This window comes from Delphinus delphis, chromosome 15 (assembly GCF_949987515.2).
Source record: "Delphinus delphis chromosome 15, mDelDel1.2, whole genome shotgun sequence".
Lineage (NCBI taxonomy): Eukaryota > Metazoa > Chordata > Mammalia > Artiodactyla > Delphinidae > Delphinus > Delphinus delphis.
Genome location: NC_082697.1, coordinates 77,675,248 through 77,799,847, shown reverse-complemented (window position 1 = coordinate 77,799,847; position 124,600 = coordinate 77,675,248). Strand labels below are relative to the sequence as shown.

At 50.5% G+C, this 124,600-nt stretch overlaps 1 protein-coding gene across 1 annotated transcript; it reads right to left on the bottom strand.

Moving 5' to 3' along the window:
- Positions 1–6,310: 6,310 nt before the first annotated feature.
- On the bottom strand, positions 6,311–65,135 carry CASTOR2 (cytosolic arginine sensor for mTORC1 subunit 2). The gene is made up of 9 exons (XM_060032209.1): positions 64,905–65,135; positions 28,845–28,915; positions 19,224–19,417; positions 18,406–18,538; positions 17,766–17,889; positions 16,926–17,036; positions 16,367–16,449; positions 12,101–12,195; positions 6,311–12,021 (listed from the first exon to the last, which is right to left on the bottom strand). The coding sequence occupies exons 1-9, from the start codon at positions 65,015–65,017 to the stop codon at positions 11,956–11,958; spliced, it is 990 nt and encodes a 329-aa protein (XP_059888192.1). The 5' UTR covers positions 65,018–65,135; the 3' UTR covers positions 6,311–11,955.
- Between the last annotated feature and the right edge of the window lie 59,465 nt (positions 65,136–124,600).

Below are 124,600 nucleotides of genomic sequence, written 5' to 3'. Positions count from 1 at the left end.
CATTCACAGATGTTGGGGCCAGTGCAGAGCCCTGAGAAGGCGTAGGGACTCCACCGCCGTTTGGGTGAGTGGACAGCCCCTTCCAAGGCACTCGGGTCTCTGCCTTCCGTCCCCTGAGCCCCCGGCAGACGTGCAGGCTGCCACTTCATAACGGTTCTGGGGGAGGGACGGCTCTCACTGTGCGCAGCACCTTAAATCAGCTAATAGAAGACGCGGCTCACCACTCTCGTCAGGTCAGTGCTGACACACTCAGAATCCTGTCATGACCACGCTTGTCCCCTGAATAGATGGTCGCCCATAATAAGTGCCCAAACACTCATGCACTTGCTGTGTTCTGTGCGACAGTCAGATGCCGAGAACATCGAAACGGTGCTGACTTGGCCCAGCAGGTGACGGCCTGGCCGTGCGTCCGGCCAACCAGGCCCAGGGCAAAAGCTTGGGCTGCGTCCGTGAAGATCGACACTGTTCTCCTGTGTGACGCCCGGTCCCAGCACCTCCCGACCGGCAACAAGAGGGACTCAAACTGTCTCGTGGGCTATTCTTTTTTATCAGAACTGATGAGCTGCCTCGTGTGGTGTGACGTACAGACAGACCTTGGGGCAGCACCCAGCACAGGCCCGGCCCTGTGAGACAGCCATCGTCCCAGCGCCCGCCCAGCCCAGGACTGACCCCCAAGAACTTATCCCCTCCCCCAAAAGCCCCATACCTGCCTTTCTGTCTCCCAGGATGCATTACCAGCCACCCCCAGAGACTCAGATTGCATTGATCAAGAAATCCCGGCCTTTCTTCCACACGAACCTTGCTATTTAACCTGGAGCAACAGCTGGATAGATTAAGCTTGAGCTGAGACAATGCTTGGAGTCCTTCTAAGATGTCTTTTCTCAGATTTGGGGCCACACTGAGGTGCGTGCTCAGCAGTCACATTTACAAGGATAAATCCAGATACCGTGGTCACCTCCTCAAACCAGGAGTCCACTGTCTTGCCAAGGAGGCAAACAGGTGAGATGTAGCTGGTGGGGGCGGGGCTGGCCCACGGGGCTGGAGGGTAGAGTAGCTTAGTCTTGCCATCGCTGTGGTAGCCTGGTGGCAGCACAAGTGCCAGGAGACCAGAGAGTAGAGGACATGAAGCCATGCCCATCAGAAAATGCCCTGTTTGACAAACGAGACCTCGTCAGACTTAAAAGCTTTTGCACAGCAAAGGAAACCATCCGCAAAACAAAAAGACAGCCTACGGAATGGGAGAAGATATTTGCAAACGATGGGACTGACGGGGTTAATAGCTAAAATATACAGACAGCTCATACAACTCAATAATAATAAAAAAACAACCACCACCCAATCAAAAAATGAGCAGAAGACCTAGATAGATGTTTCTCCAAAGAAGACATACAGATGGCCATCAGGCACATGAACAGCTGCTTAACATCGCCAATTATTAAAGAAATGCAAATCAAAACCACAATAAGGTATCATCTCACCCCGGTCAAAATGGCCAGCATCAAAATCTCTACAAATAATTAACGCTGGAGAGGATGTGGAAGAAAGGAAATCCTCGTATACTGTTGGTAGGAATGTAAATTGGTGCAGCCACTATGGGGAACAGTATGGAGGTTCCTTAAAAAACTAAAAGTAGGGGCTTCCCTGGTGGCGCAGTGGTTAGGAATCCGCCTGCCATTGCAGGGGACACGGGTTTGAGTCCTGGTCCAGGTAGATCCCACATGCTGTGGAGCAACTGAGCCTGTGCACCACAACTATTGAGCCTGTGCTTTAGAGCTCACGAGCCACAACTACTGAAGCTCGTGTGCCTAGAAGCCCATGCTCTGCAACAAGAGAAGGCACCACAATGAGAAGCCTGTGCACCACAACGAAAAGTAGCCCCAGCTTGCCGCAATTAGAGAAAGCCCATGCACAGCAATGAAGACGCAATGCAGCCCACCCCACCCCCAAAAAACCAAACAAAAACAAAAATACTAAAAGCAGAACTACCACATGATCCAGCAATTCCACTCCACTCCTGGGAAAATGTCCAGAAAAAACAAAAACGCTAATTTGAAAAGATATATGCACCCCGGTGTTCATAGCAGCACTATTTACAATAGCCCAGACATGAAAACGACCCAAGTGTCTGTCAACAGATGATTGGTTTAAGAAGATGTGGTGTGTGTACACACACACACACACACACACACACACACACACACACACACACACACAATGGAATATTACTCAGCCATAAAAAAGAATGAAATATTGCAGCAACATGGATGGACTTGGAGGGTATTATGCTAAGGGAAATAAGTCAGAGAATGACAAAAGCAATATGATAGCACTTATATGTGGAATCTAAAAAATAATACAAGTGAAGCTATATACAAAACAGAAACAGACTCAGACATAGAGAACAAACTCATGGTTACCAAAGGGGAAAGCGGGGGAGGGAGGGATAAATTAGGATGGGATTAACAGATACACCCTACTACACATAAAATAGATAAGCAACAAGGATTTACTGTATAACACAGGGAACTATATTCAATATCTTAAAATAACCTATAATGGAAAAGAATCTGAAAAAACATATACAAGTTAATCACTTCCCTGTACACCTGAAACGAACACAATATTGTAAATCAACTATACTTCAATTAGGAAAAAAGAAAATGCCCCATTTGAGTCTACCCTTGCAGACAAAAACTGACCGTAAGCTGCTCCGTAGCTGCAGTTGACCTTCATTCCAGTGGGGGAGCGTTGAAGAAGCAAAGGCTGATTGGGTACATTCTCCGGAGCACCCTCCATATGCCAGGACCTGCCAGTGTTTGGGGTGTGGCAATAAGGATGCATCATCCTTGCAGGTACACTGGGGCTGACTGCCCCTGATCACTCTGGCCTCAGAATGGAGGAAAGCAGGATGAGGCCACTGCCCCACAGAGCAGCCGAAGGAGGCGGTGTTCTCCATGGGGACTCTGGGGTTCCTTTAGGCAGCTTCTGCCCCTTAACCGTGGCCTTCTCAACCTCGCCTGTGTAACAGAATCATCTGGGGATGTTTTTGTTTTGTTCCTGATAAACATTTTGTTTATTCATTCATCAGTTGATGGATATTTGTGTTGGCTCCACTTTGGGGCTACTGTGGATAATGCCAAAACATTCATGTACACATTTGACATTAGCCCAGAGTTTGAGTTTTTTGGAACATTCCCATACAAGTTTTGGGGTGAGTATGTTTTCAGTTTTCTTGGGTAGATACCTCGGATTGGGATTGCTGGGTCCTTCATTTAAATTTTTAAGTTTTGACACCTGTATTGTGGAATCCACAACACACTGTAACACTGAGTTCCTAGACACTGATTATCTATTTCCCGGAATACAACTTGAGCTGCTGCCTACAGGCCTGTTAGGGGGTCTCTGCTCACTTCTCCTCAGCTCTCTCTACTCAGGACCCTCTCAGTGCCCGGTGCTTCTTAGTGTGGGGAGATGGGCTGCGGTCCAGCTGATGGCTGCCAGAGCTTCCCGCTGGTCCAGCTCAGGTGGACAGCTCCTGGAAAACATCTCCAACGAGATGCTCCAAGACCAGCTTTTGCAAGGGAAAGACCTCTGTGGTCTTTCTACCCCTTTATGCTGCCCTCCACTGTGTTTACAGGAACTTTCTTTAACCATCAAGGATGTTAGACTAACTCACATTTTCTTGGCCGTCCTTCCTGCTGTGCATTCACACCTCTTGCCTTCTCTACCACATTCATTTTTTAAAAAAAATTGAGATGTGAGTCACATACCGTAAAACCATTTTAAAGTGTACAATTCAGTGGTTTTAGCCTATTATCTGTGTGGTGCAACCGTCACCACGATCTCATTCCACACTCCCTTTGGAGAGCTAGTGTTCACCATCGTGAGCCCCTGCTTCCCCACCAGCTGAATAAAAACCAAGGGGAGGCAAAGTGACTACAGAGTGTGCTCTTTCCTTCTGTGGCCCTGCATTCCTTTTATTACTCTTTAAAAAACTTCTATTATTTTTTGCCACACCACACAGCATGTGGAATCTTAGTTCCCTGACCAGGTATCGAACCCTCACCCCCCCTGCATCCCTGAATTGGAAGCATGGGGTCTTTAACCACTGGACTGCCAGGGAAGTCCCCTTTTTATTACTTTTTAAGAGCGGGTTGAGGAGCTTTAAAAACTATACTGAAGCCAAGATGAGTTGAATCAGACTCTTTGGGGTAGAGTCCCGGCATAGGTAACTCTCCCCACTCTCCAGGGGAGTCCAATGTGCTGGGGTAAGAACCCTGCCAAGATGCAGCCAAAGCTGCTCCCACGAGGAATTACGCCCTGGCTGGGGGAAGGGCACATGCATGGTTCGGAAGGTGGGATGCCAGCCAGTCCTCTACATCTGTGATGCCCCCCGCCTTCCTGACTGCACTGTGAAGGCCCTTGAGTTGGCCAGGGTCATCTCTCCTGAGAAATGAGGCCAGGATCCTGGCTGCCCCCTTTCCTCCTTCTATCAGCCATGTTCAATAACCCAGACTCACCATTCAGATGCTAAGTTTGGTCTCCTGCATGAAGTCCTCCGTCGCTCCCCATGGTCTGTAGCAGACTGTGAGGCCCCCAGCTGGCCTGAGAACCCACCTTGCATTTCAGCCTCATTTCTACCAGCCCCGTCCATTTCCTCCCTCTCCCACTTTGCTTCTCCATCCCAGCTACGCTCCCCTCTAGGCCTTCTGCGCCTTTGCTGTTCCCTCTGTTTGGGTCTCCCTGCTAAGCTTACCAAGCTCAACCCTAACGTCCTGGCTTCTTGTTCCTCCTACTGCCGGACAGTGGTCATGGCCCCAGGGCACAGCATCCCCTTGTGGTGGAGCCTGGCACTGCAATCCCTGGGAGAGCCTGTTTTCACATCTTTACACCTCCTGGAGCAACTCAGGCACAGGGGCCACAGCAGCGTCATCTGGGTCTCCAGCCCCGGGCACAAGGTCTGGCACCATCCTAGAGACAGTGAACATGAGTGAGTGGTGGGAAAAGGAGGGCTTTGCTACTGTTTTGGGCAATCAAGAGTACCCACCCATGTTGTGGCTCCAGTGCGATATGTGAAGGGTTGCAAACCCCAGAACGGCAAGCCTTCACAGCAGCCAGAATTTCTTGGACTCGGGGTGGTGAGTGAGTGCTTTAGCTCCCATCTTCCCTCCCTTCCATCTCCAGGGCTGCTGCTTCTGTGAGGCAGGGGTGAGGGGATGGTGGGGCCCAATGTAGGCAGAACCCTGCCCTGCTCACACCTGCCCTCCATGGAAAACATCAAAGAGGGGCAGGGTGAAGGGCATCCAAGGTCCAGGACCTGCTGGTCTCAGGCCTCTTTCTTGCCTGGGCATTTCCAGCATCCACCTGCCAAGGGGGCAGGAGCTCAATCCCAGAGCGCTTGTGGGAGGGACGCCAAGCACCGTGCCCTCCCTCCTGCCCCCAGGGTGTCTTATCTGGAGGCATCAGCTCCTGGGCGTCCAGCACCAAGAAACCTTTCCCAGGGGTGTGACATTCACAGCAGGGTTCCAGCCCCTGATCCTTCCCCTGCCACCACCAAGGTCCTATCCTGCTCCAGGGGACCCCGGTCCCCCAGGCCCACCTCTGCCACAGATTTGGGGAGGAATGGTGAGTGTAGAAGCCAGTTTCCAAAGTGGCCCCCAAGGTTACCTTGACCTCTTGGTTTTCACACCCCTGTGTGGTCTCCTCCACGGTCAAATCAGAGCTGGGCTGCATGACGATAGAACATGATGGAGATGACGGAACATGAATTCTGAAGCTAGAAGAAAAACTTTTTTTTTTTTTTTAGGTCCTACCTCGGTCCTTGAATCCCTTGCTCTAGGGGAAGCCAGGCGCCATATGACGAGGACACTCAAGCAGCAGAGACCCACGTGGAGAGGAACAGGCTTCCTGCCGACAGCCAGGCCCACCTCGCCAGTCATGTGGATTAAGCACCTTGGAAATAGACCCTCTAGCCCCAGCCGAGCTTCAGATGCCTGCAGCCTCTTGAGAGACTCTGAGCCCAAGCTGCTCACACGGCTCCCAAATTCCTAACCCACCAAAACCAGGACACACAAATAATCATTTTAAGCCTTACATTTTGGGGCCACTTGTTATGCAGCACTGGGTAACTAATACAGCCCCTCGCGTTCTCAGGGCTATTTATTTCCTCTCTCGGATTCTTGCTTTGGCTCCTCCCAGCTCCTGGCCTAATGTTCCCCCACCCACGGTATGAGAAGGGAGAGAGATGAGACATAGCCCTGGATCAGCACAAAATCAGACAGCCGTCAGCCAACATCATTTTTTTCTTCCATTTTAATGAACACTTTACAAAGTACAAAATATACTGTCTTTTTTGGGGGGAACATTAGGTACTTTTTTTCTCTCTGTCATACAGTACATGAATCTCAAGGGTTTTGTGTTTTTTCAAGAAAGAAAGAAAGTGTGAGGGCCTGGGGTACGGGGCTGCCCTGTTCTCCCCTCGCCCAGACCTTGGGACAGATGCATGTGCCGCTGCTACTGCTGGTGACCCGGGGCGTATGCCAGGGGAGGGCCAGACCCCCAAGGCGAAACCCTGGGCAGGGCAGAGGCCCCTCTGAGCCCTGCTGTGCAGCCAGCATCCACTCACCCCCATCTCAGGATAACGGAAATGATTTTGGCAAAGAGCAAGTGGAGGGCTCGGGGTTTTGTTTGCTGTTACACCTCCCCACCCCCAGTTTTGGAGCCAACCCTGCCCAGCTCTTCCTGGACCATTTTCTGAACAGGTAAACTGAAGCAGTGGACAGGAAAATGCACTGGGCTTGGCCTCTGCCTTGGGACCTGAATTTGGCCTGTTTTTCACCCACCCCACCGGCCCTCCACTCCGGTTTCCAACTTTGTTGGATGCTCTGCATGGACGAGCCCCAGTAGGCAAAGGGGCACCAGCCCCCAGAACCCCTCCCTGTAAATACTGTCTTCAGGATTGGCTGCTTCTGAGAAGTCCGCCCAGCAGGTCTAGCCCTTGGCTGCAAGGACCTCCGGGCCTCTGCAGGGCAGAGCACAGCCCCTGCAGGGACACCTCTGCCCCGTCTGTCCGCAGAGCAGTTTTAGCAAGTCAAAGGGGGTGGGGCTGCCTTGCGTTCGAGGTCTGCTGCCCGCACCCCTTCAACTCTACATGTGGCCCTGGGGTAAGAACGTACCCAGGCCTCGAAATACTGGACTAGCCAGTCCCTCCACTCGGATCTGGGCTCTGCACGTGTGTGCTCGAGTCCACACTACAGTGCGTGTCACAGCGCACACTCACGTGTGCGTATACACACACGTGTGGTCCTGCTCAGAACACTGCTCTGACGCCCAGCACTTGCCGCGTTCACAGCCTCCCGCACCGAGAACCGAGAGCCACGAGCTCCCTCCCCACCAGGCTGCCCACGAAAGCAGGGGCCAGGCCGCCCGCAGGCTTCTTTCTACCTGTACTCCAGGCCACTCCTGGTGCCCTCAGCCCCAAGGACAGCAGGCTGCCTCGGCCAACAGCTCCCAGCCTTCCATCCCAAGAAAGTAGGCGTCCCAGGAGGGCGTGGGTTTCAAAGCTGAAGGCCATAGCCCACCCCGCAGCTTTCTCTCTCCCTCGGTCAATGGAAAAGGGTCCTTTTGCTGCCTCTAATTTGAAAATGAAAGAATGGAAAAGAGCTGGCATGTGAGAAAAGGTATCTAGCTATACCAGGGCTCATCTCCCCTCACAAGTCCCGTCCACTCTTCCCAAGCCCACCCTCTGCTGGGCTGACCACCGTCTGCCATCTTGGTTGACCAACATGCGCCATCTTGGTGGCTCCCTTCCCAGGCGGCCTCCTTGAATAGAGGGCCACTGCCCCCTCCAGGCCTAGCCCCTACCTCAGCACAGTACCCAGGAAACCTGAAGAGCCCAAGCCCCTGTCTTTCCACCGCTGGGAGACCCCGTCGTCCTCCCCCAAGCTCTGTCTGCCAAGCCAACCACTGACTCTGCTTCTCGGCGGCCGTGACGACAGTGCCCGGGGGGCTGCTCCCCAGCCATGGCCTGCACTGGCCACAGACACATACACTGGGGGTGCTTCCTTCCTACCCGCCGCCCTGCCACAATTTTCCCTCAGGAAGGAGCGTCAAAAACTCCTGGCCCAGAGCCGTAGCGCTACCACCTGGAAGGTCCCCAAGGTCCCCTCTCTTAGCTGGGGCTGGGAAGGGCCCTGCTTGTGCCCACATCCAGATCCAGAGGCCCAGAAAGCTGGCCCAGGGTGGCTGGGAAGTGTGGCCAGAAGGGGCAGGAGGTGGGTGGGCAGGTTCATCTTGGATTATCAGGCAAATGGTACCGCTGGCTTGGGGTAGGGGCCTGGCCCTTCCTATCCCCCCCACAGCCTCCTCTCCTGAGCTCCGTGGCGTCCTCTGTCACCACAGAGGGGACAAGCCCCAACCGACCATGCTTCTGGACACCACACTGGCCACCGAGGCCATGCTGCCCGCATGGGGAGGCCACAGCGGCCAGCTCCGGGTCACCCGGTCCCTCCCTTCCCACCAGGGGCCTGTGGCCCGGAGTTGATGGGAGGGGGAGAATGCTGGTGCTTGGGGGGTTCTGGACCCCCGGAATCCTGGGGAAGGGAGGTCTTATGTGCCTCTCCTGCTTGGATGGGTGCCCTGGGCTGAGGTCAGTGGTATAGGCACCGCCTCCTGGGGGGCTCTGGAAACCCCTGTGGAGGAAAGAGGTGCAGAGCGGGCACTGCCCAACTCTTTGCTGGGTCAGGACTAGGGCCGAGGGAGAATGGGGTTTCTTAGGAACCAGGGGCGCCCATGTTGAGAGCTGAGCCCAAGAGGCAGATTTTGATAATTGGGGGCAGGGGTGAAATGGGCGATCGCGGCCCCTGGTCTCCCTTAACCTCGCGCCACTCTGCAGTGCGCAGGGACCGGGCGGGTGAAGAGAGAGCGCAGCACTTAGATGGTTTGAGCTTTTCTGACCAGCGAACAGCACAGACTCAAAAGACACACCTGGAGCCCAGGTGGCAGCTCCTGGGCCACCCGCTCACCCCCAAGCCAGAGCCTAGAGTGCCTCAGCCTGACAGGGCACCCTCTTCAGGCCACCTCTCTGGGGGTCTGGGGACCCCTGCACACAGCAAAGCCAGAGATGGCTGGGGGCAGCCAGCCACCGGGGAGACCACTCATTCTTTCCCCAGATTGCTGGAGACCCAGCCGCTGACTCACGGGCACACAGAGGCACCGAGGATGTGCCGGTCTCTGCACACAGTGGGAGGATGGGGGTGTGCGGAATAGAGGGGGCAGGTTTTCAGGGTGTCGGCTCCCGCCCTGTCAGCTGGATACACACCTGGGTAGCCCAGAGAGCGGAGTCCATCCGTCCCTTTCTCAGTCGGATGGGGCCAGTCCCCAGGAGGCGACCTGGGGAAAGAACCTGAGGCTTCTACAGCGAAAGAAATCAGGTGATGGGGCTGCGGGAGCAGACCTGGGCGGAAAGCCGGAGGGCGCCCGTCCCGCTGGGCCAGGTCTTCGGGCTGAGAGCACCGGCAAGGGGGCTCTTCTGTTCCAGCTGTTCCTCCCTCTGTGCCACTGTCCCCCAAATAAAATAAGGGTGTCCAGGGGCCTTGGTCGTGCCAACGGGATTACAGGAAGGGGCCGAATCCAGCTTTCAAGGGAGATTGGGCAGGAGGGGTTAGGGACCCTCAACACCTGCCCCGGAGCTCAGTTCCTGGGCCGTTGGTTTAGTTTTTCTCTCAAGTCAGGGCCGAGGCAGCCAGCCGGCTTCTCTAATAATCGTATTGCCTATATACTTGAATTAAAAATATATGGTGGCTCAAAACGTGCCTGTGTGCACGGCAGACACCGCGGGGCGGAAGCCCTCACGCCCCCACACACACACACGCACACACGCGTGTGCACGCTCACACAGTATATATTAACATATATATTGCTCAAGTATATATGCTATTTACAGTATATATCTATATCAACATAAAACACAGGTATTTATATGTGTGTACAATATACGTCCTAGGGGGTCTAGGGAGCACACGTTTCTGGGGGTCAAGGGGCCGACACACTTGCTCGGCAGGGAGGAGAGGCGGGGGAGTGACACGGTGAGGGGGGGACAGACAGGAAGGGGTCTGGAGGGCGTGCCACGGAAAAATCAAGGCCTTCCAGGGACAGTAAGGGGACTCTCGGGGCGTGAAGTGCTGCCCTGCCCACGTGGACACCCCCATTTTGGAACCAGCAAACAACTGACGTTTTGGTGTTTTGTGCAAAATGAATTAACTTAAAAAAAAAAACACGTGGGTTCCGAATCAGTACTTGGGCCCCGAACATCTGCAAGGATCCAGACAGACAGCTTCCCCACCTGGTGGGTGTCCATGGCTCAGAGGGTCCCACGCGGCACAGAGAATGGGGGTGGGTGGGGCTTCACCAGCCCAAGAGAACGTCCCTTCTCCTCCGAGCTTCTCAGGGACAGCACGTGTCAGCTGCTGCCCGGGCACCGAGGAGGACCCTGCAGGTCCTGCTTGCTTGGAAAACACTCCCAGCTGGAGAGGAGGCACGGGGGTCACCCCATTCTCCGAGGGGGCTGGCTTGCCACCTGGCTGTCCACCACCCTGCGGCCCTCGAGTCCCCTCTGATGCTCAGAGCCACTCTGCCTTGGCAGCTCCGTGGGGGGATGCCCCGGGGACCCCTGTATCGTAACAGACCTCTGCTCCCAGCTTTCTGCTCCAAAGGGAGGGCCGAGACCCCTGGAAGCAGCTCCCGATTCTCAAGCTCGTCCCTGGAGCCACAGGGTGCCAACCAAGCGACGTCACACTCTGAGTCCCGGCAGACTCAGCGGGCCATCCCCTGAAACTACTGCCAGCTGCAGCCTGGGTGCAAATACATTAAATAAGAAACTAGAACAAGGTACGGTTTTCTCTATTAAGGCTCAGATAAGCTGCCTCCCAGGTCAAGTACTCATGAACACCACGGCCCCTGGACCGAGGGGTGGGTGGGCAGGTGAGTTGGGGGCAGAGGCCTTCCACTTTCCCCCAAAAGTGGGGTGAGGGGGCGGGGCAGGAAAACGGGGGAGCCCTGTGCTGGTCTAGTTAACTGCTGGGGAGGTGGGGGTGACCTAAGACACCCCAGGCCCAGAACGCTGGGGCTGCCCCCATTTAGGGGAACCCGAGGCTCTGCCAGCCCCAGGAGGGTCCAGGGAAAGCAGAGGGGACAGGAGCTCGTGCCCCAGGCTGGTGGGTCTCCTGGGAACCCCCTCCCCCCGGGACTGAGCGCTCGTGGTGGGGAGGGTCTGGAAAGGCCCCTTTGGCAGTCTTGCTGGGAGTTGGGGCACACGCCCTGTGGCTGGCAGGCCAGGTTCTGGGGGACTGGGGTCTCCCTCCAGCTCAGGGCCCCACCCGAGCTCCCTTGGAGCCTCACCAGCACACGACCAGAGGGCTGCCCACTGGCCTCTACTCTGCAGGAACCAGCCCAGAGCCAATGGAACCAGAGACCAGTGACCACAGGGGCCAGAACCCCTACCCTCACAAGGGCCTTCCAGGGCCCCATGAACTCAGCCCTGCTCAGCCAGCCCCCCAAGATGACCCGAGAACTGGTCCTCCCAGTGTCCTGTAGAAGGTGCCAGCTTCCTTTGGCGTCTGCCCCCGGCCGTGGGCGAGGCAGGAGGAGAAGGTGGGTCAGCTCACGAGCTCCCTGGGCCTCAGACATCATTTTCTGGGGTGCGGGTGGGGGAAGGAGGCGGGGCGGGGGTTCTCTGGAGGGTCTGGGGGCTCCAGGAAGGCAGGAGGGCACGGGGAGGGCTTGGCTTGGGCCACAGGCCTGGCGGGGTCAGCCATCAGGGGCGTGTCCTAGGGATCCCTTCCTTGGGGGCCCCGGGGCCGATTTTCCAGTCTGTTGAGAAATACTGCGAGAAGAATCTTCAGGGTGGGGCTGGGCCCAGGCCTGGGGGGCAGACGGGGAGGAGCGGAAGAGGCCCTCCTAATGCTTCTCTGCTTGGCTGACTTTCAGGGCGCTGATGACGCCATTGATGTTTTCTTCTGGTACCTGCGAGGGCGGGAAGCAGACACCCGTGAGCCCCTGGAGCCGGGCCTGCACTGCCCGGGGGCCGGTGCCGGACACTCACCAGTGCGTGGTCGAACTTGAAGGTACTGATGTAGTAAGCGGGGATGTCAGCAGCAGCTAAGGGCTCGGAGATCTGGGCCACGATGCCGCACTCATCTGGGGACAGAGGCGGGGACCACGTTTAGCGTCCTCCCCACCCGGCCACCCAGCACAGCCTTGGCCTCTCCCCTCCCTCTGCTGGCAGTGCCCGCCCTGTACCCGCAAGCTTCCCAGAGACTCCCCGCCCCTCCATCCAGCAGGCTTCTCTGATCTCTTTGGCCAGCAGTGAGCTCTCCATCCTCAGGGCTCCACAGAAGGCACTTCTGTCTAACTGTGACCACCCTCTGCCTGTTTCCGTGCCTCGTAGTTTGGACTCATCTTCCTGGCCATCTTGCGAGTTCCCTAAACAGAGCTGGAGGTAGCGTGGCAATAAGAGGACGTGGGTTCAGGCCCTCTTTTTTGTCGCCCTTTTCTAGTCAGATGACGTGGCCAAGTCACTTCCTCTCTCTGAGCCTCCGTTTCCTCATCGGAGTCCCCACTGGGTAAAGGTCCCTGCCTGTCCTAAAGGCAGTGTCAGGCATCTGATCATGAGGAATGTCATTTCCTTCTCCTTCTGGATCTCCAAAGCAGTGGCCTTCTGGCCTCCTCCAAACCTCAGCCAATAAGGTGGTCTTTGGGTTGCCTGGGGATGGTTCTCCCCTCTCGTCCACCCTCCTCCCCTCTTTGAAGGCACCATGCAAAGCTTCCTCCTACAGGAAGACCTCCAGGATCTGAGGACCACTCTTCTCTCCATCAGCACAACCCCTCAAAGCTACTGTTCTGATTCTGGCGATGATGCCTTTCCCCAGCGCTGTCCCGATTGGGTGGGAGAGTACAGATATGGCCACCAGCTCCCCATGGGATTCTGGGGCCAGAGCCTGGGCATCAGCAACCTGGGCTTCACCCTTCCCCCACCCCCAGCCTCCCCGGCACCCTTCCACTCCCTGGCCCTGGTCCTGCTTGTCAGCCCACCCTGGGACCTAGACATGACCCTGCAGGTCTCTCAAGCTCCTGTCTCCTGCTTGGTCTCCTGGGGCTCCTGGCTGGACCCATGGGCCCCTTTGGTGGCTGCACAGGCCTCGTGCTTGCACTTCTGGTGACCGTCTGTGCTGTTATGTGGTGGAGACCGGTTGTGTCCTAAGATTCTTTCGCTACAGACACATTCATTTGCAGTTCTGTAAAGGGGATGGGGGGTGCGGGTAGGAGATTAGGGTCTAGAATGGTGCCTTTCAAACCGTGGGTGGTGACCCACTGGGGACATCAATTTAGAAGGCTGGTAACCAGTGTTTTATGAAATGACAACAGAAAAGGGAAGGGCAAACAGCTCAGCACCAGAGCGAGTGCAGTTTTGTGAAACCGTAGAGTTGTTTGTGTATGTGTGTGCTGGGCTGTGATGGAAAACATATTTCCTGCAAACCGTGGTCTAAAACATATGGAATTCGCCAGTCTAGAATCTTTCAGATTCTCAAGTTATTTTTCTTGCAGGGCTATTTATAGCTATTAGCCTGGCGCTAAAACCCTCCACATCCCGGGAAGGTAGATCCAGCTGCTGCCTGCTAGATCACACACTGTGTCCCCTGTCGCCCGCCCGTGAGGCCACTCAAAACAGCCCAGGGCAACTGCAGATGGTAGGACGATTCAAGTCTCATCTACTATCCCACCTCGATTCTCCCTTCAACCTGACTTTCTTTTTTCTGTAATATTATTATACTGAGTGTATTTTGGTAAACTTTGAAGCAAAGCTGGGGATAAAAAGATAAGCTGAAATGCATCACTAATTATCAGAGAAAGGCAAATAAAACTGCAATGAGGCACCACCTCACACGGGTCAGAATGGCCGTCACTAAAAAATCTACAAATAACAAATGCTGGAGAGGGTGTGGAGAGAAGGGAACCCTCCCACACGGTTGGTGCAGCCACTGTGAAAAACAGTATGGAGGTCCCTCAAAAAACTAAAAATAGAATTACCATAGGATCCAGCAATCCCACTCCTGGGCATATACGCAGACAAAACTCTAATTCGAAAAGATACACGCACCCTTATGTTCACAGCAGCACTATTCACAACAGCCAAGACATGGAAACAACCTAAATGTCCACTGACAGATGAATGGATAAAGAAGATGTGGTACATATACACAATGGAATACTACTCAGCCATAAAAAAGAATGAAATAATGCCATTTGCAGCGACATGGACGGACCCAGAGATGATCATACTAAGCGAAGTAAGTCAGACAGAGAAAGACAAACACCATATGATATTACTTATATGTGGAATCTAAAATATGACACAGATGAACCTATCTACAAAACAGAAACAGACTCTCAAGACATAGAGATCAGACTTGTGGTTGCCAAGGGGGAGGGGGCTGGAGGAGGGACGGAGTGGGAGGTTTGGGTTAGCAGATGCACACTATTACATACAGAATGGATAAACAACAAGGTCCTACTGTAGAGCACAGGGAACTATAGTCAATATCCTGTGATAAACTAAAATGGAAAAGAATATGAAAAAGAATACATATATATGTATATATAACTGAATCACTTTGCTGTACAGCAGAAATTAACGTAACATTGTAAATCAACTCTACTTCAGTAAAAAAAGAAAAAAAAAAGATAAACTGATATGCACAACTTCCTGCTTCTGAGTCTCCAGTGACGCCTGCCCCTTTGCCTGTGATGACCTGGTGAGGCTCTTTTCCACTGTTTCTACTGTGGAGAGGCACCGCTGCGTCACACCCACCTCTGCTGGTGCCGCCCTCTCCTCCCCGTCAGCCGGGTTAACATCCACTGGTCACCTCTGGGGCCACCTCCTCTGGGAAGCCTTCCCTTCCTCAACCCTCTCCAAGCCTTACACGTCCTTACATGTGGTAGTGACAGCAACCGCTGCTTGCTGAGCACCCGGTGTAACTGACACGTCATGGAGGACTTCGCACCACCCTGAAGCAGGATGTACCATCATCCTTGTTTTACAGACTAGGAAACTGAGGCTCAGAGGTTAAGCGCCAAGGTCACCCTGGTTTCCTTCAGCCTCCTTCACTGGCGAACTTGCCTCTAGGCTACTGGGTCTCCATATCCCCACGGCCCCAAACTGGGCAGCAAATGTGGGTGGGAGAGATGCTGGGGTCGGTGGAGAAGGTGGCCCCGAGAGACAGGCTGGAGCCCAGGGTTGGACCAGGAGCCTTCAGTGTACATTTCCTAGCACTGCAGAAAGCAGCCCCCTGTCCTGCCCCTGGGATGGCTCTGGCTTTGGCCTTGATGTGAGCAAAGTTAGGGGGTGCTGTCCAGTCCTGCTAGTTACTGTGTATCTGCGACCTTGTCCAGAGAAAGCCACAGGCAGGTGGCAGAACCGGGTTCCCTCTCCGACCTGTGGCCCTCAGGTCAAAATGCCCTGCCACCTTCACGTCCCGTCCCAGAAGCAGAGCCCCCTGGGCTGACCCCACGGCCCCTGGAGCAGTCTGAGCTTCATCTGGAACATTCTGCACTCTGTCTATGGGAAATCAGGATTTACTGATCCCATCGGGGCCAGCTGAGGGGCGCTCCCCGAAACAAACGTCCTGTGACTTACCAAGAGCCTCTTCTGGGTTCAACGTCTTGGGTCTGACAAGTCTAGCCCAGAGAAATCATGTCTCATCAAGACAAAGCGCGCTGCAGTCATCACAAGGGGGTCAGCAGCCTACACTCAGCGCCGGGAGAATCGGTACCGTGTGGCCCTTCTAACCGAGGGGTCTGAGACCCGTGGCCCCTTGGAATATGCTGATGGGAAAAACTGTCTACCAAAGACAGCTTGGACAATTGTGGAAACTGAAGCTAGACTGAGTCTTGGGGGATTCCTGTGAATTTTCTCCCGGGGGATCAGGTCACTGTGACCACACAGGGAAAAGGGTGCGGGGCTGGGATGTCTTGAGTTTTACTGTGAGCTGTTTGGCAACTGTGTTTAAAAAAAAAAAAAACCTCATTAAAAATGACAACAGTCATTCCCTGTCAACAGTGGGACTAAGGAGAGATTTTTTTTTCCTCTTCTATTTTTATCATGTTCCCAATATTCTAATAAGAAGCAGGTTTTAATTTTTCATTGGGGAGGGGACGGAGAAGAGTGCTTTGCTTGAAGCTGCTCTTCCGTCCTCCGAGGCCAATGCCTCCCGTCACTCACTGGACAAGGGACCGCGTGGGCTGTGGGGACCTCAGTCTCCCCATCTATACCGGCGCTCGGCAATGCCGGCCCCGGCCCCCCGGGGCTCACCGAATCCTAGGGGCTGTCCTCCAATCCGCACCATCTTCCAGAGCTCTCCAGATGCGCTCGTGAACAACAAATTACTAGGAAACCTTGAAAGGGAGCGAGTGAAGTTAATCCCCAGATATTAACGGTGCTCCCTCTGCCAGCCCTCCCTGGAGCATTCCCTGTTCTTGGGCACTGATGTAGGGCCAGAGCAAGGGGGTGTCTGGCCTGAGCTCAGGGGCCCCAAGGACTCTCCCAAGCCCTCAGCGCACTCACTCTGCATCTTCCTCATCTGGGGGCGGGTAGGGGGAGCAGGAAGGCAAGGTTGGGACCGGGCTTTGGAACAACTGCCCCCTTTGCTCAGGCTGGGCAGGGTACCCCCCCCCCAGCTCCAGACAGGGGTGGGGGGGTGAGGGACAAACAGCACTGGATGGCGCTGGATGACCCGGGGCCTTTGTCTCTGAGTGGCCTGTCATCTGTGAGCCGGGGCCACTCACCTGCAATGAAGGGCTGGGGTAGGGACATATTAGGACCGAGTGGGTGATAAGCCCATCACAAGCCTCCAGGCCGGGGCCCGGCTCACCTCTGCTGGGTCTGCACGTCCATCACCAGGGAGATGTAGCCCTCGATGAGGGAGAAGGAGAAGAAGCGGATGTGGCCACAGTCATCGCCGGCCGCCATGGGGTCCTTCACTCTGGGGGCCGGGGCAGCTGGTGAGGGGTGGAGTGGGGCCCCCACTGCACCCCAAGCCCCATCAGGCCCCCCTGCCCCGCCCATCAGTCTGGGGGTGTTGGGAAGAGCACGGGCCAAGTCCTGGCTCTGATCCTGCCTTGCTGGTGGACCCTGAGGCACTACCTGCGTCGGCCTCTGCATCTGTGAGGTGTGGACGATTCCACGGCACTCACAGAGATGAGCACCGCACCTTGCGTTTCTGGAGTCCCAGCCCGCCCTCGGCACAGGCTACACTTGCCCTTTCCTGGGGGTGGCTTCTCTGTCCCTGGGATGGCCCACATCTCAGGGCACAGTCTATGGTCACTGTCAGCTCACTGGCCCCTGGCCCCGCTCCACTTGGTGCTGGCCAAAACTTACAATCTGCCCTGCGGAAAAATGCAAAGCTGTCGCCCACCAAATGAAAAAACCTGAGTTCCCAGCTCTCCAGATGACTGGGCTTGCCCTAGGGGCTCAGGTGACAGTGGGGTGTTTATTATATCCACATGTGGGCCTAGGGCTTCACCAGGTTTTGGGGTTCCCAAGGAATGCCATTCTCCCCTCTTAGAATGGGGATCTGGGGTACAGCCATGTCTCGCTTCTCAAACGAGCTCCCAGGGCAGGTCTGTGCCTCCCACCTCAGACTGGGGCTACTAGACAGAGCCGTGTCTCCCCCTGGCCACCCAGCAGCCCCTCACACCCGAGGAGGCCCTACCCGTTGGAGTAGAACATGACATCCATGAGGAGTGTGGCAACAGCGGGCAGTGTGTCCGGGTCCAGGCTGGTGACACAGAACCTGTTGCTCGGGCTGGACAGTGGGTGGATGACGGGCCTCTGGACTGTGAGAGCACAAAGACAAGGGGCGCTGAGGCCGGGAGGAGAGGAGCATCGTGGGGCAGGAGAGGGCCCAGGAAGAGGGGTGGGGTCAGCCAGCAGCTGCTCTGGGGAGGCTGGCTGCAGGCCCTGCAAGACCTGGCCCGGCGCTTCTCCAGCCTCCAGCCCCACCCCCAGGCCCCCGGGCCTTTGCACATGCCACGCCGCCTGCCTGGAACGCCCTTCCCAACCTTCACCACCGGGCTTAGCTCCTACTTGTGCTCCAAGCTTCAGCTTGAGAGTCACTGCCTCTGGGAGGCCTGGCCTGATAGCCTGGACTGGGTCAGAAGTGGTCTCTGGCCATTGCTGGCTGCATCCACATCCACTGCCCTGGCTAGACCTTGGGAACAGAGTCTGATCAGGACTGTGGTACCGTGTTATGCCTGGCCCTCAACTGATGCTCTGAGAATGGGGCTGCCCTGGGTAGGACCTGGTAATTTCTTGAGGTCTCTCTGCACAACCCTCCCCCTCCCGCAACTCACCCATCTTGGGCTTCACGAAGCCGTTGGTGATGCCGAGGTTCTCGGCTGCCACTGTCTCGCCATTGACGACCCGCAGGATGGTGAACTCTGATGACAAGGTGTGGGTAACGAAGGGCAGGTCCCGCTCACGCACCTGGGGACGGGGAGTCAAAGAGGGAGTGTACCATAGTCCCCGGATGGAGTGGGCCTGGGGCCACCAGCCCCTTTACTCTGAGATTCTGTCCCCAGAACGAGCTTCCCCTGTCCTTGCCTCCCGCTGTCCTGGTTGGGGACGGGAGCCTGGGACCAGGGGCACATGCCTCCCCAGGGGCAGCAGGGAGGATGCAGAGGGGAGCAGACACCGTGCCGAGGGCTAGGAGGTGCAGGTCCACTCCCCCACTCCCTCTTGTGTGTGGTGGCCACACCTGTCCCTGGCCTGGGAGGACTCTCCAGGGTGGCCACGCCCTATGGGAGAAGAGCATGAATAACACGGTAGCCAGGAAATGCCGCTGGCTCCATGGCCAGACACACTTGCCACCCCAGGGGAGGGGTATGGGATTGGGGGAGCCAGACATCCAGCGAGGGGGGCATCCCACCCACACGCACCCCCAGCACTCACTTCCTGGCCTCCAGCTTAAACCCAGCATGGTCCACACAAAGGGCAGGCAGTGGGTGGGACTAGACCAGCCAGGGCCATGCTGACACTGGACTGATGACCCTAAGGTACGCTTGACCTCTCTCTGAGCTGATCACGAAACCGGCGGGGAGAGGCACAAACTCTGCAGACCACATCCGAGGGGGCGCCCACGTTGCCTGGGCGTGGGCTGCAGCTTGCTCACCAGGATGAAGTCCGTCTGGTAGGTGGACAGCATGAACACAGAGATGTTCTGGTCGGCCAGTGGGGCGATGACCGACTTGGCGATCTTGGTCACACCGATGGGCTGGGAGCTGGAGAAGCTGCCACCACCCGACACCACGTTGAGGGCCAGCCAGGTGGCGTCGGCCACACTCAGGTGTTCCGAGGAGGGCAGCTCTGGAGGGGGACACAGAAGGCCGGCTTATGACTGATGGGCCCCAGATGTGTGACCTCGGCCAGCCCGCCCTCTGGGCCTCAGCGCCCTCATCTGTCAAAGGAGGCCGAGATCGTCCTTAAAGGTCCCATCCGGGGAGGACCGAGCAGGGAAGGCTCTCACAGGACTCTGGATGTGCCCAGCAGCTCAGTAGGGCAGGGACCATGGGAACAAGGGGTTTATCTGTGCTGGGCCTCAGTTTCCCCAGCTGTGAAGTGATGCGTACTCAGCAGTAACAGTTTTGTTATTTCTGGTTTTCACTACCTTTCTGGGTACCAGTTGCTGCCATCACCACCTTATACCGGTGGACCGGGTCCCATGGTTCTCAAACTGGGTTCCCAGGAACCTCCCAGGGGCTGGGGGGTAGAGGGGAGGCCAGGAGAAGACAGGGTGGGGGGCCCGGGATTTTCCTCCCTGCTTCAGTTAGACCTGTACTTCAGGCTCCTCTGGAAGCACATTCAGCTCCAGAAGGCCTCCTGAGGTTGCCACCTTCCAGTGGGCAGTGACTGTCACCCAAGTCCCTCCTGAGAGCCTGGGGATCCTGGGGGCGGGGGCACCGGCAGGGGCAGGGTTGGGGAGGTTCAGAGCGGCAGTGATCGCCCAGTCTCCTTGACTAGCTCACAAAGACCATCCTTCCACCCCGTCCTGCAGAAAGAGTACCCAGGGGAGACTGTGCACGGGACATGGTACACACATGTGCATGGCTGCATGGACAGGCAGCCACAGAACAGAGCACAGGTTGCACATGGAACTCTCCACGCATCACAGTCGCCTGCTCGAACCCACCCCGTACCAGGACTGTCATTTCACCCCATACATGTGACAAACCAGAGCTCTGAGGGGCTGGTGACTTACCCAAGATCACTTAGACAGGGAATAACAGAGCCAGGATTCAAACCCAGATCTGACTTACAAACAGACCCTTATGCTCGATGCTGGGCACCACATGGGAAGAAGGGCCAGGTCCCCAGCAAGGGGGCCGCTAAGAAGAGGGGGCCGGACACTGGTGAGTTAAGGGGGCTGCGATGATCATGATGCTGCCCGAGGGAAGCTGGGTTGGGCTGTGCTGGCCTCAGCACGATGGCTCCGGAAGCCTCAACCAGGCTCCTACCTGCCCAGCTAAGGTCGTCATGGCAACCACAGCCTACGGAGCCCATTGGCCCTGCTGGCTGAGAGGGGCCAGTCCTCCGCCAGGCTGGCTGGAGAGGTAGGCTGCTTCCCAGGGAAGGGAAGGGGTTTGGGAGTGGGGGAAGCAGGAGGAAAGCCTGATCTCAGGCTTCCACATCTAGTCTCTCCGCTTGTCATCTGGGGTGTCAGAAGAGAGACTTCTCAGCCCCAGGACCGCCAGAGGAAACACGCTCCCCAGAACTGAGTGTCCCAGTTCAATTCTGAAATTCCAAGGGGTCTGGAACTGGCCATGGAGGGGATTTCCTGGGGGCAGTGCTGTGAGCCCCCAACCCTGCCATCTTAAGCAAAGACAGCCCCAGGAGCCACCGAGGGCCAGGGTGCCTTGATGGTCTGTTATCTGAAGCACCATTTTAATATACTAATAAATAAAATTACTTAATAAAAAATTTTAATTTCACTTTTCAGTAGGGCAGAACCCCAAAAGCCATCTTAGGAAAATTCTGGAGGGGTCCTTTCCATCACCGCACACTAACACATCAGGACCATGTCCGCGTTTGTGAACCTGCCTCTGCCTGCCTGTTCCAAGCTCCTCACAACTCAAAACTGCCCAGTGGCTTTCCACGTTCTCTGGAGTAAAAGCCAAAGTCCTCGTGCCGCTGGGAACCAGCATTGCCCCAGAGGGCTTTCTGGGATGATAGATATGGTCTATACCTCCGCCGTCCAAAGCCACTTACCCCATGTGGTAACGGAGCACTTGAAATGTGGTCAGTGCTACAGAAGAAATACAATTTTAAGTTGCATTTAATTTTGGTTCCTTTAAATTCCCATGGCCGCGTGGGGTGAGCGGCCAGTTCAAGTCTACAATTGGCCTCACTGGCACGCCAGTGCCCTGGGGCTTTGTTTTCTGCTATTCTCAGCGCCTGGCACACGGAGGCTCCAGAAGAATGGATGAGGAGGGACGTGGCAGCTGTCCCCGCCCCTCTGCTCTGCCCGGGCCCCTGTTCCCACCCATCGACCTTCTCTGCTCCCGCCGCGCGCCCCCACCCCAGCTCAGTCTCTGTGGTCAGGGCTTGGTCACACTGCCAGACCCCAGGTGGAGGGCGGCCTTCGACATCATCCCACGCTCCTGTACCCGGCTTCCCAGGATCAGGCAGAGGGCCCCGGGGGAGCCAGTGTCACCCCCAGACACTGCCAACTTCTCTGAATTCTTAGTCCAGCAGTGCAGAACGCTGTCCATTTGCTTATAGACCTGGCTCAGAAGTCAGTCCCTGCCCCATTTCACAGAATAGGAAACTGAGGCCCGGAGAGGGAAGCTGCCTGGCTCAAGGTCACAGTGCAGTAAATGGGGAGGGCACCTCATTCTGGCACCGTGGCACGTCTGTCCAGACCCGTCCCGCCACCAGCCCGTGGTGGGGTGTCGCGAGAACCCCTCTTGCAGGGATTAGCTTCAGGACTGTAAAGTTGGCGGGGGGGTCCGGGCAGCTGAGGTTCCAATGTCCCAATTCTGGCACCGTGGTTCCACTGGCCCTGTAAGGCCTTCACCTGGCAGGTGGAGCCTCTGCTGCCCCAGCCTCAGGCCTGCCCTCTGTCCCCCGCCTGAGTTCCACAATCCAGTGGGGCCTGATCTTTAGCAGTGGGGTCCTCGGCGAGCACGTGAGGGTGGTGGCAAAGAACACAGGCTTTGGGCTCAGACAGTGACAAACTCTAACCCTGGCTCCGTCCTCTGCAGCAGAGGCTGCTGGGAAGCTGCTGCTGATACAGTGGTGAAGGCCATTCCCTCCAAGTCTGCAAAGCGCTGGGGTATGTGCATTTTTAGGGGGTGCTAGGGTACCAAGGCTCTGCTCCGAGGAGTCTCTCAGCGGGTTTGGACGGGTCCCGCGGAGAAGCCCAGGCCTGAGGCCGACCGGAAATGGGGACAGAAGTGGGCGGGTGGGGGATGGTGGGCAGCCTGCAGGCTGCCACTGCCCAGAGGAGTTCAGCTCAATCCAAACGCTACTCAGGGTTTGGGCGGCCGGTGAGCGGGGGTGGGTCTGCCCGCCGGTCCCGGCTCTCAGTCCTGGATGGAACCCACTGAGGTGCTTCAAGCAGCAGGCCCGGACTGAGAGGGAGGTCAGCCCTGGGTCAGTGGTCACCTCTCTGAAGCTTCCAGAAGGGTGAGCTTTGTCAGAGCAGCAAAGCAGCTGGAGACCACAGTGCTCGCTGCTTCTGGCCCCAGGGACCCCAAATGCTGCCCTGGCACTCGGGGGCAAGGGAAGGCCTGCCTGGTCCCATCGTCACCCAGGCCAAGCCTCAGGGTGCCCGAGGTGCCGCTGCGGGGCTGGGGGCTGGGCTGCCAGGAGCTGCCAGGAGGGAGCCAGCTTGCTCTTCCCTAGAGGAAAAGTAGACACATTCCAAGACTGAAAGGGGTTATTAATACTGTCACTGCCCATCGTCCAAGACCCTAAAGATAGCCCATCAGAGCTGAGGACGCTCCCTGGCGGGTCGCTGAGGACGCCTGCCACCTCCCAGAAAGCAAGTCGGCAGCTCTGTTGCTGGGAGCCCACCCTACCTCCCCAGGAGTCCCCCGTTTCCGGCTGCAGGCCCTGTGGTTCCCTGTGCTAAGTGGTCACGTCCTCTGACAGAGTTTGTCAGGCTTCTCCCACCCTGCCTGCAGCGGGGTCACGAGTCCTGGGGTCAGGTGGGCGGGTTGTGTCCTGGCTGTGTGACTCTGAATGAAATCACCACCTCTTGGTTTCTTAGTTTTCAAATGTTGGGCTGATGAAATCAGGATAGACTCCAGAAGACGCTTGGAGGATTTAATGGGATAATCCCCATCGAGTGCGTAGCTAAGTGCCTGGCGTCCGAGGGCTTGCCAAGTGCCAAAGCCTTTCTGTTATAACGCTGCTGCTGGGAGTTCTGTCAGTTTCTGGACAGAAGTTGGGGAAAAATGTATCAAGAGTTTAAACATGTACAGTTTCACTGTAAAGGAGTAGTTACACATGGGACAAAGAAAGAGTTATGGGTATGAACGTTCAACCCAAAAGGATTTAAGACAAAGACCTGGGAGCTACCAAAAAAGTCAACGCCAGGGCCGGGCAGACGAACCACAGTTCATCTGTGACAGAATACGATGCGTCTGTTTAAAAAACAGGTTTTTCAGCTATGAAACACATTTCCCAATCATGAAGGAAATCAGAATATAAAATTTATGGTAGGTATGAATTCTGCAATTAACGTCTCATTCTGTAGGTGTGGTAAGTAGGAGAGGGCTTTTATTCTCAGCTGATACAGGCTCAGGTATTCAGGGTGAGCTGTCCTGAGGTCTTAGTTTCAAGTGGTCCATTAAATAATAAATGTATGTGTGCACTGTTTATGGACAAGAAGTGAAAACAGTTGTCCTCAAAGGTGACCAGCCGGCAAGTCTAGTTTCAGGTGGAGGGAACAGGGGTGTTAATTGTAGGCTCTCAACGGTTGTACAAGTCTGAAAACTGTCAAAATACAAAGGGTATCGGGAAAACACACTTTTGAAGGCTATCTGATCCTGGGAAATTATACTGAGTGGAATGAAAAGATAAGAAGCATGTGCACTACAGGTCAACACGGCGAGATATCCACACCTGGGGGTGTAGAATGTGGAGACCTCGTGGGAAGGACTTTGCCACGAGGCAGCCCTGGAGAGGTCGAGGGAAGCGGGTGGGCGGGCAGGAGCTGAGGTGTCATGGGAGTGATGCGGGGGACTCTCCAGGGAAGCAGCCCTCCCTGCAGCAGGCACCCCATCCTCAAGGTCCACCCCTCCTCCCATCCCGGGAGATGTAATCTCAGCTCCAGGCTGAGCTGCCAGTCTGTTATTCTACACAATGCGGGAGACGCTCCAGAGGCAGGTGTGCGTCATCCTCCATCAGTGCTCACCGGGAGGGAGGGGTCGGCTTCAGGGCACAGTGAAGAACTGGCCCCGACTGGGATCCCAGCTCCTTCACTGACCTGGACCTCGTGCAGAGGGGACCCCTGCTGGGGGTACTACTGAATTAGTAAGTTAGGAGCTCAGAGCTAGGCGGGAGATGCAGGGAGTGCTGATGGGCACTGCACTGTTTGCCCTGGTGGACACGCAAAGTGGAGGTGGCACGTGACTCCCTGATGCCTGTCATACGGCCACACACACACCTTACAGAACTGGGAGGGAGGGAAGGAGGTGATCCTGTGTTAGGGACGAGGCCACGGAGGCCCCAGGTCAGTGAGTCACTTGCCCAGAAGGTAGCAGAGGCTGGATAGAAGCTGGGTCTTCCCCTCAGCCCTGGGTGAGGCCAGGAGTTACCTCTCAACATCCTCCTCCCTCCATCTTTCGACCAATCACGGCACCAAGTCCCAAGTGTGCTGCAGATCACACTGACACACACAAGGGGACTGTGACGGGTGGGGGCCCCCCGATGTGCACTGGGCCCCTCCAACCGCAAACCTACCCAGAGGTCAGGGCAGGCGCTGCTGCTCCCATTATTTTGGGTCCCTGAGAACACCTAGCATTGCACAAAGTAAGTGCTCATTAAATACGTAAGAGCTCAAAATACACACACGCACCTCCCTTCTGTTGGCCACACAGACACACAGCATCCATTTGAGCCAAGAGCCTCTAAAATTCCACAACCAACAAGGAGCTGCCTGGTTAATGTCACTGACGAGCGCCCCTCCCTCCCAGGAAAGGTCCAGCATCTCACGTACACGTGAATCGCAGACAGCCGCTGGTTTCTAACCATAAAAGCTTCACAATGGAGGTAACTGTTGGCGAACAATAACCAATGTACCCTGGCTGATGTTAACAGTGGCCAAGGGAAGCCCTTGGGTGAGAAGCAACATGTGCAGAGCTGGGAGACGGGGCACCATCCTTCGTACGGTGTGACACTGCCAGCATCCCTCCTTGGTCCCACCGGGGCAGCCACAAGACCAGACTCCCTTCCGAAGAGGAGGCTCCTGAGAGAACCCCCCTAGAAGCGAGGCGAGAGGGTAGCACTCAGCATCGCTACCTCTCACTGAGCCTCCACCCCACCCCAAATCCTGCCCTCTGAGAGCAGACTGCCCTGGGCCTGCCCCCTTTTTCTCAGGTGCTCCTGTGACCTTGGTCTGCTGGGAACCACCACTTCTCAGCAGCACTTTCTCCTCATTTCGGCTGGAACCACCCTGAAAGCACTTCCGGCTTCAAATGCCCCTCTGTCACTCACGGCGACTCTGGGCACGTAAATGGCGGCTTCGTCACCTGTAAAACGGGTCTCCACTCTTTACCCTTCAGGCCACTGGAAAGATCCCAGGAGGTGATATGTCTCTGCTGGGCTCCAGTTAACCGTTAAGAGTGGCGGAGGGGGAACGGGAGTCTTACTTTGTATGGTTTTCCCCTGCGGCTCCACAGTGTAAGTGTGAGAGAGACTTACTACTTAAATCTATGTACACAGTTTTTTCTCTGGTAACGATGGATATCCAAGCAGCCTGACGTGCTGACCAGGAGTCACGGCCTGGAAGTGAGACCCTGGCTCAGAAGTCACGGAGCGGCTGGGCCCCTCCTGGGCTAATAATTTAAACCTGCTTCCCCACGTCCTACCTACCCTGTACTGAAGAGTAAGCCGATGACCCCTTTGTCGCCGGCTCCGTTCCAGCCACTCAGGTTCAGGGAGAGGCAGATCGAGACTTCGCCTCCATTGTTTACGGTTCCAGGGAACCTCAGGGTCTGTAAGTCCCTCAGGAGCTGAGGCTCTGTCCTTATACCTCCTGGTCTGCCCTGCCTTGCCCTGTCCGGGGCCTGGCCCGTGGAAACATGCATAAATGACACCAGTGGCGAGGCCCTGGGCAGGCTGCACACCACGTGTCTGTGCTTCAACTTCTTCATCTATAACGTGAGGACCGTTAGAGCCGTTTCCAGTGTTTAGCACAGTGTCTGCAGACAGAAGCACCGGCAGGGCTGGTAAAGTGCGTTAATCTATGTTGAATGGCGGAGGGGTGGGCGTGGAGGTCCAAGACTCAGCTCTGGTCTTGCTTCCTATTTCAAGGGCCTCTCCCGTGGGGTCTCCTGCACGGCGGGGCGTCCTCTGTGACTCGCTCTTGCAGCATCCACACCCTCCTTGCACAGCACCCACCGCAATGGCAGCTCCACAATTAATGGTGTAATTAGCTGGCAGGTCGGAGGTGGGGTCTCTCATTCCGGGGCTCAGCAAGATGCCGGCACGGCACGCAGCAGGTGCTCAGTAAATACTGCCCCACCCCCCACCCCGGGGCTGGCTCAGAATAACCCGACACTCAGCTCAGCCAAAGGACGGCTCCCTGGTTACAGACAGTTCCTGCGAACACAGCCTTCCAGGCCCAGCAAAACTGGCTCCCCAGGTCCCGCAGCCTCCCGCTCTCCCTGCTCAAGGAGTTTTCTTACCTGCTGCCTTCAGAGGTAGACAGTTAGTCAGAGATACTGGTCTGGGGAGGTGGATTAGATAGAATATCCCTTCCCAGAGAACAGACACTCTGGGGGTGTTCCTTCTACATCCGAGGCGCCCTGATTCTCAGCAGTTCTGTGTAAAGGCCTGAATGCCCATGAGAAAATAAACATGTGCTTGGGTTGCCTGAGCAGACATTCTTCATGTGAGTTGTGGCTAAGGCAACATTCCGGTCTGTGGTTCCTGGGCTCAGGAAATGTCTGATGGGGGACTTCCCTGGTGGCGCAGTGGCTAAGACTCCACACTCCCAATGGTCAGGGCACTAGATCCCACATGTGTGCGGCAACTAACAGTTGGCATGCCACAACTAAGGAGCCCTCAAGCCACAACTGAGGAGCCCGCCTGCTGCAACTAATGAGCCCCACTGCTGCAACTAAGACCTGGCGCAACTGAATAAATAAATATTAAAAAAAAAGAAAAGAAAATTCTGATGAATGAATGAATGAATGAATGAGTGACTGACGACACAGGTGTCCTTGGCAAAGGGGCAGGGCCTCCAGTGGGGTCTGCCCCATTCCTGCTCTGGCCACACAGCCAGCCCCCTTGGAGGCATGGGGGGCCCGGAGGATGTGGGGCGCCGAGCCCAGTCCCCAATACTGACTCGGTGCCCTAGACCACGTGCATGCGAGGACAACAGGGCGTAGCTGGGAAGCCGCTTCCTGGGGCTTCACTCTCTCACCAGTAAAAGTAAAGAGGGTCGATACGCATCGGGAACCACAAAATAGTCAACTCCTGACTCCACAATGCCATTTCTCAGACTCTGTTTTGGGAATCAACCTGCCTAAGAATACATGTTATGCACTGACAGAGTTTATAAATTTCTCATTGGAGGACAATGAAAATAACTTCAGCTCCAACCGTAGGGGCCTGGGCAAGGAACCAGGGCTGCTGCTGAAAGGCTGTGATATCACAGCATATTTTGTTGTTATGTGAAGTGAAAACATTTCTATAAATTAAACAGACCGCCTGAGAAAAGCTGGAAAGAAAACCACAAAAAAAGTGACCAGTAGCTGTCTTGTGGGTAGGGCTAGGGTTTTAAAAACTGTTGGATTTGTTGCCCTCTCTGCATGTTCGGAAGACTCTAACTTAGCAGTTCTGAATGACCACCAGCTCTCAGGGGGCCCAGCTCCTCTGCTGGTGAGTCTGGACCCACGACTCCCCGCCTCCACTCTCAGTTCCTCATTGATAATCACAGGAGAAGCACAACACCTTCGCATCAAGTAATACGTATCGGTCAGCACTCGCCACCAATGAACACTCACTGTTACTTTAGAGCCGGACAAACGTAACGAACTTCAATCATAAAACTAAAAGGATGTGGAGGATGAGGGGACAGGGCTTCTTTCTGGGGTGACGGAAGTGTTCTGGAACCGGATAGTGGTGACGGCTGCACAACCTTGGGAATATCAAAGACCACGGAACTGCTGTACATTTTAAAATGACGCACTCTCTGGTACGTGAATTCTATCTCGATTTAAAAGATGGAAGGAAGATAAAATCATAAAAGGATGGTGACTGGGGCAAGTTCCTGTTCGAACAAGGACTGAAGATGTTTTGAAAGCACCTCCCTCGAGGCAGGAGTCCCAGAGAACATGCCCCCTGCCTTCCTGGTTGCTTTAGCTCCTGGCTGGGGAGGCACCGCCCCCTTTCAGCTCTGGGGCCTTTCCTGGGAAAAAGTCTCGAGAGCAGAAAGGGAGGGGATCAGCCAGAACACAGGACAGGAGGAAGCTCTGCCACCAGCAGGTGGGGACAGAAACAAGGGGAGGGGGGCGACTGCCGGCCCCAGTCCAGCCAAGCCCCTGGGGAGAGAAGCACTTACCCAGGAAGCCCTCCTCATCGACAATGATGGTATAATCCTCCGGGGTCTCGGTCAGACTGAAGAACTTGCACCTGGGTGGACGGACAGACAGACACGGGGTATTGTAAGTCCCAGCAGACCCTGTGGCAGCCGCCCGCCTCAGCCCCCGCCCCCTCTCCCAACGCCGTGACCCGGTTTACCCAGAGCTCTGCCCCAGCCTGCTTGGGGGCTACGTATTTCTCCCTCCACTGCCTCAGTTTTGACTCAGGAGGACTCAGAGAGGCCTAGGGACGCTGATGGTTTCCTCTGCACCCCCCGATCTTTGAGGACCCCTGAGCCGGCCAGCCTCCAGGGTCCCCTACAGGCCCAAGGGCAGCTCTGCAGGGCTCATGCAGATGAACTGTGTTTTCCGTGCCCTCCGCTCCCCACACACATTCTGACCTTGAGGCCTCTGTCGCCGTGTCGTGTCCCCGGCCCATGGTCCTGGCCCCTCTCCTCACCAACTCGAGAGCTCCCACAGTCATTTACGGCCTAATTCGCATCACCCAACCGACAGCCCAGCCTTTAGGGTACTTTTTTCCCTTGCAGGAGAGAGGGGCGTGGCTGTCTGTGCCATTGTGTGGCAGGGATCCCTGAACTGCCACATGCTGCCTTTGGTAATACTGCTTAGCCTGGGGTGTAAGTTGCTCATTTCCTCCCCCAAATGGGACCATCAATTTCCCAAGGCCAGGGAGGGTCTGGCAATCACTGGGTCCGTCTGTAACTCATCCCTGCCGGTCTCAGCCCTGAGCACGCTCTTGGCACCTGGCAGACACGCTGGGCTACGTGTCCAGACAGCCCTTGGGCTGGGCTTTGAGGCTGTCTCCAGCTGAGGGGCTTACCACCCCCTCAACGCCCGTCTCCCTGTCCCCCATCCAGCTAGACTGGCCCCCAGAACACCCCAGGCGCAGCTGCAGGGAGAGACGGCACGCACAGGCAGCGGCGGGCAGGGAACTGCCCACGGTCATTGATTTATCTGGTGTCGCTGATCTCAAGTACGGGGCTCAGCTCGGGCTCCATGCCCGCTGTGTAAAACCCATCCATCACAGGAAGCCGTGACAGAAGGAGGCCCAACGAGTAAGCCTGGCAAGGGCCCGAACAGCACTTCTACGAAGATTAAAATGGGAAAGCGATCCTGAAGAGGATGCAGTGTTGCCGGGGATGGGGGTGGCCGGAATGTCCGCGGATCTCTGCCCCCCGGCTCCCCTCTCCTGGCAGCCATCCTGCCACACGGAAGCCTTATCCACAGAAGCCCCGCAGCACCCTTTTCACTTTATTCTTTAGATTTCCACAAGTAGTGAGATCAGCTGGAACCGGTAGGACTGCAAAAGGGTGCAGCCGTTTGGAAGATGGTTTGTCAGGTTTCTATAGAGTGAAACCTACATGCCCACTGGCAACCCTGCTCCTGGGTATTTAGTCAAGGGAAATGAAAACATACAGCCCCACAAAGGCAGGTAGGCAAATGTTTACAGCTTTTATCTGTAATCGCCCCGAACTAGAAACAACCCAAACGTCCTCCCTTCAGCGGGAGAACTGGGTAAACTGTGGCACATCCACACCAGGGAATACTGGTCAGCAACGGAAAGGACTGAATTACTGATTCTTGCAACCATGTGGACGAATCTCAAGGGCATTTTGCTAAGTTACAGCCAGACTCAACAGGAAACGTACTATGTGATGCCGTTTATGTGACATGCTGGAAGAGGCTACACTGTAAGGATGGAGAACAGATTCCTGGTTGCCAGGGGTTGGGTTGGGGCTGACATTTGAGGGCCACCGGGGAACTTCTGGGGTGAAGGAGGTGTTTGGTTCCTGACGGTGGTGGTGACAAGATGATATACATTTGTCACAACCCGAAGGACTGTACCCTAAAAGGGGCGGCTTCTGCTGTATATGTGACTTATACCTCGGTGAACCCGACTTCAAGGAAAACGCTTCGCCGGAGTTGTGAACAAGGTGGCGTTCCCCCGCCACGCCGCCCCCCCCCCCAACACTCTGCTCAACCAGCAGCAACACACTCTTCAATTTCCCTCCAGCTCTTTGGTTTTCAAATTACATCTCTGTCCCTGCCTGTCCCATATCCAATTTGCAACTCCTGCCCGGACAAATGAAATCTATAACTGCTGGGCGACAATGGCAAATTATCACTTAGTGAATGGCAACCACTGGTCTGGCCTAGCTCCTCCTTGGGGACCCCTGTGTGCTAAGAGCGAGCCTCAGAAGCCCGCCCCCACCCCACCCCCACCGCCAATCACCAGATTGCCACAAGCAAAGACTCCCTGGGTGGGGGGAGTGGCCACCCAGTCATCCCAGAGCCTTGAGAAGGCAAACAGATGTGGTACTTGCTCCCTGTGCCCTCTCGGGGGTGAGGGATGCTCCAGAAATAGACCATATAAATGGCCCTGGAGGGCATAAACACCGGCAGAAGGCAACATCGGCCTCTGCTGCCGACGGGGTATGACTACGCTGTTGATGTGACCGTCTCCAGGGGCCGAGTGCCAGCTATTATCTCGGAATGTGCGCCTTGGCGTGGGCAGGCCTCCAGGAGGGCGAGTCAGTCGGAGGGACCTGCAGCTACTGCTCTGGTCACACACTCGGGAGTGGGCCTCCTGCTCTCCTAACTTGACCCCCTCAAGTCCTACACATCTCTGAGCTCACCCCATCTTACCTCCCAAGTCGCTCTGAGATCTGTTTTCCCCTCTCTCCATCACCCCCTCCACGTGAGCGCTTGCCTAGAAGCGTCCCCTTGCCTCACTCCCCCACTCTTGCCTGCCTCCTTGTCTCACGCCCCCAAAGGTGGACAAATACTCTTTCCACTGCCCGGCACCCCCTTCCCTCTTCTTTGGCTGGAGACATGCCACTCATCCTTCAAGACCCAGTTTAAGCGTTTTCTTCGGGGTGAAACCTTTTCTGATTGGCCCCACCACCTCTTCTCTCTCACTTCCTACCACACGGGTGATCCTGTCTGGATGTTAAAGCCACTGTGGACAGCTGGGCTTGGTGGTACATCACACCTCAAAGGGACAGTTCATTTATCTCACAGTGTATGTGTAAGATGCCCTTAGAGTTGGGCTGTGTACAACCTGAACAACTGCACATGATGGTCCTGAGTGCTTTCCACACGCTATTACAAGTAATACTTGTTTCCCCCAGTGGACCATAAACTCTCACAGGCAAGGACGGTGGGTTCTCTGTACACACACCTTGTACCTGACACTGGCTGGACAGAGAAACAACACTCAAAGTCTGATGAGCAAAAGAGTGAACTGTGGCCACATGCCTACCCCCAAAGCCAGAGGAGCCCCAATCAGAGCAAACACTGCTTGCCCCTGTGTGGCACTGCCTTGACTTGCCCCCTCTCCGGGAGGCGCTCAAGTCTCCAGTCCCAACTTCACGCTCTCGAATGAGCCGTGGCTAGATCAACACCCCAGATGCCGGGCCCCAGTGTTCGTGGCCTCTCTGTACTTTGTCTACAAGGAGCTGGAGAGAGGACCGAAACCCAGCAATTACCCAGCCTGCTGCTGAGTGCTGTTGGGAAACCCGGGGAGGAGGAGAAGTGTTTGCCCTCTAGACGCCCGCATGGTGCTTAGAAACAGGATGAAACAACAGGGTTAGAGAAAGCAGTCTGGGAGTGCGGGAAGAGGACCAAGAGCCTGGGGTCAAGAGACCTGGGTTCCAGTCCCAACCTGGCACCTGGGGGTGGTGAACCCTGGGCTGCTTCATTCCTCTGTACAATGAGCGACAGGTTCAAGGTGGACTAGTTTCCATCCAGCTCCGGTTTGGGCAGGGAGGGCACAGGCCACATGGAACCCCGTCAGCGCCATAGCGAGGTGGACCTCAAGGGGCCTGGCTGACAAGGCACGGAGAGATGATCCCAGAACCATTGAGTCTGTTTGGAAAATGCTTTTCAAGGGCAGGCAAAAATCCCAACTAGCTCTGATCAGAACCCAAGACAGATCTGCTGCCCAGGCAGCTGGGCAGGTGGTACATCACAACTCTGGTGGGGAGGGCTCATTCATTGCACAGTCTGTGTAAAGAGTGGCCTTAGAGTTGGGCAGTGCACAACCTGTGCAACTGTGTGTGATGGCTGACCAGCAGGTCCTGCTGGCGCAATCAGATAGACAGGATACAAAACTCTAGAGTCCTGGACAATGAAGTAGGGAGACTGGGGAACAGCAGCTCTGGGAGAGCCCCAGTTCACTGTGGTTCAGGACATACCCCAAGAGTCATGCAAGTCCGACTTCCCTGGTGGCGCAGTGGTTGAGAGTCTGCCTGCCAATGCAGGCGACATGGGTTCGATCCCTGGTCCGGGAGGATCCCACATGCTGTGGAGCAACTAAGCCTGTGCGCCACAACTACTGAGCCTGCGCTCTGGAGCCTCAGCATAAATAAAATAAAATAAAATAAAATAAAATAAATAAATAAATAAATAAAAGAATCATCCAAGTCCCCTGTCCAGGGGGCGCCAATGCATCCTTGGGCCCTGTGCACAGAGTACGGGTGCTGGATAGTACTGGAGGCCATACCAGAAAGTCTGCGCCTGTTCAGATCCTCACGGCCCACACATGCCCAGAGGAAAGCGAGGGGACTTTACACTGAAATCCCTTCAGCCTGGGGGAAGATTCCAGCCACCATCTTTAAACCTCTATGGCTGTTGTGGACCATGGGATGGAAGTAATGCTGCTGCTTATGGCTGTGTGACCTTAGGCAAGTTACTTAACCTCTCTGTGCCTCGGTTTTCTCATGTGTACAATGAGATGAAAATATTTAATATCTCCTTCATAGGGTTGTGGTTGAAGAATAAATGCCCAGCATGACTACGGTAAGCACTCAATATGTTGGCTATTTTTCCTTCTTGGAGGACAGAGGCAGCTGAAGTGGAGGACCATGGGGAGGCCGGCTTGCATTCCCAGTAAGAAAAGCTCTAAAGCCAAACGGGCTACAGAGACCAACGGGCTGTCTTGGGAGGTGGTGAGACGTCAGTTGTCTGAGGGGCTGAGCCCCAGGCAGGTGGGCTGCAGCGGTGATGCTGCCTCAATGGAGAGGATAGATGAAGCCACCTCCAAGGTTCTGTGGAGCGCTGGTCTCTGATTCCTTGAAACACTGGTTCTTACACATTGACGCCAAGCAACAAGCTTTGGCTGAAGAGTCTCCATGCATCTTCCCAGGAGCCCAGCTCCCACCAGGTAGCCAGTGACGAGATGATGGTTTATGATGGAAGACATTGACTCAGCCTGAAATTCCCAGTGCATCTGTTGGAGCCAAACCTGCTCCCTGGTCTCAGCTCCCCGACATGCCACGCTGGGACCTCAGGAATCTTCACAGGTACTTGACACGTCTGAGCACAGGGACTGTCCAGATCAGGGGAGCCAGGGAGGTGTCCTGACACATCACCATCGGGTGGGAGCTCCTATCTGCATCTGTCTCGCCTTCTCCACTCACCTGCTGGCTGGGTGATGGTCCCGCAAGGCTGTCCTGTGCTCCCTTCCTTGTTTCCCAGACACCACAAGGACCCCTTTACATAGTCAGGGCTCAGCAGAAGTTGGCTTTATGTGGAGTCTCTTTGTGCAGAAGACCGGGGTCTCTGGGAGGTGGGAGCTAGCTTTGTGGGCCGGACCCCATCTGGGACTGGCCCTGTTTTCTGTGGGGTCACAATGTGCCCTGTGTCAGCCAGACCCTGCTGAGGTCCCCTGTTGCCTGGCCACAGAACAAGTGCAGCCCTTTGCAATTAGAGCCTGGTCAGCTGGGCTATGAAATGAGCTCAGAGCCTTCACACACACCTGACAGGCCTTGCAGACAGGACTGAGAACAGGTTTCCAGCATGTTCCAGTTGCTATTTGCAACCCGTTATTCCTTTGTTCCAGCAGGGCCCCTGAATGCCCATTCTGAATTTCAGCACCTGGAAACCCACGCGTATTTCTCACCGAGCGCAGCCTGCTCGGTCTACAACGAGGGAGGTTCAGCCACATCTTCCTCTGCAGCGTGTCACAGTGAGGAGATGGAAGGGCCAGGGTTTGACCCACTTTTGGGGACCACCCGCCCCTGCCTCTGTCAGCCCCGCCGATGCGTTCCTGCAGCACAGCACAGGAGCCTTGAACAATATACAGCGAGTGGCAGACGCGCTCTGGGGCGAGCGTGGTGGCCTCCCGCCTTCCTGGGCTCTTCTTCTTCCCCAAGGACAACCAGGAGGAGGGTGTGCGTCAGGCTTTCTTCTCTTAGCCAGCCGTGGCTTTTTCAGCTGGGTCTTCCCCTGGATCTTCAATAGGTCTTTCGTGTTACCTACATTTCATTTCTACTATCTTTTAACAACTGGAAGCTGCCATTTCAAGTTTTAGTTAGGAAAAAAAAACCTGCGTCACGTTCTGTGATTTGAAGGGCAACCCCGAAGAATGTCTTTTTTCTGTTAAGATGGAAAAAAATCTGCTGATGTCTTGGGTGGCCAGGAGAATTGGACAGCGTGGGCAACAGTGTTTGCAAATTCTAGGGTGGCACGCACAGACGGGACTGTAAAAAGGGGCTGGGTAGGGCAAAAGGAATCGCTAAGGTCTGGATAAAGCCCCTGTGACCCAGGCGAAAGCGGCTGGATCACTCGGTCATCACAAATCGTTAAGTGCCTTTAATGTACAAAGGCGCTGCTTCAGGTGCCGGAGACACACCTTAAATAACTGGACAGTTAGAACTTCCATGGGGGCTGGATAAATAAAGTAGTGAGTCAGACGGTGGTGTGGCTGCAGAGCCACTAAAAAAGGCGGATCTGCGATCTAAGGCAGAGCAGGGAGTGGCTGCCAGGGGTTGCGCGGTAGGGGAACGGGGAGCAACTGGTAAAAGGGTGCAGACTTTCAGTCTGAGATGATGCAAAGTTCTGGAAGTGGATGGTGATGGTGGTGAAGGGTGCAGAACAATGGGAATGTGAGCATTTAACACCACTGAGATATACACTTAGAAATGGTTCAAACGGTGTACTTGGTGTTATGTACATGTGTCCACACACACACAAAAAAGAGCAGGAAAGCTCCCTGTGAGACCTGTAGAAGCTGGAAGAGCGGGCGTGTTGCTGTCCCAAAGCCCTGAGGTGGGTACATGCTGGGTACATGCTGGGAGTGGGCCACCAGAGTGGCCACGTGGTGGGGGAGGGGGAATGACAGGTGGTGACGTCAGACGTCATGGGGGAGGGATGATGCCTGTGGCCCCTGTAAGGACTGGGTGGGGCCGAGAGACCAGTGACGAGGCTAGTCGTCGTCTCCAAGGAGGCTGGTGAGAGCTAATGGTGACTTGGGCCAGGCCGGCAGTGGTGGGCATGCCTCCATTTACGGCCAGGAAATAATAGTCAACAAATCGGGGCTGGTGAGGTCACTGAGAAACACAAGGCCAAGGCAGGGAACCGTTGCCTTCTGTGGCACGTTCTCATCAGCGGCACCAGGAGAGAGGTCAGTGGGCAGAAGGGGTGCCTTGCACTGGCAGAATTTACTCGCCTCTGAATCTGGCCCGGACCCAGGGCTTTGGTCCTTTCCTCCATGGAGACCTGTGCCTGGTGAGGGACTGTGGTGCTCCCTGGCCCTGCTCCGAAGGCCCAAGCACAAGCCCCAGAGAACTTCAGGACGGCTCTTCCTTCAGGATGGTCATCCTGGAGGAAGACAGGTGGCATCAAGAGGGTCGTGCCAGGGTAGGAACACCGTCTGTGGAAGGGCAGCGTCCTGCTGCGTGAACACATTCCCAAGTGCAGGGCGTATACGAGGTGCTGGCTGGTGGTTCCCTTTCTTCCTTGGGAGGGACTGAGATGGAAAAAGGCCCAAGTGGGCGTCCTGGTTTTTGCCACCTATCCAAGATGAGGCTGGAACAACTCACTGGTCCTCAAATCACGCCAGGTTCCTTATCTGTGAGAGAGGTTTGAAGATACCTGTCCTGCAGGGTCATTTAGGATTTAAGGAGGTGTGGAACAAACGTGCAAGTGCTCAAGACCCTGCCTCAGCACGTGTGGCCACTGGATGAAGTGCGCTGGCCCAGGGACTGAGTGGATGTCCAAGGCAGCATTCCTGTCCAGGCAGTGCTTGGTCTTGCAGTGGGCTCTGGGTCTCTGCCTGACTTCGGATCTCCCCATTCCTCATGGCCTCCACCCCAACCCTTACCAGCAGCACAGTCAAGTCTCGCGCAGCGGCCCACGAACCCAGCCCAGGTCCCCCGGGCGGGCCAAAGCCCCCTGTCCCAGCGCACGCTCACCCTCACCTGCCCATCACCTCCCCAGCGAATGATCACATCCACTGAGGTGCTGAGATGCTTCCCTTCCTGGTCTATCTCTGCTGGTGAGACACCTGCTCCTGGGAGACAGCTGAGTCTATCTCATCCAGATCCCCCATGCCTTGAACAGGAAAGAGGGTCTGTGCGTCATCTGTGTTAACTGAATGAACATGGAGTGTAATTAATGATTGCCGTTTCATAGACGGGAACACTGACGCTCAGTTAGGTTAAGGCAGTTATGACCTTGGGACCACTGTGCTGTGTGGTCTCTAAGGTGGGGGGCAGCCCGGGCGCAGGTGTGGCCTGTGGTATATTCCCTATGACTCAGCTCTTCCCCTGGAAGCTATCCACTGTCTTAAACATGGGTAACCGGAGACACAGACGAGAGAATTGGTAACAGCCCGTCCTTGGTAACAAACACCTGGCTGCAACCCAGATTCCCATCACTGGATGAGGAGGAAAATGATGACAGAAGAATATTACCCAACAGTCAAAATGAACACTCCACAGGGACTTGCAAAACTCCGAATGAGTCTCAGCAATATAACAGCAGATGGAAAAATAAGTCCCCAACTGTTATGTCCAGCATGGTATTCTTTTTACAGTTAAAAGCAGCTATGACGAAACAACAACAACAACGACGACAACAAAACCCAACACCTTTAAGACTCCACGGAGTTGCAATGTTACTACATAGAAAGGAAGCCAGGGAATAGAACACATTACCTGGGGTTTGGGGACGGGCGGGGAAGACCTCTGGTTACATGGAGGGTATCGTCTCCATCCTACTTTTGCTCTGGCTTCGCATGTGCTGATTACACTACTGACATTAGCTAGTTAGTTAAATGCATAAAGGTGAGCCGTGCAAAGACACACGATGGGTGAGGGTTACGAACCTGAGCTGAGGTCACCGGTGCAAGGATGAGGGGCTGCAGGTGATTGGGACTGGGGTCTGGCAGAAGGGACACAGCCACAGAACAGGAGGCAGGGTAGGCTGCTAGGCTGTAAAAAGGTGCAGGAAACGCTGCAGTTCAAGGGCTACCCAGAGGAGGTGGCCTGAGAAGGGTCCAGGAGCCAGAGTCAGCCTAGAGTCCTAGATGAACGGACAGGACTGGTCCCAGGGCGACAACTCACTCCCATTTGGGTCACTGTATTTGGTCTTGGCTGGTCAGTGATTTGGGGGCTCACTTGGGCTCAAGAGATGTATATTCGATCCCCAACTTGGTCCCCACAGTCCAGTCTCTATTTAATAGTCTGATGGTGCTGTGTGTAAAGGGCTAATGCTCTGGGTCTCCGTTACAGCACCAGCCCCGATGGTCTTATTTTTTTCGTTTAAAAACTTAAAAATAATTTAAATTTTATATTGGAGTATAGTTGATTTACAACGTTGTGTTAGTTTCAGGTGTACAACAAAGTGATTCAATGATACATCTATATATGTATATATTCTTTTTTTTTTACATCTTCCATTATAGGTTATTACAAGATATGGAGTATAGTTCTCTGTGCTCTACAGCAGATCCTTGTTGGTTTTATATATATAAGTGTGTATATGTTAATTGCACACTCCTAATTGATCCCTCCCCATCACCTTTCCCCTTTGGTAAGCCCTGGTGGCCTTAGACATTTATGCAGCCCCTGAGCCTGTGTCCTCTCTCATAAACAGGGGGATAACCCCACCGATCACGGGGCCAGGGTTCGAGGTCGGCATCCCTCTGTAGATAAAAGCACGAACGGCTGATCCAGCAGCACTGGTTTCTTTCTCTCCTTTCAGTTCGGATAATGGCCCTCATGTTCCCCTGGTTTTCTCTGGAACTGGAAGCTTATTCAACCTCCCCTGTTCCTCATACTGCAGCTGAGGAGACACACACAGACACACACACAGACACACACAGACACACACACACAGAGACACACACACACACACACACACACACACACACACACACACACACACACACACACACACACACACACACACCCCCTCCAAGGATGTTCGGTCAGCAGGCTGAAAACAATAATCAAAAGACCCGACCCTAAAGCAATCTGTGCTCCTCGTCCCCCCAGCCCCGCCCCACCAAGCTCCTGACACTATTAATTGGGAACCAACGGTCCCCAGAAGATTCGCCATTATAAGACTTTGGACCCACACTGAGGTACTGCCTGGATGGAGCTGCCATCCTGTTGCCTGGCAACTCTGAGATGCCTCAGCTCCCAGGTCACTCTGCGCCTCTCTCACCTCCTGTGGCCCCTCCAATTCTGTACCGTCTGCTGCTGGCTCGGGGGCAGGGTGTCCTGGGTGGGCCCCTTGGCCGACCCCATCCTTAGATGGCCCCCCATCAGCACTGACCTCCAGCTTGGAAATCCCCCAGGGCCTGGATCTTGTCCCTCCACCCCTCTCGGGAGCAGCTCAACCCTCCGTCTCCCTCGTCTCCCCATGCCCACGCTCTGCACTCCAACCTGCATTTCCAAGTTCCTAAGACTTAGGCCGCCCTCTCAAAACATCTCTGCCTTTCCATCCATCTCATCCCCTTTCTCTGGCCTCAGAAAAACGGTACCACTGTGGCAACCTATCTTTAAGCCTCTGTTCCCACTGGCGCCTCTTCCTCAGGAATCTCATACTTGGCTTCCTTGTCTTGGTGACAAACAGGCTCAAGTTTCCTCCGTCCTAAAAAAAGGCTCCCTCGTGCCCGTCACCTTCTTCCCTCCGCCACCACCAGTCCTCCAGCCACTGCTGCTGGCCTGACTCAACCCTCCAATGGATCCTCCTCAGCTCACCAGTGACCTCCACCAGCCAAAGCTGATGGCCTCTTCCCTCACACCCTCCTGTCCTTGGACCTTTCGGCTGGACCTTACGTGGTGGGCCAAGGCCTCAGCCTGGACACTTATACCGACCACAGCAGGGTCTTCCAGTATCGACACTCTCCTTTTGCTTCCTGCAGTGTCTTCTCTTCCAAGCCTCCCCAGTGCTCTTCTCTCATTACACCCTCTCTGCCAATTCTCTCCCTCCCAGGGTCCCAGCCCCTGTGTCCCAGGCTTTCTCCCCAAGCCTCAGACTCGCACTTCTCTGCCTATGCCGGCTGGACTGGTCTCAGACTCATGTCTCACATCTGCCCACTAAGACAGGAAGTGTTGATGCCCATTTCACAGATAAGGAAACTGAAGACAGTGACCCGCCAGACAACCAAGGCTGCTGCGCGTGCCCTCATCCTGATGGGACAAAACGGAATCACACACCAGTCGACTCTCAAAACCCACTGCTGTTCCCCTTGGGCGTGGTCGACAGCCGACCACCAGGGCAGAGCCAGGGCCTGGGGCTGCCCTGACCCTGGGGCCGAAGGCTGAGTCATCTCAGAGTACAGTTCTCATTTTCAATGGCTGTGGCTGCCTGTTATGGGCAGCCTGGCTGACACTCGATCTGTTTACTCTCGGATTCCGAACCCAGCAGAGCGAGGCCCTCACAGGGGCCTCTCCTGGGCATCCTGGGCAAGGAGCCCGGGCCGCTCAGAGCCCTGTGGACCTTAAGCCAGGAGGGGGAGGGGGAGACAGAGGGGGGAGAGGAGGAGGGCCCTTTCCAGGTAAACTCGTCCAGCAGATCCACGCTGAGATTTCAGATTTACAAACCAGATAAATTAGCAGAGGGAAGAGATTTGCGAGGGTTGGTTTAATTGGTGGAATCATTTACCACAAGTTCCCCATTAAAACTGCAATGGGCGGGGGGAGGGATCTTCCTGGAATCACTCAGACAGGAAGATGGAGCACAGGTACAGAATCAGGCTGGGAAGGCCACTGTGTGCTGCCTCCTTCGGTAAGGGGATCCCGGAGACCGAGCCTCCATTTGCATACCTCTGGGGAGGGGGAGCTCACTCCTTTGCGCAGCAATTCATTCCATCCTGGGGTAGCTTATTTCTAGAAACCTCTATCAAGGTGGCCTCTTTAATAACCGATACCCAGCTAGTCTTAATTCTGTCCTTCAGAGACGCAGGGATGTTTGCTCCAGCTGGGAAAATGGCAGGAAAGGAGCCCAGTAGGATCATCACCTCTTCGCACAGTGAGAACAGGGCTTACGGGCTAAAACGCTGCATAAACCTCAGCTGTTTGCTGAAAGCACTGGTTCTCAACCTTGGCTACACATTGCACTCACCTGGTGAACCCTGAAAAGTACCGAGGGGGCCTGCTGAGGGTGGGTGCACAGCTGAAGTTGGAAAACCAGAGTGGCCGGGGGCCAGCCTCCCTTGCCGGATGCCTGGGCCTTCCTGGCCGGGAGAGGTCGCTGGCAAGCTGCCTAACCAGGGGCTTGAGCGTGGCACATCCGCCACCAAGTGCTGGGGGGGGGGGGACCACCCTGGGCGGGGGCCTAGCTGCAAGGCAGTGTCCCTTTAAGGAGCCCCTGCTTGCTGCTCCTGGGGCTGCCTCATACCCGGCTCTGCTATCTCTATGCCTGCAGACCCCCCCGGCCGCTGTGGGCCTGGCACTTCTGGGCTCTCCGAGACAAGACTGAGAACACCTGTTACACCCCATGGAGCACACTGCTCCCTAAACCAGAAGCACCACTGCTCCCTGAATGTCAGGACCCAGGGCCGGGGGTTTAAGCTGGTTCCAATAGTACCCGTTCACCGCAATGCCAGCAGGGAGGTGATGGACGGGAACGACCTGTTGGTTTGCCTGGACTGTCCCAGTTTGGGCACCAACAATGCTTCGAAAATGGGTAGAATCACACAGAGGCGACAGAAGACAGGTGACAGGGCAGGAGAGGGGAGTGGTGACCAGAAGGGGGTAGTGGGGAGACTTCCAGGATCCTGGGAACGTTCTCTATGGGTTTTTCCTGGGAGCTGGTTCCCCAGGTGTGGTCAGTCTGTGGGAATTCACAGAGCCACACGCATAAGATCTGTGCCCGCCCCATGTGGCTGCTACTTCACTACCAGAGAAGAAAAATCCCAGAGGGCAGGCTGGGTGGAGGCCAAAGGTTCAAGTTCTTGCCTTTCTACATGGCTCACATGCCAGGGTGTACCTCTAGGGTCCTCAGAACAAAGGTTTGAGGGGGCAGAGGCAGTGAGGGGGTGACCTGAAGATGGATGGGGAAAAGGACTCTAAGACATCCCTTTTGGGACTTCCCTGGAGGTCCAGTGGTTAAGACTCCACGCTTCCACTGCAGGGGACACAGGTTCGATCCCTGATCAGGGAACTAAGATCCCGCATGCCACGTGGTGTTGCCAAAAAAAAAAAAAAAGTCCCCTTGGTGACACCCCCCCCTCACTGGGCCAGGGCTGAGCAGCTCCTCAATGGCACTCATCGCTTTAGGCGACAAATGTTTCTAATGAGGTCAACCTGGGCCTGGAGCACAGTTTCGTACAGGTAATTTTTTTTTTTTTTTTTTTTTTTTACTCAAAGCCTTTCTCTGAACTATGGCATAATTTACCATAATGAAATGTGCAGATTTTAGGTGTACCGTCAGACGAATTCTGACAATTGTATACTCCCATTTAGCCACCACCCCAATCGAGAGGGAAAAACTGGGACATCGGGAATGACATCCACCCTACTATATATAAAATAGATAATAAGGGCCTACTGTATAGTACAGGAAACGCTACTCAATACTCAGTAATGGCCTATATGGGAAAAGAATCTAAAAAAAAAAAAGAGTGGATATATGTATAACTGATTCACTTTGCTGTACACCTGAAACTAACACGACACTGTAAATCAACTATACTCCAATTAAAAAAAAAAGATATGGAACATTCCCATCACTGCAGAAAGCCTTCTGTCCCTTGCCTGTGGGTCCCTAAGACCACCCAGAGGCAACCCCTGTGCCAGTTTCTATCATCACAGATCATTTGCCGGCTTGTGTGCCTCACAGCCGTGAGGTCATACGGTGTGTACTATCTTGTGTCTGGCCTCTTTTGTTCAGTGTATTGTTTTTGAGATTCATCTGTTTTACTTTACGTCGTTTTGTAGCCACTTTTATTGCTGAATATATGTGTACGTTTATATATATTTATAATGTATTATAATATAGTTTAACTTATCCCTTCTCTTGTTGATGACATTTGGTTGTTTCCAGTTTTTGGCTATTATGAATAAAGCTGCTATAAACATCCTATTAAAAAAAAAAAAGATTTCCTGGCTGGCTTCCTCTGCCCCAAATTCCCGTAATTCCACAAAAGCAGCTCAGGTTTGCCCCCAAGAACTCCCACCCAAGCGCGCCTGAGTCCCACCCTCTCCACGGGGTGGGTCCTAGAGCACCAGCAGTCAAGCATCTGCTGAGATGGGGAAGGACCCCGCTGACATGGGGCCAGGCAAAAACAAGCACACCAAGCATTACCATAGTTTGACTGCGGGAAGGGCTGTGGAACAAGGAAGCGTCTTATTTATTTATTTAAAAAGAAAAAAAAATTTTTTTTAACTTTTTGGCCGCACCCCGAGGCATGTGGGATCTTAGTTCCCCAACCAGGGATCGAACCTGCGCCCCCTGCATTGGAAGCTCTGAGTCTTAACCACTGGACTGCCGGGGAAGTCCCCAAGGAGGGTTTGTTTTTTGTTTGTTTGTTTTTTTTTTTTTTTTAAAAACAGAGCAGCTGTGAGGGTTTCCTTTGGATGGGGTGTCTGGGAAGGGCTCAGAGAGGATGAGATCCAGGCAGGGGAAGCAGCAGACGCAGCGGACCCCAGAAGGAAAGACCCCTAACTCGCGGAAGAGAAATATTCTACGGCGCTCTGGTCCAATTGTGTACAGCCAGGGAAACATGGAATATCATCTATACTTTGTAATACATCGTTGAGTGGAAAAAGGCAAGCCCCAGAAAATACAGTCAGATGCCCTTGTCACGTGTATACACAGGACAAAACTGTTTGTAAAAGTCAAGGGAAAGATAAGTGTGGGTGGACAGCAGTTACCATCATGTCATGGTCGCAGTGGGGGGTATTCTTATTCAAACAATAAACAAACGTAACTTGAAAGCTAGGATCGATAAGTATGTCACAGAACAAGGATCATGAGTAATTGCGTTCTGTGCACCTGAGGTCCATTAAAAAAAAGGAAAAAGAAGGCTTTGAAATGTTTGAGGGTCTGTGTCTTAAGCAGCTCACTTTGGCTGCATGGAGAGCAGTTCCCACATCTCACTGGCAATCTCGCTGTTCTATCTCTGCACCTGCCTCTCTGTATCTGCTTGAGTCCCATCTTCTCTTAGGTGGGGGGAGCTGGCTTCATACTCCATTCACCGTGGACCACCGGGGGGCCGCCCAGGGGATGCAGGACCCAGAAACCGAAGCCCGTGAGCCTGCCCAATCAGACCCCTGGCCCCTGTGTCCCTCCAGCTGGGAGCCTGGGAGGACGGTCAGGAGCCCCAAGAGGAGGTCTGCTCAGCTGCTACCAACTTTACCAAGTCAGCAGTGTCAGCCGAGCCCCCCAAGATAGGGAGTTGGACACAGACGCACATGTGTTTCTGCAGGGGTTTCAGGGACAAGAAACCAAAGGGGGTGGACGGAGGATGGGAGGAGGACATCAAGGAAGAGCTTGGAAATGCCTTAACAGGGGGTTACAGCTCAAAGGTGTGCAAGATACTCAGGTGAAGAGAACCAGGGGTCAGACACGCTTTGCATATTCCATACCCAGGAACATTCTTCACTTGTACCAAGAAGTCCATGGCCCTCTCAGCCTCTTTTTCTTCCTAGCACTTTTGGGGCAGAATAGCAGAGACATATTTTTCTGTACCCAAGAAACAGGCCAGTAACAGCACGATGACAAATGGGCCTGGTACCTGGTCTCAGTGGAGGTGGGGCGGTGGGGGACACCAGGGTATGGAAGGGACTGAGGCTGCCTGGGGGCGGGTGCGGCGGCTCCTTTCCTACCAAAGAGGGGCAGCTGCCACTCAGCTCCGATGTACTGTTAAACGTGGGCCCTGGGTTGCAAGATTTTCCAATTTTTCCAGAAAAGCTGGAAATCCAGATTTTGGTGATCTCTCTCAATATTTAAATGTTGGTGTGCTTTTTAAATTTATTTTGGGCTGCATCAGGTCTTCGTTGCTGCGCGCAGGCTTTCTCTACTTGCAGTGAGCGGGAGCTACTCTTCGTTGCGGTGCACAGGCTTCTCACTGTGGTGGCTTCTCTTGCTGCGGAGCACAGGCTCTAGGCACGCGGGCTTCAGTAGTTGTGCCACGTGGGCTCAGTAGTTGTGGCTCACGGGCTCTAGAGCACAGGCTCAGTAGTTGTGGCGCACGGGCTTAGCTGCTCCGCAGCATGTGGGATCTTCCCGGACCAGGGCTTGAACCGTGTCCCCTGCATTGGCAGGCGGATTCTTAACCACTGCGCCATGAGGGAAGTCCCTATTTTTTTTTTAAGTATAATTTCCACTTTATTTTCTTTCCAGGGGACAGTATGCTTCAGTCTTTAAGGACTTAGCTCCTTCCATGGGCTTTGGCGGAGGTTGTGGGGCAGCACCTGCAGGCCTAAATCGGGGTGGAGGTGTTCGGTCCTTCCGGGCTTCCTGAGAATGACTCCTGACTACCGTGCAGTGAACGGCACAACTCATGCAGTAATGCAGGTTCACACACAGCTTGGGAAGCACACAGGCACAGAAAACCCTCGCTTCGGAAATGTCCCTGACAGCTGCGGCCTCTACGATGTTCCGAATGACGAACTCCTTAATGGCCTCGTCCTCGGGCATGCGTCGGGCACAGCTGGTGCAGCGAACAGGCTGCATGAGGCCACGGCCCTTTTTGGCACGACCGTTATTCCTTCTTTTCTTGGTCATCTTGGAAGCGAGGAGGAGAGAGCTAAATGTTGGTGTACTTTTCAAAAAACACACCGCGTGGGCCAAAGAACACATGTCTGGCCTACAGATTCCCCATTTTTCCCTTCCTAGTACCCCTGAAGTTCTGAAATGTCTTGGGATTGAGGGGCAGTCAATTTCCTGGATGAAGGGGTATCTGTGTGTGTGACCACTCATGGGATCGGTGCCTGGAGTAAGGTGGCGGGGTCCCGAGCTAACGGCCCCTGGGACCCCTTAGAGCTCACTGGGCTGCCTCTGAGGTGGGGTCAGGAGTAGGTTAAGCGACATGTAAACCAGGTGAAGCAGAAGATGGCCTGTGACCACCTGCCCGCTCTGGATGCTGACCTGGGCATCTCAGCTGCTCCCTGCTCCAACGGGGCTTCAGCACCTCCAGCTGGGCCTGTTCAGCCTCGACTCCTAGCAAGCTGGGTGACCCTGGGCATGCCCTGCGTCTCCCCGTGCTTTGGGCTGGTGCCTTGTCACCCCCAGAGTCAGAACACAGGGCCTACGTCGGAAGGACTGCGGCTCCAGCTTCGCCAAGCCGCTGCCCTGTCCACCGCAGTTCCACGGGCCCAGCGCTGCGCTAGCTGGGGATGCAGACGTGATGATGTGTTTACATAAGCGGGGTGGATGCAGGGAATAAGCAGAGAAGGGCAAGCGAGGGAGTGCTGGGGGTCTGGGGCTCAGGGAGGGCACCCTGGAGGTGGTGGCGCCGGAGCAGAAAGCTGAAGCAGAGCTAAGTGTGGGGGCGGCTAGGATGTCAGAAAGGAGCCCTGAGATCCCCAGACGGAGCCAATTCCTGCTGGCCAGGCCAGCCTAGGTTCAACCACACCCCACTACAGCGTACCCGACTGCTCTGACCAGGAGCCCACGGGGTGTACCCCCGGCATCTGCCTGCAAAGGGTGGCACATACAGCCAGGTGCGACCCCACTCCGCCCAACCCTAAGTCAGGACAGCCATTGTTGAAATGAACCTGGCATTCTCTCTACTGAGTCCAAACAAACCTAGAACAGTGCTATCCAGGAGAGCTTCCTGGAATGATGAAAATGGTCTACACCTGCGTTGTCCAGTTGGGTTAGCCATCAGCCACGTGTGGCTACTGAGTGCTATGAAATGAGGCTAGTGTGGCTAAAGAATTGAATTCTTAAAAAAATCTGACTTGATTTTAATTAATATGAACTTAGCTAGAGTTCATATCAATTAAATGTGAACTAGAGGCTACCAACTTGGACAGTACAGTTCTAGAACTTTTCTACCCATCACTCATTCAAGAGCAAGCAGCCTCCACCTGAAACAATGTCCACATCGCCTCCGTGGCCTGCAGCTCCAGGTCATTCGGCTGCGGTTAACCCCCCAACACCTGAAACAATGTCCACGTCGCCTCCGGGGCCTGCAGCTCCAGGTCATTCGGCTGCGGTTAACCCCCCAACACCTGAAACAATGTCCACGTCGCCTCCGGGGCCTGCAGCTCCAGGTCATTCGGCTGCGGTTAACCCCCCAAGCCACAGGCCCTGGGACCATTCCAGGTCCAGATTCCATCTGTCTCCATGATGTCCGGAACCTCACTGAGGTCCTCAGGAGTGAAGGACTAGCTGCTGGCATGAGGCAGGGTCTCGAGTTTACCACTACTTTCCCCCAGGAAAAGCCCCCCGGTTGTTCACTTAGCTCAGGGGGTAAAATGTTTAGCACTGACATTTAGCTCTTTTTTTTGTTTGTTTTTGGTTTTTTTTTTTGGTTACGCTGCACGGCTTGCAGGATCTTAGTTCCCAGACCAGGGATCGAACCTGGTGATAGCGCACAGTCCTAACCACTGGACCACCACGGAATTCCCGACACTTAGCTCTTTTAATGAGCTCAACCTTGAGCCAGGGAGAAAGGGCAGGAAAATTGCTATTGTGCCCACAAGTACCTGACCTACCTGCCTCTCTTTTCACCCTCCCGTTACCAAGATGGGCTCACTGAGGCTTTGGGACAGTCTTGTCGGGGCTTTTTCCACTGGTCCTCAATCTCAGCAGTCCAGGAGGGCTAGGGTGGCATGGGGGACACATAGGGCAACAACCGCCAGGGCTGCCAGAACAAAGCACTGGGGGCCTTAAGCAACAGAAGTTTATTTTCTCACAGTTCTGGAGGATGGAAGTAGAACGGAGTGCTGGCAGCGTTTCTGGAGAGGGCTCCCTCCTGGCTTGATGAAGGCTGCATCCTTGCCTGGCCTTCCTTCTGTGCACACGTGGGGAGAAAGCAAGCGAGCTCTCTGGTGCCTCTTCTCCTAAGGACACTAATCCTATTGGATCAGGGCCCCACCGTTATGACCTCTTTTAATTACTTCCTAAAGGCCCATCTCCAAATACATTCCCACTAGGGGTTAGGGCTTTAGCATATGAGTTTTGGGGGGACACAAACATTCAGTCCACAATACCCTTAAAGACACTGCCGGCTACTGAGAAGAGACTCGTGAAACAACTGGACAAATGACCAGAGATGATGGGAAAAGGGCTGCAATGAACATAAGCCCATGAGAAACGGTACAGAATGGTTCCCAAGCTGAAGGGAAGGGGCTCTGAGGTGAGCCACAGCCTAGCTCCCCAGGGCCTGCCTGCACCTGGGGGAATCAGCGTGACCGCCACGTGCCTTGGCAAGTCCTCTCCTTTATGGACTCAGTTCCAAATCCATGAAATAAAAGAGCTGAACTAAAGATGTCAGGCTGGGTCCAGCCCAGAGTGGCCGAGAACTAGATATTCAGTGTGCTAACATTCTCCACCAGGGAGGGCAGCGCTTACACCCAAATGGTGCCGTCCCAGACCTTAGGCTGGGGCAGGAGAGGGCTGGAAGGGACCGCTTTGTGGCCAGCCTCCAGCCCTGCACCTACCTGCCCTGGGGCAAAGAACCCTCTGGTCGGTCTACTCTCCCTAGCTGTCCCAGGCTGGGGCAGGCTCAGTCAGCAGCAGAGCTATGCTTACTTCCTGGACAGGGGTTGTCAGCCCCTGCTGCCTCCAAAGTGCGCCTGGCCTGGGGGTCCAGCTATGGCTGAGACATGCCTGCAAGGGAAGCCCCGGCCCAAGCTGTCGCGTTGTCCTGCACTCCTGGCTGATGGTGACACCAACTTCCCAGAGTCAGGATGGGCCGAAAATCAACACAGGCACCCACTGTCAGCTCCTTATTACCCAACCTCTCCTGGGGGATGCGGTGTTTTCTTTTGCTGGGTTTGTACCTGTCATTACCTCTCTGAGCTGCCTGGAGCAGCTCAATGACAGTCTAGTGGCCCTGCCCCACAATGAGAAGGGCCAGGCCCCAAGGGCCTTCCATGGGCTCTGGGCCAAATATTTCACTTTTATTAAAATTCTCACTTGGCTGTGGCCTATATCCCAGGGCCACATCCAATTTGCCAAAGTCGTGGAGGGAGAGAAAGGGAGACAGTGCCGTTCAAGTAATCAGAACATAACGATGTTAAAAGGAATTTCTGATGAGCTGGCCAAGTCAGTGTTATCACCCCATTTTGCAGATGAAGAAACTGAGGACTGGAAAGGCTAACACTCCACCAAAGGCCGTGAGTTAAGTGGGCAGAACATGCTACATGTGACTGGTAAGCGGGTAGGCCTGGGCCTCTGTGATGATAGCATCCTCCACCTGCACAGGAGGGGGGTGAGCTTCTTGCTGCATCTTTGGCAGCGGCAAGAAGGCTCTTCCAGAGCTCTCTGAGGGCAACAGGGGCCAGAAGCTGCCTACCCACCGCCCTGGGGCGGGTGGGTATCTTTATGGGGTCTGGCACACTTTACCTCTGGGACAGCTGTGAAGCCCCAGGGAGGGCACTGCTCAGGCCCAGCTGCTCCCAGAGCCTGGAGCCTCTCCATCAGCTAAATCTGGCAGGAAGGTGGAAAGGCCTGCGGGTGCTGGGACCTGGGCCAGTTTCCAACATTTGTGGAGGTGAGAGAGCTCTGGACCTGTGAGGGGGCAGCCCCTGGAGGTGTGGACTCAGCTTCAAGGGCTGGGCACACTGGGGATGCTTGAATGTAGGTGTGGCTACCTGGGCCCCAGGGCCTTGCAGACAGATGTCTTCACCTGCACATGGAGGGGGAGAGCGGGGGAGCTGGCCACAGAGATGGGCAAATACCCTGATATGAGAGCAAATAAAATCAGGGCTTTAACTATGGTGGGCCGACTAGAGGCTGGGTGCTCTGGAGGTGAAAGGCTTAAGACCTGCCACAGCCCACTGGGGTCCTGTGAGCTGGCTGGGGGAAATAAGATGAACGGTGACAGAGGGCCCCAAACAAGCAGACAAGCAAATGCCTCAGGGCTGGCATGTATGTGCATAAACACACACCCCCAGAATGGAAGGGGACGTAGAGGGGTCCTTTACCTACCGGGCTGTCTGATGACACACTGGGTGGTGAGGTGGTGGGAAGCAGGCCCAGGACCCCCAGACAGGGCTGTCAATGGGAACCCCTTCCCGCAGCCACTACGTGAGGACTTTTCCAACACACGTGCTCTGACCCCGGGTTCTGCTTCTAGGCATTTGCCTGTAGGCATATTCTCACGCATGAAAAATAAGGCCTGTGCCCCAAGTTACACGTTATGGCATTAATTGTAAATACTGACAAAAAAGGTTGGGAACAAAGGTCCACCTGTGGAGTAAGTTTAAAGATATGATGGTCACCTGGTCCTTGGGAAACTGTGCAACAGTTAAAATGAAGGATGTGAATCACCACTAAGACGAACTTCAGCTGAAGAATACCACGGTGCAGAATGGGAATAGTGAGCAAGGTTTAACACCAATTTATGTTAAAAAAAAAAAGAGAGAGAGAGAGAGAAAATACTACATATGCGTATTTGCATACACACACACACACACACACACACATATATATACACACGCACACACAGGAAATATCACTGAGATCCCCACTGATCTCCTTGTCCGTGGGGGCGGGAATTGGTTGGCTGAAGAACAAGGGTGGGAGGAAGCTTTTACTGGGCACCTTTGTGTAACTTTGGAATTCTAATAAATTGTGAATTTGCTATCTATCCAAACATTTAAAACGAAGGAAAAAAAAAACAGAGGCAAGGAGGCGATAGGGCCAAGGTGGACTGCCAAGGCAGGGGAGCCAGGTAAGAGTGGCATGCCAGCAGGGGCCACTGAGAGGGTGCAGGAAGGAGGGTGTCATGGCCAGGGTCATGGCGTTGGGGGCCAGACTATCCCGGGGATCAAACCCCAGCCCTGCTGTTCACTTGTGCTGTGACCCTGGCAGTCACAATCCTCTCCTCCTTCCTGCTCAGGACCCAGGCGACAGCCCAGACATAGCCTGATGCCACAAGAATGGAGGAGGATCAGAGGATGATGGGGCTCCCTGCCTCCCCCAGGCTGGGGTACAACCTCTCTTGCCCACCTGCAACCCTCTGTTTGGGAGGGGGCCTGACCCTGACCCACCTAAGAAGCCAGGTGACCTGTCATCTTAAAGCAGACCCTGGCACTCTGCATTCTCTCCAGCTAGAAGCTGCTTGGTCACCGCCCCCACTACCCAAGTAAGCCTAGGTCCTTCAGGGGTGGGTAAACAAAGAATGGGGAAGGTATCCCAAGATCTCCAGCCTCAACGTGAAGACAAACAGCCCACCTAAGCCTTCCTGAGACCTGGTCTGTGCTCACCCTCCTGCTTAGAGACCCCAGCACCAGACCCAGTCAGAGAGGCCCAAAGCACAGCCTGCAAGGGGGGAAATGAGCATCTCCCAGAGCCCCAGACCATCTGGGGACATCGAGGAGTTATGGAGAATGGCAGATGCTCAGGGAAGCCTAGCTGATGACAGCCAAGGCCTGATGAGCAACTCCTAGAGGCCAGGCATTGGATGCACAAGAGCACATGAGGCTCCAACAGGACTCCAGAGGCTCATCAGCACTTTCCAGATATGAAAACTGAGACTTACTGAAGTGAAATGACTCCAAATGGGGCATATGGACTGAATGTCTGTGTCCACCACAAATTCATATGTTGAAGGCCTAACCCCTGATGGGATGGTATTTGGAGGTGGGGACTCTGGGAGGTGATTAGGTTTGGATAAGGTCATGAGGATGGGGCCCCGTGATGGGGCTAGTGCCCTAAGAGAGGAAGAGAGAGATATCGCTTGCTTTCTCTGTCCATGCACCTGCACCGAGAAAAGACCATGTGAGGGCACAGGGAGAAGGCGGCCATCTGCAAGCCAAGAAGAGAGCCCTCATCAGGAAGTGAATCTACTGGCGTCCTAATCTTGGATTACCAACTTCCAAAACTGAGAAATAAATTTCTGTTGTTTAAGCCACCCAGGCTGTGGTATTTTGTTATTGCAGCGCAAGCTGACTAATACAGGCGGCACAGTGAGGGTTCAAACTCAGATCCATCAAGACTCATGCTCTGTCAGTGACAATCCTCTCCACACCCCCGTGACACCCTGCAACACCTCCACCTCTCAACTTTCTTCTCATTCTCACTAGCCTGGATTTGTTGTCTGTTGTTCAGCATGCATTTTATTATATTAAATACACAAAAAACTTACCATCTTAATGACTTTAAGGTATACAGCTCAGTGGTATTAACTACATTTACACTGTTGTGCAACCGTCACCACCACCCATCCCCATAACTCTTTTCGTCTTGTAAAACTGAAACTCTGTCTCTATTAAACGATAACTCCCCATTCTCCCCATCACCAGCCCCTGTGCGTCACCATTCTACTTTCTGTCTCTATGAATTTGTACAGTATTTATCCTTTGTGACTGGCTTATACCACTCAGTCCCCAAGGTTCATCCGTGTTGTAGCAGGTGTCAGAATTTCCTTCCTTTTTAAGGCTGAACAGTATTCTACTGTACGCATACACCACATTTTGCTTATCAGTTCATCAGTCAATGGATACTTGGGTTGCTTCCATGTTTTTGTTGTTGTGAATAACGCTGCTGTGAACATGGGTGTACAAATATTTGAGACCCTGCTTCCAATCCTTTCGGGTATACACCCAGAAGTGGCATTTCGCTAGCCTAGATTTCCCACACCACATTCTCTCTCATTTCCTTTTCCACTGGGCCATTTCCCCCAGCTGTCCTCTTCCTTACCTGCCCTGCCCTCCCCTCTCCCACGAGCCTTCTTCGGCCCTGGGATTACACCAGTGACCAGGTCCTGACCGAGGAGGCTGGACAGAGCCCTCTCTCCCCTCATAACAGGGCCATCCCCTCCAGCTCCCACGCTGCTCCAGCTCACCATGGGCCACACTGGCCAGGGCTCTGTGCTTTTTGCACATGCTGTGCCACCTTCTTGGAAGTCCCTTCTCTACCTCAATGCTTCAAGCCTGGCTCAATGCCACCTCTCCCGGAAGCCCTCCCCGACCCACCTGGACTCAACTGTACTTCCTCCCCTGTACCTCGAGCTCCCCCGAGCCTTGAGGACTTTCCTCTCACCAGATTAGTGTAATCAAGATCTTGGAGAGCCGTCTTCCCCACCGCGCTGTCCACAACGAGTCCAGGGTTGGTGTCCAAGCCCTCAAAGGGCCAGCATGTGGCACAGAATGGGTATCGAGACACACTTGGGAACTAGTGGAGATGAAGGAAGGCTCAAGGGCCAAGAATCCACGCCAGGTGTAAGGAAACCCCAGAAGGCAAGAATGAACCCTCTCCACGGTGCAGCCTCTGCCTTCCCGAGCCACTGCCCCATGGGCTTGATTCCCCCTGGGGTGGCAGACAAGCCCTCGGAGGCTGGAGGCACAGGCTTCCAGACCTCACAGGCACCTAACTGCTCCCACGGGGATCCCCCTTGGCCGGTCCCTGCCCTTGGTGGGTGAAGGGATGAGTCTGCGGAGGACACCTGCCTTCATGGGACAGAGGTGTGTGTGCGGGGTAGGGGTGGGGGTGATGCAAGAACCTTCATTCTGCAGGAGGACTCAGGGGTCCTGGCTTCTGAGAACAAGTGCTCCTCGGGGCATTAACTCAGGGCAACCTTCCAATGGTTTGATTTTTTACGGAGCGTTTTAACAACACAGCTGGTGCCCAAGCGAGGCCGGCAGTACAGGCGGGCACTGAGGGGTCTCGCGATCGCCACCATCTGAGAAGGGCTCCCAGGACCTTGCTGGGAGCGGAGAGCTCATGCCTTTGAAAGGACACCAGCACTCTCGGCTCTGACAAGCTGCCCTTACGGTGGGCCGCCGGCCTAACCACAAAGGTTCTCGGGTCCACATGCCTGCAGACTCCTCTTCTGCTTTTAGCCTCCCCATCCCCGGCCCCCTGGGCCAGTCTGTCAGTCCCCACAGCTCACTCAATTAAAAAAAAAACACCCCTGGTCAAATAAAAATCAGAATTAGTCATTCTATCCTGCAACCGCCAGCTCAGCCCTTCCAACAATTTCAAAGCAGAACAGACCATCAGCACCGCGGGGACAGAGGCCCTTCGCCAAGGGGTGCAGTCCAGCCCAGGGCACTTCGGTCCTCAAAAGCTATCCGTCGAATTCATATGAATGATCAGCTCACTGTGGGTCAGACGCCTAAGCCCTTGATGTAAAATTTCCCACTTAATCTTCAGTGGAACCCAAAGAGCTCGATAGCATGGTGCCTATTTGAAAGATGGGGAAACTGAGCCTCCTTTGAGGCTCTCAACAAGCTGTCCAAGGTCACAGAGCTGGTAAATGGTGGACGTTGGATTAAAAACACGTTTTCTTGACTCTTACAAGTGTGTACGCCCCCTGAGAAATGGGCCTTAGCACAGGCCTGAGCCCCAGTCTGCTAGGTGTCTGCTGTGTGAATTGGGGTGAGTTACGAGCCACTGACTCCACCGTCGGGTGGGAGCCCTCCTTCCTATGGAGCCTGGTGAGGGAAAAGGATGGAAAACCCTACTGCAGCCTGACACGTAGTAGGCTCTCAAGAAAGGTCGCCGAGGCTAAAAGCTTTGTTTGTTCTAAATCCATCCTATCAGTCACTGCCTCAGTGATTTTTGAACTCTGAAGGAAAAAGATTGAACTTTGAGAACAAATTTCCACCCACTGCCTTTCCTGCTCAAGAAAGGGAGTAAATTGTGGGGTGGGGAGGGGCTCAAGGAAGGTGGGCCTGGTGGAGAGGTCCTGAGGGTGGAGAGGAAAGTCCAGGGGAGCGTCCAGGAGGCCCACCTTGGAGGGAAAACTAACCCTACCTTGAACGTATGCACCTGGCACTGCCCAGGGTCCGAGGCCTGTGCGGGAGGAGGGAGGCCTGACTTGACTGCCCCCCACTCCCTTCCTGCCAGAACTGTATACCTCCCGGCAGCCTAGGCTCAGATCAGGTGGCCACAGCCTAGGCTGGGTCAGCTGGGGAGGCCCCCTCTCCACTGACAGCTGCCCAGGCCCTCCAAGGACCCCAAGAGCTACAGGAACCTACATGTCACACTTCCTTGCCTCCACTGATGCGTCTGCTTAGGTGACACCAAGCTCCAGCGAGCGCTGTACCAGGAAGACCATGGGCAAAGCCTGCTGTGGCCGGGTGCTTAACCTGGGCTATCCCTTCCCCATAATCCTGTTTGCCCACAAAGACAACGAGTCTCCCAGAGGTTCAGTAGCCCAGACTGTGGTCACCTAGCCGGTAAGGGACTCCAGGCTCCTGCCCATATTAAGCTAGTGTGGTGGTTTACGAACATGGACTCTGCAGCCAGAGGTCCTGGGTTCAAATCCCTACTCCTCAGGTGTGTCACATGGTGCAGCCGCTGTGGGAAACAGCTTGGCAGATCCTCAAAATGTTAAACACAGAGTTACCACGTGACCCGGCAATTCCATCCCTAGGGATCTACCCAAGAGAGATGAAAACACACATTCACACCAACACTTGTACACAGATGTTCACAGCAGTGATCTTTATAACAAAAATGTGGAAACAATCCAAACATACATCAATGGATGAATAAACAAAATGTGGTCTATCCAATACAATGGAATACTATTCCATCATAAAAAGGAATGACGTATTGACACACAGGCTACAACACAGATGAACCTTGAAAACATGATGCTCCGTGAAAGAAGCCAGTCACACAGAACCACATACTGTATGATTCCATTGATAAGAAATGTCCAGAACAGGCAAATCCCTAGAGACAGAAAGTAGATGAGTGCTGCCAGGGGCTAGGGAATGTCTGCTTATGGTTTCTTTTGGGTGACGATGGACGAGTTTTGGAATTAGACCGTGGTGACGGCTGCACAGCTCTGAATACACAAGAGGCTACTGAGTTGTACACTTGAAGAGGGTGAAGTGTGTGGTATGTGAGTTATCTCTCAATAAAGCTGTTATTAAAAAAAAAAACCCTACTCTTCACTTGTTGGTTTTGTGATCTTGAGCAAAGTGCGTGTCTCAGTTCCCCCATCTGCAAAACGGGGCCAGTAATTGTACCTACGTGCTAAGGGTTACTGTGAGGATCAAGCGAGTTAATGCATGACGTGCTCCAAGCCGCTGTCTCACTGGGTGCCAGCTCTTTCCCTCGGTCTGACTCTGCTGCCCACGCTGCCGTGGCTCACTGCCATCCACTCACCCACCACACTGCCCTCTGGTTCTGCACACTCGCCAGGCTCCTACCTTTTTCTCTTGTCCCCCAAATTTCCGTAAAACATACATGCTATCAAACTTATCATCTTGATCATTTTAAAGTTTACTGTTCAGTAGTAAGTGCATTCGTATTGTTTTGTAACTGATCTCCAGAACTCTTCATCTTGCAAAACTGAAACTCTATACTCACTGAATAACAAGTCCCCACTCACCCCCCCTCGCCAGCCCCTGGCAACCACCACTTGACTTTCTGTCTCTATGAATTGACTTCTCTAGGTACCTCATGTAAGGGGAATCAAATGCTATTTGTCTTTCTGTGGCTGGCTTATTTCACTTAGCATAATGTCCTCGAGGCTCATCCATGTTGTAGCATGTGTCACAATTTCCTTCCTTTTTAAGACTGGATGATACTTCATTATAGGTACAGACCACATTTTGCTTATCCGTGCATCTGTCTATGGGCACTCGGGTTGCTCCCATCTTTTGGCTATTGTGAATGATGCTGCCAGGAACATGGGTGGGCAGATGAGACCCCAAGCTTGTAAGCCTAGATCTCAGAGGTCCGAGTGTGTCCAATATATTACAATCAAGGCAAGGAAGAGTGTAAGGCATCCAGAGGTGAGCTTCCCCTTAGAAGGTGTAATTTAACACACTCACCACAAACTGAGTGGCTAAAGGTTTGGGGGAACTGGCAGCTGGGGGTGATGCTGGTAGGCCTGTCTGCTTGTGCCAAGGTGCAACACGGGGTCTTGGACAACCAGAACCTGACTGCTCCAGCACCGGTGGGGCTAGGCTGGTTTATTCAGGGCTGGTTCCTCAGACCGGAGGTCTGTTATAAGAAAAACATTTGCCAGGAAGCGCAAGCTCAGTCCTTTGCAACAGAAGACGAGTCAGTGCAGTGAAGCACTGGTCCTGAGGAGGCCTGGACATGCACCCGGCGTGAGGACAGAGGGGGACTAGCTCTCCCACCCTATACCCTGAGGCACAGGTGATCCCAGAAAGCCACTTACCCAGCCCCAGGGTGGCTTCAAGAGCTATCTGGCTGGATGAAAGCTGGCTAGGGCGATCACACATTCTGGTTTGCCCTGTTGTCCAGGGTAATTATTTTTAGTGCTCCCTGTTATTCTCAGAAGTGTCCCCATTTGGATGATAAATTACATAGTCACCGTATCAGTTATCTATTGCATAACAAGTTACCTGAAAACCTAGTCGCTTGAAACAACAAACTTGTGTATCCCTCACAGCTCCTATGGGCTAGGAATGTGGGCATGGCACACCTGGGCACTTCTGGCTGAGGGTTTCTTATGAGGTTGCAGCCCAGGTGCTAGCTGGGGCTGCGGGCATTGGAAGGCTTGCCTGGGGCAGGAGGATCTGTTGTCAAGGTGACTCACTCACAGGCTGGCTGTTGGTGGGAGGCCTCAGTTCCACTCCACTGTGGGCCTCTCCACAGGGATGCTTGAGTGTCCTTACAACATGGCAGCCGGCTTCCCACAGAGCAAAGCAGTGCCAGGCAGAAGCTATCTTTTTAAGCCCTAGCCCCAGAAGCCTCACAGTATTGCTTCTATTCCCTTCTGCTCATTAGAAGAAAGTCACTAATCCAGACCCCACACTTAAAGGCAAGGGAGGTCCAGCTTTTGAAGGGAACAGTGTCAAAGAATTTGGGGTATTTAAAAACTACCACGGTTACTCTAAAGCTAGGGCATGTGTGGTGGAGAGATGGGGCAAAGCCAGAGAGGACAGAAGTCAGACCAAAGAATATTCACAACGCCAGATAAGGATCGGGGGGCAGTCTGAGAACGGTTTTGAGCAAGGCAGAGATACAGTCAGAGATTCAGAGTGAACCATGACATCTACCCCAGCACCACCTCTGGAGAGGCCACAGGGCCTCCACTCAGCCCCCCCAGTACCAGCTGTCCCCTCCTTCTGGGTCTTTGGGCCTCTCACCCTCTACCTTCGGCAGAGAACACACCTTTTCTTCCCACTGGACCAAAGTTCCTTTTGTGTCTTCCACTGGGCCCTGCACGTAGCAGGTGCACGTTGCAGGGTTTCTGCGTGAACAAAACATACCAATTTGCACCAACCCCAAGCTGTGGTCACACGGGCCACAAGTCCCAGCCTGCACTCTGCATACACCTTTCTCTTTCCAGCCTCCAGGCCTTTGCTCCTGTGGTTCCTCCTGCCCAGAGGGCTCTGGCTGTGCTAACCATTTGCACTGTCCTGGAGGCAGATGGGACTGGTGGCAAAGCTGTTTGGATAATTCAGGGGGGGAGATGAGAAGGACTGGCGCCGGCAGAAGCAGGGGGCTCGGGTGAGGAGGGGCGGACCTCGCTAAGCAGTTGGGTGTGGGGCAGGCCAAGGACAACTCTGTGCTTTCCACACCTGGTGCTTGGGAGCTGGGGCTGAGCCAGCCCTTTTCTCTGGGGCAGCAACAGGTCATGGATACCCCAGGCGGGCGTGGGAATTGGCTCTGGGGCTCACCCTGTGCCCTCCCCACCTCCTCCATCCTGCTCCCTGCCTGGCCTGTCTTCTTTCATCCCCAGCACCTCTACCGCCTGACATCTCCCTATTCCACCCAGACTCAGCTCCCAGTGCCACCTCTTCTAGGAAGCCTTACTTGCTTGCAGCTGTGGGATGCTACAGCATTTTGGCTGCCCCTTTCAGAGCCCTAAATGCCTGGCGTCCTTGGTGAGGTACCTGGAGGGCAGTGACAGAATCTCCACGTCCAGAATGTGACTGTATGCGCATGAGAAGCCTTAGAAAAATCCCCTAACCCTGGGCTTTTCAAACTCTGCCTCCGCAGACTGTCACTGACCAGCTTAAAGGGCATTTTCTCTCTCAGCTAATACTTACTGGAGTTTACAGTGGACCAGGCTCCATTTGAAGTGCTGGTCATGGTTTGTCTAAGTCCTCACAACAACCTAAGCAGTGGACATGATCACTATCCCTGTTTTAGAAACTGAGCACACAGACAGGTCAAGCATCTTGCCCAAGGTCACACCGCCAGGATGTAGGGGTGCTGGGATTCCATCCCAGGTGCCGGGTCCCAGGCCTTAACTCCCCTGCCAGCCTGTCTTTCTCTAATGCAATCAAACAGTGGCTTCAGCCCCATGCACTCAAGAAAACAGTGGACTCTGAATGGACTTTTTGCAACTTTGAGCTTTTCTCCTGTAAATGCCTCTACCCGAGACTTGCAGACTGCGGGTCTGGCCCGAGTGGGCAGTGTGGGTTGCTGTGAGCACGTGCTTACTGCATATCACTTCGGTGCTTTTTCTTGCCAATCAAATGAGATGGACTTTCTGGACACAAGCATTTCACAGGCAAAAAAAAGACGGTGCTGCAGCTTCCTGTCACCTGAACTTGCATTTCAGGATAACGATCTTGCCCCTGCCCCCGCTTCATTGCCATGGACTCTCAGTGACACCTCTGCTTAGTGGCCCCTGGGGAGTGGGTGTCCAAACCGGTGTGATTTTAGACCTGGCTGAGTGGTCTCAGGACAGGGTCTGCGACCACACTTCCTGGGTTCAAATCCCAGCTCTGCCACTTCTGTGTGTCCTTGGGTACTCAAGGTCCTCAGTTTCCTCATCTGAAAAATGGGGACAATCCAGCTCCAACTTTAGAGGGCTGCTGTGAGGATTAAATGAACTAACAGATATATGGTGCTTGGAACAGTGCCTGCAATGTAGTAAATGCTTTATAAGTGTCAGCTATCATTGTTGTCATTGTTGTCTTTACCGTACACTTATTAATTATTCCCAGTTTTCCCTTCCGGGGTTGCGACAGCAAACTGGGGTCCCCAGGGAGCCCCACCTCCCAGAGGCCACGAGCTTCCAGGCAGCCGGCCCCAGCTGCAGTGGTGGATCCTGAAGAGTTCGTGACAGTCTCATTTCCTGTAACTGTGACTGGTGGAGGAATGCTCATGGGCCTAGTTCTGACCAATGAGATGAGAGTCTGTGTGTGAGGGGGTGTGTTCCCAGACAGGTTTTCTCATAGACCCTGGGAGGCAACAGCCCTTTCGCTTCCCTGAGTCCTTGCCACCCTGTCCTGTGACTGCCCATAATGCCTGGAGCTGCCCCAGCCATTCCACAGAGCCAAAGAGAAAGACCGGGCCCTTGATGACATCATCAAGCCTTTAAGATACCAACCCTCAAACAGCCCGATTCATGACCTCATCGTGCAAAGTTCATACTTCTTATTGTTTGGGCCAGCTTATTTGCAGCCCAAAGGAGCCTGCTGATAGTCCACGGTTGGTCACGTTACATCTTTTTGAGATTAAGCCCATCATACCAGAGGAAGGGTCTGAGCTCAGCTGTGCTCTCAGGGAAGACTTCCTGGAGGAGGTGAGGCTAAAATGGAATCTAAAAGAAGGAGCAGGTGGACAAGGCGGGTAGGGCAAAGAGCAACATTCCAGGCAGACAGACAAAGGCCTGAGGCTAGAGACACTATAGCGTGTGTGTATGCACGCAAATACTCTCTGTGGCTGGGAGCCATGTGAGATGAGACTGGAATGGTGGGGTGGGCTGCGGCGGGGCCCTCGGCCCGGCTACAGAACCTCAGGCTATCATAGGGCGAAGCGCTGCGGTAGCCTTGATTTTGCTCAGCCAGGGTCTCCGCCTCCAGCTTTGTGTCTAGAATAAGTGTACTCAGCCTGCCTTCTGCCCCCTATTCCAGCTACACTCAGATGCTACCCCGAGAGTTGGGGCAGGGGCACTGGGCCTTGTTTCTCCAGGTGTGATTCAGCCTGCCGAGCCTCTTCCAGCCCCCAAGGCACTCAGAAAAGACTCTGGCTGGAATCTGGGTCACTCTGCACGAGTCAGACATCCATCAGATAGGCAGTTACTAAGTGCCTACAAAGCAGTGTGCTAAGCACAGCAGAGAAAGGACCTGGTTCAAATCCCAATCCTGTTTCTTCCCAGCTGTGTGACCTTGAGCAGGCCACTTTACTTCTCCAAACCCAGTGTCTTCATCTCTTTGGAACAGATGGTGAAATCAGTGGTAGCTCTATTATCTCTGGTACTGGAAGTGGGGTGGGGGGAGAAGGAAAAGATAAAAAGATGCACAAAAAACTTCCTGAAAGTAAGGTTTGTAATCTAGGTGGTGGGAGAATAAGACAAGCAAACGATATACTGTTATGGAAAAAAGTTGAGAAGTGATGAAAGGTTAAGGGGAGGAAGTAGTAAGTCTAGATGGGAAGTGATGAGGGACATGCATTCCTGGCAGAAGATAAGGGCCACAGAGGCAGGGCAGAAAGATCTACAGGTTCCATCCTGTGCTCCTAAAGCTTTAGAACAGTACGCTGCAAATACAAGGGGTGGACATAACTGTTGAATATGGGTGTCAATGAACCTGTAATAGCAAATCTCTGAGCCTGAGCCAGAAAGATGCTGATTCAAATCTGGGCTCTACCACTTACAGCATGACCTTGAATGAGTCACTTAACATTTGAGCCTCAGATTCCTTCATTGCAGATTCCTTCATTCCATCTAATTCACAGAGTTGTACCGTGGCATATGCAGGATACTGAACTAAATCCTATTTTAAAGCCCTAAGATACAGTGCCACGTCCTGCAGGAAGCCTCCCAGGCTCCCTCAGGCGGTCCCCCAGATCCTGCTCCTACCCCCTAGGTACTCCCTTCCCTGCTGTATTGTGATTGCCTCTTCTTCCTTTCCCACCAGGTTCTGGGCTTCAAAGAGGAAGAGGCAGGGTATCTCAGCATCTCTTGAACCTAGCTGCACCCGCACACGGAGTGGGCATCTACTGATGCCACATCCCTCCCCAAGCCTCCACCCAGGTAGACATGAGAGGGAGGAAGTGACTAAGTCTGCTGGGGGTGGAGGCAAGAGGGGTTCAGGAAAGTTTTGGGTGATAGCACTAGATCTTGAGTGTTGAATAGGAATTTACTGCTGGGGGGTGGGAGGAGGAGGTTCCAGGGAGGGAGGGAGGCGGGGGGGGGGGGAGAGGGAGAGAGGGAGAGAGAGGGAGAGGGAGAGGGAGAGGGAGGGGGAGGGGGAGAGGGGGGGGGGAGGGAGAGAGAGAGAGACAGAGAGAGAGAGAGGGAGGGAGAGAACTAAAGCAGGGAGGTGTGAAGGGAAGTAAATTGTGGGTCACACGGTATTTGCCAGAGTGACTAAAGTTGAGAATTCTGGCTTCAGATCCCAAAGGGTCTCAAATGCCATGCTGAGGATTCACCCCTACAGGGAGTAACTGAAAACTTGTAAACAAGGCACAGTGACAAAAATGACAGGGCTATGGGCCACCACTTGGGGGCAGGAACTGATGGAAGGATCAAAAAAAGGACCAAAAGTTCTACCTGGATGACTGATCATTGAAAATTGCTTAAATAATATATCCACAGCCCGCTACCCCTTATACTTGCAGAAAAGCCAATTTCCACAATCATTCCATGCTATACACACACAACAGCTGTGTGAAACCTAGGGGGCCAAGTGGTGCTGTCTTCATTACAGATGGACAAAGGCAGAGCCAGAGAAGGAAAGGACCTTGCCACGGTCACACAGGCAATGAGGGGGCTAGTCACAACCTGAAGCCAGTGTCCTGGCCCAGAGTGCTGGGGAGGCAGGCCTTTGGCCACTTGACAAATGTGCTCAGCACCTTCTAGGGCTAGACCCTGCAGACATGGAGATGACCTTTGACCTCTGAGCCATCTTGAGACTGGACTGGTCACCTGGGCCTCAGACCAGCTGCCTCTTGCAAGAGTGGGAGAAGCAGGACCCACTGAGGGGTGCGGTTTCTGTGGTCAGACAGGTCAGCAGGAGCTCACCCCCAGGACAGGCCTATCTATGAGTCCTCCAAACTGGACCCTGGGCTGGGGGCTGGAAGAGGGCCAATCCCTCTGTAAAGGGAAAGGGGCAGAGGGAGTGGCCCTTTGCTGCCTTTCTAAGAAGCCCCCAAATGCCCCCTCCTCCCAGCACCCAGGCCCCGCACAGCAGCAGCCTGAGTCATCATCCCGGTGGTTTGAATGGTAGCCGAGAAATCAGCCAGGGGGCTGCCTGGGGCTGACGGCCAAGGATTGGAAAAACAAGGCCATTTTCTCTTAACTCCAGCCTTGGAATCTCAAGACAGGCTAGGGGGTGGGGAGCAGAGGGCAGGTAAATGCAGAATGGGTGGGTGTCAACAACCAGATGGGGCTGGGGTGGGGGGCGATGAGGAGGGGGAGGTTCAGAATCTGAGCTGTTGGCTTTTGTTTTCAAATGACCTGTTTAATAATTACCTTTGCAATCAAAGGAGCCAGGGCCCAGAGAAGGTGAGGATTCCAACCCTCCATACCCCAGCAAGCAGCCAGAGAAGAAAGTAAACAAGATGCCACTGGCTCTCATTCCATCTCGCAAACAATGGCGGGACTGAGCTGCCCGCTCACACACACACATCGAAGTGAGATTTCCAGGGAAGAACTTTAACAGGTAGATAAGAGGCTCGGACTGAATTATTTCCCCGCATCCCAGGAGCTCCCCTGAACTCAGCACCCAAGAGGTGTTAGCCTAGGGTTCCGGCATTTTAACATTAACCTTGACCTGTAATTTATTCATTCATTTTGCAGAGAAGGAGAACTACCTCCGCCTCAGCGCCCGGAAAACCCAGCCAGCAACAACTTCATCCCTTTCAACAGTCACAATGGTGGACAAACAAGGGATTTAAGTTACAGCGGCTAGCTTGCACTCGCACTCCACTGGGCTAGGGCTCCTTAAAAAAACACCACTCTAATCCAAGCACCCACTGGGGCTCACAAAAGTCAGAACCTGACCGGCAGTGGGAAAAATCCAACTTGGTTTTTTTTTTTTTTCAACCTCCCAAGGCCTTCAACTATTTTTCCTCCTGCAGCATCCAAGCCCAGCCTCAAGGCAGAGCCATAAACACGCCTGCTCCTCCCCCTTCCACGGTTCGGCAACCGCCCCCCCGCCCCCCCCAACCTTTCCGGACCCAGAGGAGAAAGAACCACAGCGACCCTCACCCGCAGCCCCCTCCTCTGCCCTCCCCCAGCCGCCCGCGCCGGCCGCAATCCTCGTAGGCACCTTGAGATAAACACCCACTAATGATTTTATGATTTTCTGCTCTGGGTAGCCGCGCTCAGCAGAATCCCTTCCCCCGCCCAGGCGACGGGGGCCGGCCCAACGGAGGGATTGGGGGATGGGGGGGCGTTAGTTTGTTTTTTACACTGCCGCGTCTCCACACCTGTTTTTCATTCATTCATTCGTTCGTTCATTCATTCATTAGCGGATTCGTCACAGCTGCCTCCCCGGCCCTCTGGATCTCGGGGAGAGGATGGGAGGGGGCTAGGGTGGGGGAGACAGCGGCAGGGGTGCATCTTGTAGGGAGGGTCAGGGGGGAAGGACCCCGTTGGAGGGCATTTTGGGTGGCTTTGTCAAACACAAGACGAGCGATGCGGCGGGGGCGGGGCGGGGGCGCTCCCCGGGGCTCGAAGTTGTTTTCCGAGCCGCGGCGGCGAGGACAGCCGCCCGGGTGCGCCTCTTTGTCTCTCCCCGGCCGGCGCCGCGTCCCCGCGCGCTCACCTGGTCTTGGAGGACAAGAAGGCAAGTTTGATCAGGCCGTAGGTGAAGAGCGGGATACTCTCCTTGGCGACGCTGGCAACTTGCAGCCGGTGCTCCAGTATGTGGAGTTCCATCGTCCGCCCGCGCTCCGCGGCAGCTCATCCGCGGGGGGCGAGCCGCGGCCCCCGCCCCCTGCACGCCCAGCCGGCACCAAGCGCCGCGGGCAGCCGGCCCGGTGACCGGGAGCTCGGCGCCGGGCGGGCCGGGGCGGACAAAGGGGAGGCCCGCCAAGCCGCGAGGGGCCGCGGGCGGCGGGCGAGGGCGGCAGCGCTGGCGGAGCAGCAGCGCGCGGCGCCCGGCGCGGAGAGCAGCTGGTGTTCGCTGTAACAAACAACTTGCCACTCAAACGTCGACCCGCTGGGCATGCGCGGCCGCCGCGGGGCGTGCCGGGACTTGTAGTCGCGCGGCCCGGGCGCCGGCGGCCGCTGATGTCAGGGGCTGGGCGGCCGCCCTAGGGGCCCGCCCGATGCGCTGAGGGAAAATGCTGGAGCGCGGGCCCCCACGGGCCCACGGGGAGGCGAAGGGCAGAAGCGGGGGCCTTTCGAGCCAGGCTGAGCCTGAGTGCAAGCTCTGTCCCTCAAGCTCAGGACTAGGCGCTTTTGGGCGCAAAGCGAGTCGCCCACAGAACTCGCGCGCTGGAGGAGACCTGAGTCTGGGAGGGGAGAGATTTGGAGAAACCGGTAATTACAGTGCAGAGAAGCAAAACAGAGAGGGGTGCGGGGGACAGAGACGGGGCCTTGGGGGGTTTTCTGGAGGCGGGGACATCCAGGCTGGGTTCTGAGGGATGAACGGGACCTCGCTGAGGAGGGGGAGGGGGCGCGCGGGCTTGGAGGCCAGCAGTCTTCCAGGCAGAAGGAACAGCGTGTCCAAAGGCACAGAAGCGTGAAAGCCCCCACGGTGCTGTGTTTGGCTTTGTTGGAGCGGAAAATGTGAGGGAGGAGAGGCAAGAGATAAGGCAGGCGCAGTCACCAGGAGTCCGGTCGAGAGGGTCATGTGTGCAGAGCTAATGAGGTGGCCGTTTATCCGGCGGGAGAGAGGGTGCTGGGGACTGCGAATTAGGGAAAAGTCCGAAATACACCCGAAGGGCTTCCCACCCCAGGGCCGGTGTGCCCGTGACTACGTCCCGCAACGGCTCCCCCTTAATGGCTGACTGGAATTTTGAAATTTTCTAGGTTAAAGTTACTGGTGCTCTGCTCCTTGGCAGAGTAATTTGGGGACGTGATGGGTCAGGTTTACCTGCTGGGCCTGTCTGGGAACTCTCTTGGAGGAAGATTCTGGTCATGCCCTCTCACATTCCTCTCTCAGCCCACCTCTGTGAAGTAGGGACACATCAGGCTACCTCATTTCCACAAAGGGGCTTGAAGCCCGCAATCTGGTGGCTCTTAAAGTGTGTTGACCCCCTTCCCGGTTTACTTTCACTAAAGAATTTATCACCATCTAATAAAGAATATTCTTCTTTGTTTTGCTTGTCTGTCTCCCTCTTCTAGCATCTCAGCTCCACGAAGGCAGTGGTTTTTGTCTGTTCTCTGCTGTATTTCCAGTGCCTGAAATGTGGTTGGCAGGTGAGAGACATGCATTCAGTATTCATGGAATGCATAAATGCATACATCTATTCCTTTAGCATCTAGAGGCCTAGAAGGCCCAAAAAGAAATGCATTCAGGGGCCAGGCAAGTGTGAAGATGTGTGAAGCAGCTGGGTATCAGACAGGTGGAAATGGTACAGGAGAAGGGAGGCCAACCTGAAGGCATAAAATTCATTAAAACAAAACCCCCCCCCAAACAAAAAACCAACAGGTGAAACCAAATAAACAAGGCTAAAGGCAGGATTTGGTCAGTTTTCTGACTTCTGCCTTAGATGGCCTAAGTCAGTTGTTTTTAATCTGCAAACCATGACCCATGAGTGGGTGGTGAAATCAATTTAGCCGGGCATGACTAGGATTAAAAAATAAATTATATTGAATAGAAAATGACACAGAGCTTTGCACGTGGTATGGGTAGGTTACTATTATCTTTTCTGTGTTCCAGGAAACTTTCGTTTTGGCCACACGTGAACGTGTGGGCACGCAGGCGTGTGTGTGCGTCTCTGTGTGTGCATGCACTGGATCTTTATGCAAAGGTATTTCTTTTTGTGCGTCTTGGTCAAAAACATTTGAAAACACTGGGCTTTCTAGTTAATCAAGCCAGACTATTGTCACGTTTGCAAATTTAGACCACGTTGGTTGGATTTATAGAATTGCTTTCACTGAGCTATATCTGGTGCTTAAGATTTCTGTGACACTGACACCTGAAATGAATGTTGGGATGTTGAGGAAACTGACCTCTAGGTCGCCAAATCCAGAGGATGGTTTCAGGCTGGGGCTAGGGTGAGACATTGACTCTGAAGGTCATGCAAGTACTGGCGTGGCGTGTTCTCATGGAATTCACTCCTCTCTTGATTCCTAGCACTGTACTCTTCTGGTCCTATCCTGGTTCTTCTGGTTTTCCCGCTTTGGTTTCTCCTCCGCCCAACCCTAAAATGAGCAGAGGCCCACCTGGTGTTCCTTCCTATAGTGTATTTTTACAGCAATGGCTGCCAGTGAATCATGCCTCCCGGTAAGCCAGCCCACACTGACTTTGGGTTTGGCCACGTGAATTTCTTTGGCCAGTGAAGTCTTACCTTGGTAGCACATGTACTTGGTAAGTCCTGTGCATTGAGACTCGCCCACTTGGATACTCCCTTGAGGCCACTATGCTGTAAAGAAGCCCCAGTGAAAGTTAACATGGAAAGAGAGGCCCAAGTGTTCCAGCTGTTCCAGTTGAGCCCTGTCCCCTGCCGACAGCTGGCATCAACCAGACATGTGAGTCTTGGACCTTCTAGCTCACTGTCCAGATGAATGCAGCCCCATGAATGAGCCAGGTGAAAGCAGAAGAGGAACTACCCAACCAACCTATAGAAGAAGAATAAATACAGCTGACCCTTGAACAACATGGGTTTAAACTCCTCGGGTCCACTTATACACCGTTGTTTTTGATAGTGGATAATGCAGTGCTGCAAGATCCATGATCGGTTGCGTCTGTGGTTGTGGAGCCGTGGATATGCAGCCACGTATATGAAGGGCCATCTATAAATTATAAGCAGATTTTCAACTGCAAGGAGGGTCATCATTCCTAATCCTCTCCTCGCTCAAGGGTCAACTGTAGTTGTTTTTAGCCGCTAAGATTTGGAATGGTTTGTTATGCAGAAATACCTAGCTGATACATTCCCTCAACCCTCATCTTCTCTCACTCTGTGGGTGGACTCAGTCTCTGGCTTCTAATATTTTGAGGGCCCGCAAATTGACAGTTCTAGCTCAGAACATGTTCCGGAGGCCCTGATTCACATATCTAACTTCCTAGTCGTTGGTTACATCCACCTAAAAATGTTCACAGGCTTGACCAGCCCAACCTGTTCACACCTTACCTCATCATCTAACCCGCCCCAGCCCTTTTCCTCTTCCTCCTGTAGTCTCTGTCTTGGTTGATGACATCATCGCCAATCCCTAAAGTTACCAGCCTGATATGGCATGTTGTGATTTCCAAGATGGTCGCAACAAGATTTTTTATTCTGCATGCTCTCCTGGCAACATGACATTGACCATCAACCCATTAGGAGGTGGCTCAATGTTCCTGCCTCTTGAATTTGAGCAGGCCTGTGACCACAGAGAAAACGACACCTGTGACTTCTGAAACTCAGTCATAGCTGCTGATCCTGTTTCCATCTGGTCCTCTTGGGGTACTCACTCTCTGAACGCCTCTGTCATGCTGTGAGGAAGCATGGGCCACATGGACAGATCACAAGTGGAAATTTGGTTTGGTTTGTTAGGGCTGTGTAACAAAGTAACACAGACTGGGGAATTAAAAAACAGAAACTTATTGTCTCACAATTCCGGGAGCTAGAAGTTCAAGATCCAGGTGTTGGCAGGGTTGGTTCCTTCTGAAACCCCTCTCCTTGGCTTGTAGATGGCCACCTTCTCCCTGTGTCCTCACGTGGTCTTCCCTCTGTGTGTGTATCAGTGTCCTAATCTCCTCCTCTTACGAGGACACCAGTAATAATGATTAGAGCCCACCCTAATGACCTCATTTTAACTTAACTACCTCTTTAAAGACCCTATTGCCAAATACAATCATATTCTGAGGCAGTGGGGGTTAGGACTTCAACATATGAATTTTGAGGAGTGGTGGGCACAGTTTGGCCCATAGCAGTATTCCAGCCAGCAGCCCCAGCTGAGGTTTCAGTTGACAGCCAGCATCACCAGACCTGGGAAGAAGCCTTCACCTGACACAAATGAGAGACCCTGAGCAAGAGCCACCCAGCTGAGCCCAATCAGCTTCTCATGAGAGATAATAATAAAATAATTATTGTTGTTCTAAACCACTGCATTTAAATAGCAATAGATTATTGGAGTATTCTAGAATCAACCTGGTTGGTGGTGGTGACGAGGGGCTGGGGGACAGGGGAGAGCTGACCTGGGAATTATCCTGGTCAGATAATTGATACCTCTTGCTTCCCCGCTCTGCCATCTAATCAGTCACCAAGTCTTAATGATTTTGTTTACTGTACACCTCTGTAATCCAGCCTGTCTCTTCACCTTGACCATCATGTTCCCATGTCCTAGGTTGTTACAGTGGCCTCCTAATGTCCATTCCATCCTCCTCGTGTTGCCAAGGTAGCTGTTCTATGCTGTGGCCCTACCACCTGTAACTCTTGCAGCGACCATGGCTCTCTTAAGAAAACCAAGTTCGGATCCTCCATAGATGGTCTTAATGTGAAGGGAAGGAGGCTTCCTGGCTCCTAGACCCACCCTCTCCAATATGGTAGTCATTGGCCAAACATGGCTATTGAGCATTTGAAATGGAGCTAATGCCATGAGAAGCAGAAACTTTAATTTTACTTCATTTTAATTAATTTAAAATTAAAAACTGATACTCAATTCAGTTATTGGAAAACATTCAAGTATGTTTGGAAAGAACTGCCAACTGTCCTGGTTTTCCTGGGACTGAGCTTTCAGGATGTGGAACTGGGAGTTTTAAAACCAGGACTTGGGTAAACAGGGATGAGTTGGTGACACTACTTTGAAACAACTTGGTTATGGAAATCTATGAAATCCAAATACAGATCAAGTGTTGTGGATGAGAATTAAGCATCTGAATGGAGATGTGCCGTAAATGTCAAATATATTCTGGCTTTCAAAGACTTGGTATGAAAAAAAAATGTAAAATATCTCATTAAAAATTTCATATATTGATTACATGTTAAAACGATAGTATTTTGGATATTTGGTTAAATAGAATATATTATTAAAATTAATTCCATCTGTTTCTTCTTTACTTTTTAAAATTTAAAGTCACGTATAGCTTGCATTATATTTTTATTAGGCAGCCGTGCTCTGGAGCAGTGGTTCTTAAACTGTGGCTGGTGTCAGAATCACAGGGGCACTTGGTAAAGATGCTGAGGCCCAGGCCCTGTCCTGCTTTGAGGAGCCTGGGTCTCTGTTCTTCATCAGGTCTCCAGGCCTCAATCACCCTGCTGTGGTGGGGTAGTGTGTGGGAATGTAGACGCCAGCAACCCCTTTCCTCTTAAGTCTGGGGTCTCTGGACCTAAGGAAACAATGCCCAAGAACCGGCAGGACTTCTCTCTCTGCCTGGCTAAGGCCTAGCATGGGTTTTACCAGCGTGGGCTGCTCAGATGGCATAGGAATGGAAAAAGAAGAGAGGGAGGAGACGGCCAGGAGAACGAAGGGGCATCTTTTTCTGGGGCTCTGATTCTTTCTGGATCCTTCCCTAGTCCCTAGGTAAGCTGACCTCAAATATCTTTCCCTGGGTTTGACAAACAACACTGAGGGCCGTGGGGCGTCACTGAAAGTTCTGAGCAGGGAGGAGCCTGATGAAATGGACGCCCTGTTGGCCTATTCTGAGGGAGCCTCAGCCACCTCCCTTTCTCACACTTTTCCACAGGACTGCAGGAAGAAGCGATTCCTCAGATTCTTTGCTAGAGATGGGCGCTCCCACATGCTCACCTGCACTCCCACAGGAAAGGATTACTGGTCCCCAAAGTGCAGTGGGCTGAATTACTATACTATAAACTGTCACAGCTTAATCCCCGTCAGCCGTCATCCTGGTCTCGGGCAGAGGCCCTTCCTTCGTGCTCCCAGGCCTGCCCAGCCTTGCCAGGAGCCCCCAGAGACCAGGTCCCGGCTCTCTGCTGCAAATCCACACTTAGACACCAGGCGTCACTCAGCCCCACCAAGGGAGAGAGTGTGTGGTATGGGAAACCAGTCAGCCAACCAACCAACCAACCAACCAACCAACCAACCAACACTGCATCCTAGAGAACCAGGCCTAGTCTGAATTTGGCCTCTATCCCATTCAGTGCTGTGCAAATTACATCTTCCTCTGCTTTGGTTTCCTCATCTGCAAAATGGGCATAATGGTGCCTCTCTCATAGGGCATTCATGTGTAGGCTCCAGCGCTGCTCCTGGCACTCAGTAGATGCTCAGTAGATATTTGTTGAATGAATTAATGAATCAATGTGTGGATGGGCAGCTCTTTGGCAGTCTGTCCTCAAGGGCAGGCCCCCTCCGTGGTTTCTATTCTACCCCTTCCCGGCTTGCGGCTCCCCGCAGTGAAGGAAGAAAGTAAGGAAATGGGTGTGTCTAGGGCTTCTGCCTGCGTGTGCCTCATTGCATCTGATTCCCTGGAGAGGTAGGGATTCATATGCTCATTTTACACATGGGGAACTGAAGCTGGGGGAAGGTCAGGAGGAGAGGACCTGAGGACACAGCTTTTCTTGGGTCTCCCAAGGGCCTGCACCAGGGCTGAGAACACAGTGCTACTAAAGGAAGGCCCATGGGTTGAGTCAATGCATGAACATCAGGCACCGTGATGACACTGGGAGCCCCATCCCCTTTGTTGTGACATCCTTGGGCAGGGCTAGGGCAGGACAAGAGGCACCAGAGTCTGTCTTCTCTCTCTCTCTGTCTTGGATTATTTCCTTTCATACCTTCCTCCTGCCTCCTCCCCTTCTACTCCTTAGCCTGTGCCCTTTCAGCAGTATTTTCTCCTTTCTTTCCCTTTCTTCCTTCCTTTCTTCCTTTCTTTCTCTCTTTCTTCCTTCCTACCTTTCTCTTTCTTCCTTCCTCCCTTCCTTCCTTCCTTTCTTTCTCTTTCTTTCTTTTTGTTTCCTTCTTTCTTCCTTTCTTTCTTTCTCTTTCTTTCTTTCTTTCTTTCTTTCTTTCTTTCTTTCTTTCTTTCTTTCTTTCTTTCTTTCTTTCTTTCTTTTCTTTCTTTCCTTCCTTCCTTCCTTCCTTCCTTTCTTCCTTTCCTTCTTCCTTTCTTCCTTCCTTCCTTTCTCCTTTCCTTTCCCATCCCTTTCCTTTTCTTCCTTCTTTCATTCTTCCTTACTCCCTGCTTCCCTCCTTCTCCCCCCACCCCCCCCCCCCGACCTTTTGTTATAATCTGTGACCGAGGACCAGACTGCATAGCGTCTAAGAACCAAAAGGTTGACATGCTGGAATATAGAGGCTGAGGGGCCTCCACACCCCTACCATTCACACCCTAGCACCTCAGTTTCCTCATCTGTAAATTGGTTTGTTTTAAGGACTTGGGGTGGTATGTGTAGGTGCTGAGTACAGGCCTGACCGATGGGAAGAGCCTGATGGGTGTGAAGTGTTGCTGGTGTTATTTCACCTGTGCCTAAGGCAGGCCTCACTGCAGCTCTTTAATGTCGTGGGAACTGATTCTGGAGAGCATCAAGGTCTGAGATTCTGAAGGTATGATTTGGGGTAAATTGTGCATCAATTTCGTGATCACTTAAATGCAAGTGTCTGGATGGCTGCTTCCCAGGAAAGTGGTGAGCCGCTGGTCATTAAGTTGTTGGGAAAATGTCAGCTGAGTCCTGTGGCACTAACACACAGCCTAGTTTGGATTGTAAGCTCAGGGAGGGCAGGGCTGGGGTGATGTGTGGCCTTCCCTGGGGTGGTGTTCATTCAAGGCCTGTGGAGTGACTCAGGATGCACATGTGGTGACTGGCGAGTAGGGGTGGCCTGAGGGTCCCGAGTGACCCTAGATCCAAAGTAGCCCCAGAGTTCCTTCTTGGCAGGTCACAGGAGAGAGAGCTGTACTCAGGACATCTTTTTGCACATTGCAAAGGTGATTTGCTCTCTTGGGAAGGAATCTGGTCTCTTTAATATCCTTTGTGAAGATGCAGAAACATCTGCAGTGGAGACTGCTGGGATTGCTCATGAGATATTAGCCACATCTCGGTGAAAAGAGCAATTTATCAGAGGACGTTCCTTCCAGTGACAGAGAACCTTTCAGAACTTGATTGCACTTAATGTACCAGCCTTTCCAAAGTATTTTATTCCACCCTCAAATGAGATAATGAAGCCCTTTAATTTACTGTTCAACTCCCAGACAGAGTGAACTGGTCAGGCCCGAGGGGATAGAAGGCTGGACCCAGGCTCAGGAGGCCCAGTGCACCTGGTGTGTCGTCATGGCCTTCTCAGCCTGGAGCTGCCCATCTCCTGTTGGGAGGTGGCATGGAGCCCCAGGCAGCCCAGGGTAAATCCCAGTCTTGCAGTTTCCTTCCTGTGTGTCCCCAAGCCAGTCACTTACTCTGTTGAAGCCTCGGTTTCATCATCTGTAGAATGGGGATGGATGGTAACACTGGCGCGGCAGGGTTGTAGTAATGATTAGGGATGATATGGCTAAGAGGCCAGTGCCTGGCACTGGGTAGATGCTCAATAAATGACAATTGTCATTGGGTAGTGAAGTCGAGCCCTGAGACCTCAGAGGAAGTCGTTCTTGCTGCTGGTCCTGGGGAACGTTCACATCCATGGCTCTGCCCTGGAATCACACCATCAGCACCAAATGAAACAGCCTTCAAGGCCTTCACCTCCTGCTTATCTGCCCATCCCATCCTGACCATTTCAGTGGATCTCGCCCACCCAGACAAATAGATGATGGATGGATAGCTGTAAAAACTCAGCCGTGGGCAGCGTCAGAGCCCATGCTGGACCTTGCCCAAGCCTTCTCCAGCCTCTCGTTTGGGCCTGGGAGCTCCTTGACCTCACCCACCCTAGTTCTCACATACATGATGGTGCAAGCCCTGGGTACGTCTAAGGGGCCTCGTCAGATTTGTGTTGATCACAATACTTTCCCCACAAAGCAGTCAAGTTGATTGCTCTTACAATATCAGTATGTTATGATACTTTTCCAAGGATGCAAGTAAAGCATTCTGAGAAAGGGATGTACTTTCTAATTTGCCCAGAGGTCATTATAGATGAACGGTTTACCCTTCTTTTCCCCCCTGCCCCAGTGGCCTTCGCCAGCTCAACCTCACACTCCCCTTACAGTAGGATTCTGGCATTTGTCCTCTGTTTCCTTCTCTGGCCCGGGGGGACCAGCCAGGACGCGCACTGTTGGTCTCATCTCTGGCTGGCTTTCTGACCGGCTCTTGTCTCCAGCCCAGACTGATTCCTGTCAACACCGCCTCCTCCCCTCACTCTGTATACATAGCTCTTCACCTGCTCCTGCTGCCTCCCTCCTGATCAGCATCCAGACTCACCCTGTGTCGGTACCTGTGGTGGCTGATGATGGCCCTTAAAGATCCCTGGAACCTGCAAATGGTGCCTTATATGGAAAAGGGGTCTTTGCAGATGTGATTAAGTTAAGGCTTTTGAGATGGGGAGTTCACCCTGGATTATCCAGGTGGGTCCAATGTAATCACAGCATCTTTACAAGAGAGAGACAGAGGGATATTCGACACAGGCAGGAGAAGGTGACATGAACACAGAGGCAGAGATTGGAGTGATGTGCCTGCAAGCCAAGGAATGCTGACCACCATCAGAATCCAGCCACCAGCATTCTCCCCTGAGCTTCTGGAGGGAGCACAGCCTTGATGACACCTTGATTTCTGCCCAGTAATACAGATGTTGGATTTCTGCCTTCCAGACCTGTGTGAGAATAAATTTCTGTTGCTTTAAGACCAAATTGGTGGTCATTTGTGACAGCAGCCATGGGAAACTAGATCAGTGTTCATCCTCTCTGGGGAGATCCTTTGCCCGGTCCAGCTTAGCTCTAGGCCCTGACTCTGTTTTGGTCCCCATGGTCCTGGCCCTGAAGGGAGCTCCCTAGCTCTTCAGATGGGCCTGGACACTTGATGCCGCAGTGCCAGATCCCACTCCTGACAGGGGCTTTGGGGACCTTAGAATCAGCTGCATAGGTGTTATCTGCTGGCGATCAACCCCAGGACCCACTGGGTGGTAGGCCCTCCAAGAGAACCTTAAGCTTATCCCTCCTCCCCTGTGGAATAATCAAGGCTCATTATAGGTGGGGAGCAGATCAGACAGTTCAGAAGAGCATTGGCTGAGGTCCTACCTTGTGCGAACTATATGATGGGTGCTTGATATACATTGTCTCTTCTATTACCTTTCTCCAGTCTGGGGATAAAACTGGTAAAAAAAAAAAAGTATTCCTCTGGCTTATTTCCTTCCTGCTCTAATGGGACCTGTTTGCCTTTCAAAGTTTCCAGGAGCCCTGTGGGGGGGGAGGGTGTCTCACTAGTGCTCACTAACATTCTTCCATCACTTCTTATTGCCATTTTCCTCCTCCTATGATTGACTTTCAAGCTGGGATGGCTGCTCTCAAGCTTTCTGCTGTCTCCTTCCCCCTTGCTGTGGCCCTGGCTCCTCAGAAGGGTGAAGGTTGGTTCCGCCACAGCCCAGGCCTCTGAGCCTAAAAGGGAGTTTCCTCTCTGCACTTGTCCCTTCAGGCTTGCTCTCCATGGTCACACAGCTGCAAAATGTGCCATGTCAGCTCTCAGTATTGTGCAGATATCTTAGGGAAAGGGCTGGCCACAGACTGTATTCTCCCCAAAATGGAAGCAATGATGTCTCCCATCCCACGTGGTCTTCCTACGATGTGACTCTGACACTCCTTCTCCTCGGATATGGATGGATTTGTGACTGTGGCAGAAGTGACACAATGGGTCGTAAAGAGTGATGTAGCTTGCACTGGTTTGCTTGGGATGCTGGCTCAGGGGACCCAGCCGCCATGCTATGACAAAGCCCAAACAGTGCATGGAGAGGTCCACTCGGAGAGGAACTCAGGTTCCCTTCCCATGGCTTGCGCCCACCTTCCAGCCATGTGAGTACGCCATCTTAAAAAGTGAACGGTCCAGCCTTAGTCAGCCACCCTAGCTAATGCCAACTGTAGCAGAGATGAGCTGTCCCCACTGAGCCTTGCCCAAACTATGGGTTCATGAGTAGAATAAATGTTTGTTGTTGTTTGAAGCCGCCAAGTTTGGTTTGTTTCACTGCAATGGACAATGGATACAGAATTCCTCCAGTTTTCTTTTGTATTCTCCCTCCCTGGGACTCAGACCTGGAGCTGTGGGACTGAGCCCAGGGCCAACCTAAAAGAATGATCTGGCTCCATCCACTTGGGAATTACATTTCCCTTCCCTCAGGCTGAGCCTCTTCCTGGGAAGCTCTTGGGTACCTCTCGCAAACTGACCCATGGGGGCAACTTCACTGGTCCTCTGGAATTGACTGGACATCCTTAAATCCTGGAGGACCAGAGTTTAGATTAAAGCTGGGACATCTCCTTTCCTTCCTTCTTATCCTCCCCTAGTCACAATCTCAGTTATTTTATGAGGGGGAAACTGAGGCTCAGAGAAATTGAATCACTCTCCCAGGGAATACAGCTAGGAAGTGGAAGACTGAGATTTGGATCCACGTCTGTCTGCCTTTCCACTACCCTGAGGGCTGCTTCTCTGTGTTATGTGCAGAGGCTGATGATCCAGAGGGCTCCCCTTGTGTCTCACTAAGGCCATAAGCCACTTCATCATCCTCTCACAGATTCCCCTCAAAAAAAGATATACGTTTAAATGGCTAATAAGCATATGAAAAGGCACTCAACCTCATTAGTAGCCAGGAGATGCAAATTAAAACCCCAAGTGGGAATTCCCTGGCAGTCCAGTGGTTAGGACTCTGCCCTCTCACTGCCAAGGGCCTGGGTTCGACCCCTGGTCGGGGAACTAAGATCCCACGAGCCATGTGGCGTGGCCAAATGAACAAAACAAAACAACAAACAAACAAACAACGCCAAGCACACCCCTACTGTGATTGAATGCAAAAGTGCCTCTCTCAGACCACCTTCCATGTGACCCCACCAGCCTTTTTGCCAACTCAGGCCATTCCCTCTTTAGTGCTCCCTCTGGGGTCAGTGGAGGCTCACCTTCTCCCTCTTCTTGTACCTGCTTCCTTCCTGACCACAGGTGTTGATCTCAAGAGCACTTCTTAATAAATGTCCTGCATGCTAAACTCTATCTTTGTGTCCAGGGGAACCTCACCAGTGACAACTACACATCCACTAGAATGGCTGAAATATTTTGAAAAAAATTTATCCTGTTTTTCACATTTTGAAACATTATAAACTGGAAACAGACCCGCACATATATGGCCAGTTGATTTTTGACAAAGGTGCAAAGGCAATTCAATGGAGAAAGGATAATCATTTCAACAAATGGTGCTGGAACAACTGGACACCCATATGGAAAAAAAAAAAAAGCAAGCAAGCAAAAAAAAAAAAAAAGGACTCTTGATTACCTATCACAACTTATACAAAAATTAACTCAAAATGGATCATAGACCTAAAAGTAAAACCTAGAATTAAAATACTCCCCAGGAGGAAACATAGGAGAAAATCTTTGTGACTTCAGGTTAGACAAAATTTTCTTAGTTATAGCTTCTATATCCATGAGCTGTAAAAGAAAAATATGCTAAGTTAGATTTCATCAAAATTAAAAACATCTGATTTTCAAAAGACATTCTTATGAAAATGAAAAGACAAGCTACAGACTGGGAGAAAATATTTACAGAACACATGTGATAAAGAACTTGGATCCAGAATATAAAGAATCCTGGAAACTGAATAAGAAAACAAATAATCCAATTAAAAATGGTCCAAAAAATTGAACAAACCCTGCAGACAAGAAGATATGTGGATGGCAGATGAACACATGAAAGGATGTTGAGCATCATGAGCTATTAGAGGAATGCAAATTAAAACCCAAATGAGTTACTAGTAGACACCTCTTACAATGATTTCATAAACAAACAAACAAACAAACTTGACAATACCAAGTGCTGGTGAAGGTGCAGAGCAACTAGAACTCATACAAAATTGTACAGAAAACTTGGAAAATGGTTGGCAGTTCCTTATAAAAGTAAACATATGTTTACAAAAACATATGTTTACAAAAGTAAACTCACCATATGACCCAGCAATCCCACTCCTAGCTGTTTACCGAGCAGAAATAAAAACTTGTGTTCCCACAAAAACCAGCCCACATATGTTTACAGCAGATTGATTCATAATTTCCCTTCCTGGAAACAACCCAAATGCACTGTAATTGGGGAATGGATGAATAAATTGATACATCCATACAATAGAATATGATTCAGCAATAAAAAACTGTTGATACACTCAATAACATAGATGAACCTCACACATGTTATGCTAAGTGGATGAAACCAAACTCAAAAGGCTACATGCTATATGATTACAAGGGTTGGGAGTCGGGTAAGGGATTTGGTGCCTATCAAGGGGCACCAAGGAATTTTGGGAGGTGATAGAACTGTTCCATATTTTGATTGTGATAGTGACCACACACTTACCACAACTCACAGAACTGTACACTAAGAAGAGTAAAATTTACTGTATGCAAATAAACTGTACTAAAAGTATTGAACCAAAAAGCATTTTATATAAGTAGTATCATACTGCAGGTATCCTTCCTCAGTTGCTTTTTTTTTTTGCTTACCATTAATGATTTATACAATTTGACACTATGTATGTAATAATGATACGTGTAGCTCTTGTTCATTCATTTTAACTGCTACATCACATTCTATTATACATTATACCTTAATTTATCTATTCGTTCTTCTTCTGGTGGGCATTTTTTTTTAATAAATAAATTTATTTATTTATTTTTGGCTGCATTCTTCGTTGTTCTGTCTTCGTTGCTGCGCACGGGCTTTCTCTAGTTGCGGCGAGTGGGGGCTACTCTTTGTTGCGGTGCGCGGGATTCTCATCGCGGTGGCTTCTCTTGTTGTGGAGCACAAGCTCTGGGCGTGGGGGGCTTCAGTAGTTCCAGCACACCGGCTCAGTAGTTGTGGCTCGCAGGCTCTAAAGTGCAGGCTCAGTAGTTGTGGTGCACGGGCTTAGTTGCTCCGCCGCATGTGGCATCTTCCCGATACAGGGATCGAACCTGTGTCCCCTGCATTGGCAGGTGGATTCTAAACCACTGCGCCACCAGGGAAGCCCCTTTGTGCCTGTTTTTTTCCTTCTGTTTTAAACAATGTTGCAATAAACATTCCTGTAAATGTATTCTGGAGTACAGGTGCTGAGATTTCTCTCTTGGATGTTTACTGAAAAGAGTAAATTGAATAGGGACAAAAACCGTGAGCATCTTCACTTTGCTCTCCAAGGGCTTATGCAACTGACTCTACCAACAGCATATGAGAATTTCTTTCTTCTATATCTCCGTCAAAAATTGTATTATCAGACTTTAACTCTGCTTAGCTGATGAATATAAAATGGTATCTCATTGTTGTTTTATTTCACAATTTCCCTGATTACTAGTGAGGTTGATTTATATGTTTGTTGGTCATTTGGGTTTTTTCTTCTGTGAATTGCCTCTTCATATTCTTTGTCTTTTTTTTTTTTTCTTCCCCGACTGTGTTGCACATCTTTTTCTTCTTGATTTGTACCCTTTTTTTTGTTTTCCCCCTAACCTCTTCCTGATTGTAATCCCTGTTGGGTAGCAGATATCTTCTCAGTCTGCAGTTTGTCTTTTAAAAATTTTAATAATAACTTTTGTTGATAGAAATTTGTAAATTTCTTAGTCTTTTTTTGTTGTTGTGCATGCTTTTTGTGCCCTTTCTAAGAAATCCATCTCTACTTCAAGGTCAAGAGATATTTTCCTGTAAACTTTAAAAAGTTTTGCTTTCCCCATGTATGTCTTTAGTTCACTTGGAATTGATCTTTTCGTGTGATGTAGAGATCTAGTTTTATTTTTTATACATAACCCTACACCATTTATTGAAGAGTCCACCCTTTCCCCACTGATTTATATAGGCTTTTGTGCTCTCTATTCTATTTTATTGGTATAGCTGTCTATCCTTACAACACCATCTTAATTATGTAATAAATCTTTCTATCTAATAAATCTGTCTGGGGCTATTCTTGGCCCTTTGCTCTTCTCTATAAATTTTAGAAGCATCTTGCCAAGTTCCCAAAGAGAGTTTTGGATGTTTTTGAAATTCTATAATATTTAATACATAAATTTAGGTAGAATTGGTACCTTTATGATATTGAATCTTTCTGGCCATGTCTGGGGTATATATTTCTTTACTTACCAGATACTCTTTTGAGTCTTTCAATAATGTTTTGTAATTTAGACCATTAGGTTCTTGCGCAACTTTCTGCTCCATTTATTTTAAGCACATTATGGTTTTAATTTTTTTGATATGGTAAACAGAATTAAAAGTAATATATTCTACTTGTTTGTGGTACATAGGAATGTTGTTGATGTTTATATGTCAATCTCATGTATAGCAATCTTGCTGATTACAAGTTTGTGTATAGATTCTTTTGGATTCACTGTGTAGACAATTATACTTTCTCTAGATATACTTTTCCTTTTCACTTAATGCCTTTTTATTTTGTTTAATCACCTTATTTCATTGGCCGGGTACTTTAATGTAGTGCTAAGAGGAAGCAATGACAGAGGACATCCTTTATTGCTTTGAGTCTAATTGAATTGCCTCTGAAATTTTACCCTTAAATATAATATATGCAGTGAGTTTTGAACAATTACTTTTTATCATATCTATGACATTATATTCTATTTCTAGATTGCTTTTTAAAAATCTTTTAAAAAGTATGAATTAGTACAGACTTTTATCAAATGGTTTTCCTGCAGGTATTGAGATGATCATATGCTCTTTTTTTCTTTTAATTCTATAGTGTGGCATATTACATTAATAGATTTACTTATTATTCATGAGAGAAATCCCACCTGGCCAGCAACTATTTTATATATATATTTCACTGAAATTAAATTAAATTAGCTGCTAAATTTAATTTGCTGATATTTTATTTAAGATTTTGAAATACATGTTCATAAGTGTATAATGGATCTGTAATTGCCTTTTAAAAAATTATCCTTGTCTGGTTTTGCCATCAAGGTTATACTGGCTTCAGAAAATGAAATAGGTAGCTTTCATTCTTTCTGTCCTTTGAAATGTTTTTATAAAACATTTATATAATAACATTTATATAATAACATTATAAATATTTATATATTTTCTGGTCCTCAGAATTTTCAACAAATTTGCCTCTAAGCTTTTCCGAGCTTGGGATGGTGGAGGTCAACTTCTGGATGGATTAAACGTATTTACTAGTGTAGTTACTGTTCGAATGAGTATCTTTCTTTTCATTACTTGCTTTGCTTATTTATACCCTCTTCCTCCTCCTCCCTCCTCCTTCTTCTTGCATAGGCTAACTAGTAGTGTCTTTATATGATCATTTTCCCCCCAGAGAACCAGCTTTTGGTTTTGTATTTGGACAGGATATAAATTTGACTGCTACAACAGAAACCTGAAATGATTAATGACTTAAACAAGTCACGCATTATTACCTGTTATGTGCTGAATTGTGTACCCCACCCCCTTGCTCCCTGCAAATTCACATGTTGAAGCCCTTTGAATGTGACTGTATTTGGCGATAGCACCTTTAAAGAGGTAATTAAGTTAAAATGAGGCACCATTAGGGTAGATGGGCCCTAATTGAATCTGATTGGTGTCCTTATAAGAAGAGGAAATTTGTACACCTAGAGAGAAACCAGACATAAGTGTGCCCAGAGAAAAGACCATGTGAAGATATAGAGAGAAGTGGGCCATCTATAAGCCAAGGAGAGAGCCCTCAGAAAAAACCAACCCTGCTAACACCTTCGTCTTGGACTTCTAGCCTCCAGAACTGTGAGACAATAAATTTCTGTTGTTCAAGCTACCCAGACTGTGATATTTTAGTATGGCAGCCCAAGCAAACTAACACACTATCTCACATAAAGTCCCAGCTTTTATGGAGTTGAGGGCCCAGGCTCTTTCGATCTTTTTGCTCTGCCCTCTTCAACATGACCTGCCTTCATGCCTGCATCCCAGCCAGCTGGAAGAGAAAAAGGGGAAGGGAGAGCAAACTACTTCATTTTACAGATATGACCCAGTACTTTTGCCCACTTCCATGTTTTGTATCTGGCTGCAAAGGTTACTGGGTTGCCACGCACCTCCTAAAGAGTCTATTACATCATAGGAAAACAAGAATGGAAAGTGGGGAGCAAGGGCCATTTCTGCTATATGTTTTTTTAAAAGTTCCTTTCTATTTCTTCTTTGTTTTCTAGCTCATTATGTCTGACCTATTTTTGTTATTTCCATCTTTGTACTTTCTTTATGTTTGCTCTGGTGTCCTTTTTCTAGCTCCTTTATTTGATCACATAACTCATTCATTTTAATCTTTGTTGATTTTTAAATTCATGAATATAAGGATACACATTTACCTCTAAAAACGATATTAGTTGCATTATATAAGTGCTACTCTAATTGTCACTTAGTTACAAAACATTTGTAATTTTAAATACCATTTCCTCTTTTACCCAGGAGGTATTTAGGATGAAGTTTTAGATTTCCAAGGTTTTAAAGAAAATCTCTTTATTCTTGAGTCCCACTTAAATTAAATTATGGTCAGAGAGTGTGGTCTGGATGGTAAGCATCTTTGTAAAAATTTTGGCAAAGCTCTCTTTATGACTTAATAAATGATAACATTTTATAATTTTTTTGTGAAAATTATGAGTATTCTCAGTTTATTGGGTTCTCAATTTGTTGGGTGGCATAGTATCTATCTATCATCTCTCATGTATAAACTTCTTATTTGTGTTGTCCAAGTGACATGCAGTATGATTAATAATATATTTGGATTTATTATACCACCTCATTGTATGTATGTTTTTTACTTTATCTTTTCCTTTTTGTCTTCTGTGGGCTCTATATGTATACATAACATGTATATACAGACATATTTTGAGGTATAAAACTTTGCTGGTTTGGAAGTTTGAAATTATATTTCTTTCCTTTTTTCATGGTTATGCTTAATGTTCAATAATTTTAAAAATTTCCTTTTTATCCTTGATCTTATGTGGTTTATTTATGGTAGAGCCATATATGGACTTAATTTATGCTATCTATTCTTGGGATATATTTTTGATTTGAGGTTTCGTGTTGTTCTTTAACTCTTGAAAATCCTTATCGTCCCATTACATACTGCTTCTCCATCGTTTCCTCTTTACTCTTTTTTTTTTTTTTTTTTTTTGCGGTACGCGGGCCTCTCGCTGTTGTGGCCTCTCCCATTGCGGAGCACAGGCTCCGGACGCGCAGGCTCAGCGGCCATGGCTTACGGGCCCAGCCGCTCCGCGGCATGTGGGATCTTCCCGGACCGGGGCACGAACCCGTGTCCCCTGCATCGGCAGGTGGACTCTCAACCACTGCGCCACCAGGGAAGCCCTACTCTTTTTTTTGTAAGTTTTGTTAGACATATTTTGAAGTCCCTCCAACTCTCCTCTAGGTCTCTTAACTGCTCCTTTGTCTATTTTGTCCCTTTGACTCTTGGTGCTCTCACAATGGTCAGGACACCTCCGGTAACAGAACTGTCATCTGGACGGGGTGCATGGAAGGTAGCGCTCAAAAAGTGGTGTTTGAGTTGAGATTTGAAGGGGATGGAAGAATGTCATGTGGGAACGGAGAAAAGTGAGGTAGGGGAGATTCCTCCAGGCAGAGGGAGCGGGATTTGTAAAGGTCCCAAGGTGAGAAGGTGCATGGCACGAAGAGCAAGAGAGGGATGGAAATTGGAAGGCACCAAAACTTTTAAGCCAAGAAAAGACTTGATCCACTGGCAGACCTTTCTGGCTGTCTTGTGGAGCAGAGGACAGGTGAAGGGCAGGGCAGGAGCAGGGAGACCAGCCTGGAGGCTACTGCAGCCTGAGTTACAGACGGGTGGTAACTGGGACCAGCAGATGGCAGTGGGGATGGAGAGAGAGGATGAATGATGAGATATTTAGGACACAAGCTGGATGTGATGGACTGCATGGGAGCAGGCTGGTGGTGACGAGGGGAGTCCAGAGCCCAGCCGCCAACAGGAGGGCACGGAGGTTTGGGTGTAAATCCTTGTCTGGCTTATTCTTGTCCAGGTGAGACCCTCCTGCACAGAATTCACCTGCTCTTTGCCTGAGCCATTTTAGACTGGCTCCTGGGGATGGGGTCTTGAGTGGGTCAGATGTGCTGTGGGTCCCAGGAATCCTGTGTCCACCCAGTACTAGCCTCTCCTCTGATCCACTGGGTGTGTTGAATGATCCTTCTGGGCTTCTGCCTCAGCTGGGATGGACACTGTGGTTATACCTTGAGCCCTGGTCCAGCTCCTGGCCAGACCCCTTTCCCAGGGCTGGACGCTGATTATACGTCTTCAGGGCCTTCTCTAATCTAGACAGGCTACTCGGAATAGAGTCCTGATCCAGCATCAATTCGAACATCTTTTCTCCCTGGAGATTCTGCTGCTGGGCCACACATCCCAGTGGCCAGCCTGGACGTCACGTCCCGCCTGGCTCCCCCACCCCTGGACCACCTCCACCCAGGCTTTGCAATGAGGTGGCCGCAAGTGGCCCCACTGGTTCTCAGCTTTCTCCTCCTTATCTGCTCAGTTTGAGTTCCCTCAGAAGCAGGCCCTGAGACAAGGATTCAAGGGCAAGTCGTCCCAGAAACCCAGGTAGGGTTGTGTCAATATAGGGAAGGGAAGGCAGCCAGCACAGGACGCTATCAAACAAGTCTCCACAGAGGCAGCTGAGCTGAATCCAGTGGGGACCTCCAGGAGACCGTGTAAATGCAGGGACTCGGAGCTGTTCCACCTGTGGGGTGAGGTCATTCAGGTGTATGTGAACCAACTCCCATCGGTCACTGGTGAAGGGCAGCCACGGGGGCATTTCATTCCCCAGTTTTTGCGCCTGTCCTGCTTGGGCAGAGCAGACACAGAAGCTGGAGAAAGCCTCAGCAAAGAGGTGCAGATGCTGGATCCTGGCCCTGGAATGGGGAGCCTGGGACACCCTCTTATCCTAACCCAGAAGCTGGAGTTCCTGTTCCATCACCTGCAGAGCAGGGGCAATGCTACTTGCCTTTCGCCTTGCTGTGAGCACACTGTGACTTAACACACGGAAAGGGCCCAACATTGCTGGGTGTAGAGCAGCCTGACAAGGCTAAGGAGGGCGAGTAGCTCTCTGTGCTGTGCAAATGTGCCCTAGATATGTGGGCAGCAGACCCAAAGCTCTGAGACAGACGGTAATCTCTTTTGCTTTGTCCCCCCTCCATCTCTGGCCACCGGTTCCTGCTGATGTGACATTCTTGTTCTAAAAACAGACATGTAGCACCTCAAGCAGATTTGCAGTCCCTTGGCAGCGGTCTTGTCTGGCACATAAAGGGCCTCCTCCTTTCTGCCTGGCTCCCCAGAGTCCGGGGGGTAGAGGTGAGGATCAGGCCAAGGGGGCTGCCCAGAGAACAGCGTGGTGCCTGACCCCACCCCTCACCCCTCTGGAAAGCGGAGGTGCCAGGAGTCAGAGCTCCATGTGTCTTGGAGCCCCTGCAATGGTTTGCTGATACTGCGGGAGTCTGACGATGTTGCTTCATCCTTTGCCCCTCTAGCCCCTTGGCTGCTTTGAGTGACCATCCAGAGCATACCCTTGAGGTTAGGCACTTCCTGTCCAGAGCAGGGTGACTCCACCCTCAGATGGAGGCCCTCCGCGGCAGAGACATGGAATCCAGGCACGCTCCCTGCTCTGCTTCCAGGAGGCTGCCTGCCCCAGGCACTTTACAAACCAATTGTGAAGCATGGCAGCAGGCCAGGAATGGCCCGGGCATTGCTACCCTGGGGTCTCAAGGGTGCCCTGTCACTCTGGCCACTCTGTTATCTTTATCCAGGGTCACCGAGGCCTCCCCATGGGGGCTGGGGGCTCTGGGCCCCGTCCTGGCCAAGGCAGAGCATGGATCACAGCCTCAGCTCCTCCAGCAGCTGGGGCTGGCACTGGTCTCATGGCCTCAAGCCTGGTACCCAGTGGGTGGGGGAGCCCTGGGCACTTGTGGGTCCCCTGTGTGAGACCCCCCCATTCTCTTGTCAAGTCTCCCCAGTGACAGGTGCAGCTCCTGCCTTAGTTTCCCATCCCATGCTCTAGAACCCCCTCTCGGCCCGTTGTTTGTCCCTGAGGTCTAGCCACCTTGGTTGGGCCCCTGATGCCCCTCTCCAGCTCCTGCCAGCCCCTGAATCGGGGACTATCCCTTCTCTAAGGTCACTTACTGGGAGACTCAGTTTCCTTATCATTCATAGGGGTGATGTCAGCTGCCCTGCAGTTTTGTCGGAAAGGACAATGAAAATGTTTCTGGTGCATGTAACAAAGTCTCTGGCATAGAGCAAGTGCTCTGTGAAAGGCGGCCATGATCGTTCCTGGTGTTAACAACCTTCTCCATCTCTCTGGCTTCCACCTGACTCTGGGAGGTGCTGCTGCGTGAGGCTCACATTTGGACTCCCGAGAGCAGTGCTGCCCAGTAGAACTTTCTGCAGTCGTGGAAATGTTCTCTGTCTAAGCTTACCAATATGCTGGCAGGCCCTCTTGAAATGTGGCCAGTGAAAAAACAGTTTTTAAAAATTAAATTTAAATTAATTTAAATGTAAATAGCTGCATGTGAACAGGGGTTACTGAATGGGACAGCACAGCCTTCAAAAGGAACACTGGCCTGGTTCATTCAACAGACAAATATTTATTGAGAGCCAACTCGCTGCCCGTTGAGGTGCTGGGATTTCAACAGTGGACAATACAGGCAAGGGCCTTGCTGTCATGGTGACAGGAAAAGTTAAATAAATAAATAAGGCAATTCAGACAGTGACAAGGGACGCAGACAACCCCAGAGCGCCCTCAAGCGCTAAAGCAAGAGTGTACTTGCTTTCTTTTTTTAAAATCTTTATTTCCTTTATTGGACGAAATGATTCCCTTTCCTTTATTTTCAAAAATGTTCACTATTTCAAAAATTCCTGATCCATGAAGAGAAATTCCATTTAAGTAGGTTCTGTTATATTGTTTTGTCTCTTGATGAACTAGTCCTGTTTGTTATTATTATTATTTTTTGCTTCGTGAATAAGCTTTATTTAAGCTTTACATAGCACATAATTTCAGTTACATAAGTTATTCCAAGGCAAAGAAAATGATGAGCAGCTCCCTGATTTATTATGGAATTCATAGCGACTTAAATAGCAAAACTTGATATTATCAGAAAAGAAAAATATATACCAATTCTACGTATACATAGAGATGCAAAATTTCTAAATAGTAACAAATAGAATTTAACAATATATCAAAAATAATTCACTATTAGCAAGCAGGGTTTATTACAGAAATGCAAATGTGGTTCAAGAAGTTAATCAACATAATTTAATCAACAGATTACTAGAGAAAATATTTTTGGACATGTAAGAAATTTGATATAATCCACGTTAATTACATTTTATACATCAAAAGGCTTTGCCTTTGTGTTAGTCTGTTCCGGCGGCCGTAACAAAGGCACAGACTGGGGAACTTAAAAACAAAAATATATTTTCTCATAGTTCTGGAGGCTGGAAGTCCAAGATCAAGGTGTAGGCAGGGTTGGTTTCTCCGGAGGCCTCTGTCTTTGGCTTGAAGATGGCTGTCTTCTCCTTGTGTCCTCACGTGGTCTCTTTTCCACGTGTATCCGAGTCTTAATCTCTTCTTCTTATAAGGACACCAATCATATTGGGCTAGGGACCACACTAAGGGCTCATTTTAACTTAATCATCCTTTAAAGATCCTGTCTCCAGGGACTTCCCTGGTGCTCCAATGGGTAAGACTCTGCGCTCCCAATGCAGGGGGCCCGAGTTCGATCCCTGGCCGGGGAACTAGATCCCATATGCATGTCGCGACTAAGAAGTCTTCATTCCGCAACTAAGAAGTCAGTATGCCGCAACTAAAGATCCCACATGCTGCAACAAAGATCCCACGTGCTGCAACTAAGACCCAGTGCAGGCTAAATAAATAAATATCAAAAAAAAAAAGAGCCTGTCTCCAAATAGAATCACGTTCTGAGGTACTGGGGGTTAGGACTTCAACATATGAGTTTTGAGGAGATACAGCTAAGCTCATAAGCACATCTTCAAAAACATTGTGGCATTGAACTTCAGCTACTTAATTGTATAGCTTGCAAAGCTCATGCCCTTGGTAACATCTCTTAAAACGTTTCATGTACGCACAATGGCATTTAGCAGACCAAGCAGGGCCTTCACCTCAACCAAGTCACAGGAGTTAATTCCATTTGGCTTTGCTTTGCGCTTGACAAGTGGCACCTAAGTAAAGGAAAATAAGTACTATCTACCCAAATTCTTTCCACCAACACTGATTCCTTGCTCTTGAGAGCCTCTTTTTCTCCTCGGACACAGTTTATAGAGGAAGACCTGCCAACAAACACCCCGATTATCCCTAGGCGTTAGAGCACCTAAGAGCCATCTAGGGGCTACAGATCTTAGCATCTCAGTGGATATAATTGCCCCTTTTGAAAAACAACCAATTTGAGATAAAAATTAAATACAAAAACCAAGGACTAAATGTTGAGCAATGCGGTGTCCCCAGGGTTGTACTGATGACATAATTGCTGGTGAATTACACCCACTGAGAGGTTGAATTAGATCAATCCTTATGGCCCTGCAATGTGCACAGTGCAAAATTGTGCTAGAATTTAGAGACACTACGTTTGACTATATTTATTAAGTGACTCAAAAAGGGAAGGTCTGAAGTATAATATGTTCTGAGAGAGAGGCATGGAAATCGTTGTGTACACACTGGTTTTACTGTAACAAGGCAATGTGCACATTTTAACATTTAAAACAGAACATCTTTTTTTCCTTTCCAGTGAAACTAAAAGAAAAACAACAAACTTTTTTTTTAAACAATTTTTTAAAAATTTATTTATTTTTGGCTGCATTGGGTCTTCATTGCTGGGCTTTCTCTAGTTGTGGTGAGTGGGGGCTACTCTTGGTTGCAGTACAGGCTTCTCATTGCGGTGGCTTCTCTTATTGTGGAGCACGGGCTCTAGGCGTGCGGGCTTCAGCAGTTGCAGCATGCGGGCTCAGTAGACGTGGCTTGTGGGCTCTAGAGCTCAGGCTCAGTAGTTGTGGTGCACGGGCTTAGTTGTCCACAGCATGTGGGATCTTCCCAGACCAGGGCTTGAACCTGTGTCCCCTGCATTGGCAGGTGGGTTCTTAACCACTGCGCCACCAGGGAAGCCCCCAAACTTTTTATAATGGAAAAATGTTAAGCATTTGCAAAAGTAAAGTAAGTAGTACAATGAACCCCCATAGACCCATTGCCCAGCTTAAGTAATGATCACCATATTGCCAACCTTGCTTCATCCCTTCTCCCCATCCCCTCTTTTTCTTGGTTGGAATATTTTAAAGCACATGTAGACGTGTCATAAAAAGAAAATTTAAAAATAAAACAGAACAAAAATTACAATACAGAATGTCATTTCCAAATAAGATCCTTTATGTTCGGCTGATTCTCCATCAAGTGGCAGGGCTCCAGTCATCATTAGGAGAGGATTTTATTTTTAAAGCGACAGTTTCAGTGGTGAGAACATCCGTTAAGCATCACCCAAGAAGAAGCTATATTGTCAACATGCCCGCTTAACCCTCCCAAACATCTCAAACCACCTTCCGATGATTTTCTTTAATCCTGCTTTTCTGGTTTTACACAGAAAGAGTAGAGATCTAAATACTGGTATTTGCTTGATGTCCATATTCACATGGATACAGTTACAGGGAAAGAAAGAAGAGCACTGAGGCTCTGCCTGCCTCCCCACAGGTGCCTGGCAGCCTCCAGGGCCACAGGGGTGCACCTTGTCCTTTTTCTCATGGAGCACAGTGGTGTATGCATTCTGTAAGGGTTTTGTTGAGAAAGGAAGGGATAAAAAGGGAGTTGGAACAGAAAACAACTCCTCTCCTCCCTGCCCCAAATAAACTGTGTATCAAGGTGTAAAGAGGTCAAGAGAGACTTCAGGAGCGCCAGGGGATGAAACATCAGAGGAGAGGGCAGACTATTCCCTTGCTGCCAGGGTCCTGAGAAAATTAGAAAGGCTAGTTGGAAAAGGAAGGTTGGACTCCATCAGTGTTTTATTTGTCTTTCTCTCTTCTCGCTCCCCATCATCTTCATCTTCTTTCGCTTTCATCTTCACCTCCTCCTTCTTCAATGTCCTCCAAGCTGCCATGGCCAACACTCCCTCCCTTTCCATGCCTCCCTGTCCACTGTACCTTCCCCTTCTCTCCTGGTTCTGGTTATTACTGCTGCATAACAAATTCCCCCTACATGGAGCACCTTAAAATAACTCTTTTATTTTGCTCTCTATTTGGTAGGTCAGGAATTGTGAAAGAGCTTGACCGGGCAGCTCTTGATTCGGGCTTCCCACTTGGTTAAGGTCTCTACTGGCTGGGAATGCAGTCATCTGAAGGCATGACTAGGCTGGCCATCCAAGATGGCGCACTCACTCGCTGTTGGCTGCTCCAAGTGGCCTCTCCAGTGTGGCAGCCTCTGGGGGGCTGATTTCTCACGTAAGAGCCAGCTTCCTCCAAGGTGAGCGTCCCAAGAAAGCCAGGTGGAGGCTGCATGGCTCCTTCTGACTAAACCTTGGGCGGGGGTGTTGTCACAGTCAATTCTGCCATACTCTATTGGTAGACGCAGTCACAAGCCCTCCGAGATTCAAAGGGAGGGGACCTGGACCCCACCTCTTGATGCAGGGAGTGGCAAGGCCACATTGAGGAAGAGCATGTGGTATGGGAGAGATTGCTGTGGCTGTCTTTGGATAATGCAGTCTTCCACATCTTCCATACCAGTTCTGCAGGGAGTTTGGCCAGATACCATCTTTGATGGCTTGTCCTAACTCACCTGAACCTGCTTCAGCAGGCAAAGGAAGATGCTTCTGCTCGTGCTGTCTCTTCTGCCTGGCTTCTTCAGCCCCTGCCTGGACGCTTGGCCAAGTTCCTCCTAGATTTCCACAGATTTCAGTTGACTTTGATGATAGCTCACCATTCTTAGATGAAACTCTGTGGAGGGCACTCTATTTCCAAGAGAATTCTCATCAAGATACAACTTTAGTGAGTAACCCCATTGAAAATTTGTCACTTCAACTCTGGTCAAAAAATACAGAGCTCTTCATCTTCCTCCCCAGGCAATGCAGACCTCACCAAGGGTTGACAAATGTTGTTTGCCAGAAATCTGGGCTTCATTGGTTCTTCTTTTTCTAGTTTCCTAAGGTGGAAACTTAGGGTATTGATTTTAGATAGTTTTTAATATGTGAATTCAATGCTATATTGCCTTTAAGCCCTGCTTTTGCTGCATTCCACAAATTTTGATTGTTGTATTTTCATTTTCATTTGGTTCAAAATATTTTAAAATTTCTTTTGAGCCTTCCTCTTTGATCCACATGTTATTTAGAAGTGTGCTGTTTAATCCCCAAGTGTTAAACACACAACTTGGAAGTTTCTAGCTATTTATCAATTACTGATTTTTAGTTTAATTCCACTGTAGTCTCACAGCATAATTTGTATGATTTCATTCTTTTAAATTTGGTAAAGTGTGTTTTATGGCTCAGAATATGGTCTATTTTGGCGAATGGTCCATATGAGTTAGAGATGAATGTATGTTCTCCTTTGGTTGGATTAAATATTCTATAGATGCCAATTAGATCCAGGTGATTGATGGTGCTGTTCAGTTCAACTGTGTCTTTTCTGATTTTCTCCTTGCTAGATCTGTCAATTACTGACAGAGGGGTTTTGAAGTCTCCAACTATAATAGTGTATTCCTTTATTTTTCCTTGAAGTTCTAGTAGTTTTTGCCTCATGTATTTCGATGCTCTGTTGTTAGGTGCAAACACATTAAGGATTGTTACGTTTTCTTGGAGAACTGACCTTTTTGTCATTAGGTAGTGCTCCGCTTTATCCCTGATAATTTTCCATCTTCTGAAGTCTGTTTGGTCTGAGATTAATAGAGGCACTCAGCTTTCTTTCTTTTTTTTTCTTTTTTTTTGCGGTACGTGGGCCTCTCACTGCTGTGGCCTCTCCCATTGCGGAGCACAGCCTCCGGACGTGCAGGCTCAGCGGCCATGGCTCATGGGCCCAGCCACTCCGCGGCATGTGGGATCCTCCCGGACTGGGGCACGAACCTGCGTCCCCTGCATCGGCAGGCGGACTCTCAACCACTGCGCCACCAGGGAAGCCCTCAGCTTTCTTTTGACTAGTGTTAGTGTGCTATAGCTTTCTCCATCCCTTTACTTTTAAAAACTTGTTATTAAAAAAGATTTTAATTGTGGTAAAATACACATAGCATTAAATTTACCATCTTAATCAATTTTATGTGTACAGTTCACTAATGTTATATATATCCACATTGGTGTATAATCAGTCTCCAGAACTCTTTTCATCTTGTAAAACAGAAACTCTATACCCATTAAACAACAATTTCCCTGCTCACCATCCCTGGCAACCACCACTCGACTTTCTGTCTCTATGAAATTGACTAGTCTAGGTTCCTCATGTAAGTGGAATCATATGGTATTTGTCCTTTTGCGACTGGCTTATTTCACTTGCTATAATGTCCTCAAGGCTCATCTGTGTTGTAGCATGTGTCAGAATTTCCTTCCTTCTTAAGGCTGAATGATATTCCATTGTATGCATATCCTGCATTTGTTGATCCATCATCTGTCAATGGAAAGTGTCATTGTTTCCATTTCTTGGCTATTATGAATTGCTTCTATGAACATGCTTGTGAAAATATCTCTTTAAGACCCTGGTTTCAACTGTTTTGAGTATATACCCAGAGGTGGAATTGCGGGATCATATGATAATGCTACTTTTAATTTGTTGAGGAACTGCCATACTGTTTTCCATAGTGGCTGCACCACTTTGCATTCCTGACAATAATGCACAGGGTTTGGATTTCTCACATCCTTGTCAACACTAGTTATTTTCTGGTTTTGTTTTGACAATAATCATCCTAAGGGTATGAGGTGGTATCTCATTGTAGTTTTGATTTACATTTGCTTAATGATTAGTGATGTTAAGCAACTTTTCACGTACTTGTTGGCCATTTGTATATCTTCTTTGGAGAAATGTCTATTTAAGTCCTTTGCCCCTTTTATTGTTTGTTTGTTTGTTTTTGTGGTACGCGGGCCTGCGGGCCTCTCACTGCTGTGGCCTCTCCCGTTGCGGAGCACAGGCTCCGGACGCGCAGGCTCAGCGGCCATGGATCACGGGGCCAGCCGCTCCGCGGCATGTGGTATCTTCCCGGACCGGGGCACGAACCCGTGTCCCCTGCATTGGCAGGCGGACGCTCAACCACTGCGCCACCAGGGAAGCCCCCCTTTGCCCCTTTTAAATCGGGCTTTTGTTGTTGTTGTTGTGTTGTAGGAATTATTTATGTATTCTGAATATCAATTCCTTATCAGATATATGATTTGTAACTTATTTTCTCCCATTTGTCAGTTGCCTTTTTCCTCTGTTAATCATTTCCTTTGATGCACAGAAGTTTTTAATTTTGATGTAGTCCAACATGCCTATTTTTGCTTTTGGTGTCATATCCAAGAAATCATTGCCAAAGCCAATGTTATGAAGCTTTTCTTGTACGTTTTCTTCTAAGAGTTTTAGAGTTTTTGGTCTTACATTTAGGTCTCTGATCCATTTTGAGTTAATGTTTATACAGTTGTGAGGTAAGGGTCCAACTTCATTCTTTTGCATGTGGATAGCCACTTTCCTAGAGCCATTTGTTGAAAAGACTGTTCTTTCCCCATTGAATCGTCTTGGTACCCTTGTCAAAACCATTTGACCACATATGTGAGGGTTTATTTCTGGGCTGTCTATTCTATTCCATTTGTCTATATGTCTGTCTTTATGCCAGTAGCACACTGTTTTTACTACTGTAGATTTATAGTAAGTTTGAAATCAGGAAGTATGAGACCTCCAACTTTGTTCTTTTTTTCAAGATCATCTTCTCTATTTGGAGTCCTTTGAGATTCCATATGAATTTTAGGATAGAATTTTCTGTTTCTGTAGAAAACACTGTTGGGATTTTGATAGAGATTGCATTGAATATGTAGATTACATTGGGTAGTCTTCCCTTTATTTTTAATCTATCTGTGTCTTTAAAGTGGATTTCTTATAGACATATAGTTGGGTTTTTAAAAAAAATCCACTCAGTCTCTGTTTTCAGTTGGTGTATTAGACCATTGATGTTTAAAGTGATGTTTAAAATTATCTACCATATTTGTTATTGTTTTCTATGTGTTGCCCTTACTCTTTTTTGTTTTGTTTTATTTTGTTCTCCACTCTTTTTCGGACTTCTCTGGTTTTAATTGAGCACTTTGTGTAATTTCATTTTTTCCCTTCTCTTTGTCTATTAAATATACTTTTTTATTTTATAACTTTATTTATTTATTTATATTTTATTTTTGGCTGTGTTGGGTCCTCGCTGCAGCGAGCAGGGGCTACCCTTCATTGTGGTGCGCGGGCCTCTCACTGCCGCGGCCTCTCCCGTTGTAGAGCGCGGGCTCCAGGCGCATGGGCTTCAGCAGTCGCGGTGCGTGGGCTCAGCAGCTGTGGCCTGCGGGCTCTAGAGCGCAGGCTTAGCAGCTGTGGCGCACGGGCCTATTTGCTCCTCGGCATGTGAGATCCTCTCGGACCAGGGCCCGAACCTGCATCCCCTGCGCCGGCAGGCAGACTCCCAACCACTGCACCACCAGGGAAGTCCCTAAATATACTTCTTTTTATGAGTGATTGTCCTTGACTTTAAATCCCCACATTTCTGCCATATCTGAGTCAGGTTCTGATGCTTGCTCTGTTTATTCAAACCAAGTGTTTTGTTTTTTCGTATGCCTTATAATTTGGAGGTACTGGGTAAAGGCACGGGGGTAAGTAGGCCGTTAGTGTGAACTTTTATGCTCGTCTGGCTAGGAGGTAGGCCCTGTTTACTGCTTGCTGTTACTGTAGCTGTCAGAGGCTAAAATTTCCTCTGATGTCCTTATTCTTGTCTCCCCCACTGTCTCTGAGATTCCCTAGAGATAGATTGTTAAATAAGGTCTGAGATATGAGTTGTATTCCTCTGTTATTATACAGGAGTCTGATTGATGTGGTGGTGATATTTGGGGGGAGAGGAGGCATTGAGTAGTCTGTGATGAGGTCTCAGTTTTAGTGAGTCTGTGACCCTGGGCTGTGACCGTCACATGTGCTTCTCAGTTCCACCCCTCCCCCACTTAGGTGGGACAAGAAGCCTAGCCGGTGGGGGGGGCTGGAGTAAGGTATTTTTTTCCCCCATGTGGAAGGCTAGAGCGGTCTGGGTTGGGTATTTCTTTCTCCCAGGCCATTTAAACTCTGGCAAAACCCTAGCTGATAAAATAGTTTCTCTTGATGGCCATCCTTGTTAAGAAGAACAGAGCGCTCTGGGTGTATCAGGAGGCCCACTTTCTCCCTCCCAGTGCTGAGAGCATGAAGCCGGTGCTCTTCCCTATGAGAACCTGATTGGGCTCCTGGGGGTAACACTTGCAAAACTGGGGGTACTGTCTCATGACTGGGCCCCCTGGGAGTTTTTAACTCTCAGATTTGTCCATGATGAGCCTCCAGCAATCGGTCAACTGCTGTTTAGGTTTTCCTGCCCCTGGTTCACATGAAGGTTTCTGCCCCCGGGCTTCTGTTCTGGTAAGTTGCGATTCTCTGCCTGCCTCTCCAGCTTTGGGGGCAGCGGTTTGCCCTGTGACCTCAGTACTCCGATGCATTATGAAGAGCTGTCAATTTTCAGTTTGTTCAGCATTTTTCTGGTAGGCGGGAGAAGCATCCTCTGCTTCAATGCTTCTGGGAGCACTAAGCTTACTGCTTTACTCGGCAACTCCTGTAACTTCTGGACGGGAATTTGGAAATGTTCATCACTGATCCCCTTTATGGAAGGGCTCCAGAACGTCTTAGTGTCTGCTTCTGTCATCCACATGCCTTTAACCGATGGTGGAGCCCACTGTTTGGACATGAAATGTCTGATCAACAGCTCGCCACGAACGGTCAGTTCAAGCCAGGTAGCAGGGTTTGCTTGATGCTGTTGAGGTGTTTCCAGCAGAGGGAGGAATAACCTTTTAGGCAATGGGAGAAGGTCTTTCAGGCCTTGAAGAGACTCCTTTATCGTGCCCCAAACCACAGGCAATGGAGCATCAAGCTAGCGTCAATCTATAAGAGATGCAGGGGGACGGTTCGGTGAAAAGGAGAGCTTTGCCACTGCGGAAGCACCCGACTGCGAGGATATAAGTTTCCCGTTGCTAAATGTTCAAGCACAGGCAGACAGATCACTTAGAGGAGTCGGAAGGAGGAATTCAAACACTGATTGATTTTGAAGGTGGCTGGAAATTCAATTCTATGGTGGCTCTTAACAAAGTCGACCGTAAAGTAAGTTTCTGGAAATTGAGTCGTATCTTTCTATTACATTTTAGAATGTAATTGTAAAATAAGATTTAAGTTATTGTAAAAGAAATCGTCCAGCAGACCAAGAGGAAATGCTTGTGAGCGAATCCAAGGCACCGGCCTGAATGTGTATTTAAAGCACATTTAGATCTTTGTAGTACTTTCCTGACTCCCTCTATCCCTTCTCCTCTTGTCTCCTCTTTTTCCATTGTTTCTCCATGTGCCTGGATTTTGGGAATCCTGTACTTGAGGATGATCTAATTCCTCGACTAGATTCCTAGATCAGGATTGGCAAACAGTGGCCCCTGGGCCAAGCCCAGCCCGCTGTCTGTTTTTGTAAATAAAATATTGCTGGGACACAGCCACGCTCATTTGCTTATGTGTTGCCTGTGGCTGCCTTTGCGCTTCAGTAGCAGAGGTGAGTAGTTGTGACAGAGACCATGTGGCCATAAAGCCCCAAATATTTATTAATCTACCTTTGGCAGGAAAAGTTTGTCGACCCCCTTGTGTGTATTACAGCCCCCCTCACCCCTGTCTTTGGCCTTGGCTCTGATGATGTCTGCATGGAGTTGTGCACAGAAATTCTACCTGGTTAATTACATGGGGCATCATCGTGAGGCTAGATCAGGCTTGTGAACTGTGGCCAGGGGGTGACTGTGGTGGGAGTGCTAATTGAGATGGGGTCAGGGAAGGCTTGGCTGATGGTGGAACATGAGGGTAGAGACCTGGGCGATATGAAGGAGCCATGGAGAGGTTCTGTAAAGGCTTTGAGGCAGGAAAGAGCTTGGTGTTTTCCAGAGCCCCAAGAGGAGCCTGGTGAGGCTGGAACAAGGAGAGGTAGGGGGGAGGTGGTGAGGCAGGGGTGGCAGGAAGGTGCCCCCATCCAGGCCACACGGGGCCTTGGGAACTGTGTCACCGCCCTGCCTGGGGGTCAACAGTTGCATAGAGGGGTGGGTGCCGAGTGTATCCCTCACATTCAATGTTTCATTTAATCCTTGTGTACCTTGGGGGGAGGGTGAGCATCGTTGCCCCCCATTTTAGAGGTGAGCAGACAGAGGTAAGAGAAGTAAAAGGACTTGCCCAAGACCACACAACTTTTTTGTGTCTAAATCAGACTAAACAGAAACCCCCAAATTCCCAACCTCTCTAACTTTTAATAAAGTCCAGTGAATTATCTATTGTTGACATTTTTATTTTTAGAGGCAAAATATCACACAGCCTGGATATAATGGTGGTTGCTGATTTTTCCTAATGTCCTTGTGCTGGAATACAATCAGCATTGTCCCCAGCCTGTCCCCAGGTTGGCTTGGGAGGTGAGGGGCGGACCACAGCAGATTCTGCCTGACTTCTCTGGACTTCGGGCTTTGGTCTGATTGTATCTCAATATTTGACTCACAGGCTCTCTGGGGGCTCCCTGGGGCTCAGACAGCTCCTCAGAGGCCAGGTCCACACCCAGACTCTGACCAGATGGTTGAGAGTTTCCCCAGCAACCACTCAGATGGGGAAAGAAAGGGTCTGTGGGAGTCAGAGGCAGAGGAGGTGACTATTTGGCTGATATGGCCAGGGGCCAGCACACAGGAGGGCCGTGGCCTTGGTGGGCAGCGCTCTGTGACCTCACATCACTGACCAGACCTCCTGAGTCTGCAGCCTCCACGGCAGGTGCCGGTGGATCATGGGGAGACTCCTTGGGATGGGATGGGGACCAGGGAGGCGGCAGATGGTCCCCAGAACCCACCTTTGCGCTAGAACGAGATAGAAGCAAGAGAGGTTTCCCCCCAGCTTTATTAAGGTATAATTGACAAATAAAATTTTAAGATATACATCTTAAAAGTGTACATCGGGCTTCCCTGGTGGCGCAGTGGTTGAGAGTCTGCCTGCCGATGCAGGGGACATGGGTTCGTGCCCCAGTCCGGGAAGATCCCATATGCTGCGGGGCGGCTGGGCCCGTGAGCCATGGCTGCTGAGCCTGCGCGTCCGGAGCCTGTGCTCCGCAACGGGGAGGCCACAACACTGAGAGGCCCGTGTACTGCAAAAAAAAAAAAAAAAAAAGTGTACATCGTGGTGATTTGATACACATATATATTGTGAAAGGATTCCCAACATCCGGTTAATTAACACACCTATCACCTCATATTTATCTTTTTTTTAATGAGAACATTTAAGTTCTACTCTCTTAGCAAATTTTAATTATACAGTACAGTGTTATCAGGTATAACCACCATGTCATACATTAGATCCTCAGAACTTATTCATCTTACAGGTGACGGTTTGTACCCTTTTACCAATCTCTCCTTATTTGCCCTCTGCCCCCAGCCCCCAACCACTTTTCTACTCTGTCTCTATGAGTGTGACTTTTTTTCAGTATTTTTTTTAAGGGAGTTCCCTGGTGGTGCAGTGGTTAGTACTCTGTGCTTTCAGTGCTGTGGGCCCAGGTTCAATCCCTGGTCAGGGAACTAAGATCCTGGAAGCCGTGTAGTGTGGACAAAAATCTTTTTTTTTTTTAGCTAGAAGTGATAACTTGCAGTATTTGTCTCTATCTGGCTTATCTCACTTAGCATAGTGCCCTCGAGGTGCATCCATGGTGTCACAAATGGGAGGGTTTCCTTCTTTTTCATGAATGATATTCCACTGTATATATGCACCACTTCTTCTTTATCTATTTATCCGTTGGTGGTTGTTTGCACATCTTGGCAACTGTAAATAATCCTGTAATGAACGTGGGAGTGCAGATATTTCTTTGGTGTCCTGTTTTCATTTCCTTTGGTTTTATACCCAGAAGTGTAATTACTGGATCATATGGGAGCTTTAATTTTTGGAGGGACCTCCGTACTGTTTTCCATAGTGGCTGCACAGAGAGGCTTCCTTTGTCTTCTCCTAGCAAGTATTATGTGAACTCCCCTCTCCCCACTGCCATTTTCCACTGAATCTCTAAGCAGTTCTCTAAAATGTACATTACAGGTTTAAAATCACTTTTCAATTCTGAAATCCATAAAGCTCCTTAAATACAATGATTTCTCCTTACTCATTTGGCTGTAAAATCCGAGTGGGGCCGATGTGAGGCCGTTTGTAGTCCTTATACATCCTACGTCATGTGGCTATTCATCCACTTTGCTGCAGGGCTATCAGTATTGGATTATGGAATGCAATTCTAGACCCTGCCGGGCGCCCTGTGCAACAGATGGTATGTGTACTGTATCATCTTTCTAAAATAAAAAATATTTTGACTTCTGAAACACATTTGACCCTGAGGTTTTGGTTAAGGCATAGTGGGTCTGCACTGGCCCATTTTCATGTTTGGAAACTGAGGCTCAGAGCTGGGCTCCAAGGCTCTTCCTGCTCAAAGAGGAACCCAGGCCCTTGCACTGGTGTCCAGTAACAGAGGAAATGGCAAAACCAAAGGCAATGGCTTCCTGCTGTCGACTGCTACATCCTAACCCGCTGACAACATGTCTGCAAATTCTCACCATGGTCCCCCCCGACCGGCCCCACCCATGGACAGACCTCTTTGTTTGTGGTCTCTCGATTCCAGACCATATCACAAACTTGAAAAAGCATCTGGTTCTAATCTAGCTTCAGAGCCACACACCAGGCTCGGTTACACCAGATATGGGCTCCTCCTAGGGCCACCCTTTGCTTTGATTCTCAGAGGGGAGGGAAGGGGAAGGGGTGAAGCCCAATTAAAAGGAGCTGCAGAAGTAACAAGGATGTGGGAAGAAGGGGCTGGCAGGGCAGTCTCAGATTGACTTGTGTGTAGTCACAACATCAAGCCTATTGTAAGCATCTGTTACGGTCCTCCCCAAATCCATACGTTCAAGTCCTAACCCCCAGTACCTTAGAATGTGATTGAATTTGGAGACAGGGCATTTAAAGAGGTAAATAAGTTAAAATGAAGTTGTTAGGGTGAACCCTAAAGCAATTTGACTGGTGTTCCTATAAGAAGAGCAGATTAGGACACAGACGTGTGCACACAGATGAAAGACCATGTGAGCACACAGCAAGAAGGCGGCTATCTGTAAGCCAAGGAGAGAGGCCTCAAGAGAAACCAACCCTGCCCACACCTTGATCTTGGACTTCCAACTTCCAGAACCGTGAGACAATGAATTTTGGTTGTTTAAGCCACCTGGTCCATGGTCCTTTGTTACGGCAGCCCGAGCAAACTAATATAGCATCTCAAAGATGCCCCTGGGGCTTCCCCGGCGGCGCAGTGGTTGAGAGTCCGCCTGCCGATGCAGGGGACACGGGTTCGTGCCCCGGGCCGGGAAGATCCCACATGCCGCGGAGCGGCTGGGCCCGCGAGCCATGGCCGCTGAGCCTGCGCGTCCAGAGCCTGTGCTCCGCAACGGGAGAGGCCACAGAAGTGAGAGGCCCGCGTACCGCAATATATAAATAAATAAATAAATAAAGACTTTAAAAAAAAAATAAATAAAAAATAAAGATGCCCCTGATTCAACTCCATTCCCGCCCTCAGAAAGGAGCTATGGAGAGCCCACAGGTTCAGAGGAGTAGTTTTGGGGTCTAAATAATAGTCAGCACAGTAAGTCTGCCCTTTTAAATAGGCCAGACCCACGATGTGAACGCTCATCAGCCCCCTTGGATAAGACACTCCCCGGGCATGGCTTGCTCTGTTCTCTGAAGCTGTCTGGCTTTGTGTCCAAACACCCGTCACTCACTTGGGGTCCATGGCTTTGACGACACATTTCAGTTGTGTCTCTGCAGCTGGACCTTGGCCAGCACTGGTGTCCCTGTGGGCAGTGGTGGGCGGCAGCCACTCTGACAGCTCGTGACGATACTTGTCTCGTCCCAAAGCCACCTGCAGTCACGTTGCACTAGTAGCATGACATTGGCCACGGTGGGGTTATTTACACCTTGGCACACAGTACAGATCAGAGCTTCTCGCCCTGAAAGTTGGTTTATCACCACACTCCTGCCAGCAGCTGACACCCACTGCCAGCCCTCAACACACCCAGCCCAGGGTCTGAAGTCTCTGTGCTGGTCACTGGGCTAAACCCCAGGAGGGGAGACCAAGCAGTTCCTACCTAGCCCTGCAGGCCTCTCCTTAGTGTCTTGGGAGGAGGGTCCAGGGTGCTGCCTGGGACAAAGCTGGCACAGGCTGTTGCCCAAACACCGGCAGGATCCCTGCTCCTAGGGAATCTAAGAGGCAAGGAAACAAGGCTCTGATACCATGGTCGGCAGAATAATGGCCCCTAAAGATGATTGCTTCCTGATCCCTGGGGTTGGTGAATATCACCTTCCATGGCAGAAGAGATTCGCATATGTGATTAAGGATCCAGGGATGGAGCAATTACCCGGGATTATCCAAGTGGATCTGATATAATCACGAGGGTCCTAAGAAGAGGGAGGTAAGAGGGTCAAAGTCAAGAGAAGGTGATGTGAAGTGGAGGGAGAGGGAGATTGCCAGATTGCAGGACGTGGAGATGGAATGCATGTGGCATCTAGAAGCTGAAAGAGACAAAGAAATAGATCCCCCCACCGCCTCTACCCAGAGCCTCCGGAAGGAACCAGCCCTGCCAACACCTTGACTTTGGCCCAATGAGACTGATTTTGGACTTCTGGCTTCCAGAACTCTAAGATTAAAAAAAAATACTGTTTACTTATTTATATATTTATTGAGGCAAAATTCATGGAACATAAATTTAGCCATGTTAAAGTGAACAATGCAGGGACATTTAGTACATTCATGATGTTGTGCAAACACCAGCTCTATCTAGTTCCAAAATATTTTCATCATCTCCAAAGTAAACCCTCACTCCCCTCTCCCCCAGCCCCTGGCAACCAGGATTCTGCTTTGTGTCTCTATGGATTTATCTATTCAGGACGCTTCATATAAAGGGAATCATGCAACCTGTGACCTTTTATGTCTGGCTTCTTTCACTTAGCATAATGCTTTGAGGTTCATCCGTGTTGTAGCCTGTATCATAACTTCATTCCTTTTTAGGGCTGAATAATATTTCATCGTATGGATTGACCGCATTTCGTCAGTCCATTCATCGGTTGATACCCATCTGGGTGGTCTCCACCTTTTGGCTATTGTGAACAGTGCGGCTGTGACATTTGGATATAAGCATTGGCTGATCTGTTTTCAATTCTAATGTGTGTTATATTAAGTCATGAAGTTTGTGGTAATTTGTTACAGCAGCAATAAGAAACGGATACAGACACTAAACCAACCAGAAAGAGACCCCCTCCCACCCCAGACCGAGTCCGAGGCTTGAGTGTGGCCGAATTCCATGGTCACTCGCTCGGTCAGAGCTGACAAAGCCTGCTCGGGCTTGCAGACAGCATTATTCCAGCTGGCCGGCCCCCGGACCCTACCAGAAAGGCTGAGTCTGAGACTCAAAGAAAGGAGGAGAAAGCTGAGGCCAGGGGTGAGTTGAGGGGCGGCTTCAGTGCGCTGAGGGCCCCCTGGCCTCCTTCATCCCTCCTTTGCCCTCCATGGGGCTGGCTTCATGGGGAGCTCAGGAACTCCTCAGCCCTCAGCAGGTTTTGACCCCATGGGACTCCCCTTTGTCGTCGGAGAGCGATCAATGTGCCTTCTGTCATGACACAGCCTGTGAGCCTGGCCATGTCCCCCTTCTCCCAACTAGGCCTGCCACCCACCTCCCAGTGACCTGGCAGCATGTGGCGCCTTCCCAGCAGAAGGCACGGATTATTAACACACGGGTCAGAGACCTCGACCCTGCCATGGTTTCCTCCAAAGACGGCAGCAGCGTGGACGCTGAGGCAGCGCTTGGGGCCTGACAGTGGGGTTTCTGCCCGCCTCTCTCCTCATTAAAGCAGCCATCCTTCACGGGGTAACGCATTCAGACTCACCTCGCATCTACCAGCATTATTAACCTGCCTTTTATTCCAGAGCCACATGGCCTTTCCCAGCATTTCATCCCGAGTAACCCGTCCCCGCACAGTGCACTGCACGTCCTGTGTCCACCCTCCTTTGTCTTCCCACTGACTTTTTTGTTTCCTCCTCTCTTTCCCTAACAGGGCTTTTTTCTTCCTCTCTGAGGCACATGACCCCACGATCCGTGATGATTTAAAAATTCTTTCTGACATTTCAAAGAGAGATTTCTCCTCTCCCGCTTGTGAATCTGAGAGGCACTGTGGGGTCAGGTTCAAATCACAGCTTGGCCACTGTATGACCTTGAGGAGTGTTCCGTTATCTATTGCTGCTTGAACAAACCACCCCAAAATGGACTGGAATAAAACGGATCACCCTAAACCTCATGCCTGTCGTGACTTGTATGGGTCAGGAATTCTGGAAGTGCTTGGCTGGGCTGTGCTGGGCAGGAAAAGACTCTCATGCTGTTTTAGGCAGGTGCGGGGCAGGAGAGGTTGAGGGGTGGGAGGGGCAGGAAGGAGGGGGGATGGGGTCGCTGGGGGCCGTCTGGGGATGCCGCTTCATGTAGGCACATCACAGGGTTAGTCTGAGCTTCCTTACAGCCTGGTGGCCTCAGGGCACTCAGACTGTTTACATGGCAGCTCAGGGCTGCAGCTTGAATGTTCATCACTTCCGCCCTGCTCAACTGACCATCCTATTACTAAGGTTACCCCAGAATCAAGGGAGCACAGTGTGCTCAGGGAACTCGGGAGCCCCCTCCGGGCCCAAGCGATGATTTGTAATTGATCTGAATGAGCCATGGCAATCTCATTTCTCTTTGCTAGTGATTGGTCTAAGGCTGGATTTTAATACAGTGCTGGCCAATGTCAGAGAAAGTTGGCTGGGGCGTCTGGAAAAAGATTTTCTTTCCTAATAAAAGGAGAAAGTCTTGTAAGGAGATCTCTCTTAGGCTCTGGCTGCCTCCTGCTTCGTATTTCTAACACAGTTGTGTGAGGACATGATGTTTGGAGCTGTGGCAGCCATCTCGGAACCGTGAGGTCAAGAGTTGAAAGACAAAAGGTCCCAAGCTGAGAGGGCAGAGAGAAAGATCCTAGGGCATTGGTGACATCACCCATTGGCTCCTCTTAGTCTGAAATCACTTACCTCTAGACTTCTTAAATTATGTCCCTGTTGCTTAAGCTTAAGGGATTCCTGCACCTCACAACCAACTCTTTCTCATGGATTCCACATCTCTGAACCTTTGCTTATGGGATTCACTCAGCTTGGAATGTTTTCTCACCTGTCTGATCAGAAAATGCTGACTAATCCTTCAAGACCCAGCTAAAATGTCACCAACTCCCTTCCTCAAAGCCTTTAAAGTGGAAGGTTTCTGAGATGCTCCCGTGCTTGGTGAATTTATGAGTTGTGTCGGTCCAGGGCATCCCTGGAGGAGAGGCGCTGGCCTTCTGCATGTGAGGTGTGGGGCCAGCTCAGGGACCTGTCATCTTGACTGGTGCTTGGTGACAGGTGGAATGATGAAGGGGTTAGCAGTGTAGCCTGAAGTCAGGTTACCTGGTTGAGACCCTGTACCTCTATCTGCTAGCTGTGTGACTTTGGGCAAGGCATTGAACTTCTCTGTGCCCCAGCATCCTCTCTGTGAAATGGGGATAATAATGGTGATCCTCTCATGGGGTTATTATGAGGATTAAATGAAGTGAAACACGTAAATGCTCAGCAAGGTCTCTGCCTCAGTAATAATGGTTCACTTTTACTGAGCTCTTGCTGCTATGTAACTGGCATTGTTATTAAAATATATATCATTTAATGAAATTAACTTAATCTCACTTAATTGAAGTAAAATATATTATAGATATGTGTCATTTGATCACTGAGGCAAGTTTGGGAGGTAAGTTCTATTATTATCCCCTTTTAATAGATAAGAAAACTAAGGCACAAAGAGGTTAAGTAGCTTCACTAAGTACTAGGTAGGGGAGTCTGGGTTTGAACCCAGGCTGCGGGTCCCGGAGGACCCCTGCTGCACCTGACCACATCTCCAAGCTATTGGGAAGGTTGGTCAAATCTGCTGCTACCTCCCTGGTTGGCATGTGCTTCCCAAATCATTTCATTATTCAAGAGGCAAGGGATTAGCTCTGCCTGAAAGGAGCTTTTTCTGGGCCCACCTCAGAGCTGCATGAAGGTGGGCTTCTGTTACCCCCCTTTGCCTTTCTCTGTCTCTCTCTTCCAGGTAGGTCCAGGGGCACAGGGCAAGCAGCTCTGGACCTGCTGGCACTGGCCAGGGACCATGTCCACTTGGGGTGCTGACAGGCTGAGGTAGAGCTGGTCCTCTCGAGGTAGCACAGGTCAGCAAGGACCCCAGTGAGAACAAAACCAGAGGGGAGAGAGGGGGAGTCCTGGGGGTGGGTGGGAGCCTGCAGAGATCAAGTCCAAAGGGTCCAAGACAGGGGCACGTTGGGGTTGTGGATGAAGCGTCAAAGCTGGGAGGACATGGGCTGAGCTGGAGCAGGAAAGGAGTGATCGGGGAGGGTCCTGGCTGAACTGTCTTACGTATCTGAGGCTCAGCTGTGCTGGACTGTGTGTGTGTGATATGAGAGGTGGGTTCTGCTGGTTTAAGAATCCTGTGACATAGGCACCCCCGCCCCCATCCTCCGAATTCTAAACACCTTTCCAGAACCTTTCAACCCTGGGGCTTCACCCTCAGTGCTTGTGAAAAACTACTAAGGTATTTCTAGATTTCTCTTGGAGATAGACAAGCATCTAGCTGCAGAGTGGTTAAGAGCTAACGGATAAAATACATGTTGTCGAGATACGGAGAGACCGGAACTGCAGGTGGGAATGTGAGTTGGTATAACTACTCTGGCAATCAGGTTAGCAGTGTCCTAAAACATAAACACATTCCTACCATTGAAGCCAGCCGTCTCACTCCTAGGCATTTACCCAAGAGAAAGAGAAATATGTGTCCATACGAAAACCTGTAAGCAGATGTTTACAGCAGCTTTATTTGTAATAGCCCACAACTAGAAACAGCTCAAATGTTCAGCAGCTGGTGAACTGATAAACACATTGTAGTATAATCATACAAAGGAGCACTACGGAGGAGGAAAAAGAAATGAACTAGTGATACAGGCAACAACATGGATGAATCCTAAAATGATGATGCTAAGTGAAAGAAGCCACGTGAAGGAGAGTAATGCAGTAAATGTCCTTTAATATAAAACTCTAGAAATTACAAACTCATACAGCATCAGAAAACAGCCGTGGTTGTCAGGGGACAGGGATGGACGGCAGGGAGGGACAGGAAGGAGGGATTGCAAAGGACTTGAGGAACCTTTGGGGTTGGCGGATAAATGCACGATCTTGATCGTGATGATGGTTTCACGGGTGCCTCCATGTGTCAAAACCAGCCAAATAATATATCTTAAATATGTGCAGCTTATGATATGTTAATTATACCTCAATGAAGCTGTTTAAACATAACAATAAAAAAAGAGCTGAGAGTGGGGCTCCAGGTGCTCCGAGAGTTTTCTGGCTAGAGGAGAGAGGAAAGCGGCTCTTCCAGTCTCTAACGTCGCATTCCTAGCAGCCGTTTGCTCAACCTCCTGATAGAACATGCCCTCTGTGCCGATACCATCTGAGTCCTCGTACATTCGTCTAGAATCTTGGAACGGTTTGCTCTGTGAGAAGCCAGAAAGCCCTTACAAGGCACACAAACAATATTTCTTGGCCCCCAGGAGCTGCTCTATGCCTAGGCAAAGGCAGCATTTATGAAAAGTAAATAATACTTTTTTTCTGATAAATAATCAAGTGGATTCCTGAATATTTCAAGCTTTTCTTGGAGTGGGTTTTAGATGTATATGTGGTTGCCCTCCTGTTTTGTCAACTTCTCATACTCTACTCACCCTTCCTCTCATCATTTGAACAGTCTCAAATGCTTCCTGTATTAAAAAATAAAATTACTCCCCTTACTCCCAGGTCTCCCTCGAGAGAGGAGAGACTCCCTTACTGCCTCTTTTTCTTTCTTCCCTAACCATGGACTTGGGAGAGGTGTCTCTGTGCAAGGCCCCCGCCGCGGCTTGCCACCCAGCCACTCCTCAGCCCATTGAGGTCTGGCGTTTGCTCCCTCTCTGCCCTGAGAGCATCCCCATGGATGTCATGAAAGGCCTCCTTTTTGCTGAACCTCCTGAGCCTTTCCAGTGTAAGACCTCTCAGCGGCACTTCATCCTGAGGGCCATTCCATCCTTCTAGAAATTCCCCTCTCTCAGCATATGCTCACCACTCCTTAATAACTTCCTCCTACTTTTCTGATGGTTCTTTTTGTTTTTGCGGTACGCGGGCCTCTCACTGCTGTGGCCTCTCCCGTTGCGGAGCACGGGGTCCGGACGCGCAGGCTCAGCGGCCATGGCTCACGGGTCCAGCCGCTCCGCGGCACGTGGGATCTTCCCGGAACCGGGGCACGAACCCGCGTCCCCTGCATCGGCAGGCGGACTCTCAACCACTGCGCCACCAGGGAAGCCCTCTGATGGTTCTTTTCATCTCTGGTGAAATTCCTTTGCTGTTGATTCTCACACATTTGTCGTTAAGTCCTAGTCCTCAGCTCTCTCCTCTTCCTGTTGTGTACTCTCTCCCCTGGTGACCTCCTCCTTCCCTGGCTACAAGTGGCACCAAACACTAGTGACTCCTGATGGCAGATGCTGCTGGTTGCTTACCAACATCCATCACCTTCCCTCTGCTTTCCTCCTTGCCTCTATTCTATAATAAAAGATAAAAATTGCAGACATTTGCTGCTCCAGCCTCCCATGCGGCTCAGGGTGCCATGTGATCCAGTTCAGTGCAGTGTTAAGTAAGGGGAGATCTCCTGGGGCTTCGAGGAGAGATTTTCCTCCCTGGTAAAAGAGGGATGTTTGTGAGCCCTTTTTTTCCTGCCCCACCCGTCGGATCTGGTTGTGTAAGGATGTGATATCATCTGCAGTGGCAGCCATCTTGTGACCATGAGGTAACTAGCCTGGGATTAAAAGCCAATGTAATGAGGATGGTGGATATGCAACTCTGGCCAACTGTAAAGTTAGAGGGGAGAGTTCACACATGAGTGCCCTCACTTTTGACACTAATTGCACATTTGAGGGGGTCCGCAAAATCACCCTCAGCTTTGATGATTCAGCAGAACTCACTGAAAGCTGTTGTACTCACAGTTGTGGTTTATTACAGTGAAATGATACAGATGAAAATAACAACGCAGGGACTTCCCTGGAGGTCCAGTGGTTAAGACTTTGCCTTCCAATGCAGGGGGTGTGGGTCTAATCCCTGGCTGGGGACCTGAGATCCCACATGCCTCATGGCCAAAAAAACCAAAACCTAAAACAGAAGCAATACTGTAACAAATTCAGTAACTTTAAAAATGGTCCACATCAAAAAAAAAAAAAAAAAAAGAATAGATACAGATTAACTTCAGCCAATGAAAGAGATGAATGGGGCAGAGTCCAAAAGTGTTTCACACGTGGAGTGTCCAGTTGTCCTCTCCTTGTGGAGTCAGGACAGCATTATTCTCCCAGAATTGATGTGGGACAATACACATGGAGTATTGCCAACCTGGGAAGCTCACCCAAGTCTTGGTGTCCAAGAGTTTTTGTTGAGGCTCCATCACGTAGGCATAGATTGCTTGTGGTCACAGTCTCCACTCCCTCTGGAGGTCAGTTGATACTCTGTGACCCAAACTCCCCACCCTAAATCCTGCTGTAACTATCTGGTTGGCCTGAGGCTCCCAGATAAATGAATACTCTCTTATTAGGCAAGACATTCTAAGAGTTTAGAGACTACCTTCCAGAAACTGAGGACAGTGCCAAGACCTCTTTCTTGACAAGGTTAGATTCTTTCCTACGCAGTGGAGTTAAAAGAGAGAAAGAGCCTGAATCCTTGGTGATGTTGCCCAGCTGCTGCACTAGCCCTGGGATTACCTACCTCCAGACAACTGGAGGTGAAGTCACTCTAAATGTCTTTATTGTTAAAACCATGCTTTGCTGTTTTTATTTTTTTTTATATTTGTAGCACAAGCATTGCAAATGATGCATCCCCAGATTGATGACCCCAGCTTTGTCTCTGGAGCTACATAGCCTCTACTTACTAGGCGTCTCAATGTGATAATTTATTGGTTTTTCCAACTCGACATATCCTATATTGATCTCCTTCCCTCCCTGATAAACCTGCATTCTTACCTGTGTTTCATCTCTCAGAGAATGGTACCACTTTTCACTGAGTTCCTTAAACCAGACACCTGGGAGTCAGCCTTGACCCTTGCATCTCTCTCATGGGTCACTGATCTCCAAGTTTAATTGAGTTGTTCTTCCTTCTAAGCCAGTGGTTCTCAAACTTTAGCATGTACTAGCATCCTTTGGAGGGCTTATTAAAACCCTGATGGCAGCACTCCACTCCAGTAGGTCTGGGGTGGGGCCTGAGAATCTGCATTTCCAACAAGTTCCTAAGTGCTGCTGCTGCTCTGGGGAGCACACTTTGAGAACCAGTGGATCAAACGATCTCTCTTCAAACTTCTAATGTTGGGTTTCCCTGGTGGCGCAGTGGTTGAGAGTCCGCCTGCCGATGCAGGGGACGCGGATTCGTGCCCTGGTCCAGGGGGATCCCCCATGCCGTGGAGCGGCTGGGCCCGTGGGCCATGGCCGCTGGGCCTGTGCGTCCGGAGCCTGTGCTCCGCCAACGGGAGAGGCCACAACAGTGAGAGGCCCGCGTACCTCAAAAAAACAAACAAAAAAAACTTCTAATGTTACTGCTTCAGTTCAGGCCCTCATTTCCCACCTGGACTCCTTGGCTTTGCCATGACGACTCCCTCCCTGAGTCTTTACGTAGCCTCTAGAGTGATCTGTCTAAACCACGAGGCTGACCATGTCACTTCTTAAAACCTTCCATGGCTCCCCATCGTCCCCGGGACGCAGTCCAAACTCTGTCTCGCGATGTGAAAGTCTATCATGACTGGGCTTTGGATCCCTTCTCCGAACTTGGCTCCATCTTTCTCCAGTTCCTCCCCAAGCCATAGCCTCACTGAGTACTCGCTGGCTTTGTGGGGTGTCAGCCTCTTAAAGCCCCTCTTTCTCGCCACACGTCTCTTCCCCCGGCTGCTCTTCTCTCCTCTTACGGGGCTGCGGAGTTCTCATTAGTTCTGCAGCATTTACTCTTGCTGCTGCATCCTCAGGGTGGGATGCCCTCCAGACCCCCTTGGGGTAGACGCTCTTGTTCTAGGAGCCTGTGGTTTTCTGTATCGAGTATATCCTTGCCTGAGGACCCCCATGAGGTCGCTGATTCATCTATCTCTATGTGCCCAGTACATTCTAGGTGCATTCTCTTTGAAGGGTTTTAATGAGTGGGTGTTTGATCCTTTCCTGGGGCCACCAAAAGTGCTCCACATTTGCTCTAGCTCTGCTCTGGTGGTGGCCACTCTAGGACTCCAGGCCATCCAAGGCCAATGATGGGGTTAGGGAGAAAGGCTCCCTTCACTTGGATTCCTCTTTCTGAGAGGGTCCCACTGCAGTATGACCTGGGCCCTTATGGGATGCTGCATTCTTTGAAAGAACTAGTTTACTTTTAACCTGCAGCCTTTCCTCTCTCTTGGACACTGGTATGAGTCTGGGGGCTGGTGAGGGACAGATTTAACCAGCAGATACTGCAGTGTACTTGGGATCCACACACTCTCTGTCATTTAAAGCGTTGCTGCTGGGACAAGCAAGCAACCAGGTTTCTTTCCTCTTAGGACGAGTTGTCCTCTGGGAGGGCTCTTTTGGCCCATCCTTTCAGTCTATCCATGTGAGTTTGTAGAGCACTGTGGCTTCAGATAAGGCTCATTAGGTTTTTTCCCCAAAGTAGACCTTAGGGCAGAGAATTTGTATCCTGAGAGGACTGGGGGTGATGGTGGTGGTATAATCTGAAATGGGCTATCACAGTGATATTTACTGGGTGTTTGGTGTTTTATACTGTTAAAAACAAGACAACAGGCCCAAAATGGAATCACTTATGCTGATCCCCATGTCACCAAACCAAGACTTAACTTAATTACAGTTTCAGCTCTCCTGGAAATGGAATCTTAAACTAGCCAACCAGGAATCTCCTGATCAGCATTGGTTAGGTAATCTGCCCGATAGATCCCTCCATCCCCTGAAAAGAAAGTAAACCTTGCAATAACTAACCTGCTTTTTTTTTTTTTTTTTTTTTTTTTTGCCTAGCATGATTTCCTTGTTCCTACGCCCTTCTGCCTACAAAATCTCTTTTCTGGTGCAGCTCTTTGGAGCTCTTTTCTATCTGCTAGATTGCATGCTGACTGATTCATGAAGTTGAATAAAGCCATTAATATCTTTAAAATGTACTCAGTTGAATTTAGTTTTAAAACAATGCTAAAAATCCACAAACATGTTGTATTCCATTTCATAATATATTTACACTTGCTTTATAAGAAAATACTCTTTGAACTGTACTGTTGAAAGTATGGCCTATGGACCAGGAACTTGGTCATACTTGGGAGCTCGTTAGAAATGCAGAACTTTGGGCCCTATACCCAACCTACTGAATCAGAAGTGCAGCAGGCTTAGCTCCTGGGTCACACTGGTTCCTTTCCCCTTGGGAGGAGTTGTCTTCTACAAGGGCTCTTGTGGCCTGTTCTTTTGGTTTACCAAATGTCCCTGTGAATTAAAGTTTGAGAAGCACTTTGAAATGGCTTATCACTGAGTGTGATCCTGGAAGAGGTACTCTCTTTACCCTGTTGGTACCAGGCCCTTGGGGTTCACATACTCCAATTTGAGACTCATACGAAGCTTTCTACTCCATAACATGCAGGGAATGTGGGGACATTCTCTTTTGGTTGGCCTCCCAGGATTAGTGTTTAGGCACCCGAAACTAATAATTGCTAACACTTACTAAGGCATAGCACGTACCAGGCGCTAAGCGCTTTCCATATGTAGCTCCTTTAATCTTCACGTGAGACCCATATTGCAGAAGAGGAAACTGGCATTTGCAGAGAGAACTTGGCCACATCACAGAGCTAAGAGATGGCAGAGCCACACACAGTCAGGCAGAGAGCACCCGGGAGGGCTGTCAGTGGGTAGTCATCTTAGTTTCCAAGCTCTAGCCTACCCGCCCTCATCACAACCAATCCCTCATGTTTGGAAAGAAGCGGGGTGGTGGTCCCACATGGAGGAGGAGACCACATGAAAGGGCACTTAGGGACGGTCTAGGACAGTGGTTCTCAAAGCCTGTACCAGGACCGGTGACAGCAGCGCCACCTGGGATCTCATCAGGAATGTCCTGTCATCCCTTCCCCTGAAGCCCAGCTCTCTGGGGGTAGATCTGTGTTTTTACAAGTTCTCCAGGGGACTCTGATGCCTGCTAGATAGAGTTTGAGAACCATTGACCTAGCGCAGCACCTTTGTTTTATACCTGGGAAAACTGAAACCAGGAGCAGGGAGGGGGCTTGCTCACAGATGATTAATGGAGGAATCCAGCTCATCAGAGCTCTTGTCCCACCCTGTACTGCTTCTCCAAAAACCTCTGATAGTTGAGATCACCATGCGTATATTTGAGTCTGAATGGGTCAGAGACCATGAGAACTTCACACCCCAAATGAAGCCACACTGTGAGGCCTGACTCGGGAGGGGTGAGCAAATGGCCCTTTCCCAGTTGCTCCTCATGACCAGATTCTCCTCTACTTTTGAGAGGAAAAGTAGAGAGGAAAGATCTCTGTGGGTGGATTGTCCACCCTGCAGCTCACCTAAGCAAATTTCGTTCTGTGGGGTGGAAAAATCACATAACCAGGCACACAGATGTGGGTTCTCAGCTCGCCTTCATTTTGGGACCTAGGTAAGTTACCTTTACCTCTGTGGGCCGCAACTTCCTTTGTCAGAGAGAGATATTCTCTACCTACATCACAGCATTACTCTGAGAATTGAATGAGCTAACTCTGACCACGGTAGAGGAGCGCCTCAACAAATGTCCTTCCCTCCTGGGACGGGGTGGTCAGGGCAGGGAGAGAAGTGAAGGGTTTGAAAGCAAAGTAAATCAAGGCAGTGCCAAATGTCAGCACGACAGGTAATGAAGAAGAATGACTGCAAACTGTCAATAAAAGAGAATGTAAGGTTTGCCTAGGATGAGCTGCAGGAGAGACAAGCCACCCACAGCTGACATAGCATCAGTCCCGCACTCTGGCCATGTTCTCCAAGGACAGTTCCATGTTTTTTTTCCCAAGTGTGGATGTGGATGGAAACCTGGGACACATGCAAGGCTTTCACTGCTCTGGCCATTTCAGCAGCTGTATTTTCAGAGCACCCGAGGAGCTCCAAGGACTTTGGAAATACATCACTCTCTTGCTGCAGATCTCCATCTCTGGGGTGGGTTGACCATTGCCGCCATTTTGCCGATGGAGAAAATGGATGGTCATCAATGTCAACTGTTTGCTTCCCGGCACACAGTTAAAAGAGGATCCTGTTTTGCTGGAATTTAGTTTTTCAAACTAGAGATCGTGGTCCAGTTGCCCACCCTACCTCAAAGCAGAGCCCAGGGACAGGGGTCTCCGGCTTGAGTCCCAGCATTCCTTCCAAGATGCTCCTTGGTCTGACCTGGGAAGAGCCTGTAGGGTCTTTATCCTGAACTTTCCTGCTTCCCTGCATCTTCATTGTCCGCGCACGTGAATTCCTTGGCACTGGCCTCTGCTCAGTCCTGCCACTCTGACCCCTGATTTGTTACTCCCTGGAGGGAGCATGACATAGTGGAAGGGGCACCTTCAGAGTGAGGTGGACTAGGTTGGAATCCTGGATCCCCCACTTACTAGCTGTGTGACTCCTGGAAAGTCACTTAACCTCTCTGAGCTTTCAGTCCTCATCTGTAAAATGGGGGACAAGAGTACATAGGAATTGTGTGGATTAAAAGGACAGTGTATGCAAACCGCCAGGCACATAGTAGGAGCTCGTCATGGTGATGGGGGTGGTGGAGTAACAGTGGTGGTGGCTCCGGGCCCTTGGTCTCAGCCTACCCGTCTGGTGGGGGCTGATGGGGGTGGGCAGGCATCCAGGAAAGTGTCATCACGCGACAGACCTCAGGACCTCCTTCCTCCTGCGAGCATCCTGCCTCCATGCCCCCCCCTTCCACTCTCTCCCCCTGGCATGCTCCTGCCCTGCAGCTTTTCCTGGCCCTCCGGCCACATCCTCAAACCAAATGGCTTTACCTGGTTTCCTGGGGAGGCAGAGCCTGTCTGGGGCCCTCCTTAGAGAGGACACTCTGACGGAGAGGAAGCCTGCAGGAGGGATGAGGGAACAGATTTAGGAGCCCAGCAAAGCAAGAGCACACAGTCACACACACACATACACATACGCACAGACACGTATACATTCGCTCACACTCACACCCAGACGCAGACACATCCACTCATAAAAGCACACACACGAAGAGGCAGAGAAGACTTCACTTTTGACAAGCTTATCTAGAATTTTGCTATCAGAAAATCAAGAAAAAAACCTATTTTAATTCTGGTAGTAACGTAAGTTCATGTCATTCCTAAAAGTACCATATTGTCGTGAATTGTGGAGTGGATAGGGAATTACCATCTTCAGTGTTTAGAGCCTCTAAAGATCTAATCTGGTCCCGGGGACTCAAGGGGCCAGAGAGAGCCTGAGCTGGATCTCCCATCCTCTTCTGCATGTTTCTGCCCAGCAAGGGGACTGAGAACAGACTGGTCAGGACCCAACTCAGCTGGTGGACAGATGGGGACCAATCAGAGACTGTTGCTAGGGAAACACTGCTCTATGCACATTCCTCTGGACTGGGGAGGGGGCATCAGTCAGCCTGCCCTCTTCTTACCCCTCTTCTTGGCCTCTCAGTGGCCCAAGTCCTGTTTTTCTCTCTCTCTCTCTCTGCCATTCTTTAATAGATGTTACCCCACAGATGTCTTCTGTGACATTGCATCAGTAGTCATAAGAAGTGAGTCTGTAGTAGGCACAGGAATAGGCCAGCAAGGCTGACATACCAGATTTTTATGATCCACGCAGCCCTCTGGGGTGAATTCAACATCACCCCATGCTATGTGGGGAGCTGGTTTGGTCCAGCATTTTCCAGGAGCTTTGCTGGGAGAATGAAGCCTCAGGCTCAGTGCCAGCCGACTGTGGGCAAGATCGGGAGTGGCCCGTTAGCCACGAGCAGCCCCTCTGATCTCTGCACCTGCTCTGACGATGGAACCCTCTGGGCTTTGGCAGCCGTGTTTCCTGAACTGACGCATGGCTCCACTTTCATGGCCCAAGCTTGTAACATCTTTCCACAATAAAACCATGATGGAAGTTAATTGCCTGCATCGCTCTGCAATTGAACAGGTCCATAAAATGTTTATTAGGTGCAATCGCTGGGACTGAATGGGCGGCCAGTCTCTTGGTTTTGGGCTGTGGTTCACATCTGTGTGGGGTGGTGGGTCCTAGGCAGGGAGGTGTCTTAAACATTGCTGACATTGAGCATTCTGATGGCCTTTTTTTTGGGAACTGTTCCAGAGCTTTTAGGAGATAAACTTGGTTATTTACTAGGGAATTCTTTTTGGTGGTTATCGAGGCTGCTAAAAGTCCTCAGTTTCTTCTGCTAACATTGAGAGCGTTTCAGTTTCTTGCTTTCTTTTTTTTTTGGCTGTATTTAAAAAATGGAAGTGCAGTTGATTTATAATATGATATTAATTTCAGGTGTACAACATAGTGATTCAATATTTTTGTAGATTATACTCCATTTAAAGTTATTATAAAATATTGGCTATATTCCTTGTGCTGTATAATATATCCTTGTAGCTTATTTATTTTATACATAGTAGTTTGTATTGCTTAGTCCCCTGCCCCTATCTTGCCCCTCCCCTCTTCCCTCTCCCCACTGGTAACCACTAGTTTGTTCTCTATATCTGTGAGTCTGTTTCTATTTTGTTACATACAGTAGTTTGTTGTGTTTTTAGATTCCACATATAAGTGATAATATATAGTATTTGTCTTTCTCTGTCTGACTTATTTCACTAAGCATAATACCCTCTAGTTCCATCCATGTTGTTGCAAGTGGCAGAATTTTATTCTTTTTTATGGCTGAGTAGTATTCCATTGTATATATGTACCACATCTTTACCCATTCATTTGTTGGTGGACACTTAGTTTGCTCCATATCTTGGCTACTGTAAATAATGCTGCTATGAACGTTAGGGTGCATGTATCTTTTTGAATTGGCGTTTTCATTTCCTTTGGATAAATACCCAGGAGTGGAATTGCTGGATCGTATGGTAGTTCTATTTTTAGCTTTTTTGAGGCAGAGCATTGCAGTTTCTGAGAGATATTTGGAAATACAGTCTTCTCCTCCTTGTCCGTGGTTTTGTTGTCCATGGTTTCGCTGTCTGCGGCTTCAGTTACCGACAGTCAACTGCAGCATCAAAGTATTAAATGGAAAATTCCAGAAATAAACAATTCATAAGTTTTTAATTGCATCCCATTCTGAGTAGCGTGTTGAAATCTTATGCCATCTGCCCTGCCCCGCCTGGGACGTGAATCATCCCTTTGTCCAGCGTATCCTGCCCATCAGTCATTTAGTAGCCGTCTGAGTTATCAGATCGACTGTTGCAGTATCACAGTGCTTGTGCTCAAGTGACCCTTATTGTACTTAATGGTGGTCCCAAAGAGTAAGAGTAGTGATGCTGGCAATTCAGATATTCTCTCACTGTGCCTGATTTATAAATTGAACTTTATCATAGGTATGTGCGTGTAGGAAAAACATGTTATACGTAGGGTTTGGTATTGTCTGCAGTTTCAGGGTCCACTGGGGGTCTTGGAACATTTCCCCATGGATAACGGGGGGGCTTGCCACTTGACACGTAGTTGCATTGGTCAGGATAATTATTGCTAACTGCTGCCACAAAAGAAACTTGAATCTCAGTGGCTTGGACAACAAAGGTTCATTCCTGACTCCTGTTACATCTCCAGTGAGAGCCGACAGGAGCCTGCGCTCCACACAGGCACTCAGGGACCCAGGCTGAAAAGAGATGTCTTTGAGGTCCTGTCATCCCTGAGGTTTCTATGGAAGGAGAAGGGAGAGGTGGATGAGGCATGCTGGCTTTAGCTGCCTTGGCTTGGAAGTGATACGTGTCACTTTTACTCACAGGCCATTGGTCAAAGCCGTTTACACGCTCCCAAACTATTTGGAAGCGAGGCTGGGAAACACAGGGGCACACGTGGCATATTTGGTGAGCACTTATGTCTCTGTCACAGCAGTTCTTGTTGGCAATGGTGGGAACCCCTCCATTGACACCTCACTGTAGGGTGGTAGCCACCATCTGGCCTCTAGGAGTCAGCCCGCCTGTGGAAGGTAATGAGATGCACTAATCCATGTGCAGACCGAGGGGCTTCTGTCTCCTACTGACTACATAAAATCCATCCTCCCCAAAGGAGCAGTGGCTCCACGGTACTGTCCCAAGATGGGTCACGAGAATCACTTGAGAAACTGAAAAACAGTTGGCTGTGGAGCCCTGGCCTGGAGATTCTAGTGGGCGGGTCTGCAGTGAGGCTGGGTTTGGGAAACACTCTCGGGCTGACAGTGCAGACAAGGGAAGGTCTGTGGGTGAATCATTCTGCGGGGCCACCTTGCAAGATTCCTAAGAAGTGACGGTGCAACCTGTCCAGGTCCCTGCAGACCATGGGCAGACGCTTCAACAAGCACTTTACAGTTTACAATGCACTCCTGATTACATTCATTTCACTTTTACCAGGTACCTACAGTTTTCCAGAGTCTCATCTGCTCACCGTGGCAATAGCCAAGCACCAGTTATTATTATTATGACAAGTGTGTTCTCCACATTTTATGAATGAGGGGAGGTTAAGTGATTAGCCTAAAATTGTGAAGCCAAGTGATCAAGCTGGGTCTAAAACTTGTTTTTCCCAGCTTCATATCGGCTAATCTCTCCACCATGCCAAGCCATCTCTGATTAGCTTCTCTGCTTCCAGAAAGATACTGCACCCCACCCTTCCTGCAGAAGAGCTTTCTCCCCACCCTTCCCTGTCACATCCTATTCCAATTTCTCTTGAACAGGCTGATGCAGAAGGAGCTGACATCTGGTCTCTTCTTACAAACCATGGTTGGAATAAATGATGAGTCCCCCTTGTATTCAATCAAAGTAAATTTAAGGGCAGGCATCATCTAAGACTTGAGGTTGTTCAGCAGAGCACTTTGCCTAAGAGCTGAGGTCAGAGCAAACCCTGTGGGCAGGATAGATCTGTTCATTTACCGTGACAAGCCTTAGTCAGATAGTGATAAATTGCTTCATGCTAAAAACTCAGAATATAAGTCTTGTCCAAAAAAAGTCAGTACGATACAACATGAGTAAATCTGAAGAAGAGCTGTTGTTTGAAAGAAGACTTACACCAAAGTATACTATGTATAATTTCATTTAGCTGAAGTTCTAGAACAGGTGAAACAAATAGATAGTGATAGGAATCAGATGAATGGCTGCTTCTGGGGTAAGCAATACAGACGACTTTCTAGGGTGATGGAATGTCCTGGGGCTCGATGGAGGTGCAGGATACCTGGGAATGTGCATTTGTCGAAGATGATTGGGTTGTAAATTTAAGATCTGTGTATTTAGCTGTAAGTAAATAACTTCTAAAGAAAAATGTCGTATACTAAGATACTTTTCTGGAAGGTGGAAGGAACTTGAATGATAGCCACTATTTCTAATTTGTGCAAAGGCATGATACAGGCTAGAGGCTTTTAAAAAAGCAATCAGGGTGGATGGAGTCTCTAGGAACACCAGTATTTCAAGACTGGGAAGAAGAAGAGACAGGCAAAGGAGACTGGGAAAGTAGTGAGATAGGTAGAAATAAAGGCAAGGTCACAGAGCCTGAGCGTAACCTAAGAGTAAACCTATACATAACCCTAAACCTAGCACTAGTCCTACCCTAACCCGAACCCAAAGACTAACCCTAATTGTAACCCTAAACCTAGCCTGAGTCCTGGCCTTAGCTCTCACCTAATTCTGGCCTACCCCTAGCCTAGGCCTATCCTTAACCCTAAATTTAACCCTAACCTCAATCCTAAAAGTAACCTTAACCCTAACCCTGGCCCTAACCCTAAGGCTAACTGTAAGTGGGCATTGAAAAAATGAGCCTGGGGAGGCTGATATTAAATGTCCCTATTCCATTCTGTTGGGCCCAGGCCAAATGAGCCCAGAGGAGTTGGAAAAAATGGGGCAGAGAGGGAACCTCAGCATCCTGCTGCAGAGGCGACTTTCAGCACAAATTGTCCACAAGAAGGCCGACAGGTTTTCTAACACGGAATCTAAATGGAATCTTTCCTGAGATAAGGGCGCACAGTGTTTTTACCAGGACACATTCTCAAAACAGGCACCAAGATCATGAGCGTCAGGGCTGGAAGGGCCATCCCTGGCGGCTCCTCTTTTGACAGGTGGAGACTGAGTCCTAGAGAGGGGATCTCAGTGATGCCCGAGGTCACTGGGGGGACTGGAGACCCAGTCTCTGTTTCCCTGACAATGCCGGCTTCCACTATTTGTCAGGAGGGATGATCAGGCCAAATGTTAGGTCCAGCCATCTCTAGGGATGCTCTTATGCACATCTCCATTGCACAACTCCAGGGGCGCTCTTCATTTTGCATTACATATGAACAGCATTTGCATTGAAACACTATGTGAGTGGTCTCCCCTGGAGCTGGGCAATGCATAGCCCTCTTACACTGGAAAACTGGAATTTGTTCTAAAATTATGGAAGTGTCTCCCAGAACCCAAGAAGGCCAGAAAAGTGACTAACTGGGCATCAGGAAGAGACTGGAACCAGGATCTGGGCAGTACTGGTCTTAGTCCTTTCTTTACACCGAATGAAGCAGAGATGAGGTACCCTGGCCAAGCCCTGCCCAAACTGCAGGTTCATTATGAAAAAGAAATTGTTTTAAGCCTAAGTTTGGGGGTGGTTTGTTATGCAGCAGTAGCGAGCTGAAACAAGCCCTGAGGAGCCAGCTTCTCTCTGATTCCCTCTCCTGGGTCTCTCTCTGACCCCCAGCTTTGTTCTTATGGGGAAAAGACCTTCCACCCTGTGGAATCATTTTAAACCCCAGGAGAGAGCAAAGAAGGGTCCAGTTCTATGGAATTGTATTTTACTCTTCCGACCAATGCCTCTCCCTTAATGTAGAAATGGGTGGATGGACTTCAGTTCCAGGTACCATTTTGTCCCCAGGTGTCCTTCGTGCCCAAGATGAGAGCAAGGACACTGTGTTTACAACTCCCTACACACTGAGTCTTCTGAACAGTCTTCCTGATTTCACATGTTCTCTCTCGGCTTTGCAACACCATCAACATGCCCCAGAAGTTCTAATGCTTTGGAGAATGCATACCTCAATGAATAAAGCATTATAAGTAAAATCTAGACTCACACATCAATGACTCCCAGAGGCCCACCCCTGGATGTGAGCACACAGGGTGCATTTTTGAGGAGGAAAGTCAGGAACTCGGCTCTGGTGTTAAAAGCACTGACAGTTGAGGAATAGGGCTTGTGGCCACCGAGTTTGAGAGGGACCCCAATGGTCCATCTTCCCAGTGGGTTGTTCCCTGACTTTACCTGGTGATATGCCATGGCTTGAAGTGTGTTTGAAATTGCTACAAAATTTTATTTCAGCATAAAAATGAACAACAAGGTCAGGGAAAAGAAACCTATTGCCAGTCTAGCTGTGCAAGAGGAATTTTGTTTTTTAAAGAAAGATGACCGGGCTTCCCTGGTGGCGCAGTGGTTGGGAGTCCGCCTGCCGATGCAGGGCACATGGGTTCGGGATCCGGTCTGGGAGGATCCCACATGCCGGGAAGCGGCTGGGCCCTTGAGCCATGGCCGCTGACCCTGCGCGTACGAAACCTGTGCTCCGCGATGGGAGAGGCCACAACAGTGAGAGGCCCGCATACCACAAAAAAAAAAAAAAAAAAAGAAAGGTGACCACCCCCAGGCAAACGTTTCCATAGAGTGTGATAGTGGGATAGCACTGCTCCCCAGAGCAGGCTGGAAAATGTCCACTGATTGGCCAAATAAATTGTTAGGTGTCTTCTCAAGAGGTACTACTTGAAAACATTAAGAGGAATAAGCGATTATTGATCACAATGGGCCCTTCACACAAATAGGTGGGGGATGATGCAGCTTCTGCAGAGGACAGATGACAAAGGAGACCAGGCAGACACAATTGCTGTTTATTCCCTGGAATTTTAGAGTCTTCTCTACATGTGTAGTTTTGTCCTTTTCAAGAAAAGTGGTTCATTAAATCTAAACCCAAATGTGATCATTTCTCGTTTCTCTGCAGGAATTCTTTCCCCCCCTTTTTTCAACAAATGACCGCAAATCAGCGAGTGTTCTTTGTCAGTATTCCTCAGGTCTAGAATTTTCATCTATTGAATATCAAAGATCTGGAGGACTTTAGGGGACCGGTAGGGCCTTTTTCTAGCACACTTTCCAGGAGCAAGGAACTGGGACCAGAGGCCTGGTCTTTTTTTTTGAAAAAAATCAGGAGTGTTTTTTCAGTTTGCTCCATTATCTTCATAATTACAGTCCCTAATGGCTGCACCATTCTCCATGGGCTGGAGGTATCCTAATTTACTTAACGTTTTCCCTATAGCTGTCAGCGTAGGCTGTTTCCAAGTCTTCATTTTGATGATTAGAAATAATAAAACTGTGTTTTTAAAAAAAGATTGGCCATTGGCATATTACAATTTTTTAAAAAAGATTTATTTATTATTTATTTATTTTTTGGCTGCATCAGGTCTTAGTTGCGGCACATGTGATCTTCGTTGAGGCGTGCGGGCTTCTCTCTAGTTGTGGCGTGCAGACTCCAGGGCGTGTGAGCTCTGTAGTTGTGGCGCGGGGGTTCCAGAGCGTGTGGGCTCTGTAGTTTGCGGCAGGCAGGCTCCAGTTGAGGCACGCGAGCTCAGCAGTTGTGGCATGTGGGCTTAGCTGCCCCGTGGCATGTGGTATCCTAGTTCCCCTGGTCGATCGAACCCGTGTCCCCTGCATTGTAAGGTGGATTCTTTACCACCGGACCACCAGGGAAGTCCCTAAAACTGTCTTTTATATTCAGTTACAAAACAGGCACATACATCTCATTCAATCCTTCCAACAGCTTATGAGACTGTAGGTGACAAAGGAAGGAAGGAAGGAGGCCAAACAGAATTTGAGTCCATTCTTTTGGAAACCAAACCCTTTACTCTGTCCACGATACTATATTGCTTTTTCAGATTTTACAAATAAAACTGCAGTGAATATTTTAAAATAGCCTTTTCTCTTCTTTCGAATAATTTCCTGAGGTCAAGTTCCCAGAAGTGGGATTGCTGGGTCAAAGGGTATGAACGTCTTTTGAGGTTCTCCCTGTGCATAGTCAAAATGTTTTGCAAAGGGGTTTCAAGCAGTTCTCCTGTACATTGTTCCAGGAACCTATGTGAGATTCTTTTTTTTTTTTTTTTTTTTTACTGCCTCCTCACTAACATTGGATATTACAATGAAAAGGATTCTGAGCTCATTTGCAATGTATACGTGATTTTTTATGGTAGTTTAATTTGCATTTCTTTGATTGCCATGAGGTTGAACCATTTAAAAATAGGCATTCCCTTTTCTGCAAATTGAGTTTCCTCTTTTGAGGAGCATTCCTTTCCCCAGTGCACTGCCCACGGACAAACATACACCCAAGACTTGGAAATTAACACTTTGTTGGTTGTATTTCAAGCAATTGTGTACTCCAGTAGTTCCCTTTTAATTTTAATTGTACTACTTTCAGGCCTTTTATGTGTTTTACACCGATGTTCTCTTCATCTGTGATTTCTTCAATTGCTTCAAAGCTTGGAAAGTAATAATGCCATCAAAGAAGTGATAATTACGCAGTTTTATTTTTTTTAAGTTCTATCATATGATATTTTAATATTTAGCTCTTTAATCTACATGGGAAAAATGACAGTATTTCTGGTAGTCTCTCTCTCTCTCTCTCACACATACACACACACACACACACACACACAGAATGAGAGGCAGGATATTTTATGAAAAGACCACCGGTCTTGAATGAATGGGGGAAATGCCATGTTTCTGGTTGGGAAATTAAAGACTGTAAGAAGTATACTATTTCCAAGTTAGTGTAAATACTTAATATCATGTGAATTAAAAAAAAATCTAAATGCAATTTTTAAATGGAGATATAATTGACATACATTATGTTAGTTTCAGGTATAAACATAATGGTTTGATATTTGCATATATTGCAAAATAATCACCACAATGAGTCTAGTTAACATCCATCAAAACACATAAATTTTTTTCTTGTGATGAGAACTTTTGAGATCTACTCTCTCAGCAACTTTCAAGTGTACAATACAGCATTATTATCTAGAGTCACCAAGCTGTCCATTTCATCCCCAATATCATGTAAATTTAAAAAGTCCCAAAGGCATTTTTAGTGGATTTGTGTCAAAAGGATGTTACAATTCACCTGGAGGAATGTGGTAGATTATAATTTTGTTCCCAGAAAAGCATTCCCTCTTTCTGTGAGAGAACCATACATCCTGTGCATTGCCGTGGGGCTTGCCTGCCTTCCTGTGGGAGGAATATACATCCCATATCCATTAGCATTGGGCCTGGTCATGTGACTTGCTTTGGCCAATGGCATGTGAGCAGAAGCTTTACAAGGAGTTGTGAGTTCCTAATATCCTCTTGCTCCTTTCCCTCTGCTGCGAGCAGAGCATGATGGGGGCTGCTTCTTCAGTTTGGGTCCTGGACTGAGAAGACTCATGGAGCAATGCCACAAGAACCATCACAGCTGACCTTTGCAATTGTAAGCCACCGAGATGTGGGGCCTGTTTGTTATTGTAGCGCCGTCTAGCAAAAGCTGACTAATACAGTGAACAAAAAGGCTAGAATATAAAATAATATTTTAAGTGTCAAGCAATAAACAATCTTGAGGCTGCAAAGAGCAAAGAGCTTTATATGGGGTCTTAAGAATTGCAATTCAGGAGATCCAGATTTGGGTAAAACAGAGTGTTCCAGAGAAGAGAAAGAGTCTGGGGCTTATAAAGACATAAAGCCACCGGGTTGTTAAAGTTGCCCAGTTAGAATTGTGATCGACTTTCACCTAAGTC

Coding starts and splice junctions, on each gene's coding strand:
- CASTOR2 (XM_060032209.1), bottom strand. CDS start 65,017: ATGGAACTCCACATACTGGAGCACCGGCTGCAAGTTGCCAGCGTCGCC. Junction 18,539..19,223: donor ACCAGACGGACTTCATCCTG/GTGAGCAAGCTG, acceptor CCCCGTCCCCAG/GTGCGTGAGCGGGACCTGCC. Junction 17,890..18,405: donor CTTCGTGAAGCCCAAGATGG/GTGAGTTGCGGG, acceptor GTGCTCTCACAG/TCCAGAGGCCCGTCATCCAC.